General features: G+C 48.6%; 5 protein-coding genes, 1 long non-coding RNA gene and 1 other non-coding gene across 13 annotated transcripts; 1 reads left to right on the forward strand and 6 right to left on the reverse strand.

Moving 5' to 3' along the window:
* Window positions 1–390: 390 nt before the first annotated feature.
* On the reverse strand, window positions 391–6,828 carry XKR8 (XK related 8). The gene is made up of 3 exons (XM_058718425.1): window positions 5,975–6,828; window positions 3,550–3,746; window positions 391–1,980 (listed from the first exon to the last, which is right to left on the reverse strand). The coding sequence occupies exons 1-3, from the start codon at window positions 6,265–6,267 to the stop codon at window positions 1,271–1,273; spliced, it is 1,200 nt and encodes a 399-aa protein (XP_058574408.1). The 5' UTR covers window positions 6,268–6,828; the 3' UTR covers window positions 391–1,270.
* Window positions 6,829–6,939: 111 nt separating this feature from the next.
* Window positions 6,940–30,395, reverse strand: SMPDL3B (sphingomyelin phosphodiesterase acid like 3B). 4 transcript variants are annotated; one of them, XM_058718422.1, is made up of 9 exons: window positions 30,015–30,394; window positions 25,111–25,518; window positions 21,762–21,975; window positions 16,420–16,517; window positions 12,552–12,695; window positions 11,414–11,586; window positions 10,381–10,561; window positions 10,162–10,295; window positions 6,940–7,495 (listed from the first exon to the last, which is right to left on the reverse strand). In XM_058718422.1, exons 3-9 carry the CDS (start codon window positions 21,803–21,805, stop codon window positions 7,130–7,132), a joined length of 1,140 nt encoding a protein of 379 aa, XP_058574405.1. In that variant the 5' UTR covers window positions 21,806–21,975; window positions 25,111–25,518; window positions 30,015–30,394; the 3' UTR covers window positions 6,940–7,129. The 4 variants fall into 4 exon arrangements, with proteins under 4 accessions (XP_058574405.1, XP_058574403.1, XP_058574404.1 ...); XM_058718420.1 differs by lacking the exon at window positions 25,111–25,518 and having other exon boundaries at window positions 30,015–30,388; XM_058718421.1 differs by lacking the exons at window positions 10,381–10,561; window positions 25,111–25,518 and having other exon boundaries at window positions 10,162–10,380; window positions 30,015–30,395.
* Window positions 30,396–39,161: 8,766 nt separating this feature from the next.
* On the forward strand, window positions 39,162–57,671 carry RPA2 (replication protein A2). Of its 2 annotated transcripts, XM_058718427.1 has the most exons (10): window positions 39,162–39,891; window positions 40,128–40,234; window positions 44,679–44,780; window positions 44,906–45,019; window positions 48,115–48,189; window positions 48,703–48,819; window positions 54,653–54,760; window positions 55,178–55,272; window positions 56,468–56,575; window positions 56,725–57,671. In XM_058718427.1, the coding sequence occupies exons 1-9, from the start codon at window positions 39,882–39,884 to the stop codon at window positions 56,550–56,552; spliced, it is 813 nt and encodes a 270-aa protein (XP_058574410.1). In that variant the 5' UTR covers window positions 39,162–39,881; the 3' UTR covers window positions 56,553–56,575; window positions 56,725–57,671. The 2 variants fall into 2 exon arrangements, with proteins under 2 accessions (XP_058574410.1, XP_058574409.1); XM_058718426.1 differs by having other exon boundaries at window positions 39,165–39,891; window positions 56,468–57,671.
* A 2,503-nt stretch (window positions 57,672–60,174) lies between these two features.
* THEMIS2 (thymocyte selection associated family member 2) lies at window positions 60,175–74,376 on the reverse strand. Of its 2 annotated transcripts, XM_058718428.1 has the most exons (6): window positions 74,092–74,373; window positions 71,549–71,689; window positions 68,639–69,049; window positions 63,602–64,668; window positions 61,243–61,399; window positions 60,175–60,812 (listed from the first exon to the last, which is right to left on the reverse strand). In XM_058718428.1, exons 1-6 carry the CDS (start codon window positions 74,183–74,185, stop codon window positions 60,757–60,759), a joined length of 1,926 nt encoding a protein of 641 aa, XP_058574411.1. In that variant the 5' UTR covers window positions 74,186–74,373; the 3' UTR covers window positions 60,175–60,756. The 2 variants fall into 2 exon arrangements, with proteins under 2 accessions (XP_058574411.1, XP_058574412.1); XM_058718429.1 differs by lacking the exon at window positions 63,602–64,668 and having other exon boundaries at window positions 74,092–74,376.
* Window positions 74,377–75,186: 810 nt separating this feature from the next.
* On the reverse strand, window positions 75,187–80,931 carry LOC131505173 (uncharacterized). Its single transcript, XR_009258295.1, has 3 exons — window positions 80,367–80,931; window positions 79,931–80,088; window positions 75,187–75,324 (listed from the first exon to the last, which is right to left on the reverse strand). It is a non-coding gene; the product is annotated as an uncharacterized LOC131505173 (long non-coding RNA).
* An 11,165-nt stretch (window positions 80,932–92,096) lies between these two features.
* On the reverse strand, window positions 92,097–114,230 carry PPP1R8 (protein phosphatase 1 regulatory subunit 8). Of its 2 annotated transcripts, none has more exons than XM_058718431.1 (7): window positions 114,169–114,230; window positions 110,221–110,281; window positions 104,462–104,615; window positions 102,939–103,159; window positions 101,272–101,416; window positions 95,770–95,834; window positions 92,097–93,576 (listed from the first exon to the last, which is right to left on the reverse strand). In XM_058718431.1, exons 4-7 carry the CDS (start codon window positions 103,002–103,004, stop codon window positions 93,223–93,225), a joined length of 630 nt encoding a protein of 209 aa, XP_058574414.1. In that variant the 5' UTR covers window positions 103,005–103,159; window positions 104,462–104,615; window positions 110,221–110,281; window positions 114,169–114,230; the 3' UTR covers window positions 92,097–93,222. The 2 variants fall into 2 exon arrangements, with proteins under 2 accessions (XP_058574414.1, XP_058574413.1); XM_058718430.1 differs by lacking the exon at window positions 114,169–114,230 and adding an exon at window positions 112,097–112,253.
* LOC131505910 (small Cajal body-specific RNA 1) lies at window positions 108,521–108,686 on the reverse strand. Its single transcript, XR_009258662.1, has one exon. It is a non-coding gene; the product is annotated as a small Cajal body-specific RNA 1 (non-coding RNA).
* Window positions 114,231–118,302: the final 4,072 nt, after the last annotated feature.

Here is a 118,302-nt window from a genome sequence, read left to right on the forward strand (position 1 = left end):
TCACTGACCACCCACATCCCCTAAGCTGCCTCTTCACTGATCTGCTCCCTGAGCCCCCAGCAAAAAGACCTTTCTTCACCCAGGCTCTGGTACTCACTTCCTGATACTAAAGGCGTTTGTGGCTACTCCTGCCAGCCTAGCAGCACAGCAGGTTAACAGCACACACTAGCGTCGCTCCAGATCTGCATTCTGGAGCCCACCTGGCGACCATCAACCCGCAGTGGCTTACCATCTCCGAAACTTGGAAAACAAGCTTGAGAAGTCCAGCCTGTGCCAGCTGTCTCCTCTGGTCCCAGGACCTTTATCGATTTTAAGGGGTGAACTTCATGTCCCTGGCCCTTCTTTCCAGGTGGCTTTGAACTCTAGATTTAGTTCAGTGACACGACCAGGTTGGAGGGTTCCATGAGGTTTTAATAATACTGTAATAATACTGTTAATAATACTGAACAAAAACAACACACACGTGTCCACTTGCAGAGACACATATGCGCACACACCTCTTCCTCTCCACATCAACTCTGAGGTAGAAAGTGTACTGCCTAAAGTATAAGAAACACTCTGGGCTGAGGCATGGCCCAGACCACAGATTCAGAAGCACTTGGTTGAAAGATGGCCCCTAGAGAGCAGGACCAGAGTCTGGGCCAGCCGCACAGAGGCCTTGGGGAGGTTGACAGGGGCCACTAGTTGGACATCCCCGGCTTCCACCGTGAGAGCCTACTCAGGAGTAGCTGGAGAGGGTAAGAGATGAAGCTCGGGCGGCAGCTGATCCTGCTCAGGTCCCAAGGATAGAATGTTCCTGGCACAGAAATTGCTCCCAGTAAACATTTGTTGAATGAACTGGATGACAGGTGGGGCAGGGAGGAAGAATTCTGGAGAACACATCCTGCAGGTCCTGGACCTTCTAGCCCAGGAAAGGAAAACCAAGGGGTAGGACAGCACCTCTACCAATTTTAGAGGCGGCCAGGGAGGTGAAAATGCCAGCACTAGGAGCTTTGGGGCACCAGCTATACTGGTTGGCAGGGGAAGGTGGGGGGGGGGCGGTCTCTTCTTTCCTCCCAAAGTGCCTTGTACATAACTAGGGCCCTTGAGCCTCCAGGGCCCGGCCTTTCTCATCTCGTTCTCGTCCTTGAAATCAGGCCTCTGCCTTATTCAGCTCTGGTCTCCACTGCCCGGCACATCAGGCATTAAGTGCTTCTTGAGTGAATCAAGAGTGAATTGGTTCCACCAACTGATGCCATCTGTTCTGTCCCCTGCTGGGTCTGACCCTGCCTCAAAGGACCCCGTTCACCTCTCCCTTCTGTGGCAAAGCAGCCTCATCCCTAACCCTGGGGAAAAAGTTCTGAGCCAACTGGGCCATGCGCCTGTTCTGAGGCAGCTGACGCCACTCGAGGGAGCCGAGGCCTCGGGTCCCATCCACGCGGTCAGGCTCCCAGCGGCAGCTAGGGTGCAGCCAGCGGTAGTAGACAAGCCGCAGAGCCAGGCCCAGGAGGACGCAGACACCGCCCACAGGCAGCAATGTCTGCAGTGGGATCCCACTGGGCAGCCAGGCGATGTGAGTCAGCCAGGTGACCGCCACGAGAACACTGTCACTCAGGAGGAACACCAGGTGGATGGCGGCGCGGCCTCGGGTACGGCCCTCGGCCACGTTGAACCAGGAGAAATAAAGAATGGTAGCCACGGTTGCCCGGTACAGCCACTCGGAGCAGGAATCTGGCATGAAGTCCGTGCCCTGAAGCCAGACCCAAAAGAGCAGCACCAGCCACAGGCCCAAGAAGTGCAGGGCCACATAGTGGGGGAAGAGAGCTGAGAAGAGGGCCACGACGAAGACTCGGGGCCACAGCAGCAGCAGGTTCCACAGGAAGTAGACCACAGAGGAGCCCGGCCCCAGGGGCGGCTTGGAGGGGAGGCAGGTGCGCAAGGCCCGGTGGTAGTCAAGCAGAGCCCACGAGATACCCACGAAGGATGTGCAGATGCCGACCCCTACAGAGAGCAAGTGGAAACAGGTGAGCCCTGTGGGCAGCCTGCCTGGCGCTCCCTAGAGGTCACAGCCCCCCAGAGGTGGGTGTGGCAGCCCCTGATAGCTGAAGGGAAACTACACCTGGAAAACATCCGTTCAGGCAACCAAACACCGAGCTGGGGTTCAAATATGGAGTCTGCCCTGCACCGCAAAGCTTTACTTTTCAGGTGCTACCATGGTGATATTCTTCACGGATGAAGGGGGTGTGACTTAACCCTCATCTGCACCCTGTCACCCAGCATCTGGGACCCCGGGCCCTGGTCACACCCTGAGCATCTTCTGGGGCCCTGTAACCCCTTCCTTTCCCGAAAGAGCCCAAGGCTTTCTTGGGACTGAAAATCAGCAATCCCAGTTCCCCTTCTGTGGTCTCAGAAATGGAAGCAGGAAATCCCAGGGTTTCCTGGGTGAAGCCGCACTCTGGGCCAGGAGGGATGTCTCTGCCACACAGATAGGATGTCTCAGCTCAGGCTGGGCCTTCGTCTTGCTTGATTTCTCGACACTCCAAGGTTACGGTGGAGATTCTATCCCACCTCCTGGTCGCCCACCCTGGACTAGAAGCGCTGGACCTCCAGGGAGGGATAGAAGCAGTGCTGGAATGTCTCTAGAACGCTTCCTCCCCTGCCCTTTCCCACGGTGGTCAGTCAACAGGTGTTTACTGGGAACCTGTTATGGACTAGGAAGCCCACCCCCACCCTGGAAGCAGATCTGTGGCCCATGTCCCTTTCTAACTACCTGGCTGATATCCTTCCAGTTTGCCCAGCACACCGCATTCTCTGACCTGGACAAGCTTAGCCCACAATGTTAGGTAGACCAGGAGCACGTGCCCTGTGAGTTCCAGCCTGAATGGCCCCTGAGGACACTTATCCGGACCCCACTCCACCCCACCCCGCTCTGCAGGTGACCTGTAACATCTCAGCCGCTTCTGTCTGGAGTCTTAGCACACGGTAATTATCAATCTCCTTGTCTCTGAGCTCCTTGAGGGGACGAAACATTCTGCTCCGCTGGGAGCAGTACCTGGCACATAATAGCAGCTAAATAAATGTTCACTAAATAAAGTTAGGAAAAGCTGTCTCTTCCCTCACTCCCTGCCTCCCATGCACATACAGTGTAGACTGGCTCCATGTAGCCCTGATCCTAGACACCCACATCCCTCAAACGGACAAAAATACGTGCCCAGTGGATGCTATGTGCCCCGGGCAGATTGCTTCACCTTTCTGCACCTCTTCCCTCTCATGTAAAATGGAGAGAAACGTAGCACAACCTGTAGGGCTGCTGTGCGTGGGAGTAATGCCGACAATATGGCACTTCACACGGGGGCCCGGCTGATAGCTGGCCCTCGATCGTCATGGCCGCTGTTACTGTCATTCATCCTGACTCAGAAGGCTAAAGGGTTGAACGCAGACCTGCCGGGCTAAAGGGTATTCTCCTGTTTTCTAAGCAGCTTTTATAAAAGAGTGAAAACACTCCTGACATTTCTCGGAAGCTTTCCCAAGCCACGAAAAGGGGGGCTGGCCACTGGCCCCATCACTCACACTGGTAGGACTCGGCCCCGCCGCTCTGCAACACAATGGCCAGCACCAGCGTGAGCTGTGGAGTCGTCTCCAAGAAGGTCTCAAAGAGCCGCAGCATGCTGATGTCCAGAGTCAGGAAGTCGGCATAAGCCAGGTCAAAGTCAGAGGGCGCCTCCTGCTGCCACACCAGCAGCCCCTGCTGCAGCCCCTGCACGCACCTAGGCAGCACATACGGATGCCCCAAGGGGCCAGGTTAGTGTCCTGTGATGTTCCACCTTCCCTCCCCCGCTAGGTAGATGCGGACGGGCTCCGATCCTAGTCTGTCACTTACATGCCGTGGGGCCTTGGGCACCAGTGACTTAACCTCACTGAACTTGTTTCCCATCGTAAAGTGGGGATCAATACAACTACCGCTGCTCCAGCTGGCCTGCACGTCCCAAGGTCATCACAAACCTTGTCCCATGTACTCCTTACAACATCCCCATTTGACAGATAGGGAAATAGGACCAAAGCGCTAATAAATGGTGGAAACAGGATTTGAACCCAAAGCTGTCTGAATTTCAAAGGCATACTATGAAATTGCCTCAGGTGATAGTTCTCAAATGTTAGCAAGCATAAGAATTTCTTAGGATCCTGTGGGGAAGGGGGGGCCACTGAGAGCTTCTGAGCCCGGGCAAGATAGGTCAGACTGTGCTATGGAAAGATCACCCTGGCTGTGGAGATGTGGGAGGGATGGAGGGGTTAGAATGGAAGCACAGATCCATTTAAGAGGACTGCCCAGAGTGATGGGCATGGAGTCCAAGGCAGAGTTAAAAGCGAGCCCAGAGGCTGGAGAGAGAGGCATGGGTGACCCATTGGCATGAGGGAGGTAGTGGAAGGTGCCCCGAGATCTCCCCCACCCAGAACTGATCTCGGTTGCCCACTGGGAGGTGAGCCCATTCACTCACTGTGAATCCATTCATCAGACATTTACTGTCACTTTCCCTGGACGGACTTGACAATACACTAAGGGAGCAGGGGGGCAGGCCCAGGTTGGGGCTCTCCCTCAGCAGGAGCCTCTGCCTCTGGTCCCCAAGGCCCCCGCCTCAGTCTAGCCACAGACAGGTAGAGACCCCATTTTCAAAACCAAAGTTCAGTATAGTCCGTCTGCCTCGTGCTCAGCAGAAACAGAAGGGAAGACACATGATACAGTTATGGATTCAGGGCTCATTGAGGCCCACTGGGACGGGGTAGCTGCACCCCTTCATGCCCGGCTGGCATGTAACTGATGCCTGCGCAGTCCCTCAGGCAAAACTCCAAGATTCCAAGCTCCTCTTGTCCACCCCTGGAGACTCAACGCAGCTTCGTCAAAGCAAGATGTGGAGAGCATCTGTGAAATGGATTCGAGAGCAGATCCCGCCTCCAGCCACCCCATCCCTACCCGGATCACATCACGTCCTGACTTCATCACTCGGCTCTGATCCCTTGGTTTCGGTTTCCTCATCTCGAGGGGGCCCTGCCAGTGCTGAAAAGGAGTACAATCCACACAGATTTGCTGGGCCCCAGCCTGTGCCCGGCCCTGGCTGGCTCAAGGGGCATGGATGAGTCAGACCCCATCTCTGCCCTCTTGCTGGCGCTGGGGGTGAGGGGGTGAGGGGGTGGGGCAGGGAGAACAAAAGTGGGAAAGAAGGGCTGAGAGAACGGGCTCTGCTCTGGGAGGTCCCGGCTGCTGAAGCTCCCCAGGGACCCAAGTAATCAAGCTGGCTGACATTTGTCGAATGCTTACTCTGCATCAAAGCAACTTACAGGTCTTAGTTCGTTTAATCCCTCCCAAACTGAGGCAGGCACTATAACCATCCCCACTGGAACAAAGAGTAAACTGGGACCCAGAGGGCTCAAGTGACTCGCCCAAGGCCCCACCCACAGCCAAAAGGAACACCTGGGTCTGCCATTACCCTAGATTCTGCCAAGACCCCGGCACCATGCTAGTCACGTTCCCACTCTTGCCTTCGCTCCTCACAATAGCCCCCCCGCCCCCGCCCCCGTCCCCGCCAGAGATGTCTCTCGATTACTGCCGCCTTTTAACACAGGAGGAAACCGAGGCTCAGAGAACGGCAGGAATGAGGCCACAGATGGTAAATTAGCTAGGACTGGATCCCAGAGAGGTCAGGCTCCAAATCGTGTGCCTCCTTTTCTTCTCTGGGCTTCAGTTTCTTCCCCCGTGCCAGAGGGTAGGACTAGCTGGGCTCTGACGGCTGTCAGCGGGTGTTCTCTTTCTTTAGGGGCGGGGAGCTCACCTGTAGGCAGAGGTGCCCACGAGGGCTTGGCTTCCCCCCCCCCCCCGGGTCCCCATCCTCTCCTTCCCAGCCCCTCCCCGGTGTCCGTGCTCTCCCCTGTGCTACTAGCCCAGCTGCAGGTGCCGCTGGGCTCCGTTCCTCTTCCCTCCACCCGAGGGCGGGGCGCTCACCTGTACAGGTAGCCCAGCTGCAAGAGATGCAGCAGTGCCAGGCAGCGGCCTGGGGGCTGGGACGCGTGCAAGCCGACGGGGTCGGCGCGCAACCAGACCCAGCTGAAGAGCTGCAGCGCCACAGACGCGAGGCCCAGCAGCGCCAGCACCAGCGCGGCCCACAGGTAGCGGCCGCTGAGCACATACTGGCCGGCGGCCCAGAGGTCGGCGCCCAGGTCGACCAGGAAGGCGGCGGTGCCCAAAAAGCCCAGGACCAAGTCCCAAAGGAGCGCGGCGCGGGGCAACCAGGGCATGACCCGCCAGCCTCTCCCCCTCTGGGCTCAGACCCGCCCTCTGAGCCCGGGGTCGCTGCGGCAGGAAGGAGGCGGGCGCAGCTCCGGGGGCCGCCCAGGGCCCGGGCCTTCTGGGCGGGACTTCCCCGTCCCGCCCTGTCCGGGGAGGAGCAAGGCCCCGGGACCCCGCGGCTGGGGCGTCCGCGGACCCCACCTGTTTCCGTCTGCGCCCCAGACGGACGCCCGCGGCTGCGTTCCCGCAACCGGCGTAGGGGTACCCGCACCCAGCCCCGCTGGGCCCCGAGGACCGCTAGGACCGGGCCAGGCACACTGCCCTTACTTAGCTCAGCAAACTTCTAATTGCCTCGTTTTGCAGTTGAGGCGAAAGGAGGCCCGAGATGACAAAAATGGCCGGGAGAGTAGCGCCCGAGCAACAACTGGGATCCCTCACTTCCGCATAGTTGCAAAACAAAAAGGCCTGTTCTGATCCCCGATTGCGGGACTTCGCGAACTGAGGAGGCCTCGACTTCGGACGAGCGCGGGAGAGAACGAGGGCACGGGGTCAAGACTCGGCTTCCAGGAGGCTCGTTTTGCTCTGATTATCCAAATACAAGGGGCGGGGGGAGGACGTTCGGTAACTGTGCAAGGGAGTTGTATTAAACCTTATTTACATATTAAGAGAAACGCACAGAATAAGATGCTCGATGAGCATTGTTTTTTGGATGAAAAATGTCCGGGAGGGGGGCGGGGCTGGTTGCGCGGGAGTCTTTGGAGGTTCATTGCCCAATCCGGCTGCCCCATCCCAGTTCACTCCGCCGACGCCGGGCAGGTGTGGCCGCGTGCTCCCCGGGGACCGGCGAGCCAGGCGGCCGGGCGCCCGAGGTCACGGCGCTAGCAGCGCGCGCAGGCCCAGCAGCGCCGCGAGCAGGAGCGCGAGCCGGGGCGCGGGCGCGGCGCCGGGGGCGCGCAGGCAGGCGGCGTAAGCGTCGAAGGCCACCTCGCGCATCGCGCACACGTGCTCGGCGCTGCAGGCCGGGTCGCAGGCCTCCCTGTCGTAGCTGACCGAGTTGTAAACGTAGTAGCGCTGCAACGTGCCGGGGTCGCTGGCGATGCGGCCCAGCGCCGCGTCCATGGAGCGGGAGCCTGCGTCGGGCACCCCGTAGGCCTCCGTCAACCGGTACTCAAGCTCCCAGAGTGGGATCCCCTTTTCGTTCGCCTGGCTCAGGTTCACGAAGTAGGTCACCATGTCCTGGTGGAGGGAGGGAGGAGGGTAGGCCATGAGCAGCCGTCGGCTTCCACCCCCCAATCCTGCACCTTGCATTTGCCCCCAGACTCTTTGTAACCATGACTGCTGTTGCTGACGAGGCACCTGCACTTAATACCCGATTTCACAAATGAGGAAACTGAGTCCTAAAGAGTTTAATTAATTTGGGCAGGGTCCTACGGGTATTTAGTAGCAGTGGCAGGTTTGGAATCCAGGTGGTTAACCCTGCGGCCTACGCGTTTTCTGTCCCAGATACACAGGAAATGTTTATAGAATTAAGGGATGAGGGGCGCCTGGGTGGCGCAGTCGGTTAAGCGTCCGACTTCAGCCAGGTCACGATCTCGCGGTCCGTGAGTTCGAGCCCCGCGTCAGGCTCTGGGCTGATGGCTCGGAGCCTGGAGCCTGTTTCCGACTCTGTGTCTCCCTCTCTCTCTGCCCCTCCCCCGTTCATGCTCTGTCTCTCTCTGTCCCAAAAATAAATTTAAAAAAAAAAAACGTTGAAAAAAAAAAAAAAAAAAAGAATTAAGGGATGAAAAGCAACTTTAAAAAGTAGGATGGGGTGCCTGGCTGAACGAGGTTATGGGATTGTGGCTGCCGAGGGCTTGGGATACACTCAAGACCCCTAGGTCTCCAGTGCATCTTCAGAACTAGAATCTGGAAAGGTTTATCTGTCCAATGCTTTCGACTTAAATTTGTGGGCCTGCCTCAAGTCACTAGAAGTGGGGTAAGAGGAGCTGCTATGAATAGATGGTAACTTCCCCCTGGGCACATTACGTTATTTCGTTTGGTCCTCTCCAAACCCTGTGAGGTACTGTTACTCCCATAAACGGAGGCCAAAGAGGTAAAAAAAAATTTCATGAGTGGTGGAAAACCCAGGCCTCTCTGACTCCCTCCCTGAGAAGGATGTAGAGTATGTTGGGGGCAGGGGGGATGAAGAACCAGGCTGTGATTCCTCTGCTAAGGCCCTCTGAGTGCCCATGTGGACAACAGGCCATACTCTTGAAAGTCCTCAAAAAAAAAAAAAAAAAAAAAAAGCCCTCAGACCTCTTTTCCATACACATTTGCTCTGGAATCAAAGACCTACGTTATCTCATCCAGCCCCTGGCTATAAATGTCCTCTCTCAACAACCAGATTAAATCTCTATATCCACTTCTTCCTGGGCCTGCTCCTTGAATACCCTGCTGCCGCTTCCCTGGGCACTTTTGCCTGGATAGCATCTAGACCTCCCAAAGTTAACAGGTCCCCAACCAGACTTCTGATCTTCCCTCTGAAACCTGTTCCTCCTGCAGTGATCCCATTTCAGTGAAGGACAGCTTCACCCTTCTGGGGGCTGAGGCCAGAGCCGGGACTCCTGTCTCTCACACTGTTATCCAGTCCACTGGCAAATCCTGTCTTCTCTGCCTTCGGCATACATCCAGGATCTGGGGCATCTCACCGCCCCACTGCCACACCCTGGCCCGCGGCACCGTCACCTCTCAGTGATTATTGTTGTCACCTCCTAACTGATACCCCCTCCCACCGCCATTTCTGCCCTTGCTTGCCCTTTAAGCCTGTTCTCTGAATAGCAGACTTGGTGGTTTTGTAAAATTACAAGTCAGAATATTTAGTTCTTCTGCTCCAAACCCTTCACGTCCAGAGTCCCACTCATGGCTGACATGATCTGACCTCATTCTTCCCACTCTCCCTTTGTGCCTTCCTCTGCAGCCACAGACCTCCTTGCTCTTCCCTAACACACCGAGCACACTCCCACCCCAGGGCCTCTGAACTTGCTCTTTCCTCGCCTTCCCCCCGCCCCACCATGCTCACCACGTGGTTCCCTCCCTCAATTTACTCAGAATTCAAATGTCACCCCTATCAGTGACACTTCCCTGCCTCACCCATCTCACAGCATACATACATACCCTACCGCTGGCACACTGGCCTCCTCACTCTGTTTTCTCCTTAGCGCTTCTCTCCATGCCTCACTTAACTTTCCTGATTTATTTATTGTGTGTCTCCTGTAAGAACGTCAGCTCCAGGAGAGTGGTGACTTTATTATTGTTCACTTATGTGCCTCCTGAACTCAGGGCCTGGGAACCAGGGAACACGATAGATGCTTGGTATATTTTGTTGAGTAAATAAAGGAATAATATTTCTTTGCTGTTTCAACAATCGCAAGCACATCCCAGGAGATGAGGGTTGCTTGATGAGTTAGGGGCCTGCTTTGGCTGGGACCTAGTTGGCATAGGCATGAGGTGGGCAATGGGCATGAGGTCACGACTGTCGGAAGCCTTGAATACCAAGCCAGGGAGATCCAGCTTATTATCTTAAGGGCACTGGGGAGCCATTGAAGGTTTTTGAGCAGGAGAGAGACAAGAAGGACTTAAAAAAAAAATTAGTTCCTTCTGTAGCATATAGCAGACGAGCTACGGCAGGGCAGGGCTAAAAGCAGGGAGGCCAAGTTGGAGAATGTGATCTAGGGTGAAGGGAGATTTGGGGACAAAAAACTGACCTGATTTGGTTGCAGGATTTGGAGGTGGCTCAGGGATTCTGAACCTGAGCTCTAGAAGAAGGTGGATTCCCTGGAAGGACTTAGGCAAGGCAGTGATACATTCAGGTCCCTCCCCACCCTCCTCCTCTGGCCCCAACGGACCCAGGCAGGGCTCCTGACCTGCAGGCTCAGTGTGGCTCGGTCATACTCAAATACCCGGATGCCTGGATTGTTGGCCCCGTTGACCACTCCAGGTAAGGTGGTTTTCCATGGGGTGACCCCCGGTGTAAGGAACATGACGCTGATGGGGGCACCTTTCAGGAGAGAGACAGTGGGACTGAGAGAGGCTGGCAAGAGGAGGAGGGGGCTGGGCTGGCAGTTGCCCTCCTCGCCGAGTACCTGTATCATCATAAAACATCCGGAAGCTGTCAGTGTGGTGGTGACCGAAGAACTGCCCCGCGATGACATGATGGTGCTTCCGGACCACCTTCAAGTACTCCTCATTGAAGCCCTCCCGGAACCAAGCTTTGTTCCGAGTCTTCTCAAAGAACCCTGGGGGCACGTGGCCAATAATGTACACCTGCACAGAAGGGGTACCCAGGAGGGGCTCAAGGATGCCCTCCCCGACCCCTCACGCCTGCCCACCCGCCTCCCAAAAGGCAAGCAGACAGGATCAAAGGTACCCCTTGCAAAGCAGATTCCGGTACTCTGGGTACCCAGCAAAGATTTCACCTGGTGTTTTCCACTGTGTGCCTTTGCCTGTGCTAAGCCTGCCACCTGGAGTACGCTTTTCTATTTTTCTATTTATGTATTTTGAGAGAGAGAGAGAGAGAGAGAGACAGAGTGTAAGCCAGAGAGGGGCAGAGCGAGAAGTAGAGAGAGAGAATCCCAAGCAGGCTCTACCCTGTCAGCGCGGAGCCCGATGACGGGCTCGATCCCACAAATCATGAGGTCATAACCTGAGCCCAAATCAAGAGTCAGACGCTTGGGGCGCCTGGGTGACTCAGTCGGTTGAGCGTCCAACTTCTGCTCAGGTCGTGATCTCACAGTCCGTGGGTTCCAGCCCCACGTCGGGCTCCGTGCTGACAGCTCAGAGCCTGGAGCCTGCTTCAGATTCTGTGTCTCCCTCTCTCTCTGCCCCTCCCCTGCCCATGCCCTGTCTTTTTCTCCCTCTCTCTCAAAAATAAACAAACACGAAAAAAACAAAAAAGTCAGACGCTAACCAACCGAGCCACCGGGTGGCCCCTAGAATACTCTTACTCTTTTTCACAGGCTGTGTGTGGATGGAAAAAGCTGCCTCCTGGTACCAGGCTGATGAAGGACCCCTCTGTGATGGGGGCATCTTGAGTGGTTGGGTGAGTTTGTGTGGAGGCAGGAGACTCCTTCAGGAAGTGACCCCAGAGAGGTGGGAGGTGGAGGCAGGAGCCGTTACCATTTCCTTAGCTCGGGATGCATTGGTCAGCACGTCTTCCAACCACTGGAACTGCCGAGCGGGGTCGGCCATGCCCGCTGTTTGCTCATTGTTGCCGTAGTACAGGTTGGTGTTGAGGACCACGACTCGCCCAGCCCCACTCAGTCCAGGCAGCTTCTCGGCATAGAAGGCACCTAAGACGTCACAGCCAGAGAGGATCTGAAGGGACCTCTGTGCCCTCCACTCCATGCCCAGCTTCTCCTGCCCTTGCGTCCTCCCTTCCCATCTTTCCCATAGGAGGGGCACGGTGAGTAAAACCAGAAGCTCTGGAGGCAGCCAGCCTAGGTTCAAGTCCTGGCTCTAGCAGTTAGTAGCTGTGCAGCGTGAGAAAGTGTTTACTTCACCTCCCCGTGCTTCGGTTTCCTCCTGTCTCTAATGTACATAGCAGCAAGAAGCATTTGTCCCTCCAGATCCGCTGTCAACCCCATTCACTCAACACTCTGTCCCAGAAGCTGATCTCTGTGGACTAAACCCGCGGGCTTCTGGTTGGGTTTTCACCATTTGGAACTGAGGACAGGGAAGAGAGTAAGCCAGGGTCACCTTGTGCTGGCTGTGTCTCCGGACCGGTGGCTCTCAGCCACTGATGTTGTCCCCCAGGAACCATCTGGCAGGGGCTGGAGACATGTTTGGTTATCACAGTGGAGGGTGTTACTGGTATCCGGTGGTTAGAGGGCTTGGATGCTGCTATGCGCCCTACGACACACAGGACGGCCCCCACGGTGACTTATCCGGCCCTAGGTGTGAACAGTGCCAAGGGTGGGAAACCCGGCCTCAACCGGAGGTCACTGCCCCTTCCTAGGGTTTTTGTGAGGAGTCTCGGAACGTGCTGAGAGTAAGTGCCTGGCACACAGTATATGCTCAATAAACATTCATTTGTGATCCTCACTAGCGCCGTGGGGTGGAGAGTATGGGCACGGGAGTCGGCCATCTCTAAGCTGGCTGATCTTGGCCAAGTGACTCGACATCTTCAAGCCTCTGGCTCCTTATCCGCAAAACGGGGATAAAGCCAGTACCTGTTTCACGGGGTCGTGTTGAAGGGAAAATTCAATCAGACCTTGGCGTACAAGTAAGTGCTCGTGGCTGCAGATGGTGTTAGTACCTTCTTTGAAGAGAGCGATGGATTCGTTACTGAGCCAGGGCCTCCACAGTTCTGCTACCTGATCATAGATGCTGTTGCCCCCTGCTGGGAGCTGGTTCTTGGGGTGAAAGTCATGATTCCCCAAAGCAGCGTAGACTTTAGTACCTGGGCAGGAAAAAAGAGAAACATAAACATATTTATGTGAAAGCGCTTGGTGGAGTTAGTCATTTTCGGTCCGCTAGGAGCCGTCCGCGCTAATGGAGAAACGCCGTAGCACAAATGAGGAAAATACAGAGATAAGCAGAAAACCACATTCAGTGGAATCTGGCTGAACGTGGCTCAGACCTGGGAAGGAAGAGCCGTGAGTTCTCTGATCCCAGTTCCGAACCCCATTCCCAGCATAAAGTTCCCTGGTCGGAAGCATCAGAGGATGAGAAGAAGAAGGCTAGAAGATCTAAATAATCTTCACATCCATTATCAGCCCCTTGGCAATTTAGTGCTCCCTTGTTCTTGTCGATTCCAGGTCCACTGACTTTTAGGGAAAGGGTTTGGTTCACTCGGGGAGCCTTAGGAGTTTCAGTCATTCGTGAGTCAACGGGTGTTTATCGAGCACCTCGTGTAGATCTGGGAACCAGGCACCCAGTCCCCGTCCCAGGGGCCTTGCAGTGCAGTGGGGTTGACAGGTATTGAGTAATTAGAGGTGTGAGGGTGTCACAAAAAAGGGAAGAGCCACTTGCAATAGAAGCCTACAACAGGGTGGGGGGTGGAAGGAAAGGAAACAAAAGGAAGTGGCTTGTGAATGACTCCTGTGGGGAGGGAGCCCATCAGACTCATTTCCTCCCCAGAAGTAGCCTCATTCTTGCTTTTATTTTACTTCTGTGTCTGGCAAGTAGTAGTTTCTCAATAAAAGTTTCACAATAAACACGGGGCACCTGGGTGGCTCAGTCGGTTAAGTGTCTTCAGCTCAGGTCATGATCTCACGGCTGCTGAGTTTGAGCCCCAGCTCGGAGCCTGGAGCCTGCTTCAGATTCTGTGCCCCTCTCTCACTCATGCTCTGTCGCTGTCTCTGTCTCTCTCTCTCTAGAATAAATAAACATCACCAAAAAAAGTTTGACAATAAATAAAAACCCCTCTGAGCTCAGGGCAGGGTTTTGCCCTTAGCCTGGCGTTCCCCAGGGACTGACCTTGAACCAATGAGGGAGGACGGAGCCTCCAGTTCCCACTTGGGGAGATATTTTCACAGAGACTTTTTACGCTGTAGAGCCTACAAGATCTGAAAGTGCTAAAACCTCTGCTGAAATTCCCATCAAGAATTGTTTGCAAAGGCAGAAGCCCTCACTGTACCTGCCTGGAAAACCCTCGCCTCTTTAACACAAATGCCACCAGCCTTTAGGAATCCATCTCAGGGGCACCTGGGTGGCTCGCTCAGTTGAGCATCTGACTCTTGGTTTAGGCTTCAGATCATGGTCTCACGGTCATGAGATCAAGCCCCAGGTCGGGCCCTGCACTGGGCACGGAGCCTGCTTAAGTTTCTCTCTTTTTCCCTCTCTCTCTCTCTCTCTCTCTCTCTCTCTCTCTCTCTGCCCCTCCCTCATGCACACTCTCTCGTGCTCTCTCAGAAAAGAAGAAGAAAAAGAAAAAGAAGCCGCTTAAAAAAATGCCCCAAACCCCACAAATCCCTGGAATTCTAAGAACAGATGAGAAGGGAGGAACTCTCTCCTTCCTTCGCTGCTTCTTTGTGCCAGGCACGGTTAGAAGCTTCTGACAAGCACAAGCTCCATGAGGGCACAACCTGGCCAAGTTCCCTCCCCCCTAGAATGGTATCTCACTCACAGTAAGAATAAGATGCTCAATAAATATTTGTTGACTCACTAAATGAGTGAGTGGATTACTTAATCCTGACAACAACCTTCTGGGCAGGTACCGTTCTTCTCCTCGTTTTGCACAGAGAGGAAACTGAGTCTCCAGGGCATTGCCCAGTGGGAACTGGCAGAGACTGAATCGGGACTGAGATCTGTTTGCCCAGCACACCTGCATTCACCACTCAGCCATGCTGGAGGAGAGGGGCCGGGGTTCACAGTGACTCTGATGGGAACACAGGTGGCACGTGGCCGGAAGAACACATGACACACGACGTGGATCCGAAATCCGGAGTTGCGGTCCCTTCCTCCCCTGCAGCAATTTGCTTGACTTCTCAGGGCTCCGGCTTTATTTATCAATAAAACGGAGAGTGCTTGCTTGACCTGTGTTGCTGTAATTCTCAGATAATGCCTCGGGGCGCCTGGGTGGCTCAGTCGGTTAAGCATCTGACTCTTGATTTTGACTCAGGTCCCGATCCCAGGGGTCGCGGGATCCATTTGATTTGAACTCTTCTAGTATGTTCTATTTTAACATCTCTACAGGCGGAGTGTAACTTACTGAGGCCATGAGGAAGCACTGTCGTACTTGAATTAACAGCGTTTTTGTCCTTGGCAATACATAAAATATGAGGCGACTCACAGTTGATAGCGTCTGGAATATTGGGAAATTCAGTAACTGTGCAAGTGTGTCATAAGCTAGAGGATCTTCTACCTTATGTTTGTGTGTTAACTCATACTTACAAAGCATTTTCTCAGCCATCGTTCCACTTTTATTCCCGAAGTGCATGGGGAGCCAAGGAAAGCGTGCTCAGAGTTGGATGAGTTTGAGTCCCTCCCTGGGAACTGACTGGCTCTGAGCCATAGGTTCCTCATCTATGCGTCCAGACAACTAGACCATGCTGCATAAAATGATGCCCGTCGAGGGAAGAAGGTGGCAGAAAGGTTGCCTGGAGGACAGATGTGGGGTGGTGACGGCAGCACAGGGCCCCTCCTGGAGTGGCAGGGGCAGTGGTGGATAAGAGTGGCGCTCAGAGCTGGATTTGTGTCCTCACCCTTGCCACGTGACCTTGACCAGTTTACTTGACTCGGAGGCTCACATTTCTCACCGGGAAAGTTGAAACAGTAATAGCACGTCCCTCCAGGATTATCGCGAGGAGCTAAAGCATATAATGTTCTTAGAACAGTGCCTGACACAGAGCACTCGATGCATAGATCCGTGTAGTCACTGCTGCCGCTGTATTTATTTGTATCATCATTAGCCCATATCTGGGTCCTGGGGACCCATGACTAAGGCCTTTAGAGGATGCAGCTGTACCAGAACCCGGAGGAAGGGAGTGGGGGGCTAGTGGGCTGCTCTCACGGGTCCCCAGCTGGCAGCCCGAGAGCGCGATTCAGCCCCCAGGACCTCGTGTTCGGCACAGGCTGCTTAAAAACATTTTCAGGGTCCATTAGGTGAGGGATGCGGATCCCATTCTCCTTGTCATGTTCCATGGGACTGCTGCCATCATCACTCACAGCTCTGCCCGCCCTCCTAGGCTTTGAAAGCCCCAGAAGCGCAAGGACAGCACCTTAGCTGGAGCCCAGCATCTCCCGGAGGCCCCTGTAGCCAGGATGGTTTCAGGGCAGTGGATGGCAGCCCTGGGGCCACCGCAGGACATAGGGCTCTCTGCGAGTCCCCGTGAGACTTCCTGGGAACCGTGCCCGTATGTAACCGTAGATGCCCTGAGAAGGGGCCGTGAGTCTGCGTTAAACAGGCAAGGCCAGAAGGCAGCGAAATGTCAGGCATTTCTGTTAACGGGATGCTGCGTGTAAACACGGGCCAGTGATGTCTCACATTCTTTGCGGCGTTGTTGGAAGGGAAGAAACAATCAATCGCCGTGAAGTGCCCCGCCGGGGACTTGGCCAGCACCCAGTGCTGCCCGTGGTTGAAGGTCGCTCCTCCACATCTTGCTGCTGTTGCTCTCCCACCGTGCCGGACACTGCCTGGGGTTTCAGGAACTGCTTCAGGGGAACCAATGACAGAGTCTTACCTGGAAAGACCTCTCTGATGAGCCTGGTCAGGCGTTCCACAATCGCCAGCACGGCTGCCTCTCCCAGCCTCTCATTGGGCACATGAGGTGTGTCGTCACTGGAAAACACCATCGAGCCGGTTTGGTGTGGGCAGCTCAGGAAGGGGCACGAGAAAAGGAAGGGACAGCCCAGCCGTGAGAAAAGAGGCTGTGGAACTGGCCCTCAGGCACCCCCTGAGAGGGAAGGGCCAGGCTGGAGCTGGGGGTCACGCAAGACGGAGCTCAAACCTGGGCTCTGCCGTTGACCTGCTGTGGGTCCCTGGGCTGGTTGCTTAACCTCTCTGAGCCTCCATTATGTCGTCTGTAAAATAGGGAAGATAATGGTACCTACTCCTAGATTTTCATGAGACTTTATTAAAGGGGGAAAAATTATGTGTGTGTGTGTGTGTGTGTGTGTGTGTATATATATATATATATATATATATATATATATATATATATAATGTTGTAGACTGGTGGGACCACTTTCTACCTTATAAAGGGCATATTTCCTGGGCAGCTCTCCTAACTTGGAAAGTCTTTTCCTTTATCTTCTTTTTTTTTTTAAACTTCTGCTTTTTGGGGTTTTTTTTTTTTAGCTTATTTATTTTTAGAGAGAGAGAGAGAGAATGTGCATGCGTGCATAAGCAAGGAAGGAACAGACAGAGAGAGAGAGAGAGAGAATGAGAATCCCAAGCAGGTTCCATGCTCAGTGCAGAGCCCAACACAGGGCTCCATCCCACGACCCTGGAATCATGACCTGAGCTGAAATCAAAAGAGTCGGACACTCAACCTACTGAGCCACCCAGGCGCCCTTGTTTTCCTTTCTCTTAAAAAAAAAATAATAATAATAAATACAAAATAAAATGTAGAATAGTAGCTGCTCTGTTGTAATTATTATTTAAAGAGGGAAGCTTGAGAGTTCCAGTCCCATCTAGCAGGCCCCCAGGAAGCTCGGGGTGGAAAAGTCATCTTTGAGTCCTGCTCTGTTCCCTAAAGGGTTCTCAGGAGTTTGGAGCTGGCTTCAGAGTTTAGAGTTCAAATCTACTCTACGGCAGATCCAGGACCTGCCCCAGGACCGTTCTGTCCCTCTTTCGGCTGACCTAAATTCCTGGATCCAAGTTAGAAATACACAGCAAGGCCAGGGAGCAGGGAGGAGAATGGGGAAAGGCAGGTTAGGGGATGGGTTGGAGCCCCCACAATCTAAAGCCTGAGGACCCTGCTGGACCTGACAGGGTGAGGCAGCTGCTGCCCAGGTGCCCTCTGCCCCCTCCCCACTGCCCCCCATCCCCGGAGAAGTTAAGTAGCTTAATTAATAGTACTGCTACCGTTGCTAACAGCTCACCGTGGCTTACTCTGTGCCAGGGGCTTTCTGTGTGTGACACCCACATCCCCGTGGGCTTCCCATCGATAATCCTACAATGTGAGTTCTGTTGTTAGTCCTGTTCGACAGATAAAGAATCAAGGCACAGAGAGGTGGAGAATCCTGCCCAAGTGTATAGAGCGAGAAAGTGGTGGAGCCAGGGTCTGAGTTTAGTCAGACTGGCTCCAGGGTCCACGCTTACACTCATCACACCCTGCTGCATTCCTGACACCCTCCTCAGGGCTGCAAGAGGAACCTCTAGGCCCTGTCTTCCCCAGGGACAGGCCAGGGGTCCAGAGTCATCAGAACAAAGTTCGTTTTTTATTTGTCCCTAGTTTGGAGGATCTAATTCTTTCTTTTAGAAAACACTTGCAGTTTCTTGGGGCGCCTGGGGGCTCAGGCCGTTAAGCGTCCGACTTCCGGCTCAGGTCATGATCTCACGGCTCAGGGGTTCGAGCCCCGAGTAGGGCTCTGTGCTGGCAGCTCAGAGCCTGAAGCCTGCTTCGGATTTCTGCGTCTCCTTCTCTCTCTGCCCCTCCTCCACTCGTGTTCTGCCTTTCTCCCTCTCAAAACTAAATAAACAGGGGCACCTGGGTGGCTCAGTCGGTTGAGCGTTCGACCTCGGCTCGGGTCATGATCTCACGGTTCCTGGGTTCGAGCCCCGCATCGGGATCTCTGCTGACCGCTCAGAGCCTGGAGCCTGCTTTGGATTCTGTGTCTCCCTCTCTGCTACTTCCCCACTCACGCTCTGTCTCTCTCTCTCAAAAATAAATAAACATTAAAAAAACAATTAAAAAGAAAACGAAACTAAATAAACATTTAAAAAAAAAAAAAAGAAAGAAAGAAAACACTTCCAGTTTCTACAGATTACCCCTAAGGGATGGCAACTTGCCCAGGGAAGTCAAACGTTTTAGAAATTGAATTATAAAAGGTCCCAGAGGTTTCCCGGAAACATCCTGTTTCTGTTAAAGGGTCAGAATTTCCCAAAGTAGTCACCTTTCCCAGAGGGCTCACGTCTTTCAGAATGTTGCACGTCCCTCCCACAGCTCCTCTTCAGAGAATTCAGAGCAGAGGCTCCCGGAGCCAGATGCCTCTTGGGAGCAAGAGTTCAAGGTCATGGCTTAAAGCTCACTCTCTTCTTAGACTGATTCCTGAGCTGCCCAGGACTGCCCTGAGACACTGCCACATTTCTTGTTTGTTGTTGTTTTTTAAGTTTATTTATTTATTTATGTTGAGAGAGAGTGTGCAAGCAGGGGTGTGCAAGCAGGGGAGGGGCAGAGAGAAAGGGAGAGAGAGAAAATCCCAAGTAGGCTCCATGCTCAGTGTGGAGCCTGACATGGGGCTTGATCTCACGACCGCAAGATCACCACCTGAGCCGATACGAAGAGTTGGATGCTTAACCGACTGAGCCACCCAGATGCCACGACCCTGTCACATTTCTTAAGTGTCTAGCTTTGGCATTGGGACCAAGCGTCCTGGCCGCCCTGGCCCTGGATTGTTCTCACTGGTCAGACTGTTCCGCCCGAAGATAGCGCGTGGGGTGATTTCTGTTCAGCCAGACTCCATTTCTGCTTCTTATCCAAGGACGCTGCTGTGAGTCCTCCAACTTCCCTTAGCACTGGCGGTCCTTGTCACTCAAGGTCCACCCTTCGCTCACCGGCTCCTTTCTCCCTCCCTTGGTAGGTCAGCCTGACTTGTGTTCAGCCCCCCTGCTGAACACAACCACCACCCCCCCCACCACCACCAACAACCACAGGGTCCATCTGAGGGTCATTCCTGGTCACTCCCATGCCACACTAAAGGACAGCTGAGGGCATCATGGGTTTGATCCTGCCCTGTAGAAGTGTCCATTGAGGCTGAAAGAGGGAGCAAGAGGTCAGAGCTCCTGCCAGCCTTCTTCACCAGCTCCCCGGATACCACTTCCTGTGAGAAGTCCTCCCTGATCCTGCCACATGGAATCAGGTGCCCTGCGAAGCTCCCGCATCCCCCAGTGACTCTCTCTCCTTGCTGGGATACGGTGGTTCAGTGGGCTTGTCTGCATCGCCCCAAGACCGTGAGCTCCTTGAAGGCCAGTCCAGGTCTTATCATCTCAGCTCCCCAAGTGTCTACCCCGGGGGCTGAACACAAGTCAGGCTGACCTACCAAGGGAGGGAGAAAGGAGCCGGTGAGCGAAGGGTGGACCTCGAGTGACAAGGACCGCCAGTGCTAAGGGAAGTTGGAGGACTCACAGCAGCGTCCTTGGATAAGAAGCAGAAATGGAGTCTGGCTGAGCAGAAATCACCCCACGCGCTATCTTCGGGCGGAACAGTCTGACCAGTGAGAACAATCCAGGGCCAGGGCGGCCAGGACGCTTGGTCCCAATGCCAGACCACTCTCAGGCTCTCTGATGTGGTTGGAAGGAGCAGGGTTCGGAGCCCATGGCCAAGAAAGAATTCTTGAGACATCTTCGGTGCAAAAAGGGTGGTTTTATTAGGGTACAGGGACAGGACCTGTGGGCAAAAACAGCTGCACTGGGGTTGTGAGGAGCGACTGGTTATATAAGATTTTCTATCCTATGGAGGAGAGGGTGATGTTAGGTCTCCAGGAAATTGAGTTCTAGGTTTCTGGGGGGAAGTGGGGTCTGATTATTGATAAGATTGCTTTTTTTCTTACAAAACATAAAGCCAGGGGCTCCTGGCTGACTCAGTCGGTTAAGTGTCCGACTTCGGCTCAGATCACAGTGTCACGGTTTGTGAGTTTGAGCCCCGCAACGGGCTCTGTGCCGATAGCTTGGAGCTCGGAGCCTGCTTCGGATTCTGTGTCTCCCTCTCTCTCTGCCCCTCCCCTGCTCGCACTCTGTCTCTCTCTGTCTCTCTCAAAAGTAAACATTAAAGATTTTTTAAAAAATAAAAAACAAAATAAATCATTAAAACAGTTGCAAACTGATGGAGACCCATGTCCTGCATGACTGTGATCTCTATCAGTTAACCACTTGTTTTTTCCTTTCCCTTTCCTTCATTCTTGGACAGCCAGGAGCCTGAGAATGTCACACATATCCCACCTGGGGGCAGGAATAGGGTTCTGGGGTGTTACCTTGTGCTTTGTCCTCAGCTTGCCTTTTGCTCCCTCCTCACCTCTACCTTCTTCCCTCCCTGCATTTGGATCTCTAGGGCTTGGAGTCCCTAAACACCGGTGGGAGTGGCCCCAGTGTTTGTCCACCTGACTTAAAATCCAGGAATTCTTGGGGCGCCTGGGTGGCGCAGTCAGTTAAGCGTCCGACTTCAGCTAGGTCACGATCTCGCGGTCCGTGAGTTCGAGCCCCGCGTCAGGCTCTGGGCCGATGGCTCGGAGCCTGGAGCCTGTTTCCGATTCTGTGTCTCCCTCTCTCTCTGCCCCTCCCCCGTTCATGCTCTGTCTCTCTCTGTCCCAAAAATAAATTAAAAACGTTGAAAAAAAAATTAAAAAAAAAAAAATCCAGGAATTCTTGGGGCGCCTGGGTGGCTCAGTCTGTTGAGCATCCAACTCTTGATATTGGCTCAGGTCATGATCCCAGAGTTGTGGGATCAAGCCCCAGCACTCTGCACGGAGTGTGGAGCCTGCTTGGGATTCTCTCTCTCTCTCCTTGTCTGTGCCTCTCCCCCACTCACATGAGTACAGGGATTCTCTCTCTCTCTCCCTCTCTCTCAAATAAAAAATTAAAAAAAAAAAATCCAATAGCTGTCCACATACCCAGATGGGCCATGACTGTCCCCAGCCTCAGAGTGAGCTGTGTTCTGCGTTCTGCTAAGTCTGGGAGACACAGAGTCAAGGGCACAAATTTTGGGATCAGCCAGGCCAACAGTCCTTTGAGCAAGTTGCATAACTTTGAGCTTTAGGTTCGTAGACTCTGAATCAGGGCTGGTGAGAGGACAAATGGAGATAGTGTGGGGAGGGTGCCAGGCTGGCAGGTGAAGGCTAGCCTAGCTCTTGTGACTGCTCTCACCCGGTCCAGAGGATGAAGTCTGGCTTGGGCTCAATCTCCTTCATGGCATAGATGGAGGAGTTGATGAGGACCCAGGGAGAGTCGCAGAGGTAGTCACCCCAGGGGCCTGCATTGGGCACCGGCTGGGAGCCAGCTGATGGGCACACCTGGAGGGGGTCTTCAGATACCTTGTAGTCAGGGTCAAGGTGGAGGTCCGAGATGTGCCAGAACTTCCCTGCAGAGGAAAGGAGACCCTCTTCAATGCTGGTCCCTCCCTCCCTGAGCCTGGATGGCGAAGACGCCCAGGGGTACCCTGGGCAGGGAGAGAGCAAGCTGTAAATGTGAAATGAAGTTTCCTCTGAAGCCAGCGTTCAGAGAAAAAGAGCCACAGGTCTGACTTTGCCCAGGGAGGCACTGAGAGTAGGAGAGAAAAAGATTGGCTCTGTCCCTGCCCTGTGACCTTTGACCATCCCCATCTCCCCACCTCAGGGGACCCAGCAGCAGCGTGAAGGATTGGGCTTCGTGACCCTCAAAGAATCCTTTGGGAGTTAGTTCTAAGCAGAGTACTTGTTTTAAAGCAAAGTTTGGGTAGGGGCACCTGGGTGGCTCAGTCGGTTGAGCGTCCAGCGTCAGCTCAGGTCATAATCTCGCAGTTTGTGAGTTCAAGCCTCGCATCGGGCTCTGTGCTGCCAGCTCAGAGCCTTGGAGCCTGCTTCGGATCCTGTGTCTCCCTCTCTCTCTGCCCCTCCCCCACTCATGCTCTGTCTCTCTCTCTCTCTCTCCTTCAAAAATAAAAATATTAAAAAAAAAAAAAAAAGAGCAAACTTTGGGGAGTGTCATGGATAAGCACTCAGGCTCTGGAGCCACATAAAAGCTGTGTGACCTTGGGTGAGTTGCTTCACCTTTCTGAGCCCAGAACCAGAGGCAGATCTTCTCATGGGAGAAAGTCTACACACCAATTGCCTCGTAAGATCTTGCTAATTAGCGAAAGCCTGGGGGACATGTGTGGAGATGCAGCTCAGCAGTGCTGGGCGAGAAAAGAAGGAATGTTCTTTCAGATTGGGCCGAGTTTCTGGTGTGTGTACTTAGTGGCTCTGGATGCAGCTGGGAGTGGCCCTGAAGTGGTCAACTGAAACCTGGTCTCAGCCAACTAAGGGCGGCTGAGATGCCAGAAAACCTCTTGGTGTGAGGGGAGCCTGGCTGGCTCAGGCGGTAGAGATACTCTTGATCTTGGGGTTGTAAATGAGTCCCGTGTTGGGTACACCGATTCCTTAAAAATAAAACCTCTCAGTGCGATCGAGAGAAAGGAGTCCCAACAAAGAAAACGAGCTACACGGGGCGGATTTGACATCTGTACCCAGCACAGCACAATGGGTAAGTAGTTTGGAGGAGGCTTATGGAACAGGTTTGGCCTCTGCCCTAAAGCCTGGAATTTCCTCACCCTCCACCATTGCTGTCGCTTCCTCCTCCATTTCCTGTGTCACTTAATGCCAATAGTCGTACCCACCCCCCACCCCCCGGCCCTGCCCCCAGCCCAGGAAATTGAGTCAGCCTGGGAGTCCCAGCTTCTGCAGCTTTCATGGTTGGATGGCCGGGGCACCACCCAAGCCACAGGGCATTCAGTGTGGCTCTAGGAGAGGTCCGAAGGTCAAGTCCAGCCCCTAATCCTCTCTCTCTATGACTTCTCACCTCTCCTTATCTAAACCTGGTCCCAGGAAAGGATCAGAAGCTTACTTATACTAAGGTGCAAATGACTGATTAAATCTTGATCCCTCCCAAGGTCATTACATAGTCACCAGAGCCCTGCAGGTACAGTTGACCCTTGGACAGTGCAGGTTAGGGGCACTGACCCTCCCTCAGTCACAAATCTGTGCATAGCTATGACTCCCTCAAAACTTAACTACTAATAGCCTACTGTTGACCAGAAGCCTTACTGATAACATAAACAGTTTATAAACACTTATTTTGTATGTTATATATATATATGATATATATATATATATATATATATATCATATATATATATATATATATAATATATCATATATATATATATATGATATACTGTATTGGTACAATAAAGTAAGCTAGAGAAAAAGTGTTATTAAGAAAATCATAAGGGGGGCGCCCGGGTGGCTCGTCGGTTAAGCGTCCGACTTCGGCTCAGGTCATGATCTCACGGTCCGTGAGTTCGAGCCCCGCGTCAGGCTCTTTGCTGACAGCTCAGAGCCTGGAGCCTGTTTCAGATTCTGTGTCTCCCTCTCTCTCTGCTCCTCCCCTGTTCATGTTCTCTCTCTGTCTCAAAAATAAATAAACGTTAAAAAAAAATTTGTTAAAAAAAAGAAAATCATAAAGAAGAGGAAATACTGTATCAAAAAATCTGTATGTAAGTGGACCTACAGTTCGCACTTGTGTTCTTCAAGGGTCACCTATATTGATCACCACCCCCATTTTGCAGATAAGGAAACTAAGGCTCAGAGGTCAACCTGCCTGAGATCACACGGTAAATGGTGGAGGTCCTGCGTCTCTTGATTCTCTCCCAGGAAGATGTGATTGCTAACAGGGTAAAACCGATGCCTTTTTATTTTAGATATGTCTTTTTGTAGTCTTTTGCAGTCTATGCCTACATGTTTATTCTTTACCCAAACTGAGAGTCTTTGTTTCTAATGGGGGCAATTTAAACTTGTTACACAGGCCATGACTGCATGTGAAATTACTCCTACAGAGACAAAATCCCAAGCCAGAGGAAAGAAACTGCCCCGTTTCAACTAGTAAATGGGCAGAGTTTGGTAGGCTTTCCTGAGCCCCTGCACAGAGACTGAAAGGGGGGTCACATCCGCTTCTAAGCCAGAGATGGGGCTGACCAGGTCGGATGCAGTGAGAGGCCCTTTGCCCTTCTCTCTGGAGCATGATCCCCCCCCCCCCCACCGCCCCGCCCCGCCCAAGACCATGCAGAGACCATTCCCCTGCCTCAAGCCGGCTCTTTTCCAGGGAGCAGATCTGCCCTTTTGATGTCATGCCTCAAAGAACTCAGTGAAAGTTGCTTCACTTCAGAAACTCCAGTCTGCTGACAGGCTCACGGGTCAGCTGTTGGTTTCTCTCTTCCCACAAGCTCCCTTCCCATGAGCTCTGGTCTAGTCAGAGTGTAGAACTGAAACTCCTTCCAGCCTCCCTGGCATTCCTCGTGGTGTGTGTGTGTGTGTGTGTGTGTGTGTGTGTGTGTGTACATGCACGTGCCCCGGAGGCCTGACTCCAGGAGAGGCCAGGATAGTGGAAGGAATGGCGTAGAGAGCAGGGGGCTCCACCTCCTTGGGCTCTGGTGTCTTCACTGTGGAAGTAAATCACACAGACCTCACACAAAAGAACTCACCCCACTCTTTGGCCTCGTAGGGCCTCTTTCTGGCTTCTTTCTGGCTTCTCTGCGGCCTTCCCCAGTCTTCCCCAGGTCATTGCTCGCATGGCTGCTTTGTCCTCCTCATTCAGGCCTCAGCCCAAGGGTCACCACCTCAAAGAAGCCTTCCTTGACTACCTTTTCTCAAGTTCCATCCCCCACCACCCGTCTGGTCACTAGTTATCGCCTCCCTCAGTTTTATTTTTTTCAGAACACTGTCACATAATGAAATGAGCTTATCGACTTGTGTATCATCCACCTTCCCTGTCTACTCTGTCAGTTCCGTGAGAGATGCAGCCTGTCTTGTTCATCTCTGTGTCCTCAGCACCTCGAGCAGTGCCTGGGATGTGGAAGATGCCCGAATAGATGTTCAATCAGTGAGCAAGGCTGCGAGGAAGATGATGGGACTCGTGAGACTCAAAGAATGTTAGCCAGGTGCCCTTTACATGCTCATCTCACTTCATCCTTGCCGCCATTCTGTGAGGTGGGATTCTTATGCCCGTTTCACAGATGAGGAAACTGAGGCTCAAACCCAGCCCTCTCTGACTCCAAAGCTGAGGCACAATGTTGACTCGGAGCCTCCAACAGATGGCTTTTATAAAACATGTATGTTGCCCACAAAAGGGTGGAAACCACAGGCTTCTATGGAATTAGCCACAGACTGTGAGGAATTTAAGCTCTAATTAAAACGTCATGGAGGGGCGCCTGGGTGTCTCAGGCGGTTAAGCATCCAACTCTTGATGCTTGGATGGCACCCGGCCATGTGGTGGACAAGCCAGCCTGTGCTCATTCCCTGGGCCACTGTGCCCCTCAGGCCTCAGTTTTTCTTCTCTTCTGGAACCTCTGTTTCCTCAAACATAAGATGAGAATATTGCACAAAGGTTATCCGAAGGCCCTGCCAGTTCCAATGCTATTATTATTGTGTATAACCCACACCACAAGATGATCGTGGTCCCTATTTTCGTCCTTTGTTTTTGACCCTAAGCATCGACCCCAAACATTTCCATTATAATTCCTCCTCTGGAAACCGAGGCCCTCCAAAACACAGAGGGTTCCCTTGTTAAATCCAACATTTAGGACCCCTTGTGATAAGTACATAAATTGCTCTCTCTTCATGGCAGCCCCCTAGGCTTACTCTTGAGGGAAATGTTTTCCTACCATGCTAACCCACACTGAAAGAGACTGTTTCTCTGCAATTAGAAACTGAAGGATAGGGGCGCCTGGGTGGCTCAGTGGGTTGAGCATCCGACTCTTGATTTCAGCTCAGGTCATGATCCCAGGGTCATGGGATCAAGTCCCGCATGGGGCTCTGTGCTGAGCATGGAACCTGTTTAGGATTCTCTCCCTCTCTCTCCCTCTGCCCCTCTCCCCCGCTCATGCACTCTCTCACTCTCTAAAATAAAAGTAAAAGAGTGTGTCTCTACCATTTATTTTTTAAAAAATGAAGCTGAAAGACAAGGCCGTGCTGCACAGGGCCTACATGGGAGGAGACAGAGCCAGGGAGCAGGCACCCCACCCAAGCTCTTCGCTAAGGAAGGTGCAAGCAGGAACCCCACAGTTCAAGACAGAGCAGGTACGATTGCTCTCCGATTGGGTGTCTCAAAGTTCTCCTGCACTTGAGGAAAGATTTGGACTCTGAAAAAACCTAGCGGTATTGTGGAATTCTTTTAAAATTTCATTTTGGGGGCACCTGGGTGGCTCAGTCACTTAAGCGTCTGACTCTTTGTATCAGCTCACGTCATGATCTCACGGTTTTGTGGGTTCAAGACCCACTTCTGGCCCCGCTCTGGCAGTGTGGAGTCTGCTTGGGATTCTCTGTCCGCCCCCCTCTCTGCCCCTCCCCCATTTGTGCTGTCTCTGTCTCTCAAAATAAATACGCTTAAAAAATAAAATGTAACTTTGTTTTTAAAGTATAGATGTATACATTCCAGAAAGTTTGGAGAAAAGAGAAAAAAATTGTACCTATAAAACCCACCATCCCAAGAGGACCCTTCCAAGGGCATACTGTGTAAGGCAGCTGAGTACGGACTTGGTTCTTGCCACTTCCTAGCTGTGGGACCTTGGGCAAGTGTTGAGCCTCCTCTGAGTCTCATTTTCCTCATCCGCGAAATGGGTATAATGGTAATAGTACCTGCTTTATAGGGTCTATAAAAACCAAATGAGGTTTTTCTTCTCTCATTTTTCAAGTGGGTTTTGAAAGGACAGCTGATAAGCCACTAGCATCAGCCTGGCCCCTCCTAAGTCTCAGAAAATAAATGTTAGCTCTTCTTGGCTCTTTGCTTTAGTGTCTCTTTGTTTTGACATAGCATTATTTTATAAACAGAGTGACGTTGTACTGCTTGGGTTCATGTCCCAACTCGGACATTTACTACATGTGTAACCTTGGGTTGGTCATTTAACTTCTCTGAGGCTCCATGACCTTGATAATCCCTACCTGACAAGGCTGTTGTGAGGGTATTCTGTAAAAATTTCAGCAGTGCCTGGCATACAAGTACTTGATAAATATCCCTATTGTTCTCAGTTTTGCTGTGACGCCCTAAAACTTTTCCACCGGGTGTTTTTTTCCACAATCTCTTCAGCTATTCCATTACTGCTGTCAGCACTTTTCATTACCATAAACAACGCTGCAATGAACATCTTAGTGCCTTTGTGGGGCCGGGAGATCCATTTTAGCCACTAGGACTCTGGGCTGTGGGGTGCCCACTGGCATTTGGATTTCCAAGAAAGCATATTTAAAAGTGAAAGAGGGGCGCCTGGGTGGCTCAGTAGGGTGCTTGAGCGTCTGACTTCAGCTCAGGTCATGATCTCACCATTCATGGGTTCGAGCCCGGTGTTGGGCTCTGTGCTGACAGCTCAGAGCCTGGAGCCTGCTTCCAGTTCTGTGTCTCCTTCTCTCTCAGCCGCTCCCCCATTCGTTCTCTCTCTCTCTCCCTCTCCCTCTCTCTCTCTCTCTCTCTCTCAAAAATAAACATTAAAACACTTTCAAAAAGAAAATAAAATAAAAGTGAAAGAGCGAGAGTGAGAGATCCTTGCAACCATTCCCGCCCTCCAGTCAGACTGGCAGGGCCCAGAGTCCCCCAGCAGGGTCGAAGGAGGACTGCCACTCAGCGTCTCCTGGACACGTTGCCCTCACAGGGAATGACACGCTGTCAGCGCTCATCCCAGCGACACTTCCTCCTTGAGGTCAGAGCTTTTAGAGCCAAGTCCCTCTCAGGCCTTCTGCTCTGGTCTCCGGCCCCAGGCCCCGTGCTCCTCCTCGCTGGCCTCTGGGATGCGGCCGCACCAGCAGGGTGCTTTGCCAGGGTTCCCAGCTGCTCCTGGGTAGTGTCTGGGGACATGCACTGACCAGGGGAGCACCTAGCAGCTCCAGCCTGGGAGAACTGAGCTCCACCGAGCAAGCCACCAGCAGAGCCCTGACCCCTTTCAGCCTCAGTTTCTGCAGCTACAGAAAGGGTGGAGGGTCACCTCTAAGGTCCCATCCGAGGACTCCCAGAAAGGGCAATCTAGGATCCTAAGGAAAATTCCAAGTCCAGCCGGCCCACTGACTCCTCTTCCACCGCATGGAAATCCTTAACGGGCATCCCCAACTGGACACATCCCTAATCAACCTGCCACCCCCTCCTGCTGCACCTCAGCCAATGACAACTCGGTCCTCACAGCTGCTGAGACAAAAATCTTGGAGTCACCCCCACCGTCTGCCAGCAAGTTTTGTCCAGAATCACACCGTCTCCAACCACCCCTGCTCCTACCGCCCCGGGGAGCCTCCACCTCCTCTCACGGGACGATGGCAACAGCCCCCCATGGGTTTGGCTGCTTCTCTTTTACCAGGGAGCCCAGGACTGAGGGAGCGTCCAGGTCACTGAACTTCCGGTGCTCAAACTAGGCAAGTCTCAGGCACACTGAGACCCTGCCTTTACCCCACTGCTGTCTCCTCTCAACATGCAGTCCAGGGAGCCTTTTAAACTTACACAAGACAGGGACACCTGGGTGGCTCAGTCGGTTGAGCATCCGACTTCAGCTCAGCTCATGATCTCATGGTTCATGGGTTCGAGCCCCATGTCAGGCTCTGTGAGTCCTTACATTGTCTACATGCTTATAAGTGAGCTGACGCCAGCCCCCAGCGCCCTCCCTCCCCCCATCATGCCCCCAACTCATCTCTCCCACTCACCTTGCCTACTCTGCCCCAGCCACTCTGGCCCCATGCTCGTCCTCATATGCATCACCTGAGCATCAGGCTCAGGGCCTGTGTGCTTTGTGAGCTCCCTTACTGGAATGTTCTCCTGGATGTCCATATTAGCTCTCTCCCTCACTGCTTCAGGTCTCTACCCAAACGTCACTTCCTGGCCACTTGTAAGTACCCCCATCCCCCACTCCCACCCCTTTATTCTGCTTTATTATTCGCCATAACACTTATTATCTCCTAGAAGACCATGCATTTACTTGTTCATGTGTCTTTTGGTCTGTTTCTCCCCAGGTGAAGGGCTGCTTCACTAGGGCTCGGCTTTGTTCCTTTTCCTTTCTGTCCCATTCCTGGTTCCTAGAATAGTACATGATATGCAAAAGGCCCCTAACCAACGATTGCCGAATGAATTCATGAATCTGCCCGCCACCTTCTGCCTTTACCAGATGGCTGGCTCTTATGTGCCCACATCTCTTAGTGAAGCCAGTGTCCCTCCCCTGGCTAGCCTTCGCCTCCACTTCAAATCTTCAGGCCCAAAGAGCAGCCCCTTCCCACCCCCACTGACTCTCTCCCAGGCCTCCCTGCCCTAGCTTCCTGCCTTGCTATTTTTAGCAACATTTTCAGCTTTCTGTGAGCAGTCCCCAGCAGCCAGGATCAGTTCATAGTACAGAACAAAGGCATCAAAGGCATTTGCAGCACCTACCTGGTTCAGCCCTGGTGACTCCCCAGTGGGCCAAGAAAATCAGCAGCTTGAACAGCCTCATCTTTGGGACTCGCCTCGTCTTTAGGGCTCACTTCACGGGAGCCACAGGACTCCCCCAAATCTGTGACTGAAACTGCAGGCTTCCTAACTAGATGTTGTTGGCCATGGGCCTGAGCAGAAGTTCCCGTCCTGTTTCCCTGTGTGCCTAGTTATCCAAGGCACTGCCTCCTCTGGCTTTTCTGCCTTTGCCTCGAAGGGCGTGAGCAGGGCTTGCCCAGGAAGATGCACCAGCCAGGCCTTTGAACTCTGAGGGGTAGAAAGCCACACCTGTCCTGCCTGTCAGTCCAGCCAGTAACTGGATTCTCCGGGAAACTCACTCGGCACCAGTCACTGAGCAGCAAATATCACCTACTTTCAGAGGTTTTACGTTGCCCCACCCTGAGCAGAACAAACAAAGCTGGATGAAACAGCTGGCCTTTGCCATCAAAGGAATTGACTGCTAGCTGGAGCTCCAGATGCCCTAGCACAAGAGAACCCAGACTGAGTCATCCGTTCATTTATTCCAGGAACCCATGTCCCCAGAGACAGAAGGGACCCAGGACAGCCCCTGCCTTCAACAGGGAGAGGGAAACCAGTGGACTGCAGTTTATTTATTAAAAATATTTTTTTAATGTTTAATTTTGAGAGAGACAGGCACACACAGAGTGTGAGCAAGGGAGGGGCAGAGAGAGAGGGAGACACAGGATCCGAAGCAGGCTCCAGGCTCCGAGCTGTCAGCACAGAGCCCGACATGGGGCTCGAACTCACAGACGGTGAGATCGTGACCTGAGCTGAAGTCAGACACTTAACCGACTGAGCCACCCAGGTGCCCCGAGATGCAGTTTAGCCTGTTAGGTGGCTTGACAAACCCAGAGGAGGAATCAAACCCTTGAGGAAAGGGAGGTGATGGGGCTCATATCTTCTTTTATTATGGAAATTACCAAACAGAAGCAGGTAGAGAGAACAGCATCATGAATCCTCAGCATCCATCCTCCAGTTACAACAATTAGGAACTTATGGCCAATCTTACTTCATTTGTACCCCCACCCTAACCTACTGGATTATTCTATAGCAGATTCCAGAGATCATATTGTTTTGCCCATAAATACTCTAAACGATAAGGATTCTTTTTTTTTTTTCCTAACAAAATGATAAAATAAAAAATAAAATACTTGGTCAATGTTTAAATTCCCGACTGTCTCATAATATTTTCTTACAGTTGGTTCATTCAAATCAGGATCCAAACCAGGTCTGATGCGGGCAGGCTGAGTCTGAGAACCCAGAGGAGGGTCCCACCAGACCAGCCAAGAGGGTCCTTGACTTCATGCAGCATAGAAATCAAATGCAAGCCAGAGAAAGTAAAAACAGAGTTTATTGAATAGTGTAAGTGATGGGTAGAGAATAACAGATGGGGTGTCTGGGAGACTGTGGAAGGAAAATAGAATAAGTCTTGTTGCTTGGGGCTCGGGGTTTATATTAGAAAAGGATCTAAGGTATGCATTCCTCCAGGAATCCAGGGTAAAGTCCAATCCTAGGCGAGTGTCAGGTGAACAAGCGATGTCATTCCAGGGGCGCCTGGATTTCAGCTCAGGTCATGATCTCACAGTTCGTGAGATTGAGCCCCAACATCGTTCTCCACTCTGGCACTGTGACACCTGCTTGGGATTCTTTCTCTTCCTCTCTCTGCCCCTCCCCTGCTCACTCTCTCTGTCTCTCTCTCAAAAATAAATAAATAAACTTAAAAAACAAACAAAAACAAACAAAAAAACCCTGGTAGCAGAGCCCTCGGGGTGTGGAGGCAGCCCTCAGGTGACTACTGACCTTTGTCCGGGCCTCAGAGCCTCTGGGAAGCCAGGCTGTATCTATGGTTGTCTTGGGGTTCAAGTCCACAGAGTCCAGGAAGGTCAAGAATGAGGCCATGATAGAATCCATGAACGTTGACATCTAGTCCAGTTTTTCTAGAGCAAACATACATTGCTCTCGTGTATTCCTTCATTTACTCTTTTTTTTTCAACGTTTTTTTTTAAATTTATTTATTTTTTTAATTTATTTTTGGGACAGAGAGAGACAGAGCATGAACGGGGGAGGGGCAGAGAGAGAGGGAGACACAGAATCGGAAACAGGCTCCAGGCTCCGAGCCATCAGCCCAGAGCCTGACGCGGGGCTCGAACTCACAGACCGCGAGATCGTGACCTGGCTGAAGTCGGACGCTCAACCGACTGCGCCACCCAGGCGCCCCTGTGATGGTTGATTCTTAAAGATCCCAGAGAGAGGGGCACCTGGGTGGCTCAGTTGGTTAAGCATCCGACTCTAGATTTCAGCTCAGGTCATGATCTCATGGTTCGTGGGATCGAGCCCTGTGTCAGGTTCCGTGCTGACAGCAAGGAAGCTGCTTGAGATTCTCTCTCTCTCTCTCTCTCTGCCCCTCCACTGCTTGAACATACTCTCTCTCTCTCTCAAAATAAATAAATAAACATTCAGGGGAAAAAAAGATCCCAGAGAGAAATTCTGAAGCTGGCCATACTTAACAAACTCAGCATGGCCAAATCTTCACTGAAGAGGCTTGCTTCTGTTCTTGAATTCCTGATCTGTTTCTCCTTGTTACCCAGATTCACAACTAGACTCCATTCAGGGTTAGCATAGCTCTTGGCCCTTCACAGGCACTAAATAAGTATTTGGTGAATAAATGGATGATGGAGAAATTAAGACTGAATGAAGAACACATTAATAAGTTGCAGACCTCTTGATGTAAATTAAACAATAAATAAATTTTTTAAAATTTTTTAATTTATTTTTGAGACAGAGAGAGACAGAGCATGAGCAGGGGAGGGGCAGAGAGAGAGAGGGAGACACAGAATCCGAAGCAGGCTCCAGGCCCTGAGCTGTCAGCACAGAGCCGGACGCGGGGCTCGAACTCACAGACTGTGAGATCATGACCTGAGCTGAAGTCAGACGCTTAACCGACTGAGCCACCCAGGTGCCCCAACAATAAATAAATTTTAAAAAAAGAATATATGATTACTTCCACAAGAAAAAAAAAATAAGTTGCAGACCTCTTAAATTCTTTCCTTTCCTGTGGCTTTTGCTTTATCACTGCCTCTCTCACTCCCTCTGGCCTGGGGCAGGCCCACAGCATTGCTACCTTGTTTTTTTCCCCCAGCTTCCTAACAGATCACCCCGCCTGTAGTCTTGGGCCTTCCCTGGCCTGTCCTTGCTCCCTCACTCTGCCAGGGAGATCATCTCACAACCCGGAAGTCATCATGTAACTCCTCCGCTCCAAAACCTTCAGCGGCTTCGGGGGGGAATAGTTAGGTTCTTAGCATGACGTCCGGATTGAGCACTGTCACCCCTTTGGAGGTCCCCCTCTTACCATCTGTCCTCTTGGGCACACTTCCTCTTCTGGAGGCACTCTTCAAAGACCAAGATGGCTAATCCACCTTGCAGAGGTGTCCGGCCAGGGGTCCCTAGCTGCCCCATGCCCAGCCTGCCTGGCTGACCTACGGATGAATAACATCGCCTTGCTCCTGTGACCTTTTAATGGTACACCAGCATGCCTGACCGTTGTGGGTGAGACTGAGCAATCGGCCTGAGGTCACAGAGCTGGTAAAGAGAAGAGCCAGCGTCGAACCTAGCGCTCTGTGCTCCTGACTCTCTTAACCACCATGCTCGGTCCCTCCGTGTCTCCTTTACGCCCATCCCCTCAGCCTCGTCAGCATGGTTTCATCCTCAGACACTCAGCCCTTGGATGCTGTTGTCTTATCAAACCAACACAAGTAAAAGGGGCTTTTCTCAAAACTGTGTGCAACTTTGAAGAGTGCCTCCAGAAGAGGAAGTGTGCCCAAGAGGACAGATGAACTTGAACTCACAACCCCGAGATCAAGAGTCACATGCTCTACCAATTAAGCCAGCCAGGTCCCATAACTTTTTAATCTTAAAAAGATTGGGGTGCCTGGGTGGCTCAGTCAGTTAAGCGACCGATTTCGGCTCAGGTCATGATCTCACAGTCCGTGAGTTCGAGCCCCGCATCGGGCTCTGTGCTGATAGCTCAGAGCCTGGAGCCTGCTTCAGAATCTGTGTCTCCCTCTCTCTCTGACCCTCCCACGTTCATGCTCTGTCTCTCTCTGTCTCAAAAATAAATAAACATTAAAAAAAAAGATTACTTAGTTGCTTCTTTTATTAATGAGATATCTGTTTATAAAGTATACATATTCACTGTTCCCACCCACTGTTCCCAGTGGATAAGTAAAGCAACTCACTGAAAGGGCGGGCCTACGCTGGCCGACTCCATCTTGTTCTGTGTCCTTCGCCTTGACCACACCTCCTCCCCTTGAGTAGCCCCCCCCCCCCCACCTGCCTAACAGGACTCGGACCCTTCCCCAGCCAATCGGCTGAGGCCATAGCCATTACCTCACCAACTGCCCCTAGGCCCCAGTAAAACCTTTGTCCTTTTGCAACTCGCTCTCTCTCCCTGGTATCTCACCGCTGCGGTGCAGGTAGGGGATTGAGCTCGAGCTAGCTCGAATAAAGGCTCTTTTGCTTTTACATCGGACTCCGCTCCCTGGCGGTATTTGGGGATCACGAATTCTGGGCATAACACTCACAGGTCTGTGAGAAGTCAAGAGTTCCAGGGTGCTTGGGTGGCTCTGTCGGTTAAGCGGCTGACGTCAGCTCAGGTCATGATCCCAGAGTTTGTGGCTTCAAGCCTTGGTCCAGGCTCTGTGCTGACAGCTCAGAGCCTGGAGCCTGCTTCAGATTCTGTGTCTCCCTCTCTCTCCACCCCTCCCCTGTTCATTCTCTGCTTCTCTCTCTCTCTCCCAAAAATAAATAAACATTTTAAAAAAATAAAAAAAAAATTAAAAAAAGGAAGGACTCAAAGAGTTCTAGACAAAGGGAACTGTGGGCAGAACACAGGTGGTTGGGCTGGGTTGGTCACACACAAAGACAAAATTGGTGAGGACAACAGAGTACTCCAAGAACCAATCAGCCTCGAGTCCTGCTAACTCGACAGACTCAATCCCTCTTCTAGGAAATGAAGCCTTCAGGTGGCCCTATGAACATAACAAAATAACGTCTTAATAGGAATACATGAATTTCCAAAAATGCAAAAGTGCCCATCGGTGTTAACAAACGGACGAGTTATGTAATGCGGCCCATGTGAGACTGAAAGCCTATCGTTTGAGGGAAGACAGCAGGTTGCAAAAACCTAAAACCTATATAGAAGGCATGACTTAAAAAGTCTTAGACACAACAAAAAGAAAACATCATTTTTGTGTGTTTTGTCTGTTCCCTAAGATATTTGAAGTACTTTTAAGAAAGAGCCATACCAAAACTTTAACTGCAGTTTATTTTTTTTTTTTTAATTTTTTTCAACGTTTTTTTATTTATTTTTGGGACAGAGAGAGACAGAGCATGAACGGGGGAGGGGCAGAGAGAGAGGGAGACACAGAATCGGAAGCAGGCTCCAGGCTCCGAGCCATCAGCCCAGAGCCTGACGCGGGGCTCGAACTCACGGACCGCGAGATCGTGACCTGGCTGAAGTCGGACGCTTAACCGACTGCGCCACCCAGGCGCCCCTTAACTGCAGTTTAAAAATCTAAAGATATTTACTTAAGTTGGTCAACAATGTTTAAATACTCAAAAGAGTGATTTCAAGTTTTACTAGCTGTAAGACTTGAATAGAGTGAGCATTAAATAGTTGTGGGGGTTCTGCCACATATAAAAAGCCTCTCTGGTATTGAGAGAATTCTGTAGGGAGCGCCTGGCTGGCTCAGTCGGTAGACCATATGAATCTTGATCTCAGGGTTGTGGGTTTGAGCCCCACATTGGGTGTAGAGATTACTTAAGAATAAAATCTCATAGGGGCGCCTGGGTCGCTCAGTCGGTTAAGCGTCCTGACTTTGGCTCAGGTAATGATCTCGCCGTTCACGAGTTCGAGCCCCGCGTCAGGCTCTGTGCTGACAGCTCAGAGCCTGGAGCCTGCTTCAGATTCTGTGTTTCCATCTCTCTGCTCCTCCCCTGCTCACACTCTGTCTCTCTCTCTATTCAAAACAAATTAAAAAAAAAAAAAACAACAGGAAAAAAAAACTTAAAAAAAATAAAATCTCATGAAAAAAAGAATTCTATCAGTATTATCCAATTCATATCTATTATTACTGGTATAATCAGCACAATATAAAATAATATACAATATTATATTGTATTATAATATATACATAATAATATATAATATATATAATATATAATAATAATATAAAATACAATATAAAAAAAAAGAATCAGTACAATATAAAACTGAAAGTTGTTACCCAGTAAAAGTTGGAGAATCACATGTTGTCTATAACATTGACAACTTCAAAAAGTCCCCTGAATCAAATTGTACTTGATAGAAATAATAAGCACCCATAAAACTACAGTGGCAGATGTGAAAAATTAGTAAAATTTGGTTTGAATCAAACTTGAATGATGAATTAAGCACTCAGTATAAAATTTGTCCAGGAAAGAACTGATTCACATAAAAATTATTTTAGTAAAATCAAAAATGGAAAAAATTAGAAATGAGTAAATCTCACTGTAGAGAAAATTGAGCAGGAAATTAAGTCTAATGAAAATTCATCAATGTAGGGACAGTTCTGATTAAAATATGTGCATTTATAAAGTAGAGGCAAAATGACATGAGAAGTTGAAATGGCTTTTTTTTTTAACTGTGGTCAAATATACATAAAATAATATTCATCATTTTAACCATTTTACTTATTAAATGTTTGTATTATTTTAATTTTTGAGAGAGAGAGAGAGACAGATGTGAGCAGGGGAGGGGCAGAGAGAGAGGGAGACCCAGAATCTGAAGCAGGCTCCAGGCTCCCAGCTGTCAGCACAGAGCCCAATGTGGAGCTCGAACTCGTGAACTGCGAGATCATGACCTGAGCCAAAGTCGGATGCTTAACCAACGGAGCCATCCAGGTGCTCCATTTTAACCATTAAAAAAAATTTTTTTTTGTAATGTTTATTTATTTTGCAGAGAGAGAGAGAGAGGAAGACAGAGAGAGAGGAAGAGAGGGCAGCGAGAGAGGGACACAGAATCTGAAGCAGGCTCCAGGCTCTGAGCTGTCAGTGCAGAGCCCAATGTGGGGCTTGAATAAAGAGCCATGAGATCATGATCTGAGGTTTAACCCACTGAGCCATCCAGGCACCCCTAACCATTTAAAATGTACAGTTCAGTGGCATTCGCACTATGTTCACTGGTATTTTAGCATGTGGTAAATTAGTGCATGCTACCAAATTAGCATCTGGTAATTTAGCAGAATTTCCTTCCTTTTTAAGGATGAAAAATATTCGATTGTATGCCCATACCACATTTCGTTTTCCATTCATCTGTCAGTGGATACTTGGGTTGCCGTGAAATATGCTACTATGAATGTGGGTGTACAAGTATCTGAGTCTCTTTTGGTTCTTTGGGGGTCTCTTACAATTTCTGGGGTATATACCCGGAAATAGAACTACTGGATCATATGGTAATTTTACTTTTCATTTTTTGAGGAACTACCATACCTGGAGAGGGAAAAGGAAGACTTCAACTTGACAAGAGCAAACCTTGAGAGATGAAATCACGAACATGCACACAAACACACACACATAAGTCACAGAATTATTTTAGTGCTGATTGAGAACTGAGCCCTCTGCTCAATTCATTAGGTCGTCAAGCTCTTGAAAAGGTGTGAAGAAAATCTTATTTTGATGTTTTGCCTTGTGCAGTATTTTAATTAAGACACTTTCATTTCATTTATTTTTAAATGTATGATCTTCTCGGCGGAATTTATAACTAGTAGAACCCACATGAGGACGATTACCTCAAGCGAACCCACATCTTAAAATTTCCCAGAATACTCTTAATTCCAAACATGTTATCCTATATATCAAATATACTCTTATTTGCCAGATTATGTATATTTCAATCACCTTGGGCTTAATATAACAATGTCCTCATGGTATGCCTCAAGTTTTTGTCCTTGGCTGTATCTTGTTTATTCCTCGGTGTTGATTTGGAGGCTTACAGAATTTAAATTTTATTTTTTTTTTAGTGTTTATTTATTGTTGAGAGAGAGAGAGAGAGAGAGCGAGTGCAGGAGGGGCAGAGAGTGAGGGAGACACAGAATCCAAAGCAGGATCCAGGCTCCAAGCTGTCAGCACAAAGCCGGTGCAGGGCTCAAACCCACAAACTGTGAGATCATGACCTGAGCAGGTCAGAGGCTTAACTGCCTGAACCACCCAGGGGCCCCCGGAGGCTTACAGAATTTACATAGGTAAGAGGTGGGAGGTGGGCAATGTCCGACCCACAGATACCTTTTCTTTGGCCTACACGGTATTTTTAAGATTTTTTAATTTACTTAAAAACACTTAAAATTCAGAAATTTTTTACACAAAAATCAAAATTTCTGGCATCTGCTAAAGAAGCACATAGATGGCAACACTAGGCCCATATTCATTGGGTTGGTTGCTGTTTCCCATTATGTTTGCATGGTTGTTTTTCTCACTGCGGAGAAAAAAGTAAAAAGTTTCCCTCTATTATCTAACCCACTACATCTACAGTTTTGCTGCCTGACCCCAGTTGTCAACTCGAGTTTGTGCTCCAGTTCTAAGATGTACAAGAAGGTATAGTGACTACACTGGCTGGTGCAATCAGACTTCCTGGGCTTGAATGCCGACTTCCACAACTTAGCCTTTCTTTGCCTCAGCTGCCCCCTTTGTAAAATCGGGACAATAAACGGTACTCACCTACCTCACAGGGTTGAGTTAGTGAATGTAAAGTATTTAAGGCAGTGTCTGAAGTTTCAGAAAAATAAAATGGCCCAGGAACCCAGATACCATGTCTATCTTACTATTGAAACCCTGGGGCCAGCACAGACCTTGGAACACAAGACGCAACATTAAATACTTCCTATCACATAAGCGAGATGTGCCAACCTAGTGATATTTAGAGGAAGGAACTGACAGGCGCGTTCCCCTCCCTACAGGACGGCCAGAACCATGTTATATGAAGAAGTGGTTAAGTAATCGGGGATGCAGAGGCGTATTACCCTGGGGTGGATGGCGGGGCAGGAGCAGGATGCCATCCTCACATATTTTGGGGATGAGAGTGTAAGTGCCTTATAGCCTCGCTGGGAAGAATCAGGACGAGGGAACGCGGATACGAGGAAAGAACTCGGCTTTTTTGAGGAAAGGAACTGGCAACCCCACGAGGGGCTGTGAAACTCGTAAGGCGAGGTCCCCCGGTACGCAAGCGCCGCACGATGGCGAGGCGGAGTCGCCGAGGCCCGAATTCTGCTGTAACGATGTAGATTACGGCGACGTCTGATTGGTGAGAGTTTGGCGGGAACAGGAGGACGCCTAACAAAGGAAGTGATGTAAAGTGTCGCCCATCTGGCGGAGGTGGGATTATACGGCCTGAGCTACGGAATTATCATTTTGCTTGGTTGTTTTCTTGAGACACCGCCCATCAGCCTCTCTCTGCTCCTTGCTTCCGGTTGCGCAGCGTGTTTTGCCCTTAGTAAAAATGGCCGCAGAGCCTTCGGGGCCCCCCGTGGCAGCGCAGGGCGCGTTTTCTTAAGCAGGGCCTGGGAAGACAGGAAAAAGTGTAGAGTTCGTGAGCATTGATTGGCTGAAGCACGAAGCGTTCTGGATGCTGATTGGCTCCGTCCTTCGCGGGAAGGAGTTTGTGGCACCCGCGGGAAGTAGGTGTAGCACTGCGGGCGAAAGGGGGTTCTGAGGATCCCGGCCAACCCACCAGACTGGAGTCTTCTGGGCCTCTCTCCTGAGGGGATCGTGACCAAGATGTGGTTTGGTAAGGATGAGCGTCGCAAGGAGGATTTAGCAAGAGGGCGGGGGGTCGGACAGACGTATGGCGGGGGGAGTGGGGGAGGGAGGGGCGGGCAAGGGGCGAGGGCCCGGGGCTAGGTGGTGGGGAAGATTAGGGAGACGCTGGGAGTGGTTGGCCGTGGGGTGAAGTCTGAGGGGCCCGGTGGGCTCTTCAGAGGCTTCGGAAGCAGCACAGGCATTAATACTGTTGTTTAAAACCAGGCGGATCTGAAAGCTATGGCACTTCCTTTGGCGGAGTCGGCGGCGGCTACACACAGTCCCCGGGGGGCTTCGGATTCCCGACACCTTCCCAGGCTGAAAAGAAATCAGTAGGTTGAAAGAGCATTTCGTTTTATTTTATTCTGGCCTGAAGCTCCTAACTCATCCCTGAGAAAATGTCTGCGGCGAAAGGTGTTAAACATGAACTGATTGGATAATTACCAACTATTGTATGGAATCTTACAGTTGAGTGCTGTAAGTTTCAAAAATGAAATTTCTCCCACTTTTCACTTACACTGTTTTTTTGGCTTTATTTTGAAGTTTACTAAGGAATCAGTTTTGTGGACAAACTGAACTGGTATTAGCCTATTTTGCCTTCTTCGTGTATTTAAAAAAAAATTTTTTTTTAATTAAATGTAATGAGGTGATAAAAAGCGGTGGAAAGGGCATGGTGTTGGAAGTCAGGTGGATCTGTGTTCTGTTGCTCTGACACTAATGGTCTCATTGGACCAATTTCTTAACCTCAGGAATCAAATGGGATTACTGCTAAATGGGATTAATCGTACATGCCTTACATGTTGTAATAATACATGTCATATTGTAATAATACATGCCTTACAAAGTTGTTGTGAGACTTAATATTGTGGTATATATAAGTGCCTGCCTTATAGTCCCTTTTAATAAGTAATCCCAGATATTTTTATTAAAAAAGACATGAGTGATGGAGCCCAAATACATAGCGTCAAGCATCGGCTTTTAACTGGCGGTGACTTTAGTGCAGCAACTTGAACCTTGTGGCCCTTGGTTTTTCTCATCTGATAAATGGTACTAGCACGACTTATATCACAGGGTGGTTCTGAGAATTGATAGGTGAGGTAATGTGATGTATAGGAAAGCTATGCGTAAAAAGCTTGTAATTCACTCTTGCAGGAATGAGTTTGCCTTTAACAACTACCGTTGATTTCATCCTTTAAACACAAGGTCGATGTGGCTACTCTTTAGCTGTCGTTCACATGTGGTGTTCAGGTTCAATATTAGGAAGTTCTCTGTTTTTTGTATGGGTTGATAAGCTTTCACCTAAACTATTAATTCAGGGGTGTGTCGGTGGGAAAGAATTCGTCGATAATTACCATACATTTGACACTGCATTATATTTTTTGTACAGATTATTTCATATAACCCCATAACGTATTTATTGTTTACTCCATTGTACAACAGAGGCTCTGGGAGATTAAGGGACTGCCTAAGCTTATATAGCTAGTAAGTAAATGGAACTCTAGACAGTGCACACGTGATGCTGAGCGAATCCAAAATCTGGTAAGCAGCTTCTCTGTATTGTAGTTTTCTTTTTCCCCAGCCAAGACCACAGGGGACTCCGGTGCGCTTTGTCTTCCTTGAGGTTGTGAAGAAGAAAACAAAAGATAGAGCATTAGTTTTTATCTTTTCTGAGCGTAACTATTTTCTTCATTCCAGTTGATAGAATTTTTATCTCGGGATCCCTTGCTTGGGCCATGTATTAAGACAGCTTTTCGGAGAGTGATACTGGTTATAAGCTGAAGACTCAAACCCAGATCTCGCTGTTTTTCAACCTAGTGCTTTTTCAACAGTAAATTAGATAATCACCTTATCCGAAATGTTTCCTGTCTCCTGTAAACCTGTTATATTTTATTGAATCATATGAAATTTTCAATACTGATCATTTTTTCCCCTAAAGATGGTAGTTTCATACAGCACTGTCCAGAGTAACCTATAGTTTGTAGTCAACGAGAAAATAATTCTATTTTCAAATAAATATACATTCACATGCTCTGTGAACCTCTTTGGAACAAACCAGGAACTCCTTGTAACCAATTCCTGGCACATAATATGTGCTTGTTAAAAAACAAGAAATACCTGTGATTTGAGATGAACTTGAAGGTATTGCTAACGCCTCAATCATTATTGGAATAGTATTTATTTATTGAGTACACACTTCATGGAGAGATAAACATTAGCATTTTTTTTTTAATTTTTTTTTCAACGTTTTTATTTATTTTTGGGACAGAGAGAGACAGAGCATGAACGGGGGAGGGGCAGAGAGAGAGGGAGACACAGAATCGGAAACAGGCTCCAGGCTCCGAGCCATCAGCCCAGAGCCTGACGCGGGGCTCGAACTCACGGAGTGCGAGATCGTGACCTGGCTGAAGTCGGACGCTTAACCGACTGCGCCACCCAGGCGCCCCAAACATTAGCATTTTTATATACATTATGTTTTGTTTACAATTTGAAAGGTAGATCTCCCCGTTTTACGGAAGAGGTGGTGGCATGTCCAGGGCTATGAAGCTGGGATTGAACACAGGTCTATAGAACTGTGGCACCAAAGCCCATGTTCTTGTTTCTGCTACCAATAGTGGTTCATAGTTTTCTTATGCTAAAAATACAATGAAAATCTCACCTGTGATAGATGGAAACAGTATAGAGTAGTGAGAACTAAAACATGGGACCTCAGCAAATTTTAAATCTATAAATACTAACATCACATGTAATCTTGCCTATAAAGTACCATAAAATAAAATTGAAAAGCATCACTACTGATTCCTTACCATCCTTATTAAAAAGCTGTTGCACATATAAACAGGAGCAGTAGCTGACATAATAATTGCTAACAATTTTGGCGGGGGAGCAGGGGGGGCACGCCTGGGTGGCTCAGTCGGTTAAATGTCTGACTTCGGGCTCGGGGCATGATCTCATCACGGTTCGCGAGTTCGAGCCCTGTGTTGGGCTCTGTGCTGACATCTCAGAGCCTGGAGCCTGCTTTGGATTCTGTGTCTCCCTCGCTCTCTGCCCCTCCCCCACTCACGCCCTGTCTCAAAAATAAATAAACATAAGAAAAAAAATTTTTTTTTTTTTTTTTTTTTTAAGAAAAATTTTTTAAAGTAATAATTGCTAACATTTTTTGAGTGCTTACAACCTGCCAGGTATTATTCTACGTACTTCACCATATACTTAATTTTCGGAATTTTTATCATTCCTAGTTTTACAGATAAGAAAACTAAGATACAAATGAGTTGAAAAACATGACCAAGAGCACACTGCTCCTGATAGAGCCATAATCTTAACCCTCAAGCTTAACTGCCACTTTCTGTGACGTGTGCTGGTAGTTAGCGGGGCTTATTTTTTACCATCCTGGCAAGGCTCCCCGTTCAAAATTATGCTTCGGCAGAAGGAAATACTCTGCTAGTATCATATGGACCTTCAGGACAAAGCTGCACCTTCTAAATCCATGAATGCCGAGAGTCTGTTCCGTTCTGTCTTCCATGTAGAACAGCTGTTGGGTTGTTGATGTCTGACAGGAAGAATTGTAATCTCTAATCCGTCGTGCATTTTCTTCTGTGTACTTATTCCCTCTGTGAGTTTGCGAGAGTGCCTGTTTACCCTTAATCTGTCATGCCCATCCCTTGCTCGCTGTTTTTTCACTGTCGAAGTTTTCACACTTCAAGGTGGAGCCCAAATGCTACCTCTCGAAAGTGCCAGTATGTTTTTCTGGGATCCCACGTAGGGCATCTCATTCAAGAGTATACCCAGACCAGGTCTATTATTTACACCTCTGCCTCCATTAGGTAGGAATGTGTTGTGAGCAAATCCTATCCCATTTTTCTCATCTTCATGCCATGAGACAAGCCCTGGCCAGTGGTAGGTGACAAGAAGAGTTTACGTTGTCGGTAGGCCGCTTTTAGATGGGATTTCGGTGTCCTCACTAGACAGTCTTCCGCCCGCACCGTGTGCTTTCCCTTTAAGAAAAGGCCCACACTGGCCCAGTGTGGCCAAACCCTTATCCCGTTTCCCCCAAGACTTCCATCTGATTGTCAGAACATCTGTTCTTAAGGAAGCTGTACCTCTAACGTTTTCTTATATTTTATCACAACACTTCAAGCAACTCCAAAGTTCTGTCTCCTCTGGCCATTTCTCAAACCCTTTCCAAGTACCATCTCATGTCATTGGTGACCTGAACAGCCGGCTCCAGCTTGCCTTCGTTCTAAAATTGGAGTTAAAGTTTTGTTCTGGAAGCGGGTCATCCTTCCTTATGTTGTCCCCATTCTGGCCTGGTCATTTTGGTGAATCCCTCGTGTCCCACAAACTTCTCAATTGACCGGGAGCTTTGGAGTCAAACAAGCCTGGTTTGGATTCTCCAGTATGGCATTTGTTAGCTATATAACCTTGGTTTCCATCTCTGCGAAGCAGGGGTAATGAGATTCATTTTTTTTTTTTAATTTTTTTTAAAACATTTATTTATTATTGAGAGACAGCATGAGCACAGGAGGGGCAGAGAGAGGGAGAGATACAGAATCTGAAGCTGTCAGCACAGAGCCTGACACGGGGCTCAAACTCAAACCTTGAGATCATGACCTGAGCCGAAGTCGGACACTCAACCGACTGAGCCACCCAGGCACCTCAGTGAGATTCATCCTGAAGAGTCAGTGTTAGGATTGTGTAAAGTGCTTGGCACATAAAAGATGTTAACTAGTGGTAATTATGAATTCCTTAATTGAATTTATGCATACTTTTCCTTTTCAGAGAGCCCGAGCCCAGCACATTGTACCCTGTACCATATCTCAGCTGCTTTCTGCCACCCTGGTCGATGAAGTGTTCAGAATTGGGAAGGTTGAGATTTCACAGGTAAGTAAAGTAATTTGTTGCAGGTTCCCTTACTCATATGAAGAATGAAATAAACTTTCTTTAAAAACACATAAATGTTGTTTTAGTTTCCAGGAAAAGCCAACTTTTTTTCCCTTCTGATCTAGGTCACTATTGTGGGTATCATCAGACATGCAGAGAAGGCTCCAACCAACATTGTTTACAAAGTAGATGACATGACAGCTGCACCCATGGATGTTCGCCAGTGGGTTGACACAGACGTAAGCGGCTGTTTCAGGGTGGGGTTACTTTGGGGCTTTGGAGAAGTTGAACTTTTGTCTCACTTTGTAATTTCTTCCTGTAAGAATAATTTACAAGCAAGATATCAAAGGCAGAGGCCCTGCAATGAAAGGTTAATACATTTGGTTTCATGGAAGTTTCAAATGTTCTCAACGTCACTATCCTTACGAGCAAAGTTACAAGGCAAGTGACAGGAGGCGCTAGAATGTAAACTCCGTGAAAACGGGGTTTTGTTGTTGTTATTGTTCTTTTGTTTTTTAGGACAGGGATTTCTTTTATTTTTTATTTTTTATTTTTTTCAATATATGAAGTTTATTGTCAAATTGATTTCTATACAACACCCAGTGCTCATCCCAAAAGGTGCCCTCCTCGATACCCATCACCCATCCTCCCCTCCCTCCCACCCCCCATCAACCCTCAGTTTGTTCTCAGTTTTTAAGAGTCTCTTATGCTTTGGCTCTCTCCCACTCTAACCTCTTTTTTTTTTTCTTCCCCTCCCCCATGGGTTTCTGTTAAGTTTCTCAGGATCCACATAAGAGTGAAACCATATGGTATCTGTCTTTCTCTGTATGGCTTATTTCACTTAGCATAACCCTCTCCAGTTCCATCCATGTTGCTACAAAGGGCCATATTTCGTTCTTTCTCATTGCCACGTAGTACTCCATTGTGTATATAAACCACAATTTCTTTATCCATTCATCAGTTGATGGACATTTAGGCTCTTTCCATAATTTGGCTATTGTTGAGAGTGCTGCTATAAACATTGGGGTACAAGTGCCCCTGTGCATCAGTACTCCTGTGTCCCTTGGGTAAATTCCTAGCAGTGCTACTGCTGGGTCATAGGGTAGGTCTATTTTTAATTTTTTGAGGAACCTCCACACTGTTTTCCAGAGTGGCTGCACCAATTTGCATTCCCACCGACAGTGCAAGAGGGTTCCTATTTCTAGGACAGGGATTTTTGTCTTGGTCACCATTGTATCCCCCTCACCTAGAACAGTGCTAGTTACATGGTGGGCCCTCGGTAAATATTGTTTAAATCAATGGGAAGGTTTTTTGTGACACATTACAAATATTAAAATAGCTATTACAAAGCAAAAAAAAGCCACTGCATCTTAGAAAAATGGGCAAAGAAGATGCAGAGATAATCCATAAAAGATGAAACATAATTTGCAATGGTAACAAGCAGGTTTAATAAACATTAAGGTACCGTTTTTAACTTATTGAATTAGCATAGAAAAAAAAAGAATGTCCGCTTCTGGTAAGAGTAGTAGCTAACACAGTGCCTCTGGCACTTAGCACTTAGAATGTTTGTTGAATGATTTGTCATTATTTCTCCAGGGAAGCAGATAACCATCCTACCTTGATGGTTTGAGTACAGATGAGTATAACCTACCTCAGCAATCAGCCGGTGGTCAAAATCACCCATCATAAAAATGTTGACCTGGCACTCCACTGCTAGAGGTTTACGTTAAGGAAGTAATTAAAGATGTGTGCCAAGATTCAGCTGTAAGAATCTTGATCATAGCATTGTTTCTTTTTTTCTCAACATTTTTTTTTATTTATTTTTGGGACAGAGAGAGACAGAGCATGAACGGGGGAGGGGCAGAGAGAGAGGGAGACACAGAATCGGAAACAGGCTCCAGGCTCCGAGCCATCAGCCCAGAGCCTGACGCGGGGCTCGAACTCACGGACCGCAAGATCGTGACCTGGCTGAAGTCGGACGCTTAACCGACTGCGCCACCCAGGCGCCCCATATAGCATTGTTTCTAATAATGAAAGATTAGGGATGTCGTGGGGGCTCAGTTGGTGAAGCATCTGACTCTTGATTTCGGCTCAGGTCACGATGTCACCTCCACGCTTTCTCTGTGGAGCCTTGTGTCAGGCTCCACGCTGAGCATGGAGCCTACTTGAGATTCTCTTTCTCCCTCCGTCCCTCTTCCCCACTCATGTGCTCGTGCTTTCTCTCTCCCTCTCACTCTCTAAAAAAAGGTGTGGGGGCCGGGGGGGGGGTGGTGCGTAGATGGCTCAGTCAGATAAGTGTCTGACTTGTGGTTATTCGGCTCAGGTCACGATCTCACAGTTTCATGAGTTTGAGCCCCACATCAGGCTCTGTGCTAACAGCACAGAGCCTGCTTGAGATTCTCTCTCGTACTCTCTATGCCTCCCCCACTTGCACTCTCTCAAAAAAATAAAAGAAAGGGGGTTGCTTAGGTGGCTCAGTCGGTTAAATGTCTGACTTTAAGTTCTACATTATCACTTGCAATGGTGTGAAGTATCCCATTGTATAAATGCATGACTTGGGTATTTAGGTTGTTTTCAATTTTTTAGTATTCTAAACTATGCCATATGAATATTCTTAAAGCTTTAAGTTTTAAGTAATCTCTACACCCAACATGAGGCTTGAACTCAAAACCTCAAGGTAAAGAGCTGCATTTAAAGCTAAATCTAAATGCATGTTCTTAATTATTTCCTTAAAATCCTAAAAGTAGAGTTGCTATGCCGATAAGTGTATCCACCAGAAAGTTGTATGCCCAAGACCATTTGAACACGAGTGCATATTGTCTTTTTTTTTTAATATATGTGTATTTTTAATTTATTTATTTTGAGAGAGAGTGCAGGAGTGAGGAAGAGAGAGAGAATCCCAAACAGGCTCCACACTGTCAGCATGGAGCCCAATGCAAGGCCCACGAACTGTAAGATCATGACCTGAACTGAAGTTGGACACTCAACCGACTGAGCCACCCAGGGGCCCCTAGCAGTTTTTCTTTTCTTTCTTTCTTTTTTTTTTTTTTTTTTTTTATGTTTATTTATTTTTGAGAGCAAGAGAGAGGGACAGAGCATGAACAGGGAAGAGGCAGAGAGAAAAGGAGACACAGAATCTGAAGCAGGCTCCAGACTCTTAGCTGTCAGCACAGAACCTGACGCGGGGCTTGAACTCACAAACCGTGAGATCATGACCTGAGCCCAAGTCGGACGCTTAACCGACTGAGCCACCCAGGCACCCTTATAATTAAGCAGTTTCAGAGTTTCACCAACATCTCTAAAACCTTAGTGTGATACGTATTTTATCTTTTAGGATGCCAGCAGTGAAAACACAGTGGTTCCTCCAGAAACGTATGTAAAAGTGGCTGGCCATCTGAGATCTTTTCAGGTAAAGTCAGAAAAAAATCATAGTTGAAATATGTTTGCATGAAGCAGTTTCTGGATTCATGCCTGAGTTTAGGATACTTAAGATTGAACCAAGCCTTTATATTAAATGGGTGTTAGATTGAAATTTTTTCATTATTCTCTTCAAAGAAATAACAAGTTTTGACCTTAATATAAAACTAACAGAATGGTAGAGAAAGAATAGGATCCCTGCCTATAATTGCCATCTGTGACATCCGCTAGGGGTAAAAGGGAGGACACAGGATTCGCAGTCAGACTATACTCTGCTTGGTTGTATAAGCTCGCGCAAGTCATTGAACAACTCTGAGCTCTAGCTTCGGTTTTTTCTCCCATTAATAACTTCATTTGGATTAACCTTAAGTTAAAAATTTGAAGTATATGATACATTTTCTCCATTTTGGCAAAATATAACCAGGAAAAGTGCCACGGTGTTTTAACCTGAAGTTGATTTGAATGTGCTCGTGCTTTATTTACCTTTTTCTCTTTATTTCAAAAGAACAAAAAAAGCCTGGTAGCCTTTAAGATCATGCCTCTGGAGGACATGAATGAATTCACCACACATATTCTGGAAGTAGTCAACGCACACATGATCCTGAGCAAAGCTAACAGCCAGGTGAGCAACTTTACTCTCAGAATTTTCCCTCTTTTCTGGAAGAACATAGACCACTCTGTGCTACAGCTTTGATTTTCTTGACATTTTGAAGGTTGGGCCGGAAGAAAGGCCTCACTCTGTCCTCAGAACGTTTTCTTTGTGAGCTTTGCCATGTTATTTTATTCCAGAGGAAGCACTCGTGTTTCTCAGAATTACAAGTTCCTCTGACCCCACCGACTTGGAAGGCTGAGGCCCAAGACAACCTTCAAGTGTAGACGTATAATTACAGGCTGAGCACTTGGCTCTAGGATTATATTCGTAGAAAAACCCCCACTAGGAGGTATTTTACTGCTATTTTTCGAACCTGTTGGCTAAATAAGAAAAATTATGGACCATTATTTTGCCCCTGAAGTTATTTTTCTTGCTGAATATTGAAATTTCTCAACATTATTTTCTGCTGTGTGAATTCCATTTGGCTAGTCCATCTAGGACCCCACAAAAGGTTTATTGGTTCTTGTATTAGAATGTCCTTAGATTATCTAGGGGTGCCTGGCTGGTTCAGTTGGTAGAGCATGTGAGTCTTAATCTCGGGGTTATGAGTTTACGCCTCATGTTAGATGTGGAGCTTGTTTTAAAAAACATTAGCAAAAGGGGTGCCTGGGTGGCTTGGTCAGTTGAGTGTTCAACTCTAGATTTCGGCTCAGGTCATGAGCCAGGGGTCGTGGGATTGAGCCCCGCGTCAGGCTCTATGCTGTGCATGGAGCCTGCTTGAGATTCTCTCTCTCTCTCCCTCTCTCCCTCCTTCTGCCTCTCTCTCCCGCTCATGCTCTCTTTCTCTCTCAAATTAAAAAAATATAGCAGGGAACCTGGGTGGCTCAGTCAGTTAAGTGTCTGATCCTTGGTTTCAGCTCAGGTCACGATCTCATGGTTCGTGAGTTCAAGCCCCGTGTCAGGCTCTGCGCTGATGGTGCAGAGCCTGCTTGGGATTCTCTTCTCTCTCCCTCAGGAAAAAGAAGAATATCCTTAGGTGATTCTGGTGCCAAGGTGGGGGATTGGTCGCAGTAGGAGAGACTAGAAAACTCTTCAGCCACTAAGGATGTTATTGCATCCTATTCTATGCCAAACAGTTTGGTAAGCACTGGGGATACAGAGATAAATGTATTCATTCGTTCATTCATTCATTTCTTGGAGAAATATTTATTGAGCCTGGTATGTGCCAGTCATTACTCTAGGCCCTTAGAAGGTTTCATCTGGGGAGTGATGTGGTCTGATTTGTCTTTTAAAAAATTCATTTAGGCTGGGCTATTGTACGGAGTACAGATTATGGGGCTCTAAGAATGGCAATAGAATTGATTTGGGAATGGTAGCAGCAGCTGGGGTAAGGAGTAGTTGGATTCTGACGGATTTTGGAGGTGGAGCTGACAGGACTTCTTGGTGGGGACATGATATAAAGAGGGAGAGTTCAAAAATGACTTCTGGGTTTGGGGCATGAGCAACCAGATGAAGCTAGCAAATCTGGGGGTAAAATCCAGACTTCTGTTTGGACTTCCCAAATATGAGGTGCTCGTGCAATATCCAAGTGGAGAACAGAATGGATGGTTGAATATGTAGAACTGGGATCCAAGGGGGAGAGGTCAGGGCTGGAGGTGGAAGTTTGGGAGTCGTCGTGTAGGTGATATTTAAAGCCTTGGATTAGATAAGGTAACTGGGGAGTTCAGAGGTCAGAGACCTGAACTCTGGGACACACTAATCTTTAGCAATTTGGAGAAGAGGAGCCAGTGGAAGTCAAAGAAGTTGCAAATTGGGCAAGAGGAAACCAGGGAATGTGATTCTGTAGAAGATTCTGAAAAGAGTATTTTTAGGAAGGAGGGGGTGGCAGTCAACTGTAGAATGCTGCCTTGAAGTCAAGGAAGGTGATGGGAGAGGTCTCCTGTTCGATTTAGAAACATGGATCTTTGGGGCGCCTGGGTGACGCGGCTAATTAAGCGTCTGCCTTAGGTTCAGGTCATGATCTCACAGTTTGTGAGTTCAAGCCCCACATTAGGCTCTCTGCTGTCAGCCAGAGCCTGCTTCAGATCCTTTGTCCCCCCTCTTCTCTCTCTGCCCCTGTCCCACTCACACACACTCTCTCTCTCTCTTAAAAAGTAAACTTAAAAAACAATTATAAAAAGTTAAAAAAAAAAAGGGGGGGGGAGATGCCTGGGTGGCTCAGTCAGTTGGGCATCCAACTTTGGCTCAGGTCATGATCTTGCAGTTGTGGGTTCAAGCACCGCCTTGGGCTCTGTGCTGACAGCTCAGAGCCTGGAGCCTGCTTTGGATTCTGTGTCTCCCTCTCTCTCTGCCACTCTCCTGCTCATGCTTTGTCTCTTTCTCTCTCTCTCTCTCAAAAATCAATGAACATTGAAAAGAATTATAAAACTAAAAAAAAAAAAAAAAAAAAAAAAAAAATAGGTTTAAAAGAATTAAAAACGTGGATCTCCAAAAGGGAGGCTTTGGTGGTAGAAGATGGGGGAAGGGGCGCCTGGGTGGCGCAGTCGGTTAAGCGTCCGACTTCAGCCAGGTCACGATCTCGCACTCCGTGAGTTCGAGCCCCGCGTCAGGCTCTGGGCTGATGGCTCGGAGCCTGGAGCCTGTTTCCGATTCTGTGTCTCCCTCTCTCTCTGCCCCTCCCCCGTTCATGCTCTGTCTCTCTCTGTCCCAAAAATAAATAAAAAACGTTGAAAAAAAAAAAAATTAAAAAAAAAAAAAGAAGATGGGGGAAGTAGGTTAAAAAGAACAGAATTGTGTATAGAAAGTTTAGGATGTTGGGGCACCTGGCTGGCTCAGTTGGAAGAGCATGCAGCTCTTGATCTTGGGATCATGAGTTCATGTCCCACATTGGGTATGGAGGTTACTTAAACATAAATAAAGTTTTTTAAAAAGTTAAGGGGTGTCTCTTATATTACCGTATTTAATGACATATATGTATGTATCAAATATATCATAAAAATGATTTTAAGTTGAGGGTGGGTGGTTAGGGAGTAGAAACTGGGGTTGTAGACAATTGTATTGAGTAAATAAACCCCCCCCTCTCTCCCTCAAAGAGTTGGTGTCTGAGCATTGGAGATTCAGATCACTTTAAGCTGTGAGAGCAGTGTAAGTGGCGAGCACAGGGTGCTGTGAAACCATGGAGAAGGGTTTCCTGTCCTGATCTGGACATCAAGAAAGACCCCTTGGAGGGGCACCTGGGTGACTCAGCCAGTTAAGCGTCCTACTCTTGATTTCAGCTGAGATCTTGATCTCAGGGTTGTGAGTTCAAGCCCCTTGTTGGGCTCAGCGCTGGGCATGAAGCCTACTTAAAAAAAGAAAGACCCCCTTGGAGCAGGTGATGCCTAAACCAAGTCCCAGGTACAGGAGGTGGGGCTACCTGAAGGAGGACATGAAACCCTCTCAAGCAGAGTATCTGGGTAAGAAATCGTATTCAGTTCAGTATTCTTGGGTCATAACGTGTGAAGCTTCTGTTTCACAGCAGGCAGTGTGAAGGCATCTAACTTGAAAACAAAGGATCGTGATCGATTTTTGTTTATTACCTCAAAGCAATAGGCATTTAATGAATGTTTATCAAATGATGGAATCTCCTGACTGGATGGGATTTCTCCTGATGAACTTTCACAGTGCTCTTACACCTGTAATGGGCACTTACCATATTTGATCTTCTATCTTGCTTATTTATTCAGTTCAGTAGGTTAAACATCGACTGGGCACGTACTGCACCAGGCACTGTGTGAAGATGAAGGGGTTAGTGGAGGAAAGTGACAGAACAGCATGATGGCTGTTGTGAGAGGGAATGGGCCAAACATGTAAGAGCCAAGAGAAGAACATGGCTAACCTGGCCTGGGGCGTGTCAGAAGGCTCTGCAAAGGCAGTGGCAGTTAAGTTGGCCTCGAAGGATGAGAAGTCAGCGTTTACTAGGCAGATGAGGGAGGGGCATTCCAGACAGGGAACAGCATGTTCAGGTCAGAGGCATGTTTGTAGCTGGCAAGAAGTCCAGGTGCAGCTGGGGAGTGAAGTGTATTGAAAAGAAATGGCCAAGAGTAAAATAAAGATTTTGACATCTAGTGGTACGTCTTAAATGTCTAGGTTTATATTATTTCCACAGGCAGGGGGAGCCACCTGAAAGCTTTCTGTCAGAGGAGGGACACGATTAGAAGCTGTTAACGTGGTAGCAAAGAGAAGGACTGACTGGAGTAGGCCAGACTTAGCGGCCAAAATGCCGCCAGGAAGCCAGGGTGAGGAGAATGAGCTCGAGCACCACCGAAGATTGTGTGATAGGCTATGGTGACAGGTTGTGGGAGGTGAGTGGATGCAGTTGAAGTCTGCAGGATTGCATTTGGGTTTACTCTCACATTGGGTTTGGAATAGAGCAGGGCAAGCAGGTTTGGGGAAGGATGTAATTTTACTTTGAAGCGTGTGAGAGAGCTAGGTGGACGTAAGTCCAGTCAGTGGCTGGGAACAAGGAATTGTGGCTTAGAAGGAGGTCTGGGATAGAATCCTGGGGGATCGATCAGCCTTTTGGGAGATGGGTAGAGAGAAAACTGGTAAGAGATACTGAGAAGGTATAGTTTGAGTAAGTAGGGAACCAGAAGAATATGCCATCAAGAAGTCTAGGGAGGGGTACATTTCAAGAGTGTGATCAGTATGTCTTTCTGTGAGAAGTCACATGTGTGGAGGGCTGAAAGAGACTGTCGGGTAGGTTGCTTGAAAAGTTATTGCTGATTTTGGTGAGAACAGTGTGAGAGGTGTATTTAAAGTTTTTTGGGTTTTTGTGTGCTTCTTAAGTTTATTTATTTTGAGAGAGAGTTGGGATGGGGGAACAGAGAGAGAGAATCCCAAGCAGTTACTATGCTGTCAGTGCAGAGCCCAACGCGAGGCTTGATCTCACGAACCATGAGATCATGACCTGAGCCAAATCCAGGAGTTGGACCGAGCCACCCAGGCGCCCCCCGAGTTCTATTTAGTGAGATTCCAAATCGTGGTGGGCTGGGGAGTGACTAAGAAGGGAAATGGAAACAGTGATTATAGCCCGTTATTTTTAAAAATTTGGTGCTAAAAAAAAAGAACAAAAGAGTGCTGGGCACTTTTTTTCTCTCCTTGTCATGCTTCATGCCTATGTGACCACAGATGCTTGAGTGGGACTGTGGGGAGAGGGTGAAATGGGTGAAGGGAAGTAAGAGATACAAACTTCCAGTTATAAAGTAAGTAAGTTACGGAGAGGAAAGGCATAGCATAGGGAATATAGTGAATAATATTGTAATAACATTGTGCAGGGACGGGTGGTGACTACATGGATCATGGTGAACATCGCGTAATGTAAAAAATTGTCAAATCACTGTGTTGTGCACCTGAAGCTAATATAACATTGTATGTTAACTGTACTTCAATAATAAAACTTCTTTAATAATAATAAAGTCAAGAGCAAGATAAGAATACCCCAAAATAAGTAAATAAATGAGTGAATGAATACATGCATTCATGTTTAAATGATTAAGCACCAAGGAAAGATACCATTGTAGCAGATCTCCGGGTAATTTTCTTCTCGGTGCTAGTTTTCCTTTGGTTCCCCTCAGCATCACAAAAACAAGAATGAGCCAGGAGGTACCCTTCTCTCTGATATTATGTGCTTCAGAGGGTCACTTTACCTTCCTTTGAAATACTCGTTCATGATGACAGCTATCCCTTCCAATGTAAGCAGTTGTTACTGGGAAAACTACTTAAATTTTCTTTTGTGAGCCGCTTATTAATAAGCTATTTACAATAACAAGGGCTGTTTTTTAAATTGGTAAGTGTTCTAACGTTGTGAACTTTCTTAATTCAGCCCTTAGCAGGGAGAGCAACTATCAGCAATCCAGGAATGGGTGAAGCAGGGAACTTTGGTGGGAATAGCGCCATACCAGCAAATGGCCTCACTGTGGCCCAAAACCAGGTAAACACTGAGTGACTCCAAAAATTCAAGACACAGAGAGTCCTAAGTTTGTTACTTCCTTAATGATTCTAAGGCTTTCTAAGTACCTGACTCATTACTTTGTTATAAGGGACTCAGGTAGGGGTGCCTGGGTGGTTCAGTCGGTTAAGCGTCCGACTTCGGCTCAGGTCACGATCTCGCGGTCCGTGAGTTCGAGCCCTGCATCGGGCTCTGTGCTGACAGCTGAGAGCCTGGAGCCTGTTTCAGATTCTGGGTCTCCCTCTCTCTGTCTGACCCTCCCCCGTTCATGCTCGGTCGTTCCCTGTCTCAAAAATAAATAAATGTTAAAAAAAAAAAATTTTTTTTAAAGGGACTCAGGTTTACATAAGGGAGTGGATTCAGAGTAGTTGCTAAAATCTTTCTCATTTGACTCTTCAGGTGCTGAGTTTGATTAAGGCTTGTCCAAGACCAGAAGGATTAAACTTTCAGGATCTCAAGAACCAACTCCAGCACATGTCTGTAGCCTCAATAAAGTGAGTATTTGGTTTCCATCAGCTGGGGCTCCAGAATTGTACCCATTTGACCTCACTAGAGTTTTCTGGTAATGGAGAAGTAAGTTTAAAAAAACAAAACAAAACTGTCAGCTGCAATCTTAACTGACAGAAGGGAAGTTGTCCAGTCACAGAAAGAAAGAAAGAAAAAGGACTTAACAAAAATGATGCTACCCGTCACGTCATTCATTCACTTGTTCATTTAACAAATAATGAATCCCATTACGTGTGGTGATTGTAATTTTGGACAAAAATTGACCAGATAAATTTGACGTCTTGTGGAATTCAGTCTGGAGGAGTGAGATCCTTAGCTCCTGGTCCTCAGATAATAACAGTCCCATTGGTGTTACTGTTCCACTGTGGAGATGTGGGCTTGGCTGTCTGACCCTGAAACTGTAGACGGTCCTTCCAACATCCTTTCTCTGATTCCGTGGTAGACAAGCAGCTTCCTGATTCTGGTGAACGAATCCAACCAACAGTATTTTGGTGCTTGTGATAGTCACTTGTTACTGTAAATCAGTTGATACTCTAGGCTTACACAGAATGAAAAGGCTCGGGTCTAATCTCATTTCCTGTTTTAAACAAAATGAAGATCTTAATTCTTATCTCAGAGTTACAGTGTTGATGAGGTACAGAATCACTGTCATGTGGTAATTGCTCTACAAATTATTACTGTTATTACATATGTTACTGGCACTGATCCAGAGGGCCTTGAAGGGTGTCCTGTCATTTCCGGAAAGATCTTTCCTTTATACCCTGCAACTTTACTTCCCAGAGGGGGAGCAAGAGGGTTGTGATGGGTGGGTAGGGAGGAGGAACTTTTAAAAGTAGCTGTTTATGCTAGGAGATTCTGTGTGCAAGCTGGACTGTGTTTTTAGATTCTTCGTTTGCTTACACTGGCATTTGAGTTAGGCCCTCGTTTCTTGTGTTTACACAGTTTGGGAGAGGAGTCCAAGGCACCCCTGATAGCCATTGTCTCCGTGCATTATCTCAGTTTTGCAGTTTTACTGGTATTTCTCCTTGTAAGAGCCCTGTGAACAAAGTGGCTATGAATTCTTAGCTAAGATAAAAAATGGGAAGTGAGTAAAATCTATGTTTGGCCATATCCAAAAGGCAGTTTCCTGTCTTCTGCATCAGTTTAAAATGAGGCTTTTTTTTTTTCTTTGTTTCTTCCTAGGCAAGCTGTAGATTTTCTTAGCAACGAGGGACACATCTATTCCACTGTGGACGACGATCATTTTAAATCCACAGATGCAGAGTAACTGGATCTAATTGAGCACCCGAGGTATTTTCCAGCTGGACCTGTTTTCATCATCTGTTGTCTCCAGCTGTGCATGTTTGGCCAGTTGACTTCTAGGGAGTAGCTTTCATCTAGAAAGGGTCTCATTTTGAAAGTTACTGCTCTTCTTTTTTGTTTGTTTTTGTTTTTTGAAGCTCCATTTTGGGCAACTGACAGAATGTAAACCTGGGTGGACTTTCTTAAAGAAGTTACAAGCAAGCCGCTTACAGCATCAGCACAAATGGAAGTGGAAGAGAGATGCTACCAAGAGAGTTGGGCAGCATTACTCAAGCTATACCTGGGAGTTTCCACTCCTAACATGTTTCCTGTTGAAAGAAGATGAGCAGGACGCAGGGCCTTCAGCGGGGAGCGAGCCAAGAAACCCCCGAATCTCTGCCTGCTTTTGTTCCCCCCCTTTGGTTATAGGGTGTTATTTTTCAGAATTGCACTCTCCTTCACCTCGTCATGGCTGCTGCCGAAAGTGTGTTGTTACGTTCTAGAGTGGTGGCCTCATGAGGGCAGGAGAGAGCAAGAGATGTTACTTCGATTTCATACAAAATAAGTGCCCCCGTATGTCTAATAAAATAGTTCTATTGCAGAATTCGTGAAAATGTTATTCTTCTTCCTAAGCTGGTGTAATTACTACTTGATTATCCGAGGCACGTAGCATAGCTTGCTGTGGGTTTGAAATCCTGGCTTTTCCACTTCTAGTTAGGTTCTTGGGCCAGCCACATCAGTTCTGAGGGCCTCCCATTTATTCATGAGAAGAGAACAGCGTCAGTTCCTATAGGTCTGTTGTGAAACTCGAGCAAGATGATGTTTGTAAAGCATCGAGCATTGCCATTCTGAATCTTGACTCTGGCAGTATGTGGTCGTGTAGCTGAGTTGAGCGTCGGCCATTTGGCCCCAAGAGGAGACTGTCTGAAGGCCGACAGCTATTTTTTGGCCAGCTTAATCAGTTCCACTTCTTGTGGGAGGGAACACTAGCTCAAAGGTGTTTTTGACAACTCCAGAATGTAAGCTATGTCTTGAATAAAAGAATTAATTCTGAGGTAAGTTAATGAGGTATAACATGCAAATAAAAATTCTGTAACCGCTTTAACTGTGTTTCTGAGTGAAACCTACTAGCAGCAGTGCGGGAAAGGCCCCACCCTCCAGTTTCTAAAAGTGAACAACAGTCTGGTGGTTGTTTCTGTACCTGCCGAACGGTTCCTATCTAGGGAGCTATATTCGTGCGTAAAAGTCAGTCAACCAGTACATTATCCGCAGATCTGTCTATATTTTGAGAGAGAGCACAGGGGAGGAGCAGAGGGTGAGGGAGAGAGAGAGATCCTAAGGAGTTTCTGCGCTGTCAGCACAGCCCAATGCGGGGCTCGATCTCACAACCTCGAGATCATGACCTGAGCTGCTCTCAAGAGTCAGACGCTTCATGGACTGAGCCACCCAGGCACCCCAGACAGGGTTTCCTTTTAACCTCATCTTTCCTAGCTGTGAAATTGCTTTCTTTCTCCTCATTGCAGTGTTTGCCCACTCAGAAATCCCATTATGTAGGAACGGGTAGCCCTCTTTGTCCCCCTTTTGTGATCTTGCTCAATTTGGTGCCGCAATTAAATGCAGACGGAAGTGAATTTTGCATGTGGGCTTGGTCCTAAGGGTTCTGTGCCAAGAAGGAACTTTTTTTCTTACGTTCTTGCTTATTGTTTGTCCCAGAGCACACTCTTCCTCAGGGTCCCGTGTAGTTTAGATGGTCTCTGCAGGAAGGCATGGGAACTGACCCACCAGCCTGTATTAGCTGCTTGGTAGTCATCTGGAGAGCTCCATGCTGGGGTATGGAAGCCAGGAGGCTTCCATAGGAAGTGCAATGGGTCCGGACAGCCCAAAGGAGTGTTAGCAGACACAGGAGGGACACACTCAAGTGCAGTACCTAGAATCCAGGCTGCATATTGACACTCTTGGAGCTCACATCTCAGCTGGAGACTCAGGTCACCTTTTTATCTGTGTCCTGTCTCCTGCTGTCCGTGGTGCTTAGTTCTGTGACTGCATCAGTCTAGGAAACCAAAGCCCCACCACTTCCAGAAGTGAGGTCTGTGGTCTTAACTCATGGAACAGGCCTAGACTGACCTTGGAAGCTGAGTTGGTCTCTGCATAGAGCCAGGTTTGTATTTGTTCCCTTATCTCTGTTACACTGGATGGTGAGGCTCTCCAACCAATCTCCAGAGTCTAAGAGCTTAGTATATTTTATACATTGAGATGAATTCTGTGATTAGGGACAGTGGGAATAGGGAAAGAACATAGGTTTTAGAGGGGCGCCTGGATGGCTCAGTTGGTTAATCATCTGACTCTTTCTTGGTTTGGGCTCAGGTCATGATCTCATGGTTTGTGAATTTGAGCCCTGCATCAGGCTCTGTACTGACAGCATGGAGCCTGCTTGGATTCTCTCTGTCCCTCTTCTGCTCATGCATACTCTCTCTCTCTCTCTCTCTCTCCCTCTCTCTCTCTCTCTCAAAATAAATAACATTTAAAAAAAGAACATAGGTTTTAGAGACAGGTACAGTTATGTGATCTGGGTCAACAATAAGGATAATTAACATTCTTACTGAGTATTTATTATGTCCCAGGCACTGCACTAAATACTTTACCAAGGGGCACCCAGCTTGCTCAGTCAGTTAAGCAACCAACTCTTGATTTTGGCCGAGGTCATTATCTCACGGTTCATGGGTTCGAGCCCTGCATCAGGCTCTGTGCTATGAGCACAGAGCCTGCTTGGGATTCTCTCTCTCAAAATAAATAAACTTAAAAAAAAAAAACAAAAAAAAAACTTTACCAAGATTACTTCATTTAATCCTTAAAACAATTGGGGCGCCTGGGTGGCTCAGTCGGTTAAGCGTCCGACTTCGGCTCAGGTCATGATCTCGCGGTCCGTGAGTTCGAGCCCCACATCAGGCTCTGTGCTGACAGCTCAGAGCCTGGAGCCTGTTTCAGATTCTGTGTCTCCCTCTTTCTCTGACCCTCCCCTGTTCGTGCTCCCTCCCTCTCTGTCTCAAAAATAAATAAACGTTAGGGGCGCCTGGGTGGCTCGGTCGGTTAAGTGTCTGACTTCGGCTCAGGTCATGATCTCGTGGTCTGTGAGTTCGAGCCCCGCGTCGGGCTCTGTGCTGACAGCTCAGAGCCTGGAGCCTGTTTCGGATTCTCTGTCTCCCTCTCTCTCTGCCCCTCCCCTGTTCACGCGCTGTCTCTCTCTGTCTCAAAAATAAATAAACATTAAAAAAAAAAATTTAAAAAAATAAATAAATAAATAAATAAATAAATAAACGTTAAAAAAAATAAAAAAAAACCAATTTTGTGAGGTAGAAAACTATTAGTTTCATTTTACATATGAAGAAACTGAAGCTTAGGGAGGTTAAAATAACTTGCTCATAGTCACGGCTGATAGGTGGTGAGCTGGGGTCCTAACTCAGCTCATGACTAATCTCCTTCCTAAAGCACCTGACCACTCAAACTTGTATTCTGATCTTTAAAATCGGGCCGGTGTCTATCTTAGAGAGTTAAGGATTTAGATCATGTTTATAAAGGGTCTGGCACACGACTTAACTAAATGATACCTGTTAACCATTTTTCCAGAAGCCCAGATGTCATCTTTATTCAATGGTTTTCGAGTGAAAAAATCTTGGATAGTCACCTGCAGCTCTCATGTGCTGTGTACTGCAGAGATGAGAGGGTCCTGGTCTCTCGGGGGATTAGAATTGGGTGGGGGAAGAGGAGAAAGAGTGGGCCAACAACGAGGGGGTGGCAAACATAACAAAAGGCTCTTGGTGCGGTGTGGTCAGGATTGAGTCCCCTTTACCAAGAGGCAGGAAACACTGTGCCACCGCCGCCCAGTTTGGTGTTCTCTGATTACTTTCTGCACCAACCAGTGAGACCACTGGTGCTGGGGACTCAGGAATGAGTAGAACCCAGTTGGCTCCTCTGGGTACCAAAACTCTGAGGCTGAGGGAGTACAAGGTGCTAGGAGCCTAGAACTGGAGGGAAGCTGGTACAATGTCCATCCCTTTACAGATCAGGCCCCCAGAGTCCTTTGCCATCCGTAGTCTGATTTCAGTGAGATCCTGTCCACGGTCTTGTAATGGTTGGCTGGTATCTCAGATTCCCTGAGAAGCAGCAGTTAAGAAGCAGGGCTCCTCCGGCATCTACAGGGTATTCTGAAATTGTTCAAGTACTTCTTCATAATCATGTTCGTCATCATCTGCAGAAGAGTTCAAGTCAGTGGCGATCTTTGGCCTTAAGCAGGTTCCTTCCCCTTTTTAGGGCACTGGACAGGGAAGGAGTTGGTGTGGATGCTCTGAGGTCCTTGCTAGACCAGGAACTACAATTTATTCTTTCTGAATACTGTGTAAATACTCCCCCTGCATGCCTTGGGGAGGGTAGTATGTTTGAGGATGAACTCATTTTCCTTGCCAGGACTTGAGCCCCTGAGAGGGGGACAGTAGAGACACCCCCCCCCCCCCACCCCAGCCTCAGCCCACCCCTTAGAAGCCTGTCTGGCTGGGACTGCGGAAAGGCCTGCTCATGCGCAGGGAAGGCCAACACCAGCAGAGGTGAGAGCAGCAGCAGAGGAGCAGAGTAGGGAGGGGAGAAGCAAGGACACGGCTGAGCAGGAGCTGGCAGGGACTCACCTGGAGACTTCGTGTTGGACTTAGTGGCCCTGAGGCCCTTCTTGTGGGCAGAAACCTTGCTGTATGTATCTGAGCTGTTCTTGGCACTCTGTGGCAGTGTCTTCATCCTGGGTTTGAGGAGCAGGGGGCATTGCTGCAGTTCTAAGACTTGAGAAGACTAAGTGGGAGAAAAAGCAGAAGTCAGCAGGGTCCATGATATGTAATTCCCTTCAAATGTCACTTCCTCTGCTCCCTTCGACTTCCTTTTCAGGGTAGGGCTTCTCGGGACCCCAAGCGTCTTTGCTGCTAGCATATCTGAACTGTTTTTAGGCAGAGGAGACAGGCCAGGATGAGAGATGAAGGGTTGGGGGCTAGAGATAGGGTGCGCTGAGTGTCCCCACAGAGAGGATTCACATCTGCTGCTGAAGGGGGGGGGGGGGGGGGGACAAGCACAAAATCTCAGGACAGGTGCCAGAGCTGAGAAGAGGGCTTTTGTGGGACTCCTACCTTATGCCATATGCATACCTGCTCATTTATCCTCAGGTGACCCTCTGAATAGCTGTTTGAATTCCCCATGAACACATGAGGGAAACAGGCTCAGAGAGAGTGTACCATGTCAGACCTCAGGATCGCAAGCTGAGCCAAGGTTCAGACCCAGAACCATGTCCGTGGCTTCTAAAGCTGGCGCTCCTCCCACCACACTGTGCTTTGGAGGGCAAACAGTATAGGGCCCCTCATTAGCAGTGGGGTATACTGATGCTCAGAAAAGTTGCAGGATCAAAGGCAGGGAGCAGGGACCGGGCCCAAAGTCGCTTCCAACAGGGGCGAAGGCTGGGACTGAGGTTTCAGTTCTTTGTACTGCGGGGTTTCCAGCACTGTCAGCAAGGCCTGTGTTTCAGACGCCCCAGCCCATTCTTTGTTCCATCAGAAAACCACTGCCCTCCTCCCTCCCCTACAGATGCAAGCCTCTTGTGGGGCCGAAACTGCTCAGAATTCATCTTTCTAACTTCCTCTGCTACTCCACCACTTACCCTCACGGTACGAAATAGGAGTCTCCCCAGGTCCCAAGACAGTAACCTTATTACACTCTATAAAGTGCTTTTGATATAGATCATCTGTTATCAGCACAGCACCGTAGTTAGGTGCTCGGGCTGGGTGGCCAGACCCAGTGTCAAACCCCATCCTGCCATTTGCTAGGTTGTGATCTCAGGTCAACTACTTTACCTCTCTCTCTCTCTCTCTTGTCTTCTCAACTGTAGAAAGAGGGGTCAGTGCCCATCTCAGAGGGATGTCATGAGAGCTATTTGGGGTCACGCGCAATATGGCGTCTGCCACCGAGTAGACACCCGGCAGGTAGCCGCTGTGAAGCCAGCATTGTGAGTGATAGTATCTCAGGTTCCCTGGTGAGAAAATGGACACTCAGAGAAGGAGTGCAAGCCACAGAGTGAGTAAACGGAGCCGTAAACTTGGTCTTTCTGCTTCCGCGCCTGGTTCTTCCCCATTGTTGTGATTCCCTTTGGATCAGTTCGACACTTACTGGCAGTGCCTGCCTGCCTGGCGAAGGGTGAGGTCCCAGCCCTCACAGACCTCTCCCAATCAAGTGGAAACTAGGTGTGGTCCCGCCCACCCACGCTGTGTACAGCCCGCAGTACGAATACAGAAGAGGGAAGGCTGTCACTGCCAGAGGAAGTCTGAGCTGAGCCTTGCCCACTGAAAGGAGGAAGGACATTTCCCAGCCAAAGGACTGGAATAGTAAAGTGCTGAGGCAGGAATCCTGGCCTACTGAAGAAGCCTCAGGAATTTCTCTGTGCCTGAGCGTGGACCAGAGAAGGTGGTAGAAGATGGACCCGGGAAGGTGAGGTTGAAATCAGCTTATAAAGGACATGGATGCCATGTTAAGGGGTTGGCATTACCCTCTGGAAATAGGGAACCACTGAAGGTTTCAGAAGAGAGGGGGCAGAGGCCCGTCGGTGACCGGGGAAGGGCGTGGGGGGCCATTCTGACAGCTGTGGGGAGGGGTGGGAAAGGTTGCTGACGCCGCTTAGGTGGTGGATGACGACGCCTGAACAGGGGACGGCAGGGGAAGCACAGTGAACCTGGGGGCAGGACGCTCCTGCTCCAGTTTAGGCCTCCCTCTTTTTAACTGGGACTTTGGGCAAGTCTCGGGGTCTCTGAGTCCTCAATTTCTTAACCTGCCGAATACGGATAATCCCACCAGCATCGGATTGTCAGGATCGAATAATAGCCACAAAACGTGTAAGTGTATATATAAACTGCAAGTTCTGTACAGTTGAAAGAAATGTGATGCTGGACAAATATGGCAAGACCTGCAATGATCCTGACAGGTGCCCCCCTCCTTGGTATATTGGTATATTGGTACCTGGCTGCCTTTTCCCTTGCTGGTTTGTTTCTTCTGCCCGCGGAGGCCCTCACTTTTGGGGGGTCTTGGTGGTGGGAGTTGGCTCTCGAAGGCTGGTAACCTCCGAAGGCTGTAGTAGAAGGCATCTGCCAGCTCCTGCACTGTGGCTATAGGAAGAGGCCTGGCTGGCCGGCCCGGCCGGCCCTTAGCCTCCACAACAGTCAGGTCCAGCCACCGGGGAGGGATCTCAAAGCACATCGCAGGGTTGGAGTCAAGGCTGACCACCAAGAAGGGTTCCATGATTTTCTCCTCCAGCCGCAGGCCCGGGAAGGAGGGCAGAGGGTCAGCAGGGTGGCTGCTGTCCTTGACTACCACCTTGACTTCACAGGGCAGTGAAAACTGGGTAGTCAGATCTGCCAGGCTGTAGCGCCGGCCATCATTCATCTCCTCCACGAAGCTACTGGAGCAGTAGAGGGGCAGCAGAATCTGGTCTTCATCTATCTGTTCATAGTCTTCCTCCTCCTCTCCAGCCTGGTCGCTCAGCCGTTGACACACCAAGACATCTATGTCTCTGCCTTCAGCGCCGTGGGCCTGGCCACACCTCAACACCTCCAGCCTGTCACCCACAGCCAGGGAAGTGAACCCAGGGCTCTCTACCCCATCGCCCTCATAGTCCTTTGTGGCCACTACCCGGAGTGGCTGGCCTGGCCGGAGAGCGCCCAGGAGGTCATAGGCCGTGGGGAACTCTCTTGGCCGCCGCCGCAGCTTGCCCTGGTAAGCCCCAGAGACCATGAAGTGTCTGGGCGCCTTCCGGCCCTTAGTCGAGACCAGGACCCGCCAGGGCGGTGAGGCCAGGCCATGGATGCAGAGCCTCTGGCCTTTCTGTAGGGACGCTACCCACGGACTGAGGAAGATAGGGGGCCCCTCTGGAACTTCCAGGATCTCTGTCGTCAGAGGGAAGGGCACCCCCCGGGCCAGGGCCTCACTCAGCAGCAGCGGTTGGATGAAGTGGATGTGTTGAGAGGAGGCCGTGACGTCTTCCACGTCGACCTCCAGGGTGGAGGGGATCTTGACAATGGTTCTGCGCACTGTGGAAAGGGCAATTTCAGCTCAGGGGTGCTTCACACACCAGCCCAGTGGTGCCCCTCCACCCCCAGCAAAATGTCTGGGCTGGCTGACCTCTTTCCTGTTCTTTTCTGCCAGCATTTCCCCGTGGTATTCGACTCCTTGCTCACTCTTTTCTTTCAATCTCTTTTCAAAAGCTATCATAGAAATTTTTACACATTTGTAAAAGTAGAATAGTATAGTGAACCCCCCATCGCCCGGCATCAATATTTAATTCACAGCCCATCATCTTTCATTCACACCCTATCTATTCCCCTCCGCTAGATTATTTTGAATCAGAATAATCGCATCATGCCATCTATGACCTTTCAGTGTGTATCTCCAAAAGAAGAAGTGAAGCTAAAAACCACCATGCCACTACCACATCTAGATGATAATTATTTGATAATTCATCAGTAGCATCGAATATCCAATGAGTTCAGCCACTTTTTAAATTTTAATTGCATTTTTTAAAGTTTAAATGCCAGTTAATGACCTTGGCAACTTGTTTACTCCCTGGGCATTGATTAGCACCAGGTTTATAAACTCAAGGGGTGCCCTCTAAGAGTCGGGAAACTGGCTCATCCCCTGTGTCTGAGCCGCACCGCGTGGAAGACGGAGGAGGGAATATTCTCGTCTTCCAGACGGTGACACTGAAGCTTAGGCGGTGACTTGCCTCAGGTCACAGTGTCGGGAGTTTTTTTGCTCTGTGCCAGTCGAGCTAATTTACTGTCATTTCCCACAATATTCCAGGGCTCCCTGGGAAAGAGAGAACTTCCTGGAGAGGAAATGTGCAAGAGTCCGGAGCATCTTATACGAGAAAGCAAGAAAAACCAATTTGAGACAATGCAGGTGTGTGTCAAAAGGATCCAGGAGCCAAACTACAAAGGCTCTCGAGGGCCAAAGCCGAGATAATGTGAGCATCCGTGAATAATTCCAAGGGGTTGGAACCCTGAACATTTTCATCCATGAGTTCATCATGATGACTTCAAAACAAAACAAAACAAAACAAAACACCTGAATAATCATCCTTGAAGAATGCTAGGGAGCCAGCTCATTTTACAAACTAGTAAACAAAGTATAGGCCATTTCTTAGGTTGTTCTCCAGGCAGGCTGGAGGCAGCGTGGAGAGCAGGGCGGGTGAAACAGGCAGAACGTGGCCAGGTGGGCCAGGGCAGAGGTAGAATGGTGCCCTGGGACCTCGACGTACATAAACACAATGCCTCTATTGCACAAACTAACTGAAGAGTTGGATGGGAGCTCTTTCTAGCAGTTTCCTAATAGATGAAGAAGGAACAGTAGGATTAAGATCAGTATTGCAGTTCCTCAGGAAGTCATGGACCTAGGCAGGCATCGGCGGCAGCCACTCACATCACAAATGCTGGCCCCTCTGTTGTATTTGACCTACACCACACGGCAAGGTCGGTGGTGCAACTTTGGTTGGTGACACAGAGCCAGGTGGGGACTCCTTGCCCCACAGCAATGAGAACCTGCCTCTTGTGTCTGGTCAAGCCTCTAAGTGCCTGTTTACAGCTGTGCAGAAAAGAGCCAACAGCTGGCCTGAGGAGGCTTCTATCCCTAGAAAAGCCTGCCTGCAAGGTTGGTCGTTGGCTGGCGTCTGGGAACATGGTTTATTTAGCAAGTGTTCGCACCGTCCTCTAACTGGTGAGGGTGGTTTCCTGTCCTCAGACTGTACAACCTGTTATGCTGAGCATCTGCTTTCTATCTAGAAGTCTAGAATTTTGGTACGCGCTGAGCAGGGGGTACCTATGTGACCAGCCCCCGATAAAAACCTTGGGCCTCGAGTCTGATGACCTTCCCTGGTAGACAGTGCCATACATGTGTCGTCACAATTCAGTGCTGAAGGGATTCAGCGTGTCCTGTGTGACTCCATCGGGACAGGACTCTGTGTCCTTTCACTATAGTAGATCATGGCTGTGAGTACAACTATATGTCAAGTGCCATGAGGCCTCCCGGCAGGCCATCGAACCTGGGGGCGGCCAAGGGCTCAACACGACAGGAAATACAGGAGACAGAGAAGCATCCTGGCACCATCACGAGGATCCTGGCAACAAAATCTAAAATGTGAGCGACGCTACAGGACAAAGGGCTTACTCCTGTCAACAGATAAATTATAAGAAAAATAAGAAAGGTGACCCTATAGATTAATAGAGATTTAAAAGAGCTAACAATCAACAGCAAGGTTGCGAATCTTCTCCGGATCCCGTTGTGAAGAAATTGTAAAAATATATATATACATATATGAGACAGTAGAGGAAATTCAAACACCAAGTAGTGGTATTAGGAGTTATTGTGAACTTTTTTAGTGTGATGATGGTATTATTTGTTTAAAAAAATTATTTTTAAAAGAGACACACGGGGGGTGCCTGGGTGGCTCAGTCGGTTGAGCGTCTGACTTCGGCTCTGGTCATGATCTCGCGGTCCGGTCCGTGAGTTGAGCCCCACCTCGGGCTCTGTGCTGACAGCTCAGAGCCTGGAGCCTGCTTCGGGTTCTGTCTCCCTCTCTGTGCCCCTCCACCACTCATGCTCTCTCTCTCTCTCTCTCTCTCAAAAAAATAAACTTAGGGGGCGCTTGGGTGGCTCAGTCGGTTGGGCGTCTGACTTCGGCTCAGGTCATGATCTCGCACTCCATGAGTTCAAGCCCCGCATCAGGCTCTGTGCTGACAGCTCGGAGCCTGGAGCCTGCTTCAGATTCTGTGTCTCCCTCTCTTTCTCTGCCTCTCCCCTGCTCATGCTCTGTCTCTCTCTGTCTCAAAAATAAATAAAAACAATAAAACAAATTTTTTTAATAAAATAAAAAAAATAAACATAAAAATATATAAAAATAAAAAAAATAAAAGAGACACACTGAAGTATTTAGAAAAGAAATGACAGGAGGGGCACCTGGGTGGCTCAGTTGGTTAAGCGGCTCAGGTCATGATTTCCAGGGTCGTGAGATCAAGCCCCATGTTGGCTTTGCGCTGACAACACGCAGAGCCTACTAAGGATTCTCTGTCCCTTCCCTGCTTGTGCTCTGTCTCTCTCTCTCTCTCTCGCAAAATAAGTAAATAAACGTGAAGAAAAAAATTAAGATTTAAAAAAAAAGAAATAGAATCCATGGGGTTTGTTTTGAAATAATCAGGTGTGTGGTGGAGAGAGATGAAATGGGAGAAATGGGTCATAAGTTGATAGTTGTGACGTCAGGTGATGGGGTCAAGGAGGTTTGTTACATTACCCCCTCCTCGTATATGTATGTTGTACATTCTCCCCTAATAAAGTAGTTTTCAAAGATTTTTTAAAAATCAAAATAAAGAATCCCCACTTGGCTCTGTAGTGCACCAGCAACCCTGACCAACTGCTCCTTAGGTAACCTCAGACTCTGTCCTCCAGGGAAGAGGCCCCAGGGCACCCCTTCCCCCGCTGCTCCAGCTCGGCCTCCGCTCTGGCAGACCTGGCCAGGTTCTGCCTCTGCTTCACCAGCCCCGCGCTGCACCTGCCTCCAGCCTGTCCTGCAAAATAGCCTATGAAACAGCTGGGGATTCACCCAGTGCCCTTATCTCCCGGACAGAAGGGCCTTCAGGAACAATCCTATTCTCCCCAGTGGCAGGAAAATCTGCGTCTCCTGAACAAATGGTCCAGGTTTCACTCTGTAACACTGTTGCTTTGTCCTAGTTGCTGGCAAGCTCACAGTCCGACTTTTGCCGAATTTTATAAAAGTAAGAAGAGTGGGACCTCACTCTTAATTTCCTTCATCTTCCTGTCTCCTTTTACACCTAACTTCCCGCTGTTGGGGAATCTTCATTCTTTTATATTGTATGTTCTGGGCAAGCCACCTGGGGAAATCCCTAGCCAACCACAGGGATCAGGGAGGTGGGGCACGTCCCATCTCAGCAGCTTCCCAGGGCCCCGTCTCTCACTCCACCAGGCCTCCCCCCAGCTGCCCGGGCAACTCACTGTGCATGATGGCTTGGACCTCATACTGGGGCCTCAGGATCAGGGAGTGCCAGGGGAGGGTGGGGCAGGTGAAGAGGAGGTCCTTCAGGGCTGAGTCCTGCAGAGCCTGGAGCAGGGGCCGAGGGGCACCGGGCTCCCATTCCCAGAAGGGCCCCTTCTGGGACAGGGGCAGGTGCAGAACGAACTGCTGGGCTTCAGTGTCTAGCACACAGCGGGCGTAGTTGGCCCCGTGGTGTATTTCCACAGCCTCAAGCAGGAGGGGCTGGTCCTCAGGCACCACCCTGGCCTCTGTGGTGATTCTGTGGGTCGACATGAAGCAAATGGGCAGCTTCTTGGAGTGCTGGGTTGCAGCAGACAGCAGCTCATTCAGGGTTCCGTAGCTCTGGGGGCCGGTGAGGGGGCTGAAGTGGCCTGTGGGGCACAGCAGAGGGTGTCAAGGTGGGACAGGCCTTTGATGGGCGCAGGGCCACACACACCAGGCCCCGGTCTTCCCCAGAGAACCCAGTCAGAGTCCCCTGAATGCAAGCACCAAGCATCTGGACATCCAGGCTGCAGGGCGAGGGACAAGAGGCAGCAACTGGCCATGTATGAAGGGACAGTGAAGGGTAGAGATGGGGACAGTTCCTTCTTACACAGACAGGCAAGAACTCGGAGGGATTGGCACCAGAGACAGAACAGGAATGTGTTTCTCAAAAGACAAGGACAACGGCCACAATTGTCCACCTCCTGAATCGTACCTGCCTCTAACTTTGCCAACTTTGCTTCCATATTCCTCACCACTGCTCCAGTCCCCTACATCCAGCACCTGTCACCCCATGCTGCAGCAGTGACACTGTCCCTCTCTCCCAAAGTAGAAACCCAGGAGCTACTGGCCAAACGACCTCTGACCACCCTTCTTCACCTCACATCTTGTCTGCCAATTCTAGTGACCCGACTGTCCTTCCCCATCTACTCCTTCCCCGGACCCCATCCACTCTCCTGCCACTGGACCAGCCTGAAACACCCCACATCCAGACATAACATCATTTCCAGAGTTTTCCTGCCTAAAACACCCAACACAAATTGAATCAGTGCAACATCACACAAACCCAGACTGCAGGACATTCTGCATAGGTACTGATCCAGACTCTTCAAAACTGTTGATGTCGAGATAGACGCTGAAGAATTGTTCCAGCCTGAGGGCACCTGGGTGGCTCAGTCGGTTGTGTCTGACTTTGGTTCAGGCCACGATCTCCAGTTCGTGAGTTCAAGCCCTGCGTCAGGCTGTCTGCTGTCAGCACAGAGCCTGTTTCGGAACCTCAGTCCCCCTCTCTCTCTTTGCCCCTCCCCTGCTCACTCACTCTCGCACTCTCAAAAAGAAGAAGAAGAAGAAGAAGAAGAAGAAGAAGAAGAAGAAGAAGAAAAGAAAAATTGTTCCAGCCTGAAGGAGATTAAGAAATCAGTATGTGGGACTCCTGGGTGGCTCAGTCTATTAAGCGTCCGACTTCAGCTCACAGCTCATGAGTTCGAGCCCTGTGTTGGGCTCTGTGCTGACCGCTCAGAGCCTGGAGCCTGCTTCTGATTCTGTGTCTCCCTCTTTCTCTGCCCCTCCCCTGCTCACACTCTGTGTCTCTTTCTCTCTCTCAAAAATAAACACTTAAAAAAAATTTTTTTTAAATAAATCAGTATGTGATCTGTGTTTGGCTTCTGGATCAAGGGGAAACACTATGAAGGACATTAGGGGCTTTTGGTGAAATTTGAATAGAGTAGGTTAGACAGTAGTATTCTATCAATATTAAATTTATTGAATTTGATCATTGAACTATAGCTTTGTGAACAAATGTCCTTGTACTTAGGAGTAATATTAGTAAATATTAGGAGTAATATATTTTTTTTATTTTTTTAATATGAAATTTATTGTCAAATTGATTTCCATACAACACCCAGTGCTCATCCCAACAGGCGCCCTCCTCCATGCCCATCATCCACTTTCCCCTCTCTCCCACCCAGTAATATTTAGATGTAAAGGGTTATCATGTCTGTATTTCACTCTCATGGTTCAGGAAAATATATATGTACACATACATATATAGTAATATGTGTTAAGGTACAGCTCTGGGCCACGCCCTGTGCTGAGTACTTCCTGCATGGCAACTCTGAATCCTCATGTCAAGTCTGATTACCCTGTTAGAGAGGAGTAAGCTGAGGCACAGAGAGGTCCCAAGAACTGGCCAAGACCACAGCTATTTGCCAGCAGAGATGGGATTCCCATCCAGGCTGTTAGTTTCAGCATCCGGTCCGGCCATGGTCCACTGTGCCACACGCCTCCTGCAGCAACCAGGCTACGTAGTAACCAGATACACACTTGCTACTCCCTATTGTTACTCCCTCTGGGGATCCTTCCTCCAACTCGGGAGCCACCTCCTCCAGGAAGCCTGCACAGACCCCTGAGGCGGGCTACTTCTGCCAGGAGCCCTCTGTGAACTGGTGTCTGCTTCTACTCTTCCCCTCCTCTCACGGCCATCCTGGAAGCTCCAGGCTGCAGAAGGCTACACTCGTCCATCCAGAGCCCCACGCCCCAGCCCCTAGCACAGGGCGTGGCACACAAGTGTCAGTAAATGTCTGGTGAGTGAATGAGCCAACACAGGGACAAGCACATGGACAAAGACCTGGAACAAAGAAAGTCCCAGCCGAGAGGCAGAGGTGATCAGAAAGATGGGTGTGGAGAGGATGCAGCCACGCCGGGCTAAGGGCATTGTGGGACCACCTGGAGGACATCCCAGGCCTCGGGGCAGGGTAGTGGAGGATGTGGGAGCACATGTGCCAAACTAGAGAGGCAGGAGTGCAAGCTGGGGTCGGTGAGCCCACGGGTGTGCCCGGAGGGGCCAGTGCCCTGGGGGTGGGAGGGGGGGTGGCAGAGAGCTGCCTTACCGCGGAAGGTGGGGGCGATTTCAATGGTCTGGCCGGTTCCTGGGTTCTCGCAGACCACCCTCTGGAGGCAAACCTGGGTGACTTTGATCAGGTCCCCTGTGGAGAGGCAGCACTCATTCCCAGAGATCTCGTAGATGGAGCCTGTGGAGAAACTGACTCAGTGTCCCGGTGCAGTAAGGGCCAAGTGCTGGGTGGGTTGTGCCCTGTTCTCCAACAGGCTCGGCTCTGCCACAGGTCTGTACATGTTCCAGCTGCCCGGGGCGGCCTTCCCTGTCTTTCCCTATCGAAGGGCCCCTGCTTCGGCGGTACTCAGGCAGCACGAACCCTACCTTTGCCTTCTTTCAGTGCTGGATGCACCCCTCCGCGGCACTCTTCTCTAGCCTTCTGCACCTCCCCATGCCTCCTAAACTGAGCTCACAGGCAAGGCAGGACTGATCCATCTCAGGGTCGCTGCAGCCGGCACAGGCCCAGCCTCTAAGCACGTGTTGAAGTCTTGAGCAAGGAACTAACGCAGGAAGTCCTAATCCCTATGGTACAGCTACAAAGTCAGACCCCAGAAGTTCAGTGACTGCCTGGAGGTCACACACACACCCGGCTAACAGCCACGCTGGTGCTTTCTTCTTCAGATGAGTTGTTTTTATTTATTTTTTTTTTATTTTTTTTTTCCAACGTTTTTTATTTATTTTTGGGACAGAGAGAGACAGAGCATGAACGGGGGAGGGTCAGAGAGAGAGGGAGACACAGAATCGGAAACAGGCTCCAGGCTCCGAGCCATCGGCCCAGAGCCTGATGCGGGGCTCGAACTCACGGACCGCGAGATCGTGACCTGGCTGAAGTCGGACGCTTAACCGACTGCGCCACCCAGGCGCCCCAAGATGAGTTGTTTTTAAAGGAAGCACAGGAGAGGGGTGCCTAGGCGGCTCAGTGGTTAAGCGGCCCCTTTCAACTTAGGTCATGATCTCACGGCCCATGAGTTCAAGCCCCGCATCAGACTCTCTGCTGTCAGTGTGCAACCTGCTTGGAATCCTCTGTGCGCCCCCCCCCCCCTCTCTCAAATAAATAAACATTTAAAAAAAAAGCTTACGGGTGTCTGGGTGGCTCAGTAGGTTAAGCATCTGACTTTGGCTCAGGTCACGATCTCACCATTCGTGACTTTGAATCCTGCCTCAGTGAAAACACAAGCCGCACTTCAGATGAGCCCTGCTTCTCCCCCCGCCCCCCCTCCCTGCCCTTCGTGGGCACCTGGGTGGCTCGGTTGGTTGAGGGGCAGACTTTGGCTCAAGTCATGATCTCCCTGTCTGTGGGTTCTTCCGCCCCTGTAGGGCTCTGTGCTGACAGCTAGGAGCCTGGAGCCTGCTTCGGATTCTGTGTCTCCCTCTCTCTCTGTCCCCCCCTCCCCCCACTCACGCTCTGTCTCTCAAAAATAAATAAACATTAAAAAACAGCTTTTTTTTTTTTTTCTCCCACTACCTGGCCTCCTCCCTGGTTCTTCTGTCACCCGGACTTCCGCCACTTCCCGCGCCCCGGGTCTGGCAGGATGAGGAAACAGGCTTTGCGACACGCCGTGGTCAGGGGACATCGGGAGGAGCGCAAACAGCCGGAGGCGCCGGCAGGGAGCCCCCAGAGGAGGCCAGTCGGCGTCTGAACCCGCATCTGCCAGATTCCCAAGGGGACCAGGGTGTGGCGGCGGGTGCTGCCCTCCCCCGGGGTGGCCTCGGAACACTTCACCGGGAGCTGCTGTGCCGCGCAGGTGACCAGAAAGAGGGAACAGATGTGGCCAGGCACCCTTGCACTAGTTTGCTTTCTAAGGAAGGACCCCCCCCCCCCCAACCAGTCGCCAAGTTCCCTCTCTCTGCACCTCCGCTGCCCCCACTCTGCCCGCGGCTCCCCCCACCACCTCGGAGCAGCTGCCTCTCCCCTCCGCCGCCAGTCAACCCCGCCCCTCTCGCTCCTTCGGCTGTCACTAGTGACTGAGCCCCCGCGGTGCACCCATCCCTGGGAACCAGGTGGGCACGTGTGCAAGTTCCGCGAGGAGCAGAGAGCGGGGGAGGCTGCCGGGGGGGGGGGGGGGGAGGAGCCATTCAAGCCGAGAACTGAATTGCTGATCAGATCAGGCTGCAAAGCCGAGGGCCAAGGTGGGCTGGAGGGACCGAACGGAGGCGCGTAGACGGGCGTCAAGGGGGAGGAGTGGGAGGGTGCGCGGGAAGCCTGACCCGGTTCGAGCCCTGACTTTCGGCTTCCCCACCGCCAGACCTCCGCCGGTGCGCACCGCGGTTCCACCCCCCCGCCTGGCTCGGTTCCACCCACCCGAGTGTGTAAGGCCGGTGACTTCTCATCACCCTGCGGGGCAGTCAGCGCCCCCCCGTTCCACGAAAGCAAAAACCGAGGCCCGGAGAGGTTGGGTACACTCGGACTTGGGCAGTGGCAGCGTGGCTGGGTTTCCCGGGTTTCTGCCGCCCGGGGCGGCGCCCCTGCCCCACACCCAGCGAGAGCCGGGCAGCGGCGGGGGCGGGGGGCCGGAGGGGTGCCGGCCCCTCACTCACCCTGGAAGTAGACCCCCGAGCAGACTCGCAGCACACGCGGGAGGGAGGCGGGGTCCAGGGCGCAAACGAAGTCCTGCAGGGACACCGGCTCCATGGTCCTCGCGGCTCGCTGGACGCCTCCTGAGTGGCCGCCTCTCGGCCCTGCAGCCCTGCCCTGCCCCCTGCCTGGCCCCTGTGGGCGGAGCCGCTCGGCTGCGGGGCGTGGGGACCCGGCCGGCCGGAGCCCTCCGCGGGCCTCGGCCTCCTCACCCCTGCAGTGGCCTGCGTTCCTGCGTCTCACACTGGGGGCGCGACGTCGAAAGTGCAGATCAGGCCTGACACCTGGAGGCTCCGACTAAAGGACAGCTGGTTCCCACGCCCCACTTCCCCATCCCCCCGCCCCGTTGTCTGTGATGTATCCCACGGTGGAGGGGGGAGGGGGGAAGATGGAGAAGCCCCCGACGCCCCCGCCCCCACCTACCCGCGCCGCCCTCCCAGTTAGAAGGAGGAAATGTGGCCAGCCTGCTGCAGTTCTGGGTTTCTTTCCCTTTTTTTTTTTTTTTTTTTTAATTTTCTTACATTTTATTTATTTTTGAGAGAGAAAGAGAGCACAAGTGGAGGAGGGGCAGAGAGAAGGAGACATAGCATCTGAAGCAGGCTCCAGGCTCCGAGCTGGCAGCACAGAGACTGATGTGGGGCTTGAACTCACGAACCCTGAGATCATGACCGGAGCCAGTCAGTTGCTTAACCGACTGAGCCACCCAGGCGCCCCAGTTCTGGGTTTCTCAGGAGAGGCGCAGCCCTGCCCTTTGGGTCTAAGGAGAAAGATACAGTGTCAGTTTCCCTGGACTCCTGTCGGGGACACTCACGGGGTCCCTTCACTGGTGGGGAACTCACCACCTTTCCAAGGCACTCATACCCCCCCCTAACATTACAGTTAAAAATTCTTCCTTGAGGGGCACCTGGGTGGCTCAATTGGTTGAGCGTCTGACGTCAGCTCAGGTCATGAACTCACGGTTCATGGGTTCGAGCCCCGCATCAGAGCCTGCAGCCTACTTCGGATTCTGTGTCTCCCTCTCTTTCTGCCCCTCCCCGACTTGCACTCTGTCTCTGTCTCTCAAAGATAAATAAATGTTAAAAAAAAAAAAAAAATTCTTCCTTGGGCTAGAGAGAAATCTGCTTAGGAGAGAGCCCACTTGCTTGGTATATATAACTTTAAGCGAATCACCGACTTCTGAGTTTCAGTTTCCTCATCTGTAAAATAGAGGAAAGAATCTTTTCTTAGCTGGTGGTACAGGTTAAATGAGATCATTTAGATACCGCGCAAAATACTTTGTGTGTGTGTGTGTGTGTGTGTGTGTGCGCTGAAACTGGAGAGCAAACTAGACTTTATTTCACTTTTTGTTGCTATAAAATAGCAGACTTCTAATAAGAAATAATAAAAGTTTATGGGGCACCTGGGTGGTTCAGTGGGTTAAGCATGTGACTCTTGATTTCAGCTTAGGTCATGAATTCACTTTGTGAGTTCCCCAGGCAACCGGCTCTAGGCTGAGAGCACAGAGCCTGCTTGGGATTCTCTCTTTCTCCTTCTCTCTCTCTCTCTCTCTCTCTGCCCCTCCCCCACTCGCTTTCGCCCTGTCTCAAATATAAATAAATAAATTATAAAAAGAGGGAAATTGGGGCCTCCCTCTGGGGGCTCAGTCAGTGCTGACAGCTCAGAGCCCAGGGCCTGCTTCGGATTCAGTGTCTCTCTCTCTCTCTCTGCCCCTCCCCTGCTCGCTCTCTCTCTCTCAAAAACAAATAAAATTTAAAAAATTAAAAGAAAAAGAGAAAGAGAAAGAAAAAAGAAATAACAGTTTAAAATAAAAGGTGTAGGGGCGTTTGGTTGGCTCAGTCGGAGGAGCTTGTGACTCTTGGTCTCTGGGTGGTGAGCTGGAGCCCCATGTAGGGTGCGGGATCACTTAAATAAATAAAACTTCCAAAATAAACAAATATCATACAAGGAATAAACCCTAATTATTCTTTCCCACTATCCAAATATACTTGCTATTAACCCTTTGCTGTGTTTCTACTCTATTGTTTGTGTGCAGGTTTTTAAAAAAATCTTTGTAATTTACACTAAAGTGGAAAAAAAATAGATTTCCCATATATCCCTCAGCCAGTTTTAAATTCCCCTAATGTTACCACTTCACATTACCAAGGTGCATCTGTCAAAACTAAGAAACCACCATTGCCACATTAATGTTAACAAAATCGTAGGCTGCGTTTGGATTTTATCTGCCTTTTCTCCAATGTCTTCTTTCTGTTCCAGAATCGCATCCTGTCTGTGACGCTTTCTCAGCCTTCCCTTGTTGTTCTTGTAACCTTGTCAGTCTTGAGGAGAACTGGTGGAGTATTTTGTCGAATGTCCCTCAGTTGTTTTTTTTTTTTTTAACGTTTATTTATTTTTGAGACAGAGAGAGACAGAGCATGAACGGGGGAGGGTCAGAGAGAGAGGAAGACACAGAATGCGAAGCAGGCTCCAGGCTCTGAGCCGTCAGCACAGAGCCCGACGCGGGGCTTGAACTCACAGACCGCGAGATCATGACCTGAGCCGAAGTCAGACGCTTAACCGACTGAGCCACCCAGGCACCCCTGTCCCTCAGTTTTTTGGTTGGTTTTTTTTTTTTTTCCTGATGTTTTCCTCATGACTAGACTGGGGTTATGGGTTTGTGGGGAGGATACTACCAAGGTGAAAAACTCTTCTCATCACAGCCTCTGGGGATGCGGACACATGACAAGCGCACAGGACTTTTCACTGTGATGTTAACCTCAATGGCTTAGTGAAGGCGGTGTTTCCAGGTTTCTCCACTATAAAGTTGCTATTTTCCCCTCTCCATACTCTGTTCTTTGGAAACATGTCGCTAAGCCAAGCGCAGCCCACCCTCAGGGGAAGCGAAGCCCCGCTTCCCAGAGCAAGGAACATCCAAATAAATGACTTGGGATTCCTCTGTCAGAAAGATATGTCCCTTCACCCCAATTAATTAATTATTCAATTATGTATGTCAGTATGGACCCATGGATATTTATACTTTGACTTCTAATCTAATCTACATTATTTTGTTGCCCAAATTATTCCTGCTTTGGGAGTGCCATCGGGATGGCTCCTGGGTCCCTCTGCCCGTCCCTTGTTCCCGCTTTCTGAGCACTTCTCACTGCCTGGTGCTACAAAATGCTTGGAGGCCCATCTTATCTTTTTTCTGCCTCAGCCCTGCAGGCAGCCATTTTTGCTTTTCCTGAAAGGGTTCCTTTTATTGGAGAAGGGCGTTTAGAACCCGCGATCTGGTCACAGGGGACTCCTCGCCACTGGGTTGTCTATTATTTCTGTTTGTCTTTTTCTTTCTTTGCATAAACGTTTCCAGACACTGCTGCCCAGAAACTGCTGCCCATCCCATGACCGGCTGAAGTCAGGTCCAGCCGTGACCTTCAAGGGGAAGCTCCTGAGGGATACTGCTCCACAGAAACTTTTAAAATCCCCCCTTTCACTTTGCCTTTGTCTTTTTCCAGTTTCCTGGGCGCAGAAGTGGACTTACCAAATTAGGGGGCAAAAGCCTACTGCAACCAACGTGTTGAAACACTGCCTTGCCATTACAATTTTCATTATATATTTATCTGTGTAATTGTTTAAGGTCTCCTCAGCAATTAGTTGGCTTCTTGGAGCACTCGGCTGGTTCAATTGGTAAAGCATGTGACTCTTAATCTTGGGGTCATGAGTTCGAGCCCCACATTGGGTGTGGAACCCACTTTAAATAAAATTTCTTTTTAAATCTAGAACTTGTTTTTGTTTTTTTTTTTAAAGAAAGACAGTTGACTTCTAGTGGTCAGAGGTTGGAGTACCAGTCGACTTTGCTCCCCATTGTAACCCCAGCATATCACAGGGCCTGGCAAACAGTAGGTGCTCAATAAATCACTATGGCTAATGACTCACTGAATGAATGGGTGGAAAATGTCTCCTTGAGATAGAATCCCTGAAGTGGAATTTCTGAGTCGAATGGTATGCTTGTGTTTACAGCCTCTGAGGGTGGGTTTCAGTCATGTTGAAAGGTTGCTGAGCCTCCAATGGACCCAATAAGAAAAGGGAGAAGGACCCTTGCAAGGGCTGAGAGGAGTGGCACACAGAGGTATGCAAGGGCCCAGGGGTCATGGGCCCAGGGGGAGGGTATGCTAAGTAGAGGAGATGGGACAGAGGGGGCATGTCTATGTTTCCAGAAACACTGGCAGGTGTGATCCTGTGGGCACCCACCCTGAGCAGGCTCACTGCAAACATAGGCTCGCTTAATCCTCCCTACAAGCAAGCAAGACAAACATTCCCACTTCACAGGTCAGGAAACTGAGGCTCAGAAAAGCACTGCCTGAGATCAGGCAACGAAAAAGTGGGGAAGTTAGGATTTTTTTTGTTTTGAGTTTTTATCGATTCATTGAAGTAATCTCTACACCCAACGTGGGGCTCAGACTCACAACCTTGAGATCAAGAGTTGTGTGCTCTTCCACTGAACCAGCCAGGCACCCTGGGGGAAAGCTGGGATTTTAACCCCCTCCCGCTGGGTTTCTGCTGCAGGCCAGAGAAAATGGCAGTTTTTCATCTCTTCCCCGTGTATTTCACCAGACAAAGCAGGTCTCTGACAAATTTTTGCTCAGCCCAGTTTGGCCTAGAAATGCATCAGAGGATGAAGAATGAAAAGATGGGCTTTGCAAACAGAGCTGGGCTCAAAGCCTGGCTCCACCTCTTCATGGCTGTGTGACCTTGGGCTAATTCCTTAACATCTCTGAGCCTCGGTCCCCTCTGTACCATAGGCGCTGGCAGGGGCAAGATGTTGGTGGAAATGATAGTGTGATGGGCACATGGCCCATGTCAAGTGCTCAATATCTGTTACTATGATTGCTTCCCGAGGGCTTCCTGTGCCCCTGAAATTTATCAGGGATCTCATATCTCATTTACTTCTCTTGATAATCTGCTTTCCAGATTAGGAAAATGAGATTCCTTTTTTTTGTTTTAATTAAAAAAAAATTTTTTTTTAAATTTATTTTTGAGAGACAGAGCGTGAGCAGGGGAGGGGCAGAGAGAGAGGGAGACACAGGATCCAAAGCAGGCTCCAGGCTCTGAGCTGTCAGCACAGACCCAATGGGGGGGCGCGAACCCATGAAGCATGAGATCATGACCTGAGCCGAAGTTGGGTGATTAACCAACTGAGCCACAAAGTAAATGAGAGTCTAAGTGGGGAACTGTCCTTCTTGCTGTCACTCAACATACAAACGGAGGAACCAGAATTGGAAACCAGGCCTGCAGGAGCCATGGCCCCAGCTCTTTGCACTTTTTCCCAGCCTGGGAGCTCCAGCCCAGTCTCTGACTCCTCAGGAGTGTGGTGGGGAGAGGTGGGAGAGGCAAGGAGGTGAGAAGTCGTGAGGAGGAGGCCTGAGGAGGGGCCTGCCACCCCCCAGAACCCGGAGTTCCTCATTTCTGCCACAAGTCTCTCACAGTTTTCTGCATCTGATAGCCATAGATAGTGACGATAGTGTGGTCACCGTAGCAGGGAAATTGAGGGTGATTGGGGGTGGGGGGGCTGGGCCCTGTCGGCCGTGCTGGCACCAGACGCCCTTGGACTTGGTACCACTCGGCCCTATACAGGGGCAGGAGGGGAACGCAGCACCGGGCGGGGGTTGTTACAACATCCTGCTGTCCCCTCCTGCCCACCAGCCTTGCACGTTGGCCAAGGGGGGCTGGTGGAAAACAAGCCAGCAGTCGGGAGGCATTTGGTGCTATGGACCCGATGGCTGCTCTGAGGTGACCCTCTCACAAGCCCCAAGCGTCAAGGGCACCCACCTGCACAGATACACAGCCACCCGTAGGCTCCGAAGCGGTCATGCTCCAGTGGCTCAGCGGAGACAAGAGCCCAAAACTCACAGACGAAACCAGAACCGCTCAACGGCACTGGGAACCCCAGGGACTTGAAGGGCAATCTGTCGTCTTTTCCCTGTTTTCTAGATTTAAAACAAAAAATTTTTAAGTTTTTTAATTTGTTTTGAGAGACAGGGAGAGTGAGCTGGGGAGGGGCAGAGAGAGAGAGAGAGAGAGAGAGGGAGAGAGAGAATCCTGCACTGTCAGCACAGAGCGCCTGAGCTGAAACCAAGAGTCAGATGCTAAACCGACTGAGCCACCCAGGCGCCCCATGTTTTCTAGAATTTCTAGAACTTGGTTTATAAGGATAATATGAACAGCTCCCTGCCAAGGATTCCCTGAGGCCACTGTGGAGGCCCACCTGGGGGGGAGGCCCCCCCTTTTGCAGATTTCCACAAGGGTGGGGGAGTCACTTCCGGAAAAAGATATTCGATATCCGTATATCCTCAATGAGGAGAGCGGCGGCTGGTTGTGAAGCTTTGAAGGGTTGAGTCATACTCAGGTGTGATGAAAAAGTACACTTCAAGCCTTGTCTTCTTGACCTTATGAAGCAGGGGGCAAAGGAAGTTTCACAACCTCCAGGGTGGGAAGGAAGGTAAGGAGGGGCAGGGGGTGGGAAAGGTGGGAGGGATGAGGGGTGGAGAGAAAAGGAGGAGGAGGGAGAGGAGAGGACGAAGGGGGCGACAGAGGAGGGGAAGGGAGAGGAGAGAAAATAGAGGAGAGGGGAGGTAAAGAAGAGGCTAGAAGGGAGAGGGGGAAGGGAGGAGAGGAGAAGGGAGCTGAGCAACGCCGGCAGGAGTTCCTCAGGCCTGGGAACTGGCCAGGTCCCAAGCTGGGGGAAAGCTGGGGAAGGAACAGACCAGAAAGTGAAACCATCGACCGCTACCCTGGGGAAGTGGGTTTGAGCCCAGAGAGCTTTTTGCCCCGGTATTTCCTAACTGGGACCGGATGGAGGCAAACCACCTGCTCAGTATGTCAGAGGCTTCTGTCCTCTCTGGGAAGGGACTGTAGCACCTGTGGGACTGGCGAGCAGAGGGAAGGAAGTGGGCTCAGTCTGGGGGCAGGGGTCAGGCTTTGCGCCTTCCAAACCCCACAAGACCTTCTGCGTAACTTGCGGGTTTGGGGAGAGCAGCTGAGTCTGCCGTCTCCTTTCAGCAGAGGTTAAATGGAAAGTCACCTCTTTCTCAAAATATCAAAACTAGAGTTACCGTATGATCCCGCAACCCCACTTGTAGGTATGTATCCGAAAGAATTGAAAGCAGGGACTCAAATAGGTGTTTGTGCACCCGTGTTCATGGTTCATTCTTGAACAATGATCTGACTGGTGTTGTGGTGCAGTTGTAAGCAATGTTCCCCGCACATATGGAAGCATGGCTCCGTGCTCTTGTGGTACCCTGTTTGCTGTTGGCAGGTCCAAAGTCATTCTACTTCCAGACGCTTTGTTGTGTGCAGCTGGGAGCCTTCTCTCAGTCCCTGATGCTCAGACATTTCACATGCTCGCCATCTGTGGGTTTCCTTGCTTCTGGCCACCTATGGTTCTTCTTCTTCTTCTTCTTCTTCTTCTTCTTCTTCTTCTTCTTGTAATTTTCTTTTTAAGTTTGAATTCAAGGTAGTTAACACATAGTGTAATAATGATTTCAGGAATAGAATTTAGTGATTCATCACTTAAGTTTAACGCCCAGTGCTCGTCCCAACGAGTGCCCTCCTTAGCGCCCATTGCCCATTTACCCCATCCCCCCACCTCACACTCCTGCCAGTTTGTTCTCTGTATTTAAGAGTCTCTTATGTGGGGCGCCTGGGTGGCTCAGTCAGTTGAGCGGTTGAGCGTCCAACTTTGGCTCAGGTCGCGATCTTTGGCTCAGGACGCGATCTCGCGGTCCGCGAGTTCGAACCCCGCGTCGGGCTCTGGGCTGATGGCTCAGAGCCTGGAGCCTGCTTCCGATTCTGTGTCTCCCTCTCTCTCTGCCCCTCCCCCGTTCATGCTGTGTCTCTCTCTGTCTCAAAAATAAATAAACGTTAAAAAAAAAAAAAAGAGTCTCTTATGGGGGTGCCTGGGTGGCTTAGTTGGTTGAATGTCAGACTTCTGGCTCAGGTCATGATCTCACAGCTCATGGGTTCGAGGCCCAAGTAGGGCTCTGTGCTGCCGGCTCAGAGCCTGGAGCCTGCTTTGGATTCTGTGTCTCCCTCTCTCTCTGCCCCTCCCCTACTCTCTCTCTCTCTCTCTCAAAAATAAACATTTTTTTTTAAAAAAAGAGTCTTTCATGGTTTGTTTCTCTCTCTGTTTTTATCTTATTTTTGCTTCCCTTCCCCCGTGTTCATCTGTTTTGCATCTTAAATTCCCCATATGAGTGAAATCATATGATTTGTCTTTGACTTATTTCACTTAGCATAATACATTCTAGTTCTATCCACGTCACGGCAAATAACAAGATTTCATTCTTTTTGATCGCCGAGTAAATATTCCATTGTATATATACACCACATCTTTATCCACTCATCAGTTGATGGACATTTGGGCTCTTTACATACTATGGCTTTTGAGGTGCACGTGCTCCTTCAAATCGGCGCTGCTGTATCCCTTGGATAAATTCCTAGTAGTGCAGTTGCTGGGTCACAGGGTGGTTCTGTTTTTAATTTTTTGAGGAACCTCCATACCGTTTTCCAGGTAGCCGCACGAGTTGGCATTCCCACCAGCAGTGCAAAAGGGTTCTTCCTTCTCTGTATCTTCGCCAACATCTGTTGCTGCCTGAGTTGTTAATTTTATCCACTCTGACGGTGTGAGGTGGTAGCTCATTGTTTTGATTTGTATTTTCCCTGATGATGAGCGATGTCGAGCATCTTTTCATGTGTCTCTTGGCCATCTGGATGTCTTCTTTGGAAAAGTGTGTATTCACCTCTTTTGCCCATTTCTTCACTGGATTATTTATTTGGGGGACCTGTGGTTCTTTTTAACATGGAAACTCACACCCCTCAGTTCTAGAAACATCCTTGCCTTTCTCTTTGTTTGTTTTCTGTTTTTCTTTCTTTTGTGAGCTCCTTTAAATAGACATTGTATCTTCTGGACCAATTCTTCATTTCCTGCCCTTCTGTTCTATATTCTAGGAGATTTTTAGGAAAGTTCACGGACCTGGCTTCCAAAGAGGTGCAAAGCTTGCTTTCAGCTGTGCTACCAAACCTGACTCTGAGGAATACTCTGGCAACAGCAACAGCTGCTGCCTCCTCTCAGCCTCAGTTTCTCCAGCTGCAATGAAGAGGGACTGGAGTAGTTTCGAGAGCCCTCCCCCTCGCGTTTGGATTTCTCCATCTTCTTCAGTCCCAGGGCCCTGTCCCACAGCCCTTGAGCGGCCCTCTGCCTTGTTGTCCTCTGTCCCCTCTGCTGGGTCTGCCCCAGCCAGCCAGGGCCATGCACAAACTTGAATTTGCATATACATGGAGGCCATGGGAAAGCCCAGGAAGGGGAACTTGGCTCCCCAAGGGCAGGCACTGTGCCAAGTGCTTTCTGTGCATTGTTTTGTTGAGCTTGCAATACCCTGGGGTGTAGGTTTTCTCGCTCTTTCCATTTTACAGATGGGAAAACTGCCACCTAGAAAGATGAAGCAGTGTGCCCAAAGTCCTGCAGTCAGGAAGACTGAACCAGGGTCCCAGGTTCGAACCACCCCTCTGTGCTACTCAGAGCAGGGAGCCCTGGGGCAAGTTCTCTTCTTCAGCCTCTCTCGTGCAGTCCCACTGGAACGGGTGCCCTGCCTCCTTGTTCCCTTACCTCCCCAAAGGTTCCCTTACCTCCCCCAAAGGGGAGTTGTGGAAATGTGACCTCCGTTTGGTGACTTCTCCCAGCACCACTGGGAGGCCACGGGGATGCTGGCAAAAGGACACAGCCTCAGGCAGCTCCTTCTAGCTGGGAAGGAGGATACCAACATCTGCTCACCCCGTGGGGAAAGAGCCAAGGATCCAGGGAGGGGAGGGAGGGGAGAGAACTCCATAATGCATTTCAACTTGAGGCCACCGTCCCTGTTTCTGGCAGCCTGTGGGTTTGCTGGGAAACTGGTAAATGTGGCCCACAGCCCACGGTCTCTGCCCCCCGGCTCCCAGGTGGGGAAAACCCAGTGGGTGAGAGTCACTCAAGCGGAGGCTTCCGCAGCCTGGGGACCAGGAAAGGCTGCCCAGAGGAAGTGATGGGGTGAGCTGAGGGAGAGTGGGAGACAGAGGGGGAAGGGTGGCAGGGAGGATGCATTCTGAGGAACTGGAAGAAGTTTCTGGTAGGAACAGGCCCTGAGAGGCCCCAGGGAGGAGTTTGTCCTTTAACCCAAAGGTTTTGCAGATGAGTCCCTGATGGACTGAATTGCACTACAGCAAGGTTCCGGTGGAGGTGTCCAAGATGGCGTGGAGGGTGGGGAGGGGCACTTAGGAGGCTGCTGTGTGCTCAGAGGAGAGGGAAACCCCACCTGGGCTGGCAGATAGGGCGGAGGGGCAGTTAGGAGGCAGAATGGAGAGTGAGGGATGGAGCCCGTGGGCTCTGGGTTAGGACCCCACCCCTCCCATCTGGGCAGGGCCGCTTCGATTGTGGTCAAAGTCTGTGAGGCAGGTGGCTGGGGCCATTGGGACGGGGGCCGAGTGTGCCAGCCTGTGCCAGGCTCACCCCCAACCCCGCTGCCTGTGAACAGTTGATGGTGGCATCGTGCCTGGACTTTGTCTGGTGACGACCCACTTCAGCCCCAGTAATGAGCTTTCCAGAATAACGGGGCCTGAGTCCCAGGGCCAGACTACCCTCTCCACCTCCAGGTGGGACGTTGGTTCCGCACTGGGTCTTATGGCTTCTGTCTGTGCTGGGGCAGTGTAGGGGCTCCCCTTCTGCTTTCAAAAGAAGCTTGGAGCAGTGAATTGTTAGCAGAGACAGGAGACCTCTGTCCCAGTAAGTGATTCCAGCCACTGGGACTCTGGGGCCAAGGCAAGCCCTAGAGGCCCCAGAGAGAGAGGAGGCGGGTGGAGAGAAGTGGGCCTCCCCCACCTCTTCCCTGAAGCCCTTCCCATTATGGCTTCTAAGGTAGAAGTCTTCAGGATCCCCCTCTCTGCAAGGCTTCGGTGTCCATCTTCGAAGCCTGTGTCTCCGGGTGTGCATACAACTGCGCCCTTGACACGTCCCTTGAGGTTCTATGGCATGCAGTGCCTTGAACTCAGCACTTTCCTTGTAAACCACTCCTCCTGTGTTCCCCTCTGCAGTGAATGGCACCTCTGATGCCCCCAAATGCCCAGACCAGAGACCCAGGATTCACCTTGGGCTTTCTTCCTTGTCCCTGGACTCTGCCCCTTCTCTCCAGCAGCCACTGACCCAGGCCACTCACCCTCACAGCCTTGCCCTTGGCCTTCCCACCTCCAGCATCACCTGTTCCACAGCACTGTCCGCCCACCACCTGATGTCCTGGCTCCTCAGGTCCTGGCCCCTGACAACTGTCCAGCCTCGTTTCTTAATTTATTCTTCCAGAACATCCTCTTCAGCTACCTTGAAGGACTTATTCTCTCCCAGTCTTTTTTAAAATTTTTAATTTTATTAAAAAAAAATTTTTTTTAATGTTTATTTATTTTTGAGACAGAGAGAGATAGAGCATGAACAGGGGAGGGGCAGAGAGAGAGGGAGACACAGAATCGGAAGCAGGCTCTAGGCTCTGAGCCATCAGCCCAGAGCCCGACGCGGGGCTCGAACTCACAGACCGTGAGATCGTGACCTGACGCTTAACCGACTGAGCCACCCAGGCGCCCCTATTTGTTTATTTATTTATTTTGAGAGAGACAGAGACAGCATAAATAGGGGAAGGGCAGAGAGAAAGAGAGAGAGAGAGAGACAGAGACAGAGAGAGAATCCCAAGCAGGCTCCACACTGCCAGCGCAGAGCCTGACGCAGGGGTCTAACCCACAAAATGGCGAGACCGTGACCTGAAACCGAGAGTCAGATGCTTAACCGACTGAGCCACCCAGGCACCCCTCTCCCCTAGTCGTAACCCCTTTCGCTTCCCCAGCCTTTTTGTACATGCCCCAAAGACTTTCCCCAGTCTCATGCCTGGATCAACTCTGTATATTCATCTGATCCCAGCCCTGATCCTTTCCCTTCCAGGGAAGCCTTCCTGATGCCAAACTGGTTAGGAGTTACCTGGACTTGCTCCTGTCCCAGCACTGATGCGCTCAATCAACAAATATTTACTGAGTGCCTACAATGGGCTAGGTTCTCGCCATTTGGGACACATCCGGAAACAAAACAGACAACACTCCCTGCTCCTTGTGGAGCTCACGTTCAGATGGGGGTGGGGAAGACAGACCACAAACAGTACAGAGAAAAGTACGTAAATGACCTAGTGTGGGAGAAGGTGGAGAAGGCCATAGGGAAATGGAGGGAGGGGAGAAGGCAGGAGAAAGAGAGGTGGCCAGGCTGCAATTGTCACTGGAGATGGTGGCGTTTGGGTGAAGACTTTGTCTTCCAGCCAAAGACTGCCAGGAACACAGGGCGGTTAGCAAGTTGGGTTTACGACTCAGTAGTGACGGACGGCACGCTCCACAGGGACTGTGGGTGACTCAGTGAGGGGGTATTAGGAAGGACTTGCAGGATTTAAGTTCGGGTTAGGGAGTTTGGGAGGGCTGATGGAAGCAGGGCTTGACCCTAGATTGGATGCTTTCCAGAAGCCAGGCCAGTTCCATGACTAGGGATCTTAATAAATTGTATCTACAAGGAGGGAAGACCAGACCAAGGCTACGGCTGTCTTTAGTAAGAAGCAACAGTCTCTCATATTAGCCAGCGTGGGGGATTGCGTCTGTTCCCTAGGTTTGCCACAACAAATCACCAGACTTAGTGGCTTATAGCGGCACAGATGTATTCTTTCACGGCTCTGTAGGCTGGAGGCAGGAAGGTTGATATCAAGATGTCCGCGGGATCGATTCCTTCTGGAGGGTCTGTGGGAGAACCTGCTCCATGCCTCTCTCCTGGCTGCTGGGGGCTGCTGGCTGTCCTTGGCTTGTAGACCCATCGTTTCAATTTCTCCCTCCATTCACATGCCTCCCCCTGTCTCTGTCTCCTCCTTACTAAGGACATTCGTCATTAGATTTAGGGCCCATTCTAATCCAGGATGAAATCATCTCAAGATCCTTACCTTCTCCTTTATATCATCTGCAAAGACTCTTTTCCCAAATAAGGTCACATTCTGAGGTTTCTGGTGGACGTACGTTTCGGGGCCACAAGTCATAACAGCGATGGTTGGTCCCATTTGTGGTTTGGACGATGTTCATGTTCTGCGTTCAGACACGATTACAGAGTGGTCCTGTTGTGTTCATCACTGACACAGAGTGGCCTTGTCTGATGTTGACGTCCTGTGAAATGGTTTCTGTTCGACAGGAGAACACCAAGGCCCGGCTGTGAGTGTTAGACTGGCTGCTGGAGGCCGGGGCTGCTTTCCTCTTTCTCAACGTGAAGGCAGTGAGGGAGGGGGCCATGCCGACATCTGGGGCAGAGTCCTAGCCACGCAGGCAGGGTTGGGGGACCAGCTGAGTGAGCAAGGGGGAGAGAGGTGGGAAGAAGAGAACTAATAGGAGGGGGTGCAGAGCAGGGCCAGACTGGCAAAGACTGGCTCTTGGGGCGCCTGGGTGGCTCAGTCGGTTAAGCGTCCAACTTCAGTTCAGGTCATGATCTCGCGGTTTGTGAGTTCGAGCCCCACGTCGGGCTCTGTGCTGACAGCTCGGGGCCTGGAGCCTGCTTCCGATCCTGTGTCTCCCTCTCTCTCTGCACCTCTCCCACTTGTGCTCTGTCTCTCAAAAATGAGTAAGCGTAAAAAAAATTTTTTAAAGACTGGCTCTTTACTCTGGAGGAAATGAGGGGCCTCTGGAGCATTCTGAGCAGAGCAGGGAACGTGACATGGCTAACCAGGGTACCAGCAGGTGAGGTTCTAATGGAGCATTGGGGCAAAAGCCTGACTGGAGTGGATGCAAGAGTATGTAGTGGAGAGGAACCTGAGACAGCAAGATGAGACCATTCTTTCCGGGGGCTGGGGTGCAAAGTGAGGCAGAGAAATAGGAGGAAGCTGAGGTGGCTGGTGGGGAAGTGGAATCAAGGTGGGGTTTGGAGCGGTCTGACCTTTCACACTGCCGGGAATGGTCCCGGGAGAGGGTGGGCTTGGCCATCAGTAGGAGGGCAGAACTGCGGGAAGGGGACACAGGCTCCAGTGCCTGGGTGGCGGCCTGGCTGGCGAAGGAAGGGTGTGGCGATGACGGGCGGCGGCCGAGGCAGGCAGGCTGGGAGACCTGGTCATCAGCGATCTCCAGAGAGCTCCTTGCACTTCTTGTTAGTAACTTTGTCCTCAGGTGATGGTACAGTAGGTTCTGTGCTTTGGTCACCCTGGCCTATGTGTGGAGATAGCCCACCACAGGCCGCAAAGGGCGCCGGAGATGGAGACAGGGGAGTGAAAGTCCTCTTCAGCTATCTCTGTCTTGACCTCAAACTTTCTAAGTGATTAAGTTCTTTCCAGCTTACCTCTTAGCTCTGGCAAAAGGCCCGGCAGGCAAAGCATCCCCTGATGGGAACAGAAACTGCCGCCTCAAGCAACCAGAGCTTGACTGCTCACCTGCCCCCCCGACCCCCCCCCCCCCACCCCCGCCAGATCTCTGCCCCTCATTTGCCTGATGTGAACCTGGAAGTGTCTTCAGCACTTTGGAGACAGTCTTGGGACACTCGTCTGCTGCCTTCCCAGTGCTGGCCTCGCGGAAATAAATTCCTTTCTCCTTTCTCGTGTCACCGCCACTCTCTTCTCTCTGCCTTTGGATTTTGTCAGCACGCATGGCCGAACCTGGTCTATTTGGGACCCCGGGGCCAGGTGCTCTTGCCCCCTTGCACCCCAGCCACGGTAGGAAATCGAGAGGGAGACAAATCAGAAACGGACCAAGCCCCAGTCTCTCACAGACACTAGGCACAAGCAGGGCAGCAATCAGGGGCTTTCTTTTGCCGTTCATAGTCCAAAACATCAGGCCCAGATTTGAATCCCTGCTCTATCACCTGCCAGCCATGTGACCTTGGTCTGTGTACTCTCCTTGAGCCTCGAGGTCCCCCAGCTGTGAAATGGGGCACCACCGACCTCCTCTCAGGGATGTTGGGAAATTTAAGGGGACTAACATGCACAAAGTGCCAGCAGGGTGCAGGACAATGAGCCAGATGGGTTTCCTTCCTCTTCCCCTCAGCTCCCAGCCCCACAGCCCTGGGAGGTCACAGGACAACCACAGTGGCTCAAGAATGGGAGCAGGGCCCCGCCTGCCGGCCGGACTCCAGAGCTGCACCTGGGCCCGCGTTCAGGGGTGGTTGCCTCCCAATCCAATTTCCCCAGAGGAACAGGCGATGATTTTATCCCACGGAGACAGAGGTCGTCCAAACTCAGAGCCTTCCCACCCCCGCCCTCTATCATACGCTGGGGGACTTTCATTCACCCACCCCCTTTGCTCCTGCAGCTGCCCCTGCTTGGCGTGCCCTTCCCGCTGCCACTTGGAAACATAAAAGGTCGACCCTCTGGTTTTTCATGACCTTCTCCCTGAGCCCTGTTTCCCTTCCCTTCCCTTTTCCTCTCTCTCCCTCCCTTCTTTTCTTCCTTCCTTCCTTTCTTTCCCTCCCTTCCTTCTCTTGCCTTGACTTGCCTGCCTTTCCTTCTTTCCCTCTTTTCTTTCTTTTTTAAAGAGAAAAAAACAATTTCAGTGGACCCCAGTAATTTGAAACTTTCAAATTCCCAGCAAAGCTTACGGGGTGGGATCTGGCCTCTGCCTTTCTGATTCCCTCCTCCCCCTACCGACCATCCCCACGTTCTTCCATCCTTCCATCCTTCCAGTCTTTCCGTGCCTCTCCTGCTGGTTTCCTCTGCCTGGAGAGGCTTGATCTACACCCCTCCGTGTGGCAATTCCCCACTTGTTGTTCAGTGCTCTGCCCAAATGTCATCTCCCTAGAGGGCTCCCTGACCCCACCTGTCTCTGCTGTCTTCACCCTGTCCATCCTTCCACTAAAGCAGGCAGGCGTCTTGCGGGCAAGGTGGCACATTTTGGCGTGCCCAGGTCACACATTTCCATCCCTGTTGAAAGAAGTGAGTCCCCCACAGCCATGGTTTGCTCACAAGCAAAATGAAGGATCCAGACAGGATCTCATAAATGCTTCAGACTCTAGAATTCTATGATTTGCAGATAACGGGCATAGTTTAGGCAGGCTGTCTCCAAACAGCCGATCTTGAGCCGGGAACACCCGGAGAATGGGCTGGTTCCTGTCAACAGGTGTCCTCCATGGGATTTGCCGCCTCTCCCCCCTGGGGAGGGAACAAAGGTCTTCTCCTCCCTCTTAAGCAGATGGCCCATCAGTGGGCACAGGACTCTGGGGAAACCTGTGGTCGCTTCCCCTCCAGAGTGGGTCCGTGTCCCAGGCTGGGGAGAGGCTGTGTCCCACAGCAGCGTCACACTTACTCGAGCAATAGCCATCTGCCGGTCCTTGTGGTAAGCAGGAAGGGCTTATCCGTCTGTGGTCGTGTCTCGAGCCAAGTTAAGGGTGAGCATCGAGGCCACTCCCTGTGGAGCTCACCTCTGAGAGGCACTACAGCGTGACAGAAATAAACCAGAAATATGGTGCCAGGTGAGCCAGGTGTCCACACAAAGCCTCCTTGTGTCCTGGAACCACCAAACGAAGCCAGCCCTGCTTCCACTGAAGTCAAATGGGCCCTTGAAGGGAAAGATGTTACTTGGCAGGCTTGGATGTTCTCTGCGGGCCTTCTCTGAGACCCACTGCAAGTTTCACTCTGTAACTCAAATTCTGAAACCAAGTAATACATAGTATAACCTCTCATCAGGAAGGATTTACTTTATCATCTAAACTAGATCGAAGCCCTTTAACACACCTTCCACTAAGTTGTTCAGTTTGGACCACTTTATTTCTTTAAATGTCTAAACATGGAGTGACTGGGTGGCTCAGTCAGTTGAGCAGACTCTGCCTCTTGATTTCAGCTCAGGTCATGATCTCATGGTTTGTGGGTTCAAGTCCCGCATCAGGCTCTGTGCTGGTAGCTCGGAGCCTGCTTGAGATTCTGTCTCCCTCTCTCTGCCCCTCCCCTGCTTGCTCTCTCTCAAAAATAAGTAAAAAAATAAACCTTAAACTTCAACGAAACCTAGCCACAGAGCTACAGCCCACTGAGCACAATGGTGTGCCCCCCACAGGCCAAGAACCTGCTTCAGCTTAGCTCATCCTGGAGGCTGTATAAGGCTCAGGCTCTGGATTCAGACTAGAGTTTCAATCCTGATTTCACTGCAATGGGATCACAGGGAAGCTGATTTTGTCTGTTTTCTCATCTGTAAAATGGGGAATAAAAACAGGCCTCTCCTTAGGGCTATGTAAATAAAACTTGCTGTAATGGTGGGCAGGGTAGACAGGTGTTCAGTGAGGGACTATTAACCAGCACTAACAGTCACCTTCACTACAGTAAGAGGAAGGTGTCCTTTTAAAATAAGGACCCTCATTTTTACAAGAAGCTAAGAGGTCAACTTTTTGTCCAGCTGTGACTTTATGGATCCCTGTTCTTCAGCAAGCTGCTCCTGCTCCAAGGCCAGCCTCTCAACCCAAGGGATTTGGAAGCTAGTTGGCATCTCCATCACAAAGCCACTCCCCGCGTATGAGGTCCTGGCATGCGAGACACGTATGTTCAATCCTAACTCTGGCTGAAATCCCCTATAAAACTATGCAACTTTAGCTTCCTGAGCTGTGGCACCGACGTGAGCAGCTATAACCAGAGAGCAGGAGGACGGCCAGGCTTTGGCAACACCCGCCGGGGACCAGTGTCCCGAAGCCCAGCCTCCCGGTGTCAGTTCTGTGGTTCTGCCTCCCGATGAAGGGCAGCAGGCACCTCTTAACCCACTTTGCTCAGTGAGGCGTCAGTCTGGGGACTGGAATCTCTAATTAGAATTTCCACATTCGGCAGGGGGCATCTTTATTTGTGGTAATAAAACGGGGCCAGAGCATCGCCTCCCAAGCCTACCTGCACCTCCGACAAAACATTCCCTGATGGCAGCGGGAATCCGTGATGGCGACCGAATCACAGACTGCACGAATGACAAAAGTTACGTTTAATTTACAATGTAATAAAGGTTACAGGTAAAAAGCTACACATAAAGCGTGAAAAGGCCTATTACACAAATGTACAAATCTCTGTACAAAGCTCATATCACTGTTTGCTACCTTCGTCTCCTGTGTTTGTTACTGGGCCGAGTCCTGGAGCTCTGGGTTATGAGAGCTCTCAGTAAAGGGGGTGGGGGGGTGGGGGGGAAGAGCCTCTGAACCAACACCTAAAAATGTCCTCTTAGAGACATCAGTTACTTGCAAAGTAAAATTTTTTCAATTGGAATTGTTGCTCTAACTGGTCATATCCTTTAAAAATTGCCTTCATAACACACTTGAATAGGAAAGCAATGCCTTAAAGAGTAGAGGACAGTACTCTGGAATCAAACGAAAAACTTCAGCAAGTAGAGTACTCAGGTGTGACAAGAGAAACAAGTGAAGTTCAAACAATACCGTAAGTTTCAAACTACCCACCTGTATCTACAGCACTGGTCACAGATGAAGAAAATCAAAATGTTCTCATTCCAACAGAAAGGACAAAAGAGAAAAAAGCCTAACTATTGAACCTCAAAACCAGTGACCCAGGCAAACATTTCTGAGTTGAAACCTTAGCTTAACTGAAGAATTCTAAACCCTCTTTTGATAGACCTGGGATCCGTGGCGAACCCTTTGCTACCTGGGACTTGCAGGGTCAGTAAACAGAAACCAGGCTGCTGGACCCACAGGCTGGTGATGCTGCTGCCATCAGCACAGCTCTAGATGCCACCGGAGGGCCTGGAGTCTCTCCCCAGGGTACACATGACTTTAAATCAAACTGACCCCAGAACGAGGAAGAAAAGAAAAAGGTGGTGATAGAAGAGGCCTGGGAAAGGGCCAGGGCAGCCTACCTAGTGGGAAATATGAAACACTGTTCTACACTCATAGTGTTCTGAAGACAGGTCTTTATGGGATAGTCCAACCCCACCCCAGCTTTAACATTACATGGTTAGGGCCCCAGGAGACATTCTGAAAGACGAGACCGCACACATGGAAAGTTTTTCTCCCTAGTTCATTAGCTCCCCCGTCACCCTTCCACCCAATTCCCACCCAATCCCACCCTTCTCCATGACCAAAAATATCAAATCAGTAAGGAAGGTGTAGGCTTCTTGCCCGGCCAAGCCTCTTTTGCATATTTCTTCTTCTTGGGTTCATTGACAGCTTCGGGGTTATAGACTGCAGGATTTGGTGCAGGGTTCATGTTCACTGCTGATGGCACGACGGGAGTCAAGTCCACGTCAGGGGCGAGGTTCGGGTATGGCATGGGCAAGCCACCGATGAGTGCTGTCCCATGGATGCCGTGTGGCTGAGAGCCGGCTTCACTGTGCGTGGGGGGCAGGCCCCCGTAGAGTCCTCCACTGAATGCAAAGTTCTGCATGCGCCTGCTCCCTGATTCCTCCAGGCCCAGGGAGCCAGGGCCTTCCACCCGCTTCTTCTGTGGTTCACAAGAAACAGAGGAGACAAGAGGTAAGACACGAGAGGGTGTCAGTTAGCCTTTTCTATTCCAACCCTAGAAAACTTGAAGAAGGCCCCTAACCCTCTAGCTTGTTTTGTTTCCTAGACAACCTATTTCACTCTCCTGAAATCTCAGGGTTTGAAGAGACCACCTGACAGTGGTTGTCTAACGTTGATGGTTCCCAAATACTGCTCCACACAAAGTGCACACCATCCTACAATGCACTGGGAAAAATGAGGACGTGTGAGCTTTTCATAAAGTAAAACTTACCCAGTTTAAGTGGCTACTCTTTGTCATAAGGTCATACCCCTCCCTCTCTTTTTTGATTTTAAAAATGCCCTTTTAGGAAACAGTGGTGATAACAAGTAATACAAGTATTTAAGTAAAAAGTTAGTATCTTCACGTTGACCACACGACTTTTAAACATTAATCTGAGAGCAGAACAAATCTGTGGTGACAGAAAGCAGTTCACTGGGTGCCTGGGGCTGGGGCGGGGGGGTGGGGAACTGACAGCAAGAGTACATGAGTAAACTTTCTGGGGTGATACAAAGCTATACATGGAGTATGGTGGTGGTAAACCAGGTGTATACATTTGTCAAAACTCAAACTGTACACTTAAATGTATTTTATCATATGTAAATTATACCATAATAAAATTGACAAAGAAGTAAAAACATCTGGTTTTATATTTTATTTTTTAAAGTAATCTCTATACCCAACGAGGGGCTTGAACTTACAACCCCGAGATCATGCTCTACCGACTGAACCAGCCAGGCTCCTCTTGCTGGTTTTATACTTTAATGACAACAGAACATTCGGAAGGAAGGAAGGAAGGAAGGAAGGAAGGAAGGAAGGAAGGAAGGAAGGAAGGAAGGAAAGAAGGAAGGGAGGAAGGGAGGAAGGGAGGGAGGAAGAAGGGAGGGAGGGAGGAAGGGAGGGAGGGAGGGAGGGAGGAAGGAAGGAAGGAAGGAAGGAGTGAGCTCAAGGAGAAACGTGACCTGAATGCTATGGAGACAACAGAGAAACACGTCATCTTGTACTTTTTCACACTGGCTTATGAATGCTCCTGAAAGATCCCCCTCAACCCTCTGACCCTTTTGGATTAAAAAAGACTAACCAGAAATTTGACAGACATTATCAATCTAAAGTTTAATTTTTTGTTTTGTTTTTTAAATAAAACTTTCTATAGCATCTGTGACCAGCATCTTCCAATCACTTTTTGAATATCTCTGTTGACAGGTCTCACTATTTCAAGGGGTCACTTGCCCCTATGGACAGTCCCAGCTGCCACGTAGTTCCTCCACATGTTGAGCAATTAGAACATCTCTGTAGCTTGCACCTCTTGGTTCTTCAATATACCTGATCTTTCAACCTAATCCTGATCTGGGCTGGCTTTCCTATCTGCACCATTCTCAATCACAAGACAAAGGCACGGCCAAGCTGGAGGTGCCATGCAGAAACGCGACAATGTTCTTCCTCCCCTAATAGCTGACTTCAAGCCAGAAGGGCAAGGCTAAAGAAAAGTGGGCCTCTCTGCACCCTGCTGGAGGTAAATTTATAGGCTCCCATCACATCAGAATTTATACACAGCATCCAGCTGGCCAGTCGCCTGCAGCCTTTCTATGGCACTCCAGGATCCCTAGATTCAGGTGGGGTGAAAGTCTTTCTACAGCATGAAAAAACAGAGGAACAAAGAATGTGTTTTAAAATTAAGCACACACAGGGAGCCTGAGTGGCTCAGGGCGTTAAGTGTCCAGCTCTCGGGCTCAGGTCATGATCTCATGGTTGTGGGATCGAGCCTCGCATCAGTCTCTGTGCTGACAGCATGGAGACTGCTTGTGATTCTCTCTCTCCCCCCTCCCTCTGCCCCTCCCCTGCTTACACACGCACAGTCTCTCTCTCAAAATACATGAATGAACATTAAAAAACAATTTTAATTAAGCACACATTTAACACTTACCTACACATAAAAGAGTGGGGTTTTATTTTTTATTTTCATTTTTTTCTTTAAAGATTTTAAAGTAATCTCTATACCCAACGTGGGGCTCAAACCTACAACCCCAAGATCAAGAGTTGCATGCTGACTGACTGAGCCTACCAGGCACCCCAAAAGAGTGGGTTTTTAAACCAGACTGTATGGCATTCCAAACAGTGTTACAATGTGCTTCCTACCTTGACTGGGACCACTGCAGTCTGCACCATGTTCCGGAAGCGACCAACTGAGGGATCCACATCCTCTGCAGAAGACACCAGAGGGTAATTAGTTTGATACTCTGCTGGGAGGATTAAGGGAACAGGGCTCACTGCAAACAAAGTAACCACAACAACTCATATTCAAACAGTAGAATACAGCTAGCAATTCTGAGTGTTTACTGAGTGCTGGCACCATGTTAAATCCTCACAACTCTATGAGGCAGGTACTGCTACAATCAACATCTAACAGACACACTCAGGCGTCGATGAGTGAGCTGCCTGGCCCAGTCACCCTGCTGGAGAGTGGGGGGACCAGGATTTGTGTTCAAGCAGCCAGAAATAGGCCTGGGCCCTGGACCACTGCACTGTACCTACCCTCCCCAAGTTTTTTTCCATTCCACATACGTCCTTTTTTTTTTTTTAATTTTTTTTTAAATGTTTGTTTATTTTTGAGACAATGCAAGAGACAGAGTGCAAGTGGCCGAGGGGCAGACAGAGGGAGACACAGAATCCAAAGCAGGCTCCAGGCTCTGAGCTGTCAGCACAGAGCCCGACATGGGGCTTGAACTCACGAACTGTGAGATCATGACCTGAGCCAAAGTCGGACGCTTAACCGACTGAGCCACTCACGTGCCCCCACATATGTCCTTTTGAAGAGAGAAACCAAAGAGCAGATATTATCAACCCCAAACCAGTGATAAAATGATGACACGTGAGACATGTGAAGCGGCCACATACCACATACCTTGCCAATGCCTGCTCATTAGCAAATAACAGAAATTAGAATTTAGGCCTAGGGCTTCCGACTTAACCTGGCCTTTGACCTGAACAACTGTATACAATCAAGAATTTTACTGAAGGATTTGAAGCCCCCTGTCGAGGCGGCATGGAGAGCAGCCCCCTTTTCACAGGGTACACACACATTATTGTGCCCTATAAAGTTTCTAGCTTCATTTGCTGCAGAAAGACAGCGCTAAGACCAAGTAAGGGATGTGCTGGCAGCTGGTCACTCACTCATGCCTCATTTACTGGACATCAAGGATGGAAGTAAAGAGCAAGATACTGTCCTGCCTTTAAGGAGGTCACAGATAAAAAGCCAGACAGGCTACAACACAACGGAGGGGTGCAAAACAGTGTTCCTGGAGCACAGAGGGGACCACTGGGCTGGACTGCCTGGGATGAACAGGAGCTTTCTTGCTGAAGGCTAAGTGTGTGGAAACAGGAAGGGAGACTTACTATTATTACTAAAAACCCACTCCAAGACCTCTTTGTCTTAATATAGTGGTGGGAAAGGAAGTTTCCCTAATAGGTGTTGTTTATCTTATTTTAAATGCATAGAGGGTGACTGTTATTAAAAGAAACACTCCTAGGGTTGATGGGGGGTGGGAGAGAGGGGAAAGTGGGTGATGGGCATTGAGGAGGGCACCTGTTGGGATGAGCACTGGGTGTTATTGGAAACCAATTTGAGGGAGGAAGAGAGTGAGGGAGGAAGGAAAGGAAGGAAAGGGAGGGAGGAAGGGAAGGAAGGGAAGGAAGGGAAGGAAGGGAAGGAAGGGAAGGAAGGGAAGGAAGGGAAGGAAGGAAGGAAGGAAGGAAGGAAGGAAGGAAGGAAGGAAGGAAGGAAGGAAGAAAAAGAAAGACTCCTATGAATCCCTTTGGAAAACAAAGATTCCCTATTTGAGTAATTAACCCCTGGTCTGGCTTTTCACAGATTAGGATGCCTCTAAACAATACACCCTGGCATTACATTCACGACCAATCTTTGTTCAGTGAATGAACAAACGAATGACTTCTATAGGGAAGAAGAGGAAAAGATATCCAGGCTCATTAGGAAGGAGATGAGGGCTGTAAAAAAGGCATCCTCACCTTTTTTCTCAACCCCACAGGAGTCCTGTTCCAATCATCCCTTCAGCAAGGAAAGCCAAACAAAGCACAAGAGCAACTGGAGGCCAAGAGGAGTGGCTAATGGGGTACACACTCCACGTGTGCGACGCGCCTGCAGAGGGCCAGGGCGAACTCTCTGGGGACCCTGTCTTGCGCTGTGCTGGCTGAATGGCACTCCTGTGCTCTCCTCATCTCTAGCCATTCCACCCTGAGAGGACGTACCCATTCCACGAGATCTCTGTTCCTTGAAGATCTAGCAACAAATTCCTAAGTCTACTTCTGGTACAGGAAAGGTTGCACGGATAAAAGGCAAAAGCGGTGGTCGATGATGATGGGGAGGGATAATGGTTAACACTTATCAGGGGCTTACTGAGTGCCAAGCACTGATCTGAAGTACTTTTACATATACTAAACATTTAGCCTCCCCACCAATCCTATGAGGCCAGTATCTGTTAAGTCACTTGGTCAAGCTCACACAGCTACTAAATGTGGAGGTCGATTTCAAACCTACGTCCTCTTAACACCCATGCTATGCTCTGCCCGAGTACACATTCTGCTCCAGGGCAATAATTTTTAAGGAGAAAAACAGAGCAGACCAGACCCTGAGTTCTGAAAGAGATTTAAAAGATTGACTAGTTCAGGGATTCCCCATTTGATGGCTGTTCATCAGTACAAAAAAAGAGCTTGTTTAAAACTATAGATTTCTAGGTCCAACTCCTAGGAACTCTTATTCAATAGGTTCTGGGGCCCAGAAATAAGTCTCCCTAATTGGTCACTTGGCCCCTGCCTGAACATTTCCACTGGGTATTCACTGCTTTGGAGAGTAATCTCCTCCACTCCACATACCAAACAAATGCCCAATCTTTCACAGGAATCCTGTTAATTCTTCCTCTAAATATAAGAGGGATTTGGAGTGCCTGGGTAACTCAGTTGGTTAGGTGTCGGACTCTTGATCTTAGCTCAGGTCATGATCCCATTTTGTGAGATAGAGCCCCATGTCAGGCTCTGTGCTGACAACGTGGAGCCTGCTTGGGATTCTCCTTCTGCCACTCCTGTTTGTTCTCTTTCTCTCTCAAAACAAATAAATAAACTAAAAAAATAAATAAATAAACGTAAAGATTCATTTTTTTGTTAATGTTTACTTATTTTGAGAGACAGCGAGAGAGAGAGCAAGCGCATGAGCACGAACCGTGAGATCATGACCTGAGCTGAAATCCAGAGTTGACACTTAACTGACTGAGCCACCCAGATGCTGCCCTGCCCCTTTAAAAATGTTTATCTATTGGGGCACTTGGGTGGCTCAATTGGTTAAGCGTCCGACTTCAGCTCAGGTTATGATCTCATGGTTCACAGGTTTGAACCGTGTGTTGGGCTCTGTGCTGACAGCTCAGAGCCTGGAGCCTGCTTTGAATTCTGTGTCTCCCTCACTCTCTGCCCCTCCCTCCCTCCCTCTCTCCAAAGTAAATAAAACATTATTTAAAAAATGCTTATTTATTTTGAGAAAGAGAACACATGCATATGCAAGCCAGGAAGGGGAGGGAGAGGGAGACGGAGAGGCGGGGGGGTGGGGTGGGGTGGACAGTGAGAGTGAGAGAGATAGAGACAGAGAGACAGAAAGAGAGGGAGAGAGAGAAGGAGAGAGAGAGAGAGAGAGAGAGGGAGGGAGAGGGAGAGGGAGAGAGAGAGAGAGATGGAGGGAGAGGGAGAGAGAGAGGGAGGGAGAGAGAGAAGGAGAGAGAGAAAGAGAGAGGGAGGGAGGGAGAGAGAGGGAGGGAGAAGGAGGGACAGACAGAGAGAGAGATGGAGAGAGAGAGGGAGAGGGAGAGGGAGGGGGAGGGAGAGGGAGGGAGAGACAGAGAGAGAGGGAGAGGGAGGGAGAGAGAGAGGGAGGGAGAGAGAGAGGGAGAGGGAGGGAGAGAGAGAGGGAGAGGGAGGGAGGGAGAGACAGAGAGAGGGAGAGAGGGAGGGAGAGGGAGGAAGAGAGAGAAGGAGAGAGAGAGAGAGAAAGAGAGAGAGAGAGAGAGAGATGGAGGGAAAGAGAGAGAGAGGAAGGGAGACGGAGGGAGAGAGAGGGAGAGAGAGGGAGAGAGAGGGAGGGAGAGGGAGAGGGAGAGGGAGAGGGGGGAGAGAGGGGGAGAGAGGGGGAGAGAGAGAGAGAGAGAGAGAGAGAGAGAGAGAGAGAGAGAGAATCTCGTTGCTTTTTATGCTGAGCCAAATACTTGCTACTCACTGGCTCTGGCTTTGCCTGCTCCTTCCTCTCTAAGGTCAGCCCTGCAAATACCCAACCGCAGTGGCTGTGCCTCCTCAAGCATGGTCCCCCTACCCAGCATTTGGAGGAGGTTTTCCATAGCTGCAAGTCTCTTCCTCCCTCAGGACTACATAACACATCTGGTGGCTGAGGTCACGCTTGCATTTGGTAACCCATTCGGGTGAGTTCTGCTGAGAACACAAATGAGTGGGGTTGCTGTCCCCTAGTCTTCATGCAATTTTTAACTGCACCTGACTAGTTGCCACATCACCCTGATGACTCATTCAATTAACTAAAATCCCCACATCTTTTTTTTTTTCATGAGTTGTCACTGGAACAGATCTTCTCCATTTAAATAATTGGTATTTTGAACCTAAACGCAGGACTTGAAAGTTATTCTCAATGTATTTCATTTGGGAAGTAAAAGTTTGGGATCCTCGTTTCCATCCACTGAGACTGATTTCAAACAAGGTTTTCTGAATCTCAATTCTGGGGCGCCTGGGTGGCGCAGTCGGTTAAGCGTCCGACTTCAGCCAGGTCACGATCTCGCGGTCCGTGAGTTCGAGCCCCGCGTCAGGCTCTGGGCTGATGGCCCGGAGCCTGGAGCCTGTTTCCGATTCTGTGTCTCCCTCTCTCTCTGCCCCTCCCCCGTTCATGCTCTGTCTCTCTCTGTCCCAAAAATAAATAAAAAACGTTGAATCTCAATTCCATCTTCATCATACAAACTATACCTTGGGTCTCTATGTCGTCCACCTCACCTACCAGAGTACCTGTCATACTGTGTATACCCAGTAAGTGGTTGTTGAAGGACGGAACAAGTTAGTGAACTTGGTGGCCTTCCCATAAACTGATGCTCTCACCTTGCTGACATTTCCATACAAATTTTCTAGAGATTACTTCCTTACAGAGAGGCAAGTCTTCAGTGCAGTTAATGGTGACGGCAAAAGGTTTTCCAATCTTAGAGAGAGGTACCATTCATACTCAGAACTCCACAAAGACAATAATGTTCTACTCTGAGGTAAAGATAGCAAACAACCTTACTTTACCTAAACTTCTGCTATGACGCAGACTTAGCATCTCCCCTGCAGATCAGCAGGGGAGAATCACAGCCTGGCTCTGTCTACTGAATTACATGGGCCCTTCCTTTGGCTATTTCTTTCACAATGCAACTGGATAATGCTTGAGTGTTTGAGGGTACTTCACCAAGGCACCATAAGAAACCTCTCCCCTTAATACAGTGCCGGTTGTTCTAAACCTTGCTGAGAAACATTACAACTAACCTATACACTGTGCACAATACTCTCGGAGATCCAGCTTTCTCATCAGAAGAAACCAGGAAGATACCTCACCTGGATTGATGATCTCATCATCCTCACTGAAAGTCACCCGTGAGTTCTTCCTCTTTCTCTTTGGTCTCTGAATGTCGAGATTCCCCTCCTCAATGGTCAGGGTGGAAATCCGCTTGTTGTGGGCAGTGTTGAACTCTGTCAGGTTCTAGGCCAGGGTTCACACAAGACAGACAGGAGTCAGTACACAGGGAATTTGAAGAACACAGAGCTAAACAAAGAGCAAGAAGGCTTTAGAAGTGAACCTTAACCTCTGCAGGCAAACAGCATTCTCTTCTGTATTCCAAAAAAATTCATTACCACCCTTGGACTGCTACTATTAACAAACCTCTTTTGACAGAATGTGGAACATCCTCACTGACCAGCGGGGCAGTGATGGTCAAAAGAAGGTGAACAACCCTGAGTTGAGAACAGATCATCTGTGCAAGTATCCTTGAGTTGAGGTTTTGTGGGGCGGAAGAAAGACTATCATGTCTTCAAGCTGGGAATGAAAGAATGTGGCTGGGAGGAACCCCATGAACCACTCTGAATTAACGAAACAGAGCGGGCAATTGATAGCTTCTTTCCCAGCAGGCCCTGCCCACTGAAGCTCAGAAGGACAGGGCCAGGGCACTTAATATTTGGCATTAATAGTTTGTCACTTCCCGTCCCTGGATATGGCCCCATTTCTATTCATAACCGCCCATCTATTTCAATGATTAACTTGGCCTCAGCACTGCTGCCTGCCTCTTCCCAATCCTCTGGACTTATTCCAATCTGCACTGCAGTCTGAGACATTCCAAATGTCTTGAGAACAAATGTCTTGAAGACCCAGAGAGGACCTAACAAACTGAACTTAAAAAACAGGGAAGCACGGAAGCAGCACAGTCACAGGAGTGACTGTCAGCAAGTCACTGAGGCTACTTCTTTAGAACAAAATAACTTTGAAACTGTAAGATTTCCACTGTGCTTTTCTTCCTAAGGGCTGGGAAACTGCCCTGGTGAACAAGAGGTATATGAATGAGGGTGGTTAAGGACATGCTGGTCTACCTGAATAGACCAGTCACACCAGTGCAGCGACAGACATGTAAACGGAACAGCCACATCACAAGCCACTGGGGTCAGCCTCTAGAAAAGGAAAACTTCAGCACTTTACATTAAATCTTGTAAAATTCATGGCCTTCAGGGCAGCCGGGCCCAAAAGAACAAACGCAGCCTAGTTCTACTCAGAAGTTTCTTGGGCTATTCGAACAATATCAAAAAAAAGCAATGTAAACGAATGAAAACTTCAGTCTCTCTGAGCTTATGTTTCTAGGTGACGGAAATGTTCTATATCTTTGCCACTCAATACGGTCACTTGCCACATGTGACTACTGAGTACCTGAAATGTGGTTAGTAGCTATAGCATTAGACAGTGCAGCTCTAGAAAAGTTTAACTCGCAGCCTTGGCTTCTAACATCTGGTGAAGGTGGGCAGACAACCATGAAGTCTACTGGCTGTACACAACAAGCCCAACACAGTGCAGCTTTCCCAGGCATGTCACATGTGGCCACACTGCCTGGCAAAGTGGCAAAGGCCCACTACTGGGCTCAAGAAAACCTCCTGATGCTAGGTCACTGGCATCTCAAGCTACATACTGAAAACTAGAGTCCCCAAAGACAAAACAATGTCATAGACAGACGTGAAATTACATCAAGCTCGGTCTCCTCCTCTGGAAGCCCCAGTAAGCCCTTGAGTTCATCATCCTCTCCACCCATCTTCTCATCTCCTTTCACAGCTGACGGCAGTGTCTGAGGCTTCTCACGTAGAGTATATGCCCTTGTGGATGCACCAAACGAGACTGTGGAATCGATGGGAATTTGCTGAGGCTTGTGAGGCTCCAACCGAATGTGACCCAAGAAAGTGCCGTGTGCTGGGAATAACCAAATCAGAAATATAAGAGAGAAAACAGAAACAAAAACCAACCTGAGTTGTAGGAGGGAGAACAGCTCCTCCCAGAACATCAGTTTTGTTTTTTAAAATGAAAACAGCACTGGGTCCGCTCTGCATCCCTTGTCATGTGTCAAAATGAAAAGGAAACTCTTCATTGGGTCTTGAATCTCTTCAGTGGATCTCTTATACATCTTCAGACCTGACGTTACCCCATGTAATAAAGACCACTGCTTGCTCTCTGCTGCCAGACAAGTTTGGCTTCATTCTGGGTTCAGCAGGAATGGCTCCAACCCAGCAAGAGCCATGCCCCCCAAGGCAGAAGACAGGCATCACTGTGGTCTGACCTCTCCAGCCCCAAGTATAAGGAACATAAGAACTTCTGGCCTGGTGGCAGTTATATTTGGGTTTTCCCCAGGACAATAAAGGAGGCTGGCTGAAACAGGTACAATATGAATGCCAAGGCAAGCCAAAATCCTACTGGAGAGTTTGAATATTTTTCCATGTCTGCATTCTGCATGTTATAAAATGGAGAGGAAAAAATGAGATAAATTTGCAAGTTAAGTATTGGTGAGGCAAGTTTCTCCAAAGCCATTATATAGGCATATTGTGTCTTTGTGTGTGTGTGTGTGTGTGTGTGTTAGAGGAGGGGAGAAAGGATAGAACACGACCAGCCTAGAAGCAGGAGCCTTTACATTTTACACTATATTTATACATGGACAAATGAACAAACTTCAGAGCCCCATGAAGTCTCAATTACATTTCTGGGATCATCTTTGGCAGAGTTGAAAATCTTACTTGGAGTGTGCTTATCCAATTAAAATTGGTATTATTAGTAGTCAAAGCAAAATGCTTTGAACCTATTATAAAAAATTAAATTTTGCTCAGAGCAAGTATTTTTTTAATGTCCTGCCCCACTACTCTAATACATTAATGGAGTTTATCACGGCTTCTGCTTAAATTGGACCACAATTTTATCATGGTCCTATCAACACCTGAATACCCATAGCCCCTGGCTCCTGAGTAACTTTTTTTTTGTTCTCTATATATTCCTATTGCCTTGTCCAGAACATGCCTCCCCAAAACCCTCTTCTCTCTCCAGTCATCAATTATTTCAGGAAAATAGGAGATATAACAGAAATAGAGAAGGGCTGATTTAAAAACCAAACAAAAACTTCTTCCTTGATGAGCAATAAAACATGATTTCAAAATGGAAGAACCCAAAGAGCATTTTCACATTGCCCCAAAGAGAATGTGTCAAACAGGGTGGGCGTGAGTTACTTACTACTGTTGAGATCTATTAGGAAAACTCTCTTCAGATGCTTGTGGTAGACCAAGGCAGCGTGGACCCGAGAGCAAGACTGGTGGTCAATGGTAAAGTCACACAAATCAGGGTTTCTCCCAAATAAGTAATACTTCTTCTCATCAATAATCAGTTTCTAAATAAATATTAAATTAAATATTACTTAAATCTCGTTTCAACAGGGTTTAGCAAAAACTCTTCCAATCTGGTAAGTAGAGAATCTTGAGTGGATAAAATTCCTTGCTGAGGCAAAAACAAAATTATTTCCCACTATCCTTCAAGATAAAGAGCTCAGAATAATTTACGAACATTTTTGGGGGGTGGATGGCAATTAATCTCCTCAAATACAGTGGTTAAAGGTCTTGTGTTGGTATGAAAAGAACTTTTCTTAATTCTAGTAGATGAAAGCGGCTTGTGGGAGTGGCTGTCTTCTGTCCATTGGAAATTTAAGATTTCACCAGATCTTAATTTTAGGTCAACCAGGAAACCAGAAATACAAAGCATGTCTACAAAGTAATAAGACTGCTATTCAGAAAATCTACATTCAAATGAAGATTAACAATTGGTTAGGAAAGGACAGGGGTATAAACACCTATATATATTCTAATTATGCTGCCATAGCCCCAGAGGATTTTTGGAATCTTCTATAGGCAGTGCAATTACATTAGATACCACTGTATGAGCACCTAAATCTAACTTTATTGTCACTTCACTCTGGCCACAGAAAAGTATTACTCCAAGTTAACTCTAAATGGGTGTTTGCTGTGTCCAAACATGGAACTACTTCATGGGGCAAAGATTTTCTAGGTTTGGGGGAATGGATTAACATTTATTAAAGGACTACTACTGCGAGGCATTTTAAACATGATCTCATCAAATCCTCAAAACTCTGTGAAATAAGTATCACCTCTATTGTTAAAGACAAGAAAACAGATTGAGAGAGATGAAGCCACAAATCTAAGGTGGCCCAGCTGGTTAAGTAGCAGAGCTGGGGTCTGAACTCAGGTGTGAATGACTTACAACGCCAATATTCTAAATAATGTGCTGTGGGTCCGAAACAATTCCAAGAGAAGAGTTCCAAATGTTTCTAGACACTGGTATGGCACTAAACAGAACCCAATATATAATAGGATACCCCAATATAATAGCAGAAAAGGATTATTTCACAGACCAGCGAAGTGTTATTAAAAATTTATGAGGGGAGGGACACCTGGGTGACTTAGTCAGTTAAGCACCTGCCTCTCGATTTCGGCTCAGGTCCTGATCTCAGGGTGATGAGATCGAGCCCCGCGTAGGGCTCCGCGCTGGGTATGGAGCCTGCTTGGAATTCTCTTTCTCTCTCTCTCTCTCTCTCTCATGAATAAGTAAGTGTGAGGGGAGAAGGAGCTGACAGAGCAGTGTTAACTTTTTATTTTGCCAAAAAAGGACACTAAAAAAATTGTCACCAATTAGTGTAACAATTTGTATAAAAGAAAGGTCATTTCAACACCAAATAAATAGGAAGGGTAAGGGTAAAGGACATTCTCCGAGCTGAATTTAGCTTTACAGAACATTCACAACACTGTCCTTATTTTCCTTTAATCCTGAATCAGTAAAGCCTTTGCTGATTGGTTGCAGACTGAACTGTGGTAGATGAAGGACTCTAGATGAATTACTGCTAACACTTCTCTCAGTTCTAGAGGTCTACAACTTGACCGCTCAAGAACATGATGTTTTTCCTTTATTTCTTAAAATGTTTATTTATTTATTTTGAGAGAGTGAGCACACGAGAGAGCACGTGCATGCACAGGAAAGGGCAGAGAGTGAGAGGGAGAGAGAATCCCAAGCAGACTCTGCTGTCAGCACAGAGCCTAACATGGGTCTCGATCTCACGAACTGTAACCTGGGCCAAAATCAAGAGTTGGACACTTAACCAACTGAGCCACTCAGGCACCCCTATGTTTTTCCTTTAAACACAAAGTCTCCTTAAGCTCTAGTTGACATTTCACACTATGCTGCTCCTAAAATCCCCAAGAGAAGATAGCACAAAGCTGAGTAGAGAAACAGTCATGTCAGTATGGTACCAGGCTAGCTCTCAAGAGGTTTAGATTTCATTCCTGACTGTCACTGAATGCACAGCGGGCCACTATTCTACCCTGTGCTTTAGTGTTCCCCCTACAAAACCAGAAATATACCTCCTACTGATAAGGAACAACTGCCGAGCACTTATGCGCCATATACTGTGCTGCGTTTTATGCTGGGTCACTTCATCTTCACAGCACTCTGTGGGGTAGGTAGGTACTTTTATTCTTATTTTTATGATGACAAAATTGAGGCACAAAGAAAATAATTAACCCATTCCAGTTTACACAGCGAAACACAGAAGCCACCCCCTTATCCGTGGGGGATATATTGATTCAGCTGATGCCTGAAACCTCAGATAATACCAAATATATGTATGTATCTACTATGTCTCTTCCTACACATACACCCTTATGATAAAGTTTAACTTATAAATTAGGGACAGTAAGAGATTAACAGCAGTAATAAGAAAAATTCTAATATCCTGCAATAGAAGTTATGTGAATGTGGTCTCTCTCTCTCAAAATATCTTACTGTCCTGTACTTACCCTTCTTACGATGATGTGAGATGATAAAATGCCTATGTGATGAGATGAAGTGAGGTGAATGGCACAGGCACCGTGATGCATTCGGCTACTACTGACCTTCTGACACCATGTCAGGAGGATCATCTGTGCCAGTAACTGAACCCATGGAAAGCAAAACTGTGGATAAGGGGGGACACTACTGTATTTGTAAAGCTGGATTAGAAATTCAGGTCTGTCTTACTTCAGACTCTGACTCTTTTAGCCACCACATGATAGATTTTCTTCACCCTGCCTCCCTTAAAAAATGTACCATGAGGCAAGGAACATTTTCAGGAGTGAACAAGTACTATGGGTCACTTTCTTAATTTTTCTTTTAACTATTACTTACCCAGTGTCTTTCAAGCTTAGCCTTAAGCCTCAATTAGTTCAATCTAGCTAGGTACATGGGTCACCTCTGGGAAACTCTGTCCAGCAGTGCCCATCTGCTGCTGGCAGAGCTTGTCCCAGGCCTGGACCACTACGGAGCTCCAAGATTTAACAACAGCCCTGACAGCTCAATCAATCACCCCCATGTCATCCCCAAGCTTTAAGATTTGGGTTGAAAATAAGACTTTGATTTAGAACTGAGAGAGCCCTGAAATTTCAACATCTTGTTCTCTCCAAGTACTGTCCATGCATGCTGAATCTCAAGGCATTTCTCATTCATATTTATATGCACACAGATTATGTCCACACAAACTTAAATTTGCCAACTACAGTGCTCACAGACTGGTCTCAAGGAAGCAACATATAAAGTTACCTGCTCCGGGTTCTAATACAACACTGACCAACCTTCTATGATTCTAAGGTGCCAAAGATATACTAGAGTATGTGTTCAGAGGGGGAAAAAAGAGGGGCACCTGGGTGGGCTCAGTTGGCTGAGCATCTGACTTCAGCTCAGGTCTCTGTGAGGTTGAGCGTTGGGCTCTGTGCTGATAGCTCCGAGTCTGGAGCCTGCTTCAGATTCATTCTCTCTCTCTCTCTGCCCCTCCCCTGCTCACACTGTGTCTCTCTCTCTCTCTCTCTCTCTCAAAAATAAACACTTAAAAAAAAAAAAAAAGAGAAAGGGCCTCCAAATTAAATATATACATTCACTATTAAAGGGACCTCAATTACAGAAACGTTCAAACATACTGAGGATAACAGTATGTCTTAGAATCAAGGAAATGTGTTAATTCTTGGACAGTGTCCAAGTATATGAAATTAATTCACTGGTCTTTCAACAGTCATTAACACACAATTTCTTTTCTCTCTCCCTCTTTTTTTTTTTTTAAAGATTTCATTTTTAAGTAATTTCTATGCCCACCATCGGGCTCTCACAATCCCGAGATCAAGAGTGGCATGCTCTACTGACTGAGCCAGCCAGGTGCCCCTAACACAATTTCTTGACTAGCTATGGCTAATACCACTATTCAGTTGTGCCTCTGAGTTATAACTCAGAGTGTGTCTTTACACACTGGGCTTAAATGACTCATGGCTTTTGTTTTAATATTGCACTTCTTAAACCCAGCTATCACAACACATCACAAGCCTTTGACACAAGGCTAGGATATAGATAGCTCGGTTAGTATCAAGTGCTAAATCCTTAAAAATAGGCACATCTCAGGTCTATTCTTCTCAGAAACAATGTAGTGATGTCTAAGGACTGTAACTTGACAATCGTGTGGCAACTCAGCATACCTAAGAGCACTGAAGGACAGAGAACACGATCAGTTAATGGAAACCAGTTATCGGCGGGATGTTTGAGAAATCAGAGTGCCTTGAAAATATGCATTATTTCACAAAGGAATATGATATTAGCATTAACACTAGGCCTCCTTGTCTCTTTCTTCCTACTACAAACTAAATATTTACTAAATTCTAGTAACAAAATAAATTCCTGTATGTCTTCAAAGCTTCATACCATGTAGCAAAAATATTTTTTGTATCTATCAAACAGTCTACAGTAAAAAGAGTTTACAGACATTTTAGCTAAATTATTTCCTTGAATAATCTTGATGTTTTGTAACCTTGAAAATAGAAGAACCCATAACAAAAAGTCTCTAAGTGACTGGCTAAGGCATGATGAATTCACAAAATTCAACACAACTCATGCCTTAATACTTTGCAAAACACCTGGGTCTCCTTCAGGAGATTTCACAGATGGCTTTTCAACCATGGAATACCTTGATTTTTACTATAGGCCAAAGGAAAACAACTGCTTTCAAGAATAGGGCTTTGAACCTTAATTCTGTCTGAGTGAGCAAACATAAAACTGCTTGAAACATGGAGACTCACAACTCCATGCTCACAGGGGACTTAATCTCCATTTGTTGGTAAATAAATGGTACCATAAGGATTTTAAAAAACTTAGAAACTTATACAGACTACTAACTAATCAAAATTCATGTTCTCTTGAGGTTCTGTATGGTGTTCATTCTAAAGACTTGTGTAAAAGCTGGAATTCTGCTCTTTTCCCTTATGGTACTTATTTAAATTATAATCATCTAATTTTTGTGTGACTGTCTTTCCCACCAGATAATTTAAGAATAGGAACCACATTTGTTGTGTTCACTGTTGTAGTCTGTATGCTGAGTACCATGACTGGCACATAGTAAGCATTCAGTAAATGTCTTGAATGAATGAATGAGTTTTATCTTCAATCCAGTCTCTTTCTGAACAAGCATTTTAGCTTACTATATTTCTTTGAAGGGCTTGGGCCTGAATTGCATAAATGCAACTTAAAAAAGTGAAAATCTACATCATTCACTTTCTTCTTCGGTTACTGCATATCTTGCAACTTCAACACAATTCCACATACTCAGAGAGAAAGAATTCGCCAAGTTACAGGGCTTCCAGTTTGATGGGGACCCATAAGCCTATGATCAATTAAAACCCTTCATCTGGCAGGTGAGAGAAGTCACAAAAAACTGAGTGTCTGTGGGAGATACCAGTGTTGAATGTGTTATATCACCATGTGCTTTTAATAGAAAAAAAAAAAATCAGGATGAACGAAAGTAGCATTGCTGGAAAACAAAGCACAGGAGAGGGGGCGGAAAAGTGAGTCACTGGCAAAAATGCTTAGTGTGATGAGGGGAAAAAAAAAAAAGAAAAAGAAGACATGTGTTTCCATACCTCAATTAGCTTGTCTCCTTTGACTACATCCAGATGTAAACCAGGTGGGGGTTTACCTGCCCTGAAAAATAAGAGTGAGGAAAGCATTTTCAGGATGAGTTTACAAATGCCATTTACAACTATTGTCCCATTCAACACTGCAGCTCTTTTACCAGTCTATAATTAGTTCATGTTCAGCAGAAATGTCATCTACTTCACTGTTATTACAGCTCCTTTCTACATTTGACACTTCCCCAGTGATTCAATTGCTCTAAAACAGACTTTAGTGGATCTGTATTTAGAGCAGCACCAAAGAAACCTATATCTACCTTGGAGAAAAAGCAGCACAGAGAGTCCAAGTACTACACTAATACCATATAAAGGCAGAATGAATCAGTGGTGTTTGGGGCTGATCAAGATTAGTCTCATCACAGAATAAACAGAGGCTACCTGTCCTGGGCTCTGAGACCAAATCAGAGGTGCATACTTAGGGAGCTAGGGCAATCCAAAAGCATGTCCGTAAAACCAGGTGCCAATAAATACGAGAGGTGTTTGTTACCCTTGAACAGGTCTGTCTACAGGGGTATGTTTAAGGGAACTGTTCCCTATACTCCTATAACCTATACTCCTATAACACCATTCAAGGAGGATACACATAGGTCAAAGCAACTAACAGTGGCTGGTACTTACCAGACTGAGGAAATGGCTGGTGATTGCAAATAGTCTCTTGTAACTATAAGTTTACAGTCCTGGTCCAACTTCTGAAACCCATGCAGCAAGGGACCAAAATGGACATACAATTTGTAGACTGAAGCAACTGGGTGTTACCAAAGTGCAGAGGGACCCAGAAAACAGCCACACATTGGCTTCAAGCCTTTGCTCCTTTTAAGTTTGAAGAAAGAACAATCTTGCCAGAGCCCCTACATTTGCATACACACGTACACACGTACACACACACACACACACACACACACCCCGTAGTCATCTCACAATCCTGCCTCAACTCTTCTATGGCAGTTGCTGAAAGGGCAGTGCACTGAACAAAAGCCCATTTTGTCCGGAAAACAGGGAAAGAAACGTTAAATGTTACATCCAAAACATGCTTTCTGAACTCCTACTGTGTGCCTGGCTTAGGCCTAGGGGCTGGGAACACAAAGGTGAATCAGACAGCCCTTGCCCTTGAGGATCTCAATATAACGGGAAAGAGATGAATAACACCTAAACTGGGATGAGCTACAGCAGAAATAGCTCTAACTCGGATGGGTCTCCTTGCAAGGCAATGCATATTTATTCATCTTGTAACCTACTCAAAGACTAAACTAAATTATTCCATTATTCCCAAGAGCTTGAGAAGGGCTGAAAGGGGTTCATTCCAAAAATTACTGATGCCTACTCCGAGGTGGGTCAAAGCCGTCCCTACCCTCAGGGCGCTTCCAGTCTGTGGGAGGCAGAAAAGTACTGCACGGGAGATGCAGCAACGACAGAGGGATGCTGGGCGCTGAGCTTGGGCTGGGGCCGGGAAGCTGGCTCGTGCGCGCTCGGGACAGAGAGCAGGGGGGCAGGTACGGTGCTCCACAAGAACACCAGGCACTCAGTCACTAGTTGGGGTAAGTTCGGGGCCAAGGCCCCGAAACGCCCCCGGCAACCGGCTGATCGCCCAAGGGACTGCCTAAACGAGCACCTCAGAGCCCCCAAGTCTGGGTTTCCTCAGTTTCTGGGCCCGGGCTCCGGGCTCCCGGTTCCTCCACACGCCGCCCGGCCCGACGGACAGTTCTCCCTCAATCAGCTCCAGGGTCTCTGAGCCGTCCGGCTTGCTGCGAAAAATGAGCCGCCCTGCCAGTCCGGGCCAAGCCAGGCCGGGCCAGGCCACTTCAGCCCTGGCCGCCCCGCCACTCACCAGGTCGGGCAGTCGAACAGCGGGAGGCTGGAGCCGGAGTTCGCGGCTGCCGCCATCTTGCGTCTCCCCCTCCCATTTGGCGGGCCCTAAGCACGCCGGGAAACTGGAAGACCCAGAGGGGAGAGGCAGCATCCCAGCAGTCTGTGCGTACGCACTCGCGCGCGCGCGCACGCACACCTACGCATGCATAGGGCGTTTCTAGTGGTGGTGGAGCCTGGGGTCTGATTTCTTAAGTTCTCTTTCGGTGTTTTGAGACTGCCGCCCTTCTCCGGAAGATCCTCGGGAGGGTACGGCTTTCCTTGCCCAGGAAGTGCCTGAGGAAAAGGGGGTCGTAAGAAGGGCTGTCGGTCTCCCTTAATGTCCTCTTCCAGACAACGCTTCTGGGCTCTAAAATCTTGGGACTCTATCCTTGCCCTGGGCTTGCACCATCAGCCTTTCCACCCCTATCTAGCGTGAAGCTTGAGGGCAGAACTCAAAAGAGAGTGGAGTGTTCAGTTTCTCCTGGCCCTTCTCCACAGAGCTGCATGCACCCTACTTACTTCCCTTCTAATCCAAACCTGGGTTTTGAGGATTTGTGTAGATTCTGGGAGACTGCCTTAGGGGATCATCTAATCTGTTTATGAAAACCGGACAAACTGCAGCAAGGAGCGGATGCAATTAGAAGGCAGGCGTCCACATCTTAAGTGTACACGAATGAAATGGTTAATCAAGCTGTGGCCCCTTTGGATTTTAAATTTTTGGTCACAGTGATTAGGTAGTGCAAGGAAGCATTAGGATTCAGGCCTGCCCTAGGTGTAAAGGCTGAAAGAGACCAATAGCAGATCCTGTGCCTGTAATGGCTTTATTGAACGATTATTTAACTGGGCAAGTATATGTTTTATATGGATCATCCATTTAATCCTCACAACACTTGAGATAGGTATAATGATCCCTGAGGGGAGGTTCAGAGAGGTTGAGTTACCCAGTCTCACCCTAGAACAAGTGGTGAGTGGGTTTCCAACCTAAATCTGTATGATGCTAAAGGCTGTGCTTTTTTTTTTTAATGTTTTTTTTTTTTTAATTTATTTTTGAGACAGAGAGAGACAGAGCATGAGCAGGGGAGGGGCAGAGAGAGAAGGAAACACAGAATCCGAAGCAGGCTCCAGGCTCTGAGCTGTCAGCACAGAGCCCGACGCGGGGCTTGAACCCACAAACCTCAAGATCATGACCTGAGCCGAAGTTGGACGCTTAACCGACTGAGCCACCCAGGCGCCCCAAGGCTGTGCTCTTAAATCACCACTGTCCCTCGCACTTAGATGTTGGTACAATTACATTTATTAGCACACAACTGATGCCTAACATTTTTTCATTTTCGTAGAAAACATGAGAGGATTATCTGGCCTTTTTAAAAGAAACCAATGGCAAAATTACTGTTCACCCAAAAAGAGACACTGCACAGCAAGCTAGCTCTATGATGGGGTTATTTCTTTTCCTGCTACTGGTCCTTTAGATTTTTAAACCAAACATCAGCCTGGTGTTTGCTCTTTTGACATCTCCAGGCATCAAAATTTAACTGCAGCATAATATTAACTTTGGTTTTTAAATTATCAACTCTTATGGGTGTACGAGAATCACCTTTTCCTCTGGCCTTCAAAAACACAGTAAACTCATCCAGCAAGCTAACTTGATCACATCACTTACCAAATGACCTGTTAATATCCTCCTTTCCAGACTTGTGATTCCAAAGACCAGGCTGATGAGAAAAATACAAATTCTAAACTTAATTTCAAGAAAACAGGCTACAGCTCCTCCTTTGAGCACAAGTACATGATTCTTGAGAAGGAATTATTCTCAAGTGTTTTGAGTGTAACAGAAAAGAACAAGGTACTTTTATCTACAGAGATTGTCCATGCCTTTGAGGTTCCATGCCCTTTTTCAGGCATAAGGTGGTGTTGAAGCAACTTCCAGCTAACAGTGACCTGATATCTTATGTCAACTTTGCCTTTCAATTTCTCAGCTTCTGTGTGTGGTCCATTATTTAATCCCTTCTAGTGCTGACTATACACCCAAGAAACCTAAAGCTATATTCTTACCCATATAATTCTTTACTCCTTGGCCATGTTTCCTGTTTCCAGCACAGCTGACAATCACACTGGCTTCTGATATAATGGCGCCTTACATTTACCTAGGTCTTATAAAGCAAAATGCTCTTTGTTTGGGCGCCAATGATGTCAGCATAGATCAGCAAACTGAAGGGCAGCAGTCACTGAAATGGAAAGACTGATGGGCCAGCTGCCTTAGGATTTTGGTATCTCAACTAAGATTAATTTCTTAGACTCTGAGACCTCCTTAGAATAGAACCTAAAGACAATTAGGAGGATATTCAGGTCAGAAAACTTTCTTAAAAACATCTTTGTGAGTGATCAAGTGGGGACATTGAAAAAAAATTGTGTTGGTGTATAGATAATACAGACAGGAGGCTTCATTTAGCAGAGTGGTGAATGAAAAGTTCACAGGGTCCTGACCGAAGAAAAGATGTTCTTGAAAAGTTGGGCAGACATTGCCACTACTCCGTATTTTTAGAGAATGCTTCATGAAAGAGGTGAGCAGGATAGTTGTATGAGTGATACACAGACACAGTGGAGTGTCTCAAGGTGTGGTTTCAAAGCCTGAGTGCTTGGGATCAAATCCTGGCTCCATCATTCCTAAACTGTGTGCCTGTGGGCAGGTTACTTACTATACCTCCATTTCCGAATCCATAAAAAACAGACAAGAAGCATACAAAATGTATATTTAGCATAGGAAATTACTAGTAGTAAGGGCTCAAACATTATGCCACAAATGGCCACGCACATGTAGAGCACTTCTTCAAGCTTTTAAATTCCTGTATTAGACTGCCATTCCTGGCCCAACTTCCTTCAACTGTAAAGTGATGGGGCTGGTCTAGATGAATGTCTCACAGACATCAGAGATGTCATGGACCAGGGGCGGGGAATAATGCCAGGTGTCAACTTTTATTTTGCCAATTAAGGAGATTTAAAAATTAAGACTTGTTGACATCACCTTTTCATTTTTATAATCTTGAAATATCCTTTTTAAAAAGTGGGAAAGATCATCTCAGACTCAAAGATGGTACTTGAAAAAGCCCACTACATCATTTTTCTCATTTCTCCGTGGACTGGTAAAAACTTGGTCCATAATCACAGTCCAACATTAAAAATCCTATCATTTCAAGTTTATCCCTTAAAAATTAGGTGCTACATTGTTAAACAAATTTCACTTTGGGGAAGTACTAAAATGAACTACTCATTTGGCCTAAAAGTAGGTTCAGAGGTTGGGTATCAACACCTTTCAAACTCTATCCTGATTAAATGGAGAATCTATAAAGTAGTCATATCTCATAGCACTGTAAAGCAATACTGAAAAATCCTGTGAAACCTAGGGATACCCTTAACATGCTTAGAAAAGCAGTGAGAAGGGGCGCCTGGGTGGCTCAGTCGGTTAAGCGTCCAACTTCAGCTCAGGTCACGATCTCGCGGTCCGTGAGTTCGAGCCCCGTGTTGGGCTCTGGGCTGATGGCTCAGAGCCTGGAGCCTGCTTCCGATTCTGTGTCTCCCTCTCTCTCTGTCCCTCCTCCACTCATGCTCTGTCTCTCTATGTCTCAAAAATAAATAAACGTTAAAAAAAAATTAAAAAAAAAATCAGGGAGAAGCAGGTGAGTCTTAGCCTTAGGAAACAGGATAGACTGAAATCTGAGTTGGGTTTTGGTCTGCATTTAGTGATCACAAGCAAAAGCTTCATGCCCATGATTAAAGATAGCCTCTGGATAAGAAGGAAAAAAAGAATAGATTTTTAAAAAGATTTTATTATTTTTTTCAAATGTTTTATTTATTTTTGAGAGAGAGAACGCAAGCAGGGGACAGAGGATCTGAAGCGGGCTCCATGCTGACAGCAGTGAGCCCAGTGCAGGGTTTGAACTCATGAACCAAACCGTGAGATCATGACCTGAGCTGAAGTCAAATGCTCACCCAACTGAGCCACCCGGGTGCCCCTTTTTATTTTATTTTTTAGTAATCTCTACACCCAATGTGGAACTCGAATTCACCACCCTGAGATCAAGAGTCACATGCTTCACCAACTGAGCCAGCCAAGCGCCCCTAAAAAAGAATGGAGTTTTTAAAAAGAAGAACAAAAAGAACAAAGCTGGAAGTATCATTCTTCTGGATGTCAAACTCTACAAAGCTATAGTAATCAAAACAGTATGGTACTGGCACAAAAATAGACACACGGATCAATGTAACAGAATAGAGTCAAAAGAAAAACTACTTCTTACACGGTCAATTAGTCTATAACAAAGGAGGCAAGAATATATAATGGAGAAAAAGACAGTCTTTTCAATTAGTGGTATCGGCAAAACCAGACCACTCTATTATATATTAAAATAAACTCAAAGTGGGTTAAAGGCTTAAATGTAAGACTTGAAACATAAACTCCTAGAAGAAAACAGGCAGTAAGCTCTTTGACATTGACTTTAGCCTGTTTCCTCAGGCAAGGACAACAAAAGCAAAATAAACAAATGTCATTATATCAAACTAAAACATTTTCATACAGTGAAGGAAATCATCAATACAATGAAAGGCAACCTACTGAATGAGAGAAGATATTTGCTAATGATATATCCAATATGGGGTTAACATCCAAAATATATAAAGAACTCATGCAACGCAATATAAATTTTTTTCAATTAAAAAATGGGCAGAGGACCTGACTAGACATTTAAAAAAAATTTTTTTTACATTTATTTATTTTTGAGAAACAGAGTGAGACAAAGCGTGAGTGGGGGAGGGGCAGAGAGAGAAGGAGACACAGAATCTGAAGCAGGCTCCAGGCTCTGAGTAAGCGGTCAGCACAGAGCCTGATGCAGGGCTCGAACTCATGGACCATGAGATCATGACCTGAGTCGAAGTCAGACATGTAACCGACTGAGCCACCCAGGTGCCCCATGACTAGACATTTTTCTAAGAACACATGCAGCTGGTCAACATGAAAAGATGCTCAACATCACTAATCATCAGGGAAATACAAAACAATACCACAATGAGATATCACCTCACGCCTGTCAGAATGGCTAGTCCCCAAAAGACAAGAAATAGGAAATGTTGGTGAAAATGTGGAGAAAAGTGAACCCTTATGCACTGTTGGTGGGGACATACATTGGTATAGCCTCTATGGAAAACAGTATGGAGGTTCTTCAAAAAAATTAAAAATAGGAAAAAAAAATAGAACTACCATATGATCCAGCAATTTCACTTCTAGGTATTTATCTGAAGAAAATGAAAACACTAATTCAAAAACACATATGTACTCCTATGTTAATCACATTATTTACAATGGCCAAGATATGGAAGCAACCCGAGTGTCCATTGATAAATGAATCAAGATGGGGTATGTGTACACACACACACGAACACACACACACACACACACACGCACACACACACACACGAATATTTCAACGTTTTTTTATTTATTTTTGGGACAGAGAGAGACAGAGCATGAACGGGGGAGGGGCAGAGAGAGAGGGAGACACAGAATCGGAAACAGGCTCCAGGCTCTGAGCCATCAGCCCAGAGCCCGACGCGGGGCTCGAACTCACGGACCGCGAGATCGTGACCTGGCTGAAGTCGGACGCTTAACCGACTGCGCCACCCAGGCGCCCCAACACACACACGAATATTACTCAGCCACACACAAAACATGAAAGCTTGCTATTTGCAACAACACAGATGTGGAGGGTATTATGCTAAATTAAATAAGTCAGAGAAAGATAAATACTATATGATTTCACTTATATGGAATCTAGAAAACAAAAAAAATGAACAAAGAAAACAAAATAGAAACAGACTCCTATATACAGGAAACAAACTGCAGGTTACCAGAGTGGGGAGGGGTTGTGGGTAGGCATAATAGGTGAAGGGGATTAAGAGGTACAAACTGCCAGTTATAAAATAAATCATGGGGATATAATACATAGCACAGATAATATTGTTGATAACGTAAAAACTTTGTTTGGGTCACCAGGGTGGCTCTGACGGTTAAGTGTCCAACTTTGGCTTAGGTCATGATCTCTACTTCGTGAGTTCAAGCCCCCCATCAGGCCCTCTGCTGTCTGCACAGTGCCTGCTTCAGATCTTCTGTCTCCCTCTCTCTCTCTGCCCCTCCCCCAC

This window comes from Neofelis nebulosa, chromosome 2, assembly GCF_028018385.1.
Source record: "Neofelis nebulosa isolate mNeoNeb1 chromosome 2, mNeoNeb1.pri, whole genome shotgun sequence".
Taxonomy (NCBI): Eukaryota; Metazoa; Chordata; class Mammalia; order Carnivora; family Felidae; genus Neofelis; species Neofelis nebulosa.

Coding starts and splice junctions, on each gene's coding strand:
- XKR8 (XM_058718425.1), bottom strand. CDS start 6,267: ATGCCCTGGTTGCCCCGCGCCGCGCTCCTTTGGGACTTGGTCCTGGGC. Junction 3,747..5,974: donor CAGCTGGGCTACCTGTACAG/GTGAGCGCCCCG, acceptor TGTGCTGCCTAG/GTGCGTGCAGGGGCTGCAGC. Junction 1,981..3,549: donor CGGGGCCGAGTCCTACCAGT/GTGAGTGATGGG, acceptor TGCTCTCTGTAG/GGGTCGGCATCTGCACATCC.
- THEMIS2 (XM_058718428.1), bottom strand. CDS start 74,185: ATGGAGCCGGTGTCCCTGCAGGACTTCGTTTGCGCCCTGGACCCCGCC. Junction 64,669..68,638: donor GGTCCAAGCCATCATGCACA/GTGAGTTGCCCG, acceptor CCCTTTCCACAG/TGCGCAGAACCATTGTCAAG. Junction 60,813..61,242: donor GTCCAACACGAAGTCTCCAG/GTGAGTCCCTGC, acceptor ACTCTTCTGCAG/ATGATGACGAACATGATTAT.
- RPA2 (XM_058718427.1), top strand. Junction 45,020..48,114: donor GCCAGTGGGTTGACACAGAC/GTAAGCGGCTGT, acceptor TTTATCTTTTAG/GATGCCAGCAGTGAAAACAC. Junction 55,273..56,467: donor ATGTCTGTAGCCTCAATAAA/GTGAGTATTTGG, acceptor GTTTCTTCCTAG/GCAAGCTGTAGATTTTCTTA.
- SMPDL3B (XM_058718420.1), bottom strand. CDS start 30,075: ATGAGGCTGTTCAAGCTGCTGATTTTCTTGGCCCACTGGGGAGTCACC. Junction 12,696..16,419: donor CATCAGAGAGGTCTTTCCAG/GTAAGACTCTGT, acceptor TTTCCTGCCCAG/GTACTAAAGTCTACGCTGCT. Junction 7,496..10,161: donor GAGCCACACTGAGCCTGCAG/GTCAGGAGCCCT, acceptor TCCCTCCACCAG/GACATGGTGACCTACTTCGT.
- PPP1R8 (XM_058718430.1), bottom strand. CDS start 112,152: ATGGCGGCAGCCGCGAACTCCGGCTCCAGCCTCCCGCTGTTCGACTGC. Junction 110,282..112,096: donor CTGTTCGACTGCCCGACCTG/GTGAGTGGCGGG, acceptor CTTATTTTTCAG/GGCAGGTAAACCCCCACCTG. Junction 103,160..104,461: donor CCTAATAGATCTCAACAGTA/GTAAGTAACTCA, acceptor GGTTATTCCCAG/CACACGGCACTTTCTTGGGT.